The sequence below is a fragment of the Pelobates fuscus genome, chromosome 11, assembly GCF_036172605.1.
Source record: "Pelobates fuscus isolate aPelFus1 chromosome 11, aPelFus1.pri, whole genome shotgun sequence".
Lineage (NCBI taxonomy): Eukaryota > Metazoa > Chordata > Amphibia > Anura > Pelobatidae > Pelobates > Pelobates fuscus.
In genome coordinates, this window is record NC_086327.1 from 142,987,714 (window position 1) to 143,131,892 (window position 144,179).

General features: G+C 43.7%; 1 protein-coding gene across 1 annotated transcript; it reads left to right on the top strand.

The window, feature by feature from the left end:
• The first annotated feature begins 33,161 nt into the window (after positions 1-33,161).
• Positions 33,162-89,745, top strand: CTNNBIP1 (catenin beta interacting protein 1). Its single transcript, XM_063436613.1, has 5 exons — positions 33,162-33,243; positions 65,011-65,053; positions 71,124-71,236; positions 71,806-71,896; positions 88,375-89,745. Exons 3-5 carry the CDS (start codon positions 71,141-71,143, stop codon positions 88,431-88,433), a joined length of 246 nt encoding a protein of 81 aa, XP_063292683.1. The 5' UTR covers positions 33,162-33,243; positions 65,011-65,053; positions 71,124-71,140; the 3' UTR covers positions 88,434-89,745.
• The last annotated feature ends 54,434 nt before the right edge of the window (positions 89,746-144,179 follow it).

The following is a 144,179-nucleotide window of genomic DNA, read 5'->3' on the forward strand; positions in this document are numbered from 1 at the left end:
GGCACGCCTATGTATTGAGTCCTGCAGGAACAGCGTTCCTGCACTTTTATTTGAGCAGGAACGCTGTTCCTGCGGGCACTCAGTGCCCCCAAATGCCCCCTTCCGGCCCCCATGTTCCTCCTGTCATGGCGGGGGGACAGGGGGGGAGGCAAGAGGTGAAGGACACCCCCCCCTCGGGTGCCTGTGTCCATATGACGTCATATTCCGGCTCCCAGCTACAGCAGACAGCCCGCGCGGTGAGAGGGAGCAGAGAGCACACAGCTCTCTCACCGCGTCTGAGATGGACACAGGCACCCGACCCACTGGACCCCAGGGACAAGTCCACGCCAGCACTCCAGGTAGGGAGGCTGGGTGGACATTTTTTTAATAAAAAAAAATTATTTGTATGTGTGTGTGTGTGTGTCTGTCTGAGTGTGTCTTAGTGTGTGTGTCTGTAAGTGTATGTGTGTGTGTCTGTGAATGTGTGTCTGTGAATGTATGTGTGTGTCTGTAAGTGTGTCTGTAAGTGTGTCTGTGATTGTATGTGTGTGTGTCTGTGAATGTGTGGCTGTAAGTGCATGTGTGTGTGTCTGTGAATGTGTGTCTGTAAGTGTGTCTGCGAATGTATGTGTGTGTGTCTGTAAGTGTGTCTGTGAATGTATGTGTGTGTCTGAGTGTATGGGTATGTGTGTGTGTCTGTGAGTGTATGTGTGTGTGTCTGTGTGTGTGTGTCTGTGAGTGTATGTGTGTATATGGGTGTGTGTGTGTCTGTCTGTAATTGTGTGTGTGTCTGTGAATGTATGTGTGTGCCAGAGTATGTGTGTGCACGCGTATATATATCTGTGTGTCAGTATATATATACACACACACGTGTATATTTTTTTTTGGGGGGGGTGGGGTGGGAAATGAGTTCCCACACTTTATTCCCCAGGACTTCTCTGGAGATGTCCGGATCTCCCTTGACGTCTCACGCAGAGTTGGCGCTATTTGAGTGCCGGCTCTGCTCTTAGCCTCCATGGGCTGGCGGGGAGATCAAAGATCTACCTCAACAACCCACAGCAACACGGAGGGAGGCAGTAGAGGACCCGGGAAACTCTAGACAGCAGCTCTGCCAGGTTCCTCTCACGAGATCTGAGCATTGCCACGGCAACACTCAGATCTCGCGAGAGTTAACTCTAGCTCCGCAGGCTAGAGTTCACTCTCCACTGGACCACCAGGGATGGCACATGGCAGCAAGGATCCCCCTCCCTACATAAGGTAGGGAGGGGGGATATTTACTAATCTGCCCCCACCTCCACAATCCCTCCCAACATACAGCCCACACACACACACAGCACATAGACACATACAGCACGCTCACACACACAGTACACTAACCGCACCCTCACAAACACAGCACCCTCAGAAACACACAACTCCCTCTCACACAGCACACTAACAGCACCCTCACAAACACACACACACACACACACACACACACTAACAGCACCCTCACAAACACACACACAAACAGCACCCTCACAAATACACGACACCCACACACATCACACAAATGGCACCATCACACAAACGCACACATCACACAAACAGCACCCTCACACACACAGCACCCTCACACAGCACAGTAACAGGACCCTAACAAACACACAAACACCCTCACACAGCACACTACCAGCACCCTCACACACAAACAGACCCACACAAACACCCTCACCCACATAGCACACTGCCAGCGCCCTCACCCACACATCCCACTAACACCACCCTCACACAGCACACTAGCAGCACACACACACAGCAGTGTATGTGTGTGTGTGTGTATATATATATAGTAAAAATAGAAAAATAAAAATAGAATAAATATATACACATGCGGCGTGTTTGTGCTTTAGGGTGCACAGGTACCTCATGTCTGATTGTGGCTGGAAGCTGGGCTTGCAGGTAGCAAGCTGTTTCTTGCGCTGGGGCCTCAATGCGTCTAGATTTGGATGTGTGGTTTTGTGTGCAGGCGGGAGATGTCGCCGTCTGCTGTGCCAGTTTTGTGCTTTCTCTGTTGGGGGAGCTTTGCTTCTATTTTGGAAGAGTGCGGGCAGCTCTTTGAGTGGATGCTTGTCCGGTGTGCTTGCGGTGGCCTGCCGTTAACTGATGGCGAGTTTCCTCCAGAATGCAGAGAATATGTCATTCAGCTTTGCCAGTAAGTCATGCGTTGTTCCTGTGTCGGGAATGGTGCTTGCTGCCATTTTAGGGTGAGTAAACCTCGTCTGACAACCCTACCTCGGGGTACTGAGGGGTTCACCTGAGACCTCGGGGTCCATAGGGGGGGGAACAGGGGCTCATGTTCCAGAGTGTGGGTGTTCGTGGCTGCGGGGGAGCGGCCGTCTCCCCCACGTCTACCATGTTTGTAGGCCACAGACAAATCTCCTGTGTCCAGTGTCCCTCTCCCGGTGTGTAAGGTGTCCAGTGTCCCTCTCCCGGTGTGTAAGGTGTCCAGTGTCCCTCTCCCGGTGTGTAAGGTGTCCAGTGTCCCTCTCCCGGTGTGTAAGGTGTCCAGTGTCCCTCTCCCGGTGTGTAAGGTGTCCAGTGTCCCTCTCCCGGTGTGTAAGGTGTGCAGTGTCCCTCTCCCGGTGTGTAAGGTGTGCAGTGTCCCTCTCCCGGTGTGTAAGGTGTCCAGTGTCCCTCTCCCGGTGTGTAAGGTGTCCAGTGTCCCTCTCCCGGTGTGTAAGGTGTCCAGTGTCCCTCTCCCGGTGTGTAAGGTGTCCAGTGTCCCTCTCCCGGTGTGTAAGGTGTGCAGTGTCCCTCTCCCGGTGTGTAAGGTGTGCAGTGTCCCTCTCCCGGTGTGTAAGGTGTCCAGTGTCCCTCTCCCGGTGTGTAAGGTGCTCGTTTGGTGCCATCGTGTGTCCCTTGGTGTCACCGTTCATTTGGTGGCCCAGTTGAGTAATTTGCTAGCTGTTCATGAGGTGTATTTAGCCTTAAAAGCCAAGGGGCAGATCTATCATGCGTCTGTTCGGCTCTGCTGTCAGGTTAATTTTATTATCCCCGGGCACAAATATATAAATATCTCAGGATATGCTGTGTTTTTAAAGCAGAAACATACAGATTCCTACCACAATGATCACTTATAAAGGCAGAAGTGGTCATGGTGGTTGGAAGTAGTGCAAATTGACATCATTTTTATTTATTGTGTATCCCTGAACCGCTGTCTAGACACAAATAGCTTTACCTAGTGAATCTGGCATCTAATTTGGCCTGGATCGGGCAATTCAGGGGCATTCAGAGGCAAAAATCCAGACATCATTCTCAACTGAAATAAACAACCCAATGATGGAAATAGGCAATGAAATAAAGGAAATAGCAGCCCAACATCATAAAGCGGGTTGTACGGATTTCCTGGTGGTCAGTTGCAAATTAAGGCAAATAAAAGCAACATCGACCGAAAATGGTTGGCACCTGCCAATATACAATATATATAAACACACAATTTAAGACAATTGTCCAGCAGGTTATATTCAGAGCTTTGTGTCACTCTATTTGTGTTGAGAATTAGGCCCTTGTTTGGGGTCAGAGATGTACTAACCAGGGGACTGTGACAAACTGCCCTTCGCCACTTGTGTCTGGAGGGGACTACTGGCTAGCCTCCTGCCTTCCAACTATGGCCCCTGTGCTGATAGCTGTATTTTACCCTGCAGAAAGTTTATTTGTATATTTCTGCCCGGGGCGTGCAGGACTTTCAGTATGTGAGAAGTGCTACCCCAGATAGCTATGCCATGGAGCCTATTCATGTAACGAAAAACTATGGAAAAGACTTTGGCTCCATGGCAATTGAACGGTATGTAGGTGATCTGAGTGCCATTTGGTAATAATGTGCGCCCAGATCTAAGCTATCTGGGGATATGTTGCATGTAGATGTTTTATGTAGTAATTGTAACATTGTGTAATTTTATGTCTTTTTGTAACCATGTGGTTAATGGAGTCTTGCCTCAGTCCTATTTCCCAATTATCTCCAGGATAGAGAAGAGGGATTGTGATGTCAATGTGGGAGTGTTTTGTTTGTATTGTCTGTGATTGGCTAATATCCAATATGTGTCCCATTGTTCCATCAGGTCCCCTAGGGGAGTGTCCACCTGGTGAACACTTGCATAAATACCGGGCAGGTAGTCCTCAATAAACCAGACCTACTTGCACCTTTCTTGAAGCCTTGGCTCATGCTTGGGGGAAGGGATACCTACACTCTGGGGATTGCTATAATCGCTTACTCCCCAGAGTAAGCTCTTGTAAGAGCTTGATTTGTTCCTGCTACGCTCTCTGGATTTAGGAGAGGTTCGCCCACTGGGAGCTGGATCCTGGTCGTGGATCCAGGGTGGGTGAGAGACGGCGAGACCCCGGCGCAACTGCATCGCTGGAAGTGGGGTGCGCAGTGCTGATGGTGTCGGTTGGAGTGCTCGGAGTCCTCGGCAAGCACTAGGAGCATCGATTGGCAGAGGTACTCAGTCAGAGTGCCAGCAGTCCGTCACAGGGGTGTTCTGCCCTGGGTGAGAGGTGGCAGGGATATGCTGGCAGGGGTGCCGTGTGGCAGGTCCCTGCTTTGCCACAGTCTTGTGGCTGCAGAGTGGGAAGCCAGGGTGCTGCCCTGATGCTCAATGTTACGTCACCCCAGCATCAGTATCAGACTGCAAGGAGCTCGGCAATCATTGCAAAGGGATCCCAGCATCAAACCATTGCACCCCAGGGATGAGGTTCCACTTCAGCTTTCTCTTTCAAGATAAGAGCAGGAATGGTGAGTGGGCCCCACGGTGGAAAAAATCGATTGAAAATGTTTATATGAATGTGTGTCTATCAGAAGTCAGCAACCTTTTTCCACACGAGGGCTGTATACCATGTCTGTAAATGGACGTATGTCTTTCTCTGTATAGCTAAACATTGGGATTATAGTAGATCATTCCTTTATATGGTATTCTCATGTGGGACTGTCATATTTTGAGATACCAAATTAGGGAGATATCTAACAGCTGAAAGATGTGACACATGACATGTGTGACATGTCATGATTCCCTTTTATTCCAGAAGTTTGGTCCTTAAGGGGTTAAATATGGCAACCCCATTTAAGGCTAGCAAATTAGGGTGGTCTCTACTTAATTGCTCAAATATTAACATTTAGTAAAGCCCTTTTTAAAAATGTGTGTAAATGAATGACCTTTCATTTTTAAGAGACTGCAAAAACATTGTGCATTCTCCATGGGGCCCTATGCACACAGACCAATCCTCAAAGTGTAGATTGAATCTAAACACAAGAAGTACCCAAATACCTTTAATATTATACCACTTTAATATTCGATTAAGCCTGTATTACCATTATGTCATAGACCTCTGGCGTATGGTACCCTAACACACCGCCATCTTGAATGCTCAAAAATAGGCACATTTTGGTGTTTCCTTTCTTTTGACTCGAACTGTTAGCTAATCAGAGCTCTGTTCTGGTAAGCTTAGAACTAGTTATATTTACGAAGTGATTGGCATTCGGATGCTATGTCCCCAAGCATATTGCGGCCATGGAAGTTTGCTGGAGTTAATAAAGAAATTGTATGGATAAAATGCAGTGGATAGTATCACGTACAGTACTAGTGACATTAATGTTGCAAACGAACAACCTACAAATTTCCATTGGAATAATTATTATCTAAAAATGTTACTCAATTGTTGTGCCTCCAGATCAGAGTTCTCCGAACTCGACACCCTACAGATGTTGTTGAACTAGAACTCCCATGATTCTCTGGCTATTTGTAGCATTACTTACCTTATCCAGGGGCCGGCCGCGGTCCTCTCTTCGAGCCGCGCGCGGTCCTGCTGCTGCACGAGCCGCAAGCGGCTCATCCGACGGCTGCAACAGGAAGGCGCGCAGTGACCACGAGAAGCGGTCACGTGTCCCGCCTGAATCTAAGAGCGCGACGCGAGTCTCGGGCACGCTCTTAAAGAAACAGTGGGAGCCTAAATTAGCAAAAGGCTCCCATTGGCCCCTGTCATGCCACACTCCCCATACACTTACCTTTTGGGGGTGTGGATATGACAGGAGCCAATCACATTAATTTAGAAGGTACTTATACTCACCTTTTTCCCTTAGTCCTTGCCCTATCGTGGTTTCTGTTGCAGTTCCCTTTAGCGCTTGTTGTGTTCAGTTGTATTCCTTCGTATTGACCTTGGCTTTGTTTCTGACTACGTTATCTCTTTATCCTTATCTGTTCTGTTTGCCGGCTTGCTGTTTACTGTGTACCAGACCCCGGCTAGTCCTAGTTTATGCTGTCTCTTTGTGCCCTTGACCTCGGATCGTTCCTGACTCTGTCTCCTCTCATATACGTCGAGTCCGGCCATTCTAAGGTCCGGTAGACGTATCTCTCCTCTGTGTTGTCTTTTGTTGAGTTGAATCCTGTGAGTTGGGGTATATTTTCGTTACATTACGATAGGGCCATGGACCCCGCAGATTTAGCTCAGCAAATGGCTTCTCATGAGGCTAGGTTTGTAGAGCAGGACCACCGTATGGATCAGATAGCTCAGGCTCTCCAGACGCTCTTGTCTAGAACTATTCCTGCAACCGCACCTAACCCTCCTACACTTCTTCTTCCCGAAGTATCCACTATGCCTAATACTTCGCCCCATTTAACACCCCCTCCCAGGTATGGAGGGGAGGCTAAGACATGCAGAGGTTTCATTAATCAAATAGAATTCCACTTTGAGATGTATCCACGTTCCTTTCCCACTGATAGGTCTAAAGTTGGGTTTTTGATGCATCAACTTACTGACAAAGCACTTGAGTGGGCAAATCCTATTTGGGAGGCCAATGGACCTATGGTGCATAATTTCAATAGTTTCCTTACGGCTTTACGTAGAACTTTTGACACCACTAAAAGGTCAAAGAATGCCGCCAGAACATTAATGAGAATCAAACAGGGCTCTAGATCTGTGGCTGACTATGCCATTCAGTTTAGTACCCTTGCTTCACAGGTAGATTGGACCAACAATGGGTTAACTACTGCATTTATGGAAGGTTTATCTGACACTATATTGGATGAGGTAGCAGCTAGGGAGCTTCCTATTGCATTAGAGGACCTTATTGACTACCTCATTGATATAGATAAAAGGATTTGTGACAGGCTCTATACTAAGAACAGGAATAGACGTTTAGTTACACCTAATAACCCCAAAGTTGATAAACCTGAGAGTTTCAGAGTATCTGAGGAGGAACCCATGCAATTAGGGGTTTCCAAACTCTCTGATACTGAAGAATTGCATAGAAGAAGGGACGGACTCTGCCTATACTGTGGTAGGAGAGACCATACGATAAAGGAATGCCCTGTGCTTCCGGGAAACTCTCGCACCTAAGACCTTATAGGGGACTGGCCTTGGGTGTGATATCTAAGTCTCCTAAATTGCCTCCTAACCGTTTGCTTCTCCCTGTTTCTCTTCATATGGGAGAGAGTTGTATAGCTGAAAGCATACTAGCCTTGGTTGATTCCGGGGCTGCTGAGAACTTCATAGACTCTGGTTTTGTTACGAAACACAACATCCCCATCAGAGAGAGGGAGATACCCTTGGCCATTGAGGCCATAGATGGTAGACCTTTAAGTACTCCAGTCGTTACCCATGAAACTGTAACATTATTCATGTACACAGGGGTTTTACACTTTGAGACCGTTCAGTTCCAGGTTATCACTTCTCCCTCTTCTCATATCGTGTTAGGGTACCCATGGTTATGTTCTCACAATCCCATTTTCGACTGGGAGTCGGGACAATTAAAATCATGGAACAAAGCCTGCCACGAATCTTGTATGATTAAAGTCACCCCTTTAAATACTATTAATGTTCCTACTACTCCTCTTTTGTCTACTGTTATACCTCCTCAGTACTTGTTTCTCAAGACTGTATTCGATAAAAGGGAGGCTGATAAATTACCGCCTCACAGTCCCTATGATTGTGCTATCGATTTATTGCCTGGCACTTTACCTCCTAAGGGCAGGGTGTACCCTTTATCTATTCAAGAAAACCGTATCATGGAGGAGTATGTTAAGGAATCACTAGAAAAGGGGTTCATTAGGAGATCCTCTTCTCCGGCTGGAGCGGGGTTCTTCTTCGTATCTAAGAAAGAAGGTGAATTAAGACCGTGTATCAATTATAGAGGTCTAAATAAAATCACTATCAAAAATGCATACCCTATACCTTTAATCACAGAATTGTTTGACAGGCTGAAACATGCTACTGTATTCACTAAATTGGACCTTAGAGGTGCATACAATTTAATACGTATTAAGAAAGGCCACGAATGGAAGACGGCATTCAACACTAGATCCGGTCATTACGAGTATACTGTTATGCCATTTGGTCTTTGCAATGCCCCAGCAGTATTTCAAGAATTCATTAATGACGTCTTAAGAGACTTTATTCACACATTTGTAATCGTGTACTTGGACAACATACTAATATATTCTACAGATTTACACATTCATCATAGACATGTTACAACACTCCTGAAAACTCTTCTTGCTAATGGTCTTATTGTAAACTAGAAAAATGTTTATTTGACCAATCCGAAGTCCAGTTTTGGGGGTATTTGATTTCCGCTAAAGGTTTTCGCATGGATCCCCAGAAGCTTTCTGCTGTCATAGAGTGGCCTCTACCACAAGGTTTGAAAGCCATTCAACGTTTTCTTGGTTTCTCTAATTATTATAGACGCTTTATTAAGGGTTTTTCTTCTATTGTAGCGCTTATCACCCGTATGACAAAAAAGGGTGGTAATACTCGTGTCTGGTCTCCCGAGGCACTTCAGGGTTTTGAATTTCTTAAAACTACATTCGCCTCTGCACCTATTTTACAGCATCCTATCCCCTCACTGCCTTATATTCTTGAAGTTGATGCTTCTGATATCGGGGTAGGTGCTGTTTTGTCCCAAAGAGAGTCGCCTGAAAAGCCATTGCATCCTTGTGGCTTCTTTTCTAGACAAATGTCCAAAGCTGAAAAGAATTATGATGTGGGTAATTGCGAACTCCTTGCTATTATCTTAGCTCTTAAAGAATGGAGACACTTGTTAGAAGGAACTAAGGATCCTATCCTTATTTTTACGGATCACAAGAACCTATCCTACCTTGGTGAAGCTAAAAGATTATCTTCTAGGCAGGCTAGGTGGTCACTGTTTTTGTCCCGTTTCAATTATATTATCACCTATAGACCAGGTGATCGTAACGTTAAAGCAGACGCTCTGTCCAGACAATTCGAAACTGCTGACAAACAGGAGATTGATGTTACTCCTGTCATTCCCCCAGACAGGATAATAGCTACTACTATTTTGTCTATTTCTTCATCCCTCTTGCAGGCCATACAGGCGAAACAAAGCATGGCACCTAGCGATAGGCCTATTGATAAATTGTTCGTTGATGTTCCCGAGAGACGGGATATTCTGTCTTTATATCATTATACTAAGACTGCTGGACATCCTAGTATTTCCAAAACGATGTCAGCTGTTTCTCTGTATTTTTGGTGGGATTCCTTATGCAAGGATGTCACTGACTATATAGGTGCTTGTACTACTTGTGCCTGTATGAAATCTTCTCGTAGAGTTCCTTGTGGGCTTCTGCATCCGTTACCCGTTCCCGAGAGACCTTGGTCTAACCTATCCATGGATTTTATTGCTGAATTAACCCCTTCGAATGGTTACACAGTTATCCTGATGATAGTAGATCGTTTTTCCAAAATGGCTCACTTTGTGCCTCTTCATAGTTGCCCACATCCAGGGAACTAGCTCTTATCTTCGCTAGAGAGGTATTCCGGTTACATGGTATTCCCGTATCTATTGTGTCCGATAGGGGTAGCCAATTTATTTCCAGGTTCTGGAAAGCCTTTTGTTCAGAAATGGGTATTTCTCTCTCATTTTCTTCCGCTTACCATCCCCAGTCTAATGGAGCTGCAGAACGTGCCAACCAGTCTCTGGAGCAGTACCTTCGTTGTTTTGTGTCCCACCATCAGGACAATTGGTCTGACCTTCTTCCTTGGGCTGAGTTTGCTCGGAATAACGCCACTCATGATTCTTCCGGCAAAAGCCCTTTTTACGTTGTCTATGGCCAGCATCCCGTTGTTCTTCCGGCTGCATTCTCCTCACAGGGCATGCCAGTTCTGGATGAGCATTTGGCTGGTTTGCGTAATGCTTGGGAGCAGGTTCAGCGTTCGTTGGTGGATTCCGCTGCTCGCCAGAAGGCTCAGGCTGACAAGCATCGCAGGGCGGCTCCTTCTTATGTTGTGGGGGACAGGGTTTTGCTTTCCACGCGGAATATTCGCCTCCGGGTGCCTTCTATGAAATTGGGTCCCCGCTTCATTGGTCCTTATCTTATTCTGCATAAGGTTAATCCTGTTTCGTTTGCCTTGGGCCTTCCTAAGAATTTGCGTATTCCTAATGTCTTTCACACCTCATTGTTGAAGCCTTACGTACGCAACCGCTATACCCGGCATGCTCCCCCTCCTGTCTCTGTGGAGGGTCATGAGGAATTCGAAGTTTCTGCTGTTCTTGACTCTCGTTTCCTTAGGGGTCGACTTCAGTACTTGGTGCATTGAAAGGGCTATGGGCCTGAGGAGCGCAGTTGGATTTTGGCTGATGCTGTTCACGCTCCTCGCCTTGTGCATTCTTTCCACTCTCGTTTTCCTGCCAGACCTGGCCCTACCCGCCTGGAGGGCGTGTCCTCAGGGGGGGTACTGTAGCGTTACTTACCTTATCCAGGGGCCGGCTACGGTCCTCTCTTCGAGCCGCGCGCGGTCCTGCTGCTGCACGAGCCGCACGCGGCTCATCCAACGGCTGCAACAGGAAGGCGGGCAGTGACCGCGAGAAGCGGTCACGTGTCCCGCCTGAATCTAAGAGCGCGACGCGAGTCTCGGGCGCGCTCTTAAAGAAACAGTGGGAGCCAAAATTAGCAAAAGGCTCCCATTGGCCCTTGTCATGCCACACTCCCCATACACTTACCTTTTGGGGGTGTGGATATGACAGGAGCCAATCACATTAATTTAGAAGGTACTTATACTCACCTTTTTCCCTTAGTCCTTGCCCTATCGTGGTTTCTGTTGCAGTTCCCTTTAGCGCTTGTTGTGTTCAGTTGTATTCCTTCGTATTGACCTTGGCTTTGTTTCTGACTACGTTATCTCTTTATCCTTATCTGTTCTGTTTGCCGGCTTGCTGTTTACTGTGTACCAGACCCCGGCTAGTCCTAGTTTACGCTGTCTCTTTGTGCCCTTGACCTCGGATCGTTCCTGACTCTGTCTCCTCTCATATACGTCGAGTCCGGCCATTCTAAGGTCCGGTAGACGTATCTCTCCTCTGTGTTGTCTTTTGTTGAGTTGAATCCTGCGAGTTGGGGTATATTTTCGTTACACTATTGCATTCAAAGAATTACAGGAGTTGTAGTTCAGCAACATCCAGAGGGCCAGAGTTTGGAGAACCCTGCTCTAGATCACTAGGATAATGGTGGTTCAACAATCCCTTCCAACGTTGTGTTTCATATTGGGTTTAACTGGAAAATGATCTTATGGGAACCATGTGGTTTTCAAAACAAATGTAAACAGTTCTATAATCCCTCAAATCCATATGAATTCTCATTTTAAATGATCTGTGCCAGTCGGGATTCATAATTAGATCTAATTTTTGACATTTGTCGTTAGTGCCAAGAAGAGACGCATGATAAGCAGGCTGTAAAATGCAACCAGTCATTTAACAATTTCCATTCCACCCTCCATGTGCTCATTGGCTGATCTTATATCGCAGAAAGATGCAAATAAAAATGCACTCTATGAAGTCCCACTTACCTCTTTCTTTTCATTTCTGCAGAGTTCTCAAAATGCTGTAAGTACATAGACTCACCCTTTAAAGCAAATTACAGAAACCATCCCTCCGAACTCCAATACTTTCCAGTCTGCATAATAAATTTGTGTATTGGAAATGTCTATTGAATGAAGCATACAATCCTAAGCACTTTCCCAGGGGATCGATCTTATGAGAAGGTGTTAGATCAGTCATGTCTAAAGTCCAGCCCGTCTTACGGTTTAATACGGCCTCAGAGGTAATTTATTAAATCTATATGTTGTGGACCCCAAGCACCGCTAAGGACGTGCAGTCCCGCAGCGTTCAAAGATTCAGAGATTCTTGGACATCACAGGATATCTTGGCCTTTGTCGCGGGATTTGGCGCGTTCCTTCTCCCTGCTGGGACAGAAAGAGATATGGGAAAGAATAAAGAGAGAAGGAATAAAGAGAGAAGAGACAGAATAAAGAGAGAAGAGACAGAATACTGTGATTTGAGACAGAATAAAGAGATCTGAGACAGAATAAAGAGATCTGAGACAGAACAAAGAGATCTGTACGGTGACGGAATAAAGAGATCTGAGACAGAATAAAGAGATCTGTACGGTGACAGAATAAAGAGATCTGTGACAGAATAAAGAGATCTGTATGGTGACAGAATAAAGAGATCTGAGACAGAATAAAGAGATCTGAGACAGAATAAAGAGATCTGAGTCAGAATAAAGAGATCTGTATGGTGACAGAATAAAGAGATCTGAGACATAATAAAGAGATCTGTATGGTGACAGAATAAAGAGATCTGTATGGTGACAGAATAAAGAGATCTGAGACAGAATAAAGAGATCTGTACGGTGACAGAATAAAGAGATCTGAGACAGAATAAAGAGATCTGTATGGTGACGGAATAAAGAGATCTGAGACAGAATAAAGAGATCTGTATGGTGACAGAATAACGAGATCTGAGACAGAATAAAGAGATCTGAGGCAGAATAAAGAGATCTGATACAGAATAAAGAGATCTGTATGGTGACAGAATAAAGAGATCTGAGACAGAATAAAGAGATCTGTATGGTGACAGAATAAAGAGATCCGAGACAGAATAAAGAGATCTGTATGGTGACAGAATAAAGAGATCTGAGACAGAATAAAGAGATCTGTATGGTGACAGAATAAAGAGATCTGTATGGTGACAGAATAAAGAGATCTGAGACAGAATAAAGAGATCTGTGACAGAATAAAGAGATCTGTACGGTGACAGAATAAAGAGATCTGTATGGTGACAGAATAAAGAGATCTGAGACAGAATAAAGAGATCTGTGACAGAATAAAGAGATCTGTACGGTGACAGAATAAAGAGATCTGTATGGTGACAGAATAAAGAGATCTGAGACAGAATAAAGAGATCTGTGACAGAATAAAGAGATCTGTACAGTGACAGAATAAAGAGATCTGTATGGTGACAGAATAAAGAGATCTGAGACAGAATAAAGAGATCTGTGACAGAATAAAGAGATCTGTACGGTGACAGAATAAAGAGATCTGTACGGTGACAGAATAAAGAGATCTGAGACAGAATAAAGAGATCTGTATGGTGACAGAATAAAGAGATCTGAGACATAATAAAGAGATCTGTATGGTGACAGAATAAAGAGATCTGAGACAGAATAAAGAGATCTGTATGGTGACAGAATAAAGAGATCTGTATGGTGACAGAATAACGAGATCTGTATGGTGACAAAATGAAGAGATCTGTATGGTGACAGAATAACGAGATCTGAGACAGAATAAAGAGATCTGAGGCAGAATAAAGAGATCTGAGACAGAATAAAGAGATCTGTATGGTGACAGAATAAAGAGATCTGAGACAGAATAAAGAGATCTGTATGGTGACAGAATAAAGAGATCTGAGGCAGAATAAAGAGATCTGAGACAGAATAAAGAGATCTGTATGGTGACAGAATAAAGAGATCTGAGACAGAATAAAGAGATCTGTATGGTGACAGAATAAAGAGTTCTGAGACAGAATAAAGAGATCTGAGACAGAATAAAGAGATCTGTGATAGAATAAAGAGATCTGTGACAGAATAAAGAGATCTGTATGGTGACAGAATAAAGAGATCTGTACGGTGACAGAATAACGAGATCTGAGACAGAATAAATAGATCTGTATGGTGACGGAATAAAGAGATCTGTGACAGAATAAAGAGATCTGTATGGTGACAGAATAAAGAGATCTGAGACAGAATAAAGAGATCTGTATGGTGACAGAATAAAGAGATCTGTGACAGAATAAAGAGATCTGAGACAGAATAAAGAGATCTGAGACAGAATAATGAGATCTGTATGGTGACAGAATAAAGAGATCTGAGACAGAATAAAGAGATCTGAGACAGAATAAGAATAGAATAGGTTTTGGATCATATTAGGGATATCATTGGTAGGGTTTACACAAGGAATCGGTTTGGGATCTTATTAGGGGTATCACTGGTAAGGTTTACACAAGGAATCGGTTTGGGATAACATTATGGCTATCATTGGTAGGGTTTACACGAGGAATGGGTTTAGGATCATATTTGGGATATCACTGGACTGGTTTACACAAGGTATCGGTTTGGGATCTTATTAGGGGTATCACTGGTAAGGTTTACACAAGGAATCGGTTTGGGATCTTATTAGGGGTATCATTGGTAAGGTTTACACAAGGAATCGGTTTGGGATAACATTATGGCTATCATTGGTAGGGTTTACACGAGGAATGGGTTTAGGATCATATTTGGGATATCACTGGACTGGTTTACACGAGGTATCGGTTTGGGATCTTATTAGGGGTATCACTGGTAGGGTTTACACAAGTAATCGGTTTGGGATAACATTAGGGATATTGTCACGGCTAACTATGTGGTCCAGCACGCAGAAACTATGTAAACATATACATAAGTAAGAAAAGGAAAATAACAGGATAGAGCGTAAACCGGACCTTAGAATGGCCGGACTAATACGCTAGAGACAGAGAATGGTCAAAGGGAAAGCCGAGGTCAAGGAAGCCAGAAAATACTCAATACCGATTAAACAAGCCAAGTCAGGGAAACCAGAGATCAGAATAACCAGGGAAACGCCAAGGATCAGGATACCAGGAAATCAGAAACACGAGAATAGCACTCTCAGGAAATCAGGAAACTGAAACCACGACAGGGCAAAGTAATGAGAAAAGCTAGAGGTTTAAATACCCCTCTCTAGGCTATGATTGGTCAGAGGGCGACCTCTGACCCCAAAACGTGCGTGTGCGTTGACGTCGTGACGTCACGCACACGTTGGTGTAACTCTCGGGGGCGGGGCTATCCATAGACGCGACCACGTGATCGGCGCCATATTGGATTCGGGCGTGATGCCCGGAAGAAGTGAGTGCGCGGTTCCCGGCTCGCCGACGAGCAGGTAAGCTCATGTAGTCGGTACGGTCGTGCCGGTCGGGCACGGCCGTGAGGCTCGGCGGGCCGGTGACCGCAACAGTACCCCCCACTCGAAGACCGCGCACCGGGCGGGAAGGACCCGGCTTAAGAGGAAAGCGGTTGTGAAATGACCGGATAAGACGGGGAGCATGGACCCGGTCAGCAGGAATCCAACAACGTTCCTCGGGGCCATAACCCTTCCAGTCAACGAGATAGGACAAGACACCTCTGGATAACTTGGAGTCCATGATAGAACGGACCTCATATTCTTCTTGATCACCCACTACCAAGGGCGGAGGAGGAGTGGATAACTTGGTGTAGCGATTGCAAGTAAGAGTTTTATCTGCTATTATGGCACCGAGGAGTGGAGAAGACACTTCGGAAACTGTAGTGGCAATGAGGCATTCAGGAGGTATAATAGGATATACCTCTTGTTCCGGAACTTCCTCTGTCTCAAACTGCCTAGAAAGTGCATCTGCCTTGGTGTTTTTAGTACCAGGCCTATACGTAATTACGAAATTGAATCGGGAGAGGAACAATGACCATCTAGCCTGACGAGAGGATAGTCTCTTAGCGTCCCCAATATAAGCCAAATTCTTATGATCAGTAAAGATCAGAAGTGGCTCTTTGGAACCTTCCAAGAGATGCCTCCATTCTTTAAGGGCAAGTACAATGGCCAAAAGTTCCCTATTCCCTATGTCATAATTCTTCTCGGCAGGTGTGAGTTTGCGAGAGTAAAATCCACAGGGATGTAAAGGCGTATCAGGACTTTCTCTCTGAGACAGAATGGCTCCAACTCCTGTCTCTGACGCATCTACCTCTAGGATAAATGGTTTGGTTGGATCAGGATGGGTCAGGACAGGTGCTGAGGAAAATAAAGATTTTAACCGTTCAAATGCCTCTCTTGCTTCTTTGGGCCAAGATATACAATTTGCTCCTTTTTTTGTTAAATTGGTTATAGGGGAAATCACGGAGGAAAATCCCTTTATGAATTTGCGGTAGTAATTTGCAAACCCTATAAAGCGTTGAGTAGCTTTAAGGCCCTTGGGCAATGGCCACTGTAAGACTGCCTCCAGTTTGCGGGGATCCATCTGGAAACCAGACGGAGATATAACGTATCCAAGGAATTGTATCTCCGTGTCATGCCTTAATTATATTATCCCCTTACTTCCTGGTTCCACGGAGCTTAGCCACACCTCTTCATGACCCAGTCTCCCTATTTAATCTGACCGCACCAGCTGATCGACGCTGGATTAATGAACTACGTTCTGTACTCACGAACCGGCTGCAACTTAGTTGTGAAAACCTGCTGTTACCGGACCGGAATAGAAGACTTCAAGTTCCCTTCGCCTCTCCTCATCCACGGCTAAAGCTGAACTCTATCCATGCAGGATAATCTGCCTCTGAGGAATCTCGGGAACCAGTGTTCTATAAGCCGGAAGCTAAGTAAAACTTCTCTGATAAACGTTGCATCTAAAGCTGTTATTTCCTGTCTCCAAAGTCCTTCGTTAAAGCCAACCGTTACAGCTAACTTCAACACATACTTGTCTCAGTTAGCTGCATCTATCTTTCTTCAGTTAAAGTCTATGGAACAGCTATTGTAACTTCTTATCATCTAATTAATTAATACTACTAAAGGACTCTTGCTGCTTCAGTTCCGTTTACTCCTTAAAGCTACAGTGCATATAACTGTGGACTTCATTTATCGTTTAATACTTAATGCTACAGTACCTGTATATTGGAATTAAAGTCAATACCAATTACTCCTAATAAATATTCGAACTATAAGAAATCTGCAGTTGTGTTCCTTCATATGAAATGTTTAAACGTGACACTCCGTTTGGTCAAACTGGCATTTCTCCAGTTTACAGTAAAGACCGTTCTGTAACAGGGTTTTGAGTACAATTCTCACATGTTCGTGATGTGTCTCTAGGTCTGGGGAATAGATGAGTATGTCGTCCAGATACACTAGAACAAACATGTGAAGGTACTCTCTTAGGACATCGTTAATAAAATCCTGGAATACCGCTGGAGCGTTACATAATCCAAACGGCATAACCAGGTATTCGTAATGTCCCATTCTGGTGTTAAATGCGGTCAGCCATTCGTGACCGTCCTTAATTCTGACTAGATTGTATGCACTTCGGAGATCGAGCTTGGTAAAGACTCGAGCTCCTTTCAATCTGTCAAACAGCTCTGATATAAGGGGAATAGGGTAGGCATTTTTTATGGTAATCCTATTCAAACCCCTATAATCGATACTGGGGCGTAGGTCTCCTTTTTTAGAGACAAAGAAGAACCCAGCCCCGGCTGGTGAGGAGGATCTACGGATATGACCCTTTCTGAGAGCATCCTTTATGTATTCTTCCAAACAAAGATTTTCTTGGGGGGACAAGGCATAAACTCCTCCCTTGGGAGGCATAGTCCCTGGTAATAAATTTATAGTACAGTCATAGGGTCTATGAGGAGGTAACCCTTCTGACTGGACCTTGTTAAATACCTCTTTTAAATCCATATACTGCGGCGGTATTTGTGTGGTCAAGGGAGGTGTAATAGGAACATTAATGGTGCCAATAGGTTGTGGGATTTGCTTCAAGCACACACCTTTGCATCTCTCACCCCAACTCACAATCTCTCCTTCAATCCAATCCAAACGTGGATTGTGTTTCAGGAGCCAAGGGAAACCGAGTATTATCGGACATGTAGGGGAAGATATGATTTGAAAGGTCATTTCTTCAGAGTGGAGAATACCCACTGAGACAGTGATTGGCAGAGTTTCGTGTGTGATGAAAGGCTGGGAAAGAGGCCTTCCATCAATGGCCTCGACTGCTATAGGTTTCTCTTTTTGTCTTAAGGGCAGGAGATGTTTAGCAGAGAACTCTTTGTCTAGGAAATTCTCAGCTGCCCCAGAGTCAATAATAGCCTCACACTGGATAGTAGTCTTCTTAAAAGACAAGGTAACTTTGACAAGGAAACGGTTCTTAGTCAATTTAGGGGACATATACATCACACCTAAGGTCGGTCCCCGTACGTGCCTTAGGTGTGCAAGTTTTCCGGCCGAACCGGGCATGACGATCTTAGATGTCCCTTCTTGCCACAATACATACATAACCCCTCGTTACGTCTGTGTTGTCTCTCTGCCTCAGTGAGTTTAGCGCTACCCAATTGCATGGGTTCAGGTTCCGGAAGAGGCGTTTGGCTACTCACCACTGGGTTAGAGAAACGAGGAGCTATGGACAAATTAGAACGTCTGTTACGTTGTTTGTTTTTCTCTCTCTCTCTGAGCCGGTTGTCAATGTCTATCATGTAGGCAATAAACTCATTAAGATTAACCGGAAGGTCTCTAGCTGCAGTCTCATCTTGTATACTCTCAGCTAGACCTTCAGAGAAAGCAGCCACCAGACCGCTATTGGTCCAATCAACCTCAGACGCTAATGTCCTGAACTCTATAGCATAATCGGCTACAGAACGACTGCCTTGCTTGATTCTCATAAGGGCTTTGGCAGCGTTCTTCTCCCTGCCTTTAGGTTCAAACGTAGCCTTAAAAGCTGTGAGAAAGGCACTGTAATCACGGGCTACTGCGTCACCACTTTCCCATAAGGGGTTAGCCCAGGTTAAGGCTTTTCCGGTTAATTGGTTCATCAGATAGCCTATTTTAGATCTATCTGTAGGGAATGAACCTGGGGAGGCCTCAAAGTGGTATTCTATTTGGTTTAAAAAAACTCTGAATTCTTTAGAATCACCTCCATAACGAGGGGGAGGTGACAGGGTTATGGACGGTGGTTTATGTGGTACGGGAACCACTACAGGTGGCGGAACCACAGGTGGTACAGGAGGGACCTCTAAATAGGCAGTCCTCTGGAGCATGGTCTGAAATGCCTGGGCAAATTGGTCTAACCTGTGGTCCATATCCTCCACCCTATTTTCACAGGTGATCATATGTTTGCATAGTTCTGCAGGATCCATGTCCCTGTCGTAATGTCACGGCTAACTATGTGGTCCAGCACGCAGAAACTATGTAAACATATACATAAGTAAGAAAAGGAAAATAACAGGATAGAGCGTAAACCGGACCTTAGAATGGCCGGACTAATACGCTAGAGACAGAGAATGGTCAAAGGGAAAGCCGAGGTCAAGGAAGCCAGAAAATACTCAATACCGATAAAACAAGCCAAGTCAGGGAAACCAGAGATCAGAATAACCAGGGAAACGCCAAGGATCAAGATACCAGGAAATCAGAATCACGGAAATAGCACTCTCAGGAAATCAGGAAACTGAAACCACGACAGGGCAAAGTAATGGGAAAAGCTAGGGGTTTAAATACCCCTCTCTAGGCTATGATTGTCAGAGGGCGACCTCTGACCCCAAAACGTGCGTGTGCGTTGACGTCGTGACGTTACGCACACGTTGGTATAACTCTCGGGGGCGGGGCTATCCATAGACGCGACCACGTGATCGGCGCCATATTGGATTCGGGCGTGATGCCCGGAAGAAGTGAGTGCGCGGTTCCCGGCTCGCCGACGAGCAGGTAAGCTCGTGTAGTCGGTACGGTCGTGCCGGTTGGGCACGGCCGTGAGGCTCGGCGGGCCGGTGACCGCAACAGATATCACTGGAAGAGTTTACATGAGGAATCGGTTTGGGATCATATTTGGAATATTACTGGAAAGGTTTACACAAGGAATCAGTTTGGGATCATATTAGGGATATCACTGGTAGGGTTTACACAAGGAATTGGTTTAGGATAATATTAGGGATATCTCTGGAAGGGTTTAGACAAGGAATCGGTTTGGGATCATATTAGGGATATCACTAGTAGGGTTTACACGAGGAATCGGTTTAGGGTCATATTTAGGATATGACTGGTAGGGTTTATACGAGGAATCGGTTTGGGATTATATTAGGGATGTCACTGGTAGGGTTTACACAAGGAATTGGTTTAGGATGATATTAGGGATATCTCTGGAAGGGTTTAGACAAGGAATCGGTTTGGGATCATATTAGGGATATCACTAGTAGGGTTTACACGAGGAATCGGTTTAGGGTCATTGTAACGGACCGTTTCACTTACAAGAGGATAAAACCCAGTTTAGGCGATAATCCCCTTTCCAGATGCACAGGCAGCTACTGCAAACACCATTCTCCCGACTGGAACCACACGAACACTGGAACAGCTGAACAAGAAAAGCAGACATCGGCTTACACTCTTGGCAGTCAGCATACAATCCCATTCCCCCAAAGACCGAGACGACACATCGCTTTGAGGGTTAAGCAAGAACTCTGGACTGGGACACCCAGTCTGGCTTTTATTACAACCAAGTACATACAGGACACTCCCAGGGGGAGGATGAATTTAACCAATCACATGGATGTACCTCCCACACATTTCCTCCCCTTAGATTAGCACTTAACATAATTATACCGTACACCTTTTTCCCCAATTCCTGGATGTACCCCAAATACACATGCTACACCCCCAAAACAGGTATCCCCTGATAGCCCTTATTCAGGGGGACAACATATTCAAGAATCAGGTCATTCGGATGAATGGTTCGGGAGATATGAGGTTCCAAAGATTTGACCGACCGCATGGGTAAAGTATCCGAAAACCGTTCCATGCATTTTGGCCCTGCGGTCGGTCACAAACAAGTGAATGAAACAGACGAATTACTTGGGTTATAGAGACTAAGGGGGATTCGCATGAATCCCCTAGTTCGTATGTTTCTTTCTACCGAACGGCGGGTCATTCGGTAGTTTCTATACGAATTTCTGGGAGTATGGAGGTCTCAGCGGTGTTTGCCTAGTCAAGTGTCCGATTTCAGTTCCAGACACTCGACGGCAAAACACCGCTGTTCGGTAGTTTAAGATGGCCGCCGCCACGTGTTTGTTTCCCGAATGGCGGCCACCCAGAGGACAAAGAATACATTACATGGATTGCCAATTACCTGTTTGCAACATTGTTGCAAATGGTAATTGGAGGCACACTTATTCCTGGGTGGTCTGGTTGTTCGGTAGTTTCACTCAATATAATGAATGGAGTGATTCTACCGAACAATCAGTTGAATGCTGCATACATATCACCCAGGTTAAACTTAACACATGAATACATATACAATATACAGGCAGTACAATAGAATATGCTTCACAGTCTTAAAGGGACAGTAGTCCCAAAATGTCCATTGCTGATTTTAAAGGGCCAGTAGCAGCAATATAAATTATTACATGCCCAAATATAGTTTTTAAAGTGCAACATGTCCAGGGGCCATAGTCAGCGGGCAGGAGGCTAGCAACCAGGCCTCTCCAGTTCACAGTGGCGAAGCTGGTTTCGCCACAGTCATATTTAGGATATGACTGGTAGGGTTTACACAAGGAATCGGTTTGGGATTATATTAGGGATGTCAATGGTAGGGTTTACACGAGGAATCGTTTTGGGGTCATATTTGGTATATTACTGGAAGGGTTTACATGAGGAGTCAGTTTGGCATCACATTAGGGATATCACTGGAAGGTTTACACAAGGAATGTGTTTGGGATCATATTTAGGATATCACTGGTAGGGTTTACACGAGGAATGGGTTTGGGATCATGTACTCTATACTAGGCATATCTACGAAGGGTTACACAAGCAATCATTTTGGTATGCTGGCCAGGCTCTTGGCAGGAATCAGCTGACATGCCAAGTATATGTTTGATTGTGTTACTTCTTGGCACTGACTAATCGGAAATTGAAATGAAGGTATATTTTAAGAACAGCACAGTCAGCTGCTGGTTTTGCTAAGGGTGTGAAAATATTGATATCAGCTGCAACGCATTATTCCATAAGTTCCTATATCAGGCCGGAAAATATGTAAAGCAAGTACAATTAACATTTTCTATTCCGAGGGACCAGTCAGCAAATTTAAAAAGATTAACAGAAGGTATTTAAACAGCAACTAATTACTAATTACAGCTCGTACACTGATTCTTAAACAGTTTATCTATGAATGAAATGCAGTCTGTTTCCTATTAAAATATTGGGGCTAAGAAGTGTGCACATTCAATAAGCCACATCCATGTGCCACTCGCCGCCTTGGGCATGTTCAGTAAGTTAGCTGTATGTAGCATTAACCTTGTCAGTGAATTAGTGTAAGTGTGGGGTACCCAGGCTCTCTGCCAGTCTATGGTTATCAGTGAATACAGTGTAAGTGTGGGGTACCCAGGATCTCTGCCAGTCCATGGTTAACAGTGAATACAGTGTAAGTGTGGGGTACCCAGGCTCTCTGCCAATTTATGGTTATCAGTGAATTAGTGTAAGTGTGGGGTACCCAGGCTCTCTGCCAGTCTATGGTTATCAGTAAATTAGTGTAAGTGTGGGGTACCCAGGCTCTCTGCCAGTCTATGGTTATCAGTGAATACAGTGTAAGTGTGGGGTACCCAGGATCTCTGCCAGTCCATGGTTAACAGTGAATACAGTGTAAGTGTGGGGTACCCAGGCTCTCTGCCAATCTATGGTTATCAGTGAATGCAGTGTAAGTGTGGGGTACCCAGCTCTCTGCCAATCTATGGTTATCAGTGAATACAGTGTAAGTGTGGGGTACCCAGGCTCTCTGCCAGGCTATGGTTATCAGTGAATACAGTGTAAGTGTGGGGTACCCAGCTCTCTGCCAATCTATGGTTATCAGTGAATACAGTGTAAGTGTGGGGTACCCAGGATCTCTGCCAGTCCATGGTTAACAGTGAATACAGTGTAAGTGTGGGGTACCCAGGCTCTCTGCCAATCTATGGCTATCAGTGAATGCAGTGTAAGTGTGGGGTACCCAGCTCTCTGCCAATCTATGGTTATCAGTGAATACAGTGTAAGTGTGGGGTACCCAGCTCTATGCCAATCTATGGTTATCAGTGAATACAGTGTAAGTGTGGGGTACCCAGGCTCTCTGCCAATCTATGGTTATCAGTGAATACAGTGTAAGTGTGGGGTACCCAGCTCTCTGCCAATCTATGGTTACTAGTGAATGCAGTGTAAGTGTGGGGTACCCAGCTCTCTGCCAATCTATGGTTATCAGTGAATACAGTGTAAGTGTGGGGTACCCAGCTCTCTGCCAATCTATGGTTATCAGTGAATACAGTGTAAGTGTGGGGTACCCAGCTCTCTGCCAGTCTATGGTTATTAGTGAATGCAGTGTAAGTGTGGGGTACCCAGGCTCTCTGCCAGTCTATGGTTATCAGTGAATACAGTGTAAGTGTGGGGTACCCAGGCTCTCTGCCAGTCTATGGTTATCAGTGAATTAGTGTAAGTGTGGGGTACCCAGGCTCTCTGCCAGTCTATGGTTATCAGTAAATTAGTGTAAGTGTGGGGTACCTAGCTCTCTGCCAGTCTATGGTTATCAGTGAATACAGTGTAAGTGTGGGGTACCCAGGCTCTCTGCCAGTCTATGGTTATCAGTGAATACAGTGTAAGTGTGGGGTACCCAGGCTCTCTGCCAGTCTATGGTTATCAGTGAATACAGTGTAAGTGTGGGGTACCCAGGCTCTCTGCCAATCTGTGGTTATCAGTGAATTAGTGTAAGTGTGGGGTACCCAGGCTCTCTGCCAGTCTATGGTTATCAGTAAATTAGTGTAAGTGTGGGGTACCCAGGCTCTCTGCCAATCTATGGTTATCAGTGAATTAGTGTAAGTGTGGGGTACCCAGGCTCTCTGCCAGTCTATGGTTATCAGTGAATACAGTGTACGAGTGGGGTACCCAGGCTCTCTGCCAGGCTATGGTTATCAGTGAATACAGTGTAAGTGTGGGGTACCCAGGCTCTCTGCCAGTCTATGGTTATATCACCGAATTAGTGTAAGTGTGGGGTACCCAGGCTCTCTGCCAGTCTATGGTTATCAGTGAATACAGTGTAAGTGTGGGGTACCCAGGCTCTCTGCCAGTCCATGGTTATCAGTGAATACAGTGTAAGTGTGGGGTACCCAGGCTCTCTGCCAGTCTATGGTTATCAGTGAATACAGTGTAAGTGTGGGGTACCCAGGCTCTCTGTCAGTCTATGGTTATCAGTGAATACAGTGAAAGTGTGGGGTACCCAGGCTCTCTGCCAGTCTATGGTTATCAGTGAATTAGTGTACGTGTGGAGTACCCAGGCTCTCTGCCAGTCTATGGTTATATCAGTGAATTAGTGTAAGTGTGGGGTACCCAGGCTCTCTGCCAGGCTATGGTTATCAGTGAATACAGTGTAAGTGTGGGGTACCCAGGCTCTCTGCCAGTCTATGGTTATATCAGTGAATTAGTGTAAGTGTGGGGTACCCAGGCTCTCTGCCAGTCTATGGTTATCAGTGAATACAGTGTAAGTGTGGGGTATCCAGGCTCTCTGCCAGTCTATGGTTATCAGTGAATACAGTGTACGAGTGGGGTACCCAGGCTCTCTGCCAGGCTATGGTTATCAGTGAATACAGTGTAAGTGTGGGGTACCCAGGCTCTCTGCCAGTCTATGGTTATATCACCGAATTAGTGTAAGTGTGGGGTACCCAGGCTCTCTGCCAGTCTATGGTTATCAGTGAATACAGTGTAAGTGTGGGGTACCCAGGCTCTCTGCCAGTCCATGGTTATCAGTGAATACAGTGTAAGTGTGGGGTACCCAGGCTCTCTGCCAGTCTATGGTTATCAGTGAATACAGTGTAAGTGTGGGGTACCCAGGCTCTCTGTCAGTCTATGGTTATCAGTGAATACAGTGAAAGTGTGGGGTACCCAGGCTCTCTGCCAGTCTATGGTTATCAGTGAATTAGTGTACGTGTGGAGTACCCAGGCTCTCTGCCAGTCTATGGTTATATCAGTGAATTAGTGTAAGTGTGGGGTACCCAGGCTCTCTGCCAGGCTATGGTTATCAGTGAATACAGTGTAAGTGTGGGGTACCCAGGCTCTCTGCCAGTCTATGGTTATATCAGTGAATTAGTGTAAGTGTGGGGTACCCAGGCTCTCTGCCAGTCTATGGTTATCAGTGAATACAGTGTAAGTGTGGGGTACCCAGGCTCTCTGCCAGTCTATGGTTATCAGTGAATACAGTGTAAGTGTGGGGTACCCAGGCTCTCTGCCAGTCCATGGTTATCAGTGAATACAGTGTAAGTGTGGGGTACCCAGGCTCTCTGCCAGTCTATGGTTATCAGTGAATACAGTGTAAGTGTGGGGTACCCAGGCTCTCTGTCAGTCTATGGTTATCAGTGAATACAGTGAAAGTGTGGGGTACCCAGGCTCTCTGCCAGTCTATGGTTATCAGTGAATTAGTGTATGTGTGGAGTACCCAGGCTCTCTGCCAGTCTATGGTTATATCAGTGAATTAGTGTAAGTGTGGGGTACCCAGGCTCTCTGCCAGTCTTTGGTTATCAGTGAATACAGTGTAAGTGTGGGGTACCCAGGCTCTCTGCCAGTCTATGGTTATATCACTGAATTAGTGTAAGTGTGGGGTACCCAGGCTCTCTGCCAGTCTATGGTTATCAGTGAATACAGTGTAAGTGTGGGGTACCCAGGCTCTCTGCCAGTCCATGGTTATCAGTGAATACAGTGTAAGTGTGGGGTACCCAGGCTCTCTGCCAGTCTATGGTTATCAGTGAATACAGTGTAAGTGTGGGGTACCCAGGCTCTCTGTCAGTCTATGGTTATCAGTGAATACAGTGAAAGTGTGGGGTACCCAGGCTCTCTGCCAGTCTATGGTTATCAGTGAATTAGTGTACGTGTGGAGTACCCAGGCTCTCTGCCAGTCTATGGTTATATCAGTGAATTAGTGTAAGTGTGGGGTACCCAGGCTCTCTGCCAGTCTTTGGTTATCAGTGAATACAGTGTAAGTGTGGGGTACCCAGGCTCTCTGCCAGTCTATGGTTATCAGTGAATTAGTGTAAGTGTGGGGTACCCAGGCTCTCTGTCAGTCTATGGTTATCAGTGAATACAGTGTAAGTGTGGGGTACCCAGGCTCTCTGCCAGGCTATGGTTATCAGTGAATACAGTGTAAGTGTGGGGTACCCAGGCTCTCTGCCAGTCTATGGTTATATCAGTGAATTAGTGTAAGTGTGGGGTACCCAGGCTCTCTGCCAGTCTGTGGTTATCAGTGAATACAGTGTAAGTGTGGGGTACCCAGGCTCTCTGACAGTCTATGGTTATCAGTGAATTAGTGTAAGTGTGGGGTACCTAGGCTCTCTGCCAGTCTATGGTTATCAGTGAATACAGTGTAAGTGTGGGGTACCCAGGCTCTCTGCCAGGCTATGGTTATCAGTGAATACAGTGTAAGTGTGGGGTACCCAGGCTCTCTGCCAGTCTATGGTTATCAGTGAATACAGTGTAAGTGTGGGGTACCCAGGATCTCTGCCAGTCCATGGTTAACAGTGAATACAGTGTAAGTGTGGGGTACCCAGGCTCTCTGCCAGTCTATGGTTATCAGTGAATGCAGTGTAAGTGTGGGGTACCCAGCTCTCTGCCAGTCTATGGTTATCAGTGAATACAGTGTAAGTGTGGGGTACCCAGGCTCTCTGCCAGTCTATGGTTATCAGTGAATACAGTGTAAGTGTGGGGTACCCAGGCTCTCTGCCAATCTATGGTTATCAGTGAATTAGTGTAAGTGTGGGGTACCCAGGCTCTCTGCCAGTCTATGGTTATCAGTAAATTAGTGTAAGTGTGGGGTACCCAGGCTCTCTGCCAATCTATGGTTATCAGTGAATGCAGTGTAAGTGTGGGGTACCCAGCTCTCTGCCAGTCTATGGTTATCAGTGAATACAGTGTAAGTGTGGGGTACCCAGGCTCTCTGCCAGTCTATGGTTATCAGTGAATACAGTGTAAGTGTGGGGTACCCAGGCTCTCTGCCAATCTATGGTTATCAGTGAATTAGTGTAAGAGTGGGGTACCCAGGCTCTCTGCCAGTCTATGGTTATCAGTGAATTAGTGTAAGAGTGGGGTACACAGGCTCTCTGCCAATCTATGGTTATCAGTAAATTAGTGTAAGTGTGGGGTACCCAGGCTCTCTGCCAATCTATGGTTATCAGTGAATGCAGTGTAAGTGTGGGGTACCCAGCTCTCTGCCAGTCTATGGTTATCAGTGAATACAGTGTAAGTGTGGGGTACCCAGGCTCTCTGCCAGTCTATGGTTATCAGTGAATACAGTGTAAGTGTGGGGTACCCAGGCTCTCTGCCAGTCTATGGTTATCAGTGAATACAGTGTAAGTGTGGGGTACCCAGGCTCTCTGCCAATCAATGGTTATCAGTGAATACAGTGTAAGTGTGGGGTACCCAGGCTCTCTGCCAGTCTATGGTTATCAGCGAATTAGTGTAAGTGTGGGGTACCCAGCTCTATGCCAATCTATGGTTATCAGTGAATACAGTGTAAGTGTGGGGTACCCAGGCTCTCTGCCAATCTATGGTTATCAGTGAATTGGTGTAAGTGTGGGGTACCCAGGCTCTCTGCCAATCTATGGTTATCAGTGAATACAGTGTAAGTGTGGGGTACCCAGGCTCTCTGCCAATCTTTGGTTATCAGTGAATTAGTGTAAGTGTGGGGTACCCAGGCTCTCTGCCAATCTATGGTTATCAGTGATGTGGCGAAACCGACCTCGCCACGTGTCCTTGGAGGGGGCTGATTGCCCGCCTCTTGCCTTTGGACTATGGACCAGACTTTATGGGAATGTGATACCCCAGATAGCCATACCATGGAGCCTATTCATATAATGAAAGACTATGGGAAAGACTTTAGCTCCATGGCAATTGTACTGTGTGAGTAGGATCTGCGCGCTATTCTGTAGTTTTGTGCGTGCAGATCCCAGCTATCTGGGGATAGGTGAAATGTCTGTGTGTTATGTGTAAATGTGACTTTATGTATTTTAAAGTGTTTTATGTCGTTTTGCAACCATGTGGTTAAAGGAGTCTGCCTTTAGTCCTGGATAATTGGATTACTTCTCCAATTAACTCCAGGGCTGAAGGGAGGAAACCAGGGTGCATTGTGGGGATGTTTTTCTGCCAGCCAGGAGGGACAAAAGATACTTTTAGTAACTTTTGAACCCCTGGTCTGACCCATGCCATTTTTTAATATGTTGTTCCCCTGAATGGATTGATTGTGGATATGTATTTTTATGTGAATGTGATGTATGGTTTTAAAGTTATGAAAGTTGTGTAAAAGTATATTTTAAACTGTATGCATAATGGGATTATGTGTCACACTAAGGGGAGGGGATGTGTGGGAGGTAACATCTATGTCATTGGTTCTTTTATGCCTCCCCCTGGGTGTGGCCTGTATGTGTGAGTTGGAAATAAAAGCCAGGCTGGATGAGCCAGTCCAGAGTTCCTGTTTTACCCTCAAAGTGATGTGTCGTCTCATTATTGGGGGGAAGGATTTATTGCATGCTGTTCCAGTTGACTGCTAGGAGTACAAGCCTATTCGTATGGTTCCTATTCAATGGTCTACAGCATTCATATGCTTGGGAGAATTTAAAAGGTTTCTCGGATCCAGTGTTCGTGTGTCTCCAGTCGGGAGAATGGTGTTTGCAGTAGCTGCCTGTGCATCTGTAAAGGGGATTATCGCCTAAACTGGGTTTTATCCTCTTGTAAGTGAAACGGTCCGTTACAAGTGAATACAGTGTAAGTGTGGGGTACGCAGCTCTCTACCAATCTATGGTTATCAGTGAATGTAGTGTAAGTGTGGGGTACCCAGGCTCTCTGCCAGTCTATGGTTATCAGTGAATTAGTGTAAGTGTGGGGTACTCAGGATCTCTGCCAGTCTATGGTTATCAGTAAATTAGTTTAAGTGTGGGGTACCCAGGCTCTCTGCCAATCTATGGTTATCAGTGAATACAGTGTAAGAGTGGGGTACCCAGGCTCTCTGCCAGTCTATGGTTATCAGTAAATTTGTGTAAGTGTGGGGTACCCAGGCTCTCTGCCAATCTATGGTTATCAGTGAATGCAGTGTAAGTGTGGGGTACCCAGCTCTCTGCCAGTCTATGGTTATCAGTGAATACAGTGTAAGTGTGGGGTACCCAGGCTCTCTGCCAGTCTATGGTTATCAGTGAATACAGTGTAAGTGTGGGGTACCCAGGCTCTCTGCCAATCTATGGTTATCAGTGAATTAGTGTAAGTGTGGGGTACCCAGGCTCTCTGCCAATCTATGGTTATCAGTAAATTAGTGTAAGTGTGGGGTACCCAGGCTCTCTGCCAATCTATGGTTATCAGTGAATGCAGTGTAAGTGTGGGGTACCCAGCTCTCTGCCAGTCTATGGTTATCAGTGAATACAGTGTAAGTGTGGGGTACCCAGGCTCTCTGCCAGTCTATGGTTATCAGTGAATACAGTGTAAGTGTGGGGTACCCAGACTCTCTGCCAGTCTATGGTTATCAGTGAATACAGTGTAAGTGTGGGGTACCCAGGCTCTCTGCCAATCTATGGTTATCAGTGAATACAGTGTAATTGTGGGGTACCCAGGCTCTCTGCCAGTCTATGGTTATCAGCGAATTAGTGTAAGTGTGGGGTACCCAGCTCTCTGCCAATCTATGGTTATCAGTGAATACAGTGTAAGTGTGGGGTACCCAGGCTCTCTGCCAGTCTATGGTTATCAGTGAATACAGTGTAAGTGTGGGGTACCCAGGCTGTCTGCCAGTCTATGGTTATCAGTGAATACAGTGTAAGTGTGGGGTACCCAGGCTCTCTGCCAGTCTATGGTTATCAGTGAATTAGTGTAAGAGTGGGGTACCCAGGATCTCTGCCAGTCTATGGTTATCAGTAAATTAGTGTAAGTGTGGGGTACCCAGGCTCTCTGCCAGTCTATGGTTATCAGTGAATACAGTGTAAGCGTGGGGTACCCAGGCTCTCTGACAGTCTATGGTTATCAGTGAATGCAGTGTAAGTGTGGGGTACCCAGCTCTCTGCCAGTCTATGGTTATCAGTGAATACAGTGTAAGTGTGGGGTACCCAGCTCTCTGCCAATCTATGGTTATCAGTGAATGCAGTGTAAGTGTGGGGTACCCAGGCTCTCTGACAGTCTATGGTTATCAGTGAATTAGTGTAAGTGTGGGGTACCCAGGCTCTCTGCCAGTCTATGGTTATCAGTGAATTAGTGTAAGTGTGGGGTACCCAGCTCTCTGCCAATCTATGGTTATCAGTGAATACAGTGTAAGAGTGGGGTACTCAGGCTCTCTGCCAGTCTATGGTTATCAGTGAATTAGTGTAAGTGTGGGGTACCCAGGCTCTCTGCCAATCTATGGTTATCAGTGAATACAGTGTAAGTGTGGGGTACCCAGGCTCTCTGCCAATCTATGGTTTTCAGTGAATACAGTGTAAGTGTGGGGTACCCAGGCTCTCTGCCAGTCTATGGTTATCAGTGAATACAGTGTAAGAGTGGGGTACCCAGGCTCTCTGCCAGTCTATGGTTATCAGTGAATACAGTGTAAGAGTGGGGTACCCAGGCTCTCTGCCAGTCTATGGTTATCAGTGAATTAGTGTAAGTGTGGGGTACCCAGGCTCTCTGCCAGTCTATGGTTATCAGCGAATTAGTGTAAGTGTGGGGTACCCCGGCTCTCTGCCAGTCTATGGTTATCAGCGAATTAGTGTAAGTGTGGGGTACCCAGGCTCTCTGCCAGTCTAATGTTATCAGTGAATTAGTGTAAGTGTGGGGTACCCAGGCTGTCTGCCAGTCTATGGTTATCAGTGAATACAGTGTAAGTGTGGGGTACCCAGGCTCTCTGCCACTCTATGGTTATCAGTGAATTAGTGTAAGTGTGGGGTACCCAGCTCTCTGCCAATCTATGGTTATCAGTGAATTAGTGTAAGTGTGGGGTACCCAGCTCTATGCCAATCTATGGTTATCAGTGAATTAGTGTAAGTGTGGGGTACCCAGCTCTATGCCAATCTATGTTTATCAGTGAATTAGTGTAAGTGTGGGGTACCCAGCTCTCTGCCAATCTATGGTTATCAGTGAATACAGTGTTAGTGTGGGGTACCCAGGCTCTCTGCCAGTCTATGGTTATCAGTGAATTAGTGTAAGCGTGGGGTACTCAGGCTCTCTGCCAATCTATGGTTATCAGTAAATACAGTGTAAGTGTGGGGTACCCAGGCTCTCTGCCAGTCTATGGTTATCAGTGAATACAGTGTAAGTGTGGGGTACCCAGGCTCTCTACCAGTCTATGGTTATCAGTGAATACAGTGTAAGAGTGGGGTACCCAGGCTCTCTGCCAGTCTATGGTTATCAGTGAATACAGTGTAAGTGTGGGGTACCCAGGCTCTCTACCAGTCTATGGTTATCAGTGAATACAGTGTAAGAGTGGGGTACCCAGGCTCTCTGCCAGTCTATGGTTATCAGTGAATTAGTGTAAGCGTGGGGTACTCAGGCTCTCTGCCAATCTATGGTTATCAGTAAATACAGTGTAAGTGTGGGGTACCCAGGCTCTCTGCCAGTCTATGGTTATCAGTGAATACAGTGTAAGTGTGGGGTACCCAGGCTCTCTACCAGTCTATGGTTATCAGTGAATACAGTGTAAGAGTGGGGTACCCAGGCTCTCTGCCAGTCTATGGTTATCAGTGAATACAGTGTAAGAGTGGGGTACCCAGGCTCTCTGCCAGTCTATGGTTATCAGTGAATTAGTGTAAGTGTGGGGTACCCAGCTCTCTGCCAGTCTATGGTTATCAGCGAATTAGTGTAATTGTGGGGTACCCAGCTCTTTGCCAATCTATGGTTATCAGTGAATTAGTGTAAGTGTGCGGTAAACAGTCCCTCTGCCAGTTTGTGGGTACCATGGAATACTCAGTGCATTCTAGGAGTGCCCAGGTCTCCTTACCTCTGCCTGCCAATTGGAAACAATGAATGCAATGATACTCTACCTGTCTGTGGGTATCAGTAAAAACAGCAAGTTTGGTGGGTGAATACCTTCTGTCAGTCTAAGGTTATTAGTGAATACAGTGTATGTGGGGGTGCCCAGGCCCTGTGCCAGTCTGTGGCTATCGATGTATACAGTGTATGTGGGGTTGCCCAGGCCTCTGACAGTCTGTAGCTATTGACGTATACAGTGTACGTGGGGGTGCCAGGCCTCTGCCAGTCTGTGGCTATTGATGTACAGTGTATGCTGGTTGTGTCCAGACCTGTGGCTATCGATGTATACAGTGTATGCTGGTTGTGTCCAGACCTCTGCCAGTCTGTGGCTATCGATGTATACAGTGTACGCTGGTTGTGTCCAGACCTGTGCCAGTCTGTGGCTATCGATGTATACAGTGTATGCTGGTTGTGTCCAGACCTCTGCCAGTCTCTGGCTATCGATGTATACAGTGTACGCTGGTTGTGTCCAGACCTCTGCCAGTCTGTGGCTATCTGGGTGCCCAGTTGGCGGCTATCAGAAAACACAGTAATTCATATAATAAATGAATACAGTAATTAATATAAATCAATAAATACAGTAATCTATATACTTCAGTCAATAAATATAGTAATAAATATAATAATTGTATATAATCAATCGATGAGTCCAGTAATGTATATAATAAATCATTGAATCAATGAATGCAGTAATATATAATATTATAATTAATCAATGAATGCAGTAATATATATATAATATTATTATTATTAATCAATGAATGCAGTAATATATATATATAATATTATTATTATTAATCAATGAATGCAGTAATATATATATATATATATATAATATTATTATTAATTAATGAATGCAGTAATATTATTATTATTATTAATCAATGAATGCAGTTATATTATTATTATTATTATTATTATTAATAATCAATTAATGCAGTTATATTATTATTATTATTATTATTAATCAATTAATGCAGTTATATTATTATTATTATTAATAATTAATAAATATAAGGAAGGAGGGAAGGCCCCCGGGTGTCTGCGCTGGGCCTGGGCCTCTCCCAGCTCCTCCCCCCCCTCCTCCTCCTCCAGCCGGCGCCGCCTCCAGCTCCCCCTCCCCGGCTCTCATTCCCAGCGCACAGGCCGGAGCCGGAGCCCGGGAGAGGATATCGGCGGCCAGGGAGCGAGCTGCGGCCTCACAGCCAGGTCAGTACCGAGCCCGGGCCTCCCGGTACCGGACACGGGGACACAGCCCGCCCGGGGACACCCGGTACCGGACACAGCCCGCCCGGGGACACCCGGTACCGGACACAGCCCGCCGGGGGACACCCAGGTAACAATACACCCGGTACCGGACACAGCCCGCCCGGGGACACCCAGGTAACAATACACCCGGTACCGGACACAGCCTGCCCGGGGACACCCAGGTAACAATACACCCGGTACCGGACACAGCCCGCCCGGGGACACCCGGTAACAATACACCCGGTACCGGACACAGCCCGCCCGGGGACACCCGGTAACAATACACCCGGTACCGGGGACACCCGGTAACAATACACCCGGTACCGGGGACACCCGGTAACAATACACCCGGTACCGGGGACACCCGGTAACAATACACCCGGTACCGGGGACACCCGGTAACAATACACCCGGTACCGGGGACACCCGGTAACAATACACCCGGTACCGGGGACACCCGGTAACAATACACCCGGTACCGGGGACAGCCCGCCCGGGGACACCCGGTAACAATACACCCGGTATCGGACACAGGGATACAGCCTGCCCGAGCCTACCGGTACCGGACACAGCCCGCCTGCCCCGGGAGAGACCGGGCCGGGGACACACGGTAACATTATACCCGGTACCGGACAAAGCCCGCCCGGGGAGAGACCGGGGACACCCGGTAACAATACACCCGGAACCAGACACAGGGACACCCGGTAACAATACACCCGGTACCGGACACGGGGACACCCGGTAACAATACACCCGGTACCGGACACGGGGACACCCGCTAACAATACACCCGGTACCGGACACGGGGACACCCGCTAACAATACACCCGGTACCGGACACGGGGACACCCGCTAACAATACACCCGGTACCGGACACGGGGACACCCTCTAACAATACACCCGGTACCGGACACGGGGACACCCGCTAACAATACACCCGGAACCGGACACGGGGACACCCGCTAACAATACACCCGGAACCGGACACGGGGACACCCGCTAACAATACACCCGGAACCGGACACGGGGACACCCGCTAACAATACACCCGGTACCGGACACGGGGACACCCGCTAACAATACACCCGGTACCGGACACGGGGACACCCGCTAACAATACACCCGGTACCGGACACGGGGACACCCGCTAACAATACACCCGGTACCGGACACGGGGACACCCGCTAACAATACACCCGGTACCGGACACGGGGACACCCGCTAACAATACACCCGGTACCGGACACGGGGACACCCGCTAACAATACACCCGGTACCGGACACGGGGACACCCGCTAACAATACACCCGGTACCGGACACGGGGACACCCGCTAACAATACACCCGGTACCGGACACGGGGACACCCGCTAACAATACACCCGGTACCGGACACGGGGACACCCGCTAACAATACACCCGGTACCGGACACGGGGACACCCGCTAACAATACACCCGGTACCGGACACGGGGACACCCGCTAACAATACACCCGGTACCGGACACGGGGACACCCGCTAACAATACACCCGGTACCGGACACGGGGACACCCGCTAACAATACACCCGGTACCGGACACGGGGACACCCGCTAACAATACACCCGGCACCCGACACGGGGACACCCGCTAACAATACACCCGGCACCCGGGAACATTACACCCGGGAACATTACACCCGGGAACATTACACCCGGGAACATTACACCCGGGAACATTACACCCGGGAACATTACACCCGGGAACATTACACCCGGGAACATTACACCCGGGAACATTACACCCGGTAACATTACACCCGGTAACATTACACCCGGTAACATTACACCCGGTAACATTACACCCGGTAACATTACACCCGGTAACATTACACCCGGTAACATTACACCCGGTAACATTACACCCGGTAACATTACACCCGGTAACATTACACCCGGGAACATTACACCCGGGAACATTACACCCGGGAACATTATACCCGGGAACATTATACCCGGGAACATTATACCCGGGAACATTATACCCGGGAACATTATACCCGGGAACATTATACCCGGGAACATTATACCCGGGAACATTATACCCGGTAACATTACACCCGGTACCGGACACAGGGACACCCGGTAACAATACACCTTGGAACATTATACCCGGTAACAATACACCCGGTACCGGACACAGGGACACCCGGTAACATTATACCCGGTACCGGACACAGCCCGACCGGGGACACCCGGGAACATTATACCCGGTAACAATACACCCGGTACCGGACAAAGGGACACCCGGTAACATTATACCCGGTACCGGACACAGCCCGCCCGGGGAGAGACCGGGGACACCCGGTAACAATACACCCGGTACCGGACACAGGGACACAGCCCGCCTTAGCCTCCCGGTACCGGACACAGCCCGCCCGCCCCGGGAGATACCGGGCCGGGGACACCCGGTAACATTATACCCGGTACCGGACAAAGCCCGCCCGGGGAGAGACCGGGGACACCCGGTAACAATCCACCCGGTACCGGACACAGCCCGCCCGGGGAGAGACCGGACCGGGGACACCCGGTAACATTATACCCGGTACCGGACACAGAGACACAGCCTGCCCGACCGGGGACACCCAGTACCGGACATGGGGACACAGCCCGCCCAGGGGGAGACCGGGCCGGGGACACCCGGTAACAATACACCCGGCATCCGGTAACATTATACCCAATAACAATACACCCGGCATCCGGTAACATTATACCCAATAACAATACACCCGGCATCCGGTAACATTATACCCAATAACAATACACCCGGCACCCGGTAACATTATACCCAATAACAATACACCCGGCACCCGGTAACATTATACCCAATAACAATACACCCGGCACCTGGTAACATTATACCCGGTAACAATGCACCCGATAACAATACAGCTCCACCCGGGGGGACATTCATGGGGACACCCGGTAACCCGGCACCCGATACCAATACACCCGGCACCCGGCAACACTACACCCGGTAACACTACACCCGATTACATTATACCCGGTGTGGCAAACCTAGCCACTAAAAGACTAGAAAAGGACTTTTGTTACTTTGGACTATGTTTGGGACTTTTAAAATGGCCGTATTGTCTATTGTTAGGCTATGTCAGGGATAGGCAACCTTCGGCTCTCCAGATGTTTTGGACTACACCTCCCATGATGCTTTGCCAGCATTATGTGTGTAAGAGCATTATGGGGGATGTAGTCCACAACATCTGGAGAGCCGAAGGTTGCCTATCCCTGGGCTATGTGAACAAGGCAATCGTTTCCCGAACAATATCCACCGTCCTGTTCGGGAAATGATTTAAATACCGAATGAGAGACCACACCGATGCGGTCGTGTGTCTCTCATTAACTAACTGCAAAAATGTTGCAAGTACCGTTTATAGGTTTTTTCACAGGTGGCCGCCGTTCGTATGCCGAACACGTGGCGGCGGCCATCTTTGTTCGGTAAAAGGTCAGCGGTGTTTGGTCGTTGAGTGCGTGGAACTAAAATCGGCTACTTGATTTCCAAACACCGCTGGATTTCCGGAGCGTTTGGGAGTTCCACTCTTTCGGTAGATTGAAACCCTTCGTGAGTTCTCCTTTCTCACTATCGGTATATATTCAAAGTAGTAGTTCATGTGGCATTCGGTTATTTCTGCAGGGATGTGAGCGGTAATTCGTGAGACCCTCAGATCCCTGCAGTCAATCATGGAAATCTAGAAGAAATTGTATAAGTTATAGATTTTAATGTGAAATACTGTATTTTCCTGTGACCACTGTTAATCCAATTATATGTACTTGCTGATGTCATCATTGTCCATGGGCAGCAGGGAATGCTGGGAAATGAACCTGCATGGTCAGTTTCCCACACAGTCCCCTTGATTCAAACCCCTGCTGTCCCAGTCTAGAAACCCTGTACAGTAAGAACCGTATAAATTTGGTGATGTTACAATAAAGCCCTCAGTTGACTCCCAGACTATGTGTCATCTAGTCCTTGGGAAAAGGGATTATGCTGTGTTTCCTGCCTTCTGTATGCTGAATCTTCGTTACCAGCGGAGAGCTCTTGGATTAACCCATGCTTGGATTATACCCGGTAACAATACACACGGCACCTGGCAACAATCCATCCGGCACCCGGAAGCAGTACACCCGGTAACACAGCACCCGGCAACAATACACCTGGCACCCGGTAACAATACACCCAGTAACACTGTGGCGAAACCAACCTCGCCACTGAGCATTGGAGAGGCCTGTTTGCCCGCTGACTATGGCCCCTGGACATATTGCACTTTAAAAACTACATTTGGGCATGTTTTATTTTATATTGGGCTGCTGCTGGCCCTTTAAGAACTGTCTGGGGCCATATTGAGACTTTGGGTAACAATACCCTTTAAGACTATGGCCCCTGGAAGGTATTACCTGTTAAAGACTCTTTTAGCAGATTGGATTTTATAGACTGTCCTTTTAAATAATTTGGAACAGTGCTGCAGCTTTAAATGGGCACTTCGGATGCAGCCGAAGTGCCAAAGTAGTCGAAGTGGCCGCCATTCGACAAACGAACCCGTGGCGGCGGCCATCTTTGTTCATTCGAACGAGGTCAGCGGTATGTGTAGCCAAATTCATGGAACTGAAATCGGCTACACATTTTACCGAATACCGCTGACCCTTACCTTCTCCTACACTTCGTTTTTCAGCTCCAGAGACTAAGTCCCGTTCGAAATCTATGGAACTGTTTTGGGCAGGAAATTGTGCTTGCGGTCGGTCATAAAGGGACCTCCAGCTAACTTTTGATCCACTGGAGGGATTTGGCTGATTTTTGGAAGTGTTTATGTTTAAAGTGTGCTGATTCCAAATATGTAATTGTTATGAAGATGTATGGTTTTAAAGTTATAGCACATGTATAAAAACTGTATTTTCTCTGGCTGTAATAATTATGTTAACTGGTTATCTGAGGGGAGGGAACCTGGGGGTTGTAACCATTATGCTATTGGTTGTTTTGTCCCTCCCTGTGGGCGGTCCTGTATTCTCAACACTTGTAATAAAAACCAGGCTGGATGTGCCAGTCCAGAGTTCTTGCTTAACCCTCAAAGCGATGTGTCGTCTCGTTCTTTGGGGGAATTGGATTGTATGCTGACTGCCAGGAGTGTAAGCTGATGGTATGCTTTTCTTGTTCAGCTGTTCCAGTGTTCGGGTGTTTCCAGTCGGGAGAGTGGTGTTTGCAGTAGCTGCCTGTGCATCTGGAAAGGGGGATATCGCCTAAACTGGGTTTTATCCTCTTGAAAGTGAAACGGTCCGTTACAAACACGGCACCCGGCAACACCGCAACCGGCAACAATACACCCGGTAAAACAGCACCTGGTAACAATACACCTGGCACCCCGTAACATTACACCCGGTAACGCGCCAACCAGCACCCGGTAACAATACACCAGGTAACAATACACCCGGCACTCGGTAACTCGGCACCCGGTAACACTATACCCGGTAACACTGCACCATCTATACATCTGCTTCCTTTATACCATTCTAATGCTTCCACATCAATACCACTTCCTCTGTATCCCCAATACATCAATACCACTTCCTCTGTATTCCGTATACATCAAAACCACTTCCTCTGTATCCCCTATACATCAGTGCCACTTCCTCTGTAACCCCTGTAAATCAATACCACTTCCTCTGTAACCCCTGTACATCAATACCAATTCATCTGTAACCCCTGTACATCAATACCACTTCCTCTGTATCCCCTGTACAGCAATACCACTTCCTCTGTAACCCCTGTACATCAATACCACTTACTCTGTATCCCCTGTACATCAATACCACTTCCTCTGTAACCCCTGTACATCAATACCACTTCCTCTGTAACCCCTGTACATCAATACCAATTCCTCTGTATCCCCTGTACATCAATACCAATTCCTCTGTATCCCCTGTACATCAATACCAATTCCTCTGTAACCCCTGTACATCAATACCACTTCCTCTGTATCCCCTATACATCAGTGCCACTTCCTCTGTATCCCCTATACATCAGTGCCACTTCCTCTGTAACCCCTGAACATCAATACCAATTCCTCTGTATCCCCTGTACATCAATACCACTTCCTCTGTAACCCCTGTACATCAATACCAATTCCTCTGTATCCCCTGAACATCAATACCACTTCCTCTGTATCCCCTGTACATCAATACCACTTCCTCTGTAACCCCTGTACATCAATACCAATTCCTCTGTATCCCCTGAACATCAATACCACTTCCTCTGTAACCCCTGAACATCAATACCACTTCCTCTGTATCCCATGAACATCAATACCACTTCCTCTGTATCCCATGAACATCAATACCACTTCCTCTGTATCCCATGAACATCAATACCACTTCCTCTGTATCCCATGAACATCAATACCACTTCCTCTGTATCCCCTGTACATCAATACCACTTCCTCTGTATCCCCTGTACATCAATACCACTTCCTCTGTATCCCCTGTACATCAATACCACTTCCTCTGTAACCCCTGTACATCAATACCACTTCCTCTGTAACCCCTGTACATCAATACCACTTCCTCTGTAACCCCTGTACATCAATACCACTTCCTCTGTATCCCCTGTACATCAATACCACTTCCTCTGTATCCCCTGTACATCAATACCACTTCCTCTGTATCCCCTGAACATCAATACCACTTCCTCTGTATCCCCTGTACATCAATACCACTTCCTCTGTATCCCCTGTACATCAATACCACTTCCTCTGTAACCTCTGAACATCAATACCACTTCCTCTGTAACCTCTGAACATCAATACCACTTCCTCTGTAACCCCTGAACATCAATACCACTTCCTCTGTAACCCCTGAACATCAATACCACTTCCTCTGTAACCCCTGAACATCAATACCACTTCCTCTGTAACCCCTGAACATCAATACCACTTCCTCTGTAACCCCTGAACATCAATACCACTTCCTCTGTAACCCCTGAACATCAATACCACTTCCTCTGTAACCCCTGAACATCAATACCACTTCCTCTGTAACCCCTGAACATCAATACCACTTCCTCTGTAACCCCTGAACATCAATACCACTTCCTCTGTAACCCCTGAACATCAATACCACTTCCTCTGTAACCCCTGAACATCAATACCACTTCCTCTGTAACCCCTGAACATCAATACCACTTCCTCTGTAACCCCTGAACATCAATACCACTTCCTCTGTAACCCCTGAACATCAATACCACTTCCTCTGTAACCCCTGAACATCAATACCACTTCCTCTGTAACCCCTGAACATCAATACCACTTCCTCTGTAACCCCTGAACATCAATACCACTTCCTCTGTAACCCCTGAACATCAATACCACTTCCTCTGTAACCCCTGAACATCAATACCACTTCCTCTGTAACCCCTGAACATCAATACCACTTCCTCTGTATCCCCTGAACATCAATACCACTTCCTCTGTATCCCCTGAACATCAATACCACTTCCTCTGTATCCCCTGAACATCAATACCACTTCCTCTGTATCCCCTGAACATCAATACCACTTCCTCTGTATCCCCTGAACATCAATACCACTTCCTCTGTATCCCCTGAACATCAATACCACTTCCTCTGTATCCCCTGAACATCAATACCACTTCCTCTGTATCCCCTGAACATCAATACCACTTCCTCTGTATCCCCTGTACATCAATACCACTTCCTCTGTATCCCCTGTACATCAATACCACTTCCTCTGTATCCCCTGTACATCAATACCACTTCCTCTGTATCCCCTGAACATCAATACCACTTCCTCTGTATCCCCTGAACATCAATACCACTTCTTCTGTATCCCCTGAACATCAATACCACTTCCTCTGTATCCCCTGAACATCAATACCACTTCCTCTGTATCCCCTGAACATCAATACCACTTCCTCTGTATCCCCTGAACATCAATACCACTTCCTCTGTATCCCCTGAACATCAATACCACTTCCTCTGTATCCCCTGTACATCAATACCACTTCCTCTGTATCCCCTGTACATCAATACCACTTCCTCTGTATCCCCTGTACATCAATACCACTTCCTCTGTATCCCCTGTACATCAATACCACTTCCTCTGTATCCCCTGTACATCAATACCACTTCCTCTGTATCCCCTGAACATCAATACCACTTCCTCTGTATCCCCTGAACATCAATACCACTTCCTCTGTATCCCCTGTACATCAATACCACTTCCTCTGTATCCCCTGAACATCAATACCACTTCCTCTGTATCCCCTGAACATCAATACCACTTCCTCTGTATCCCCTGAACATCAATACCACTTCCTCTGTATCCCCTGAACATCAATACCACTTCCTCTGTATCCCCTGTACATCAATACCACTTCCTCTGTATCCCCTGAACATCAATACCACTTCCTCTGTATCCCCTGAACATCAATACCACTTCCTCTGTATCCCCTGAACATCAATACCACTTCCTCTGTAACCCCTGAACATCAATACCACTTCCTCTGTAACCCCTGAACATCAATACCACTTCCTCTGTAACCCCTGAACATCAATACCACTTCCTCTGTAACCCCTGAACATCAATACCACTTCCTCTGTAACCTCTGAACATCAATACCACTTCCTCTGTAACCCCTGAACATCAATACCACTTCCTCTGTAACCCCTGAACATCAATACCACTTCCTCTGTAACCCCTGAACATCAATACCACTTCCTCTGTAACCCCTGAACATCAATACCACTTCCTCTGTAACCCCTGAACATCAATACCACTTCCTCTGTAACCCCTGAACATCAATACCACTTCCTCTGTAACCCCTGAACATCAATACCACTTCCTCTGTAACCCCTGAACATCAATACCACTTCCTCTGTATCCCCTGAACATCAATACCACTTCCTCTGTATCCCCTGAACATCAATACCACTTCCTCTGTATCCCCTGAACATCAATACCACTTCCTCTGTATCCCCTGAACATCAATACCACTTCCTCTGTATCCCCTGAACATCAATACCACTTCCTCTGTATCCCCTGAACATCAATACCACTTCCTCTGTATCCCCTGAACATCAATACCACTTCCTCTGTATCCCCTGTACATCAATACCACTTCCTCTGTATCCCCTGTACATCAATACCACTTCCTCTGTATCCCCTGTACATCAATACCACTTCCTCTGTATCCCCTGTACATCAATACCACTTCCTCTGTATCCCCTGTACATCAATACCACTTCCTCTGTATCCCCTGTACATCAATACCACTTCCTCTGTATCCCCTGAACATCAATACCACTTCCTCTGTATCCCCTGAACATCAATACCACTTCCTCTGTATCCCCTGTACATCAATACCACTTCCTCTGTATCCCCTGAACATCAATACCACTTCCTCTGTATCCCCTGTACATCAATACCACTTCCTCTGTATCCCCTGTACATCAATACCACTTCCTCTGTATCCCCTGTACATCAATACCACTTCCTCTGTATCCCCTGTACATCAATACCACTTCCTCTGTATCCCCTGTACATCAATACCACTTCCTCTGTATCCCCTGAACATCAATACCACTTCCTCTGTATCCCCTGAACATCAATACCACTTCCTCTGTATCCCCTGTACATCAATACCACTTCCTCTGTATCCCCTGAACATCAATACCACTTCCTCTGTATCCCCTGAACATCAATACCACTTCCTCTGTATCCCCTGAACATCAATACCACTTCCTCTGTATCCCCTGAACATCAATACCACTTCCTCTGTATCCCCTGAACATCAATACCACTTCCTCTGTATCCCCTGAACATCAATACCACTTCCTCTGTATCCCCTGAACATCAATACCACTTCCTCTGTATCCCCTGTACATCAATACCACTTCCTCTGTATCCCCTGTACATCAATACCACTTCCTCTGTATCCCCTGTACATCAATACCACTTCCTCTGTATCCCCTGAACATCAATACCACTTCCTCTGTATCCCCTGAACATCAATACCACTTCCTCTGTATCCCCTGAACATCAATACCACTTCCTCTGTATCCCCTGTACATCAATACCACTTCCTCTGTATCCCCTGAACATCAATACCACTTCCTCTGTATCCCCTGAACATCAATACCACTTCCTCTGTATCCCCTGTACATCAATACCACTTCCTCTGTATCCCCTGTACATCAATACCACTTCCTCTGTATCCCCTGAACATCAATACCACTTCCTCTGTATCCCCTGAACATCAATACCACTTCCTCTGTATCCCCTGTACATCAATACCACTTCCTCTGTATCCCCTGAACATCAATACCACTTCCTCTGTATCCCCTGTACATCAATACCACTTCCTCTGTATCCCCTGTACATTAACATCACTGTATAATATTCTGCTTTCATGATACACACTATACATAAATACCAGTTCCACTCAGTCCCCTTATACGTAAAAGAACACTTTTTTTATTTGAGGCTCTCCACTCTGTACGGTATGCATTGAAGGGACACCGTAGGTATTCTCATAATTTCATCTCATTGAATTGGTTATGGTGTCTGGAGTCCCCTGGCACTGTTCTTGTATTCAGAATTAAACAATTTCTGAGCATGTTAACACTGAGGCCCTTTGTCACACACAGCCCGGCCCACTGGAGGTGAGCCTAAGGCAGTCATTGCACAATTTCTTTTAGCCATACCACGTCATACTAGCAGTGGGCACCGTGATAGGCTGAAAGTAGTCAGTTAACACTCACAGCCTCCTATTGCTGCCTTATTATCCACAGAGGGGATGGGGCTACTTGTTCGCATGCTTCTTAGCTTTAAAACATTAGAAAATGTTTAAAGAAACATTGTAGTCACCAGAATCACTACACTCATTACACTGTAAACGCTGTCTTTTCTGAGAAAAGGCAGTGTTTACACTGCTGCCTAGCAACACCTTTTCCGTCTGTCAATCTAGCAGCCACTAGACTGACGTCCTGGCTTCTGTCCTACAAAAATTACAGGATGGACGTTTCGGGTGTCCATGCAGGGTGTGCAGACACTAAACCCTTCCCATAGAGATGCAGTGATTCAATGCGTCTTTATTAGGAGATGCTGAATGGTGCAACTTGGCATTTTGCTGCACATGCACCCTAGCCTTCACATGCCTGCGTTGAAAACATTAAATCGGCTGATCATGTCAAGGTTGATGATCTCATCTAAGGAAGTGAGGCTGGCCATGGAGAAAAGGTACCGGTAATAAATCACCTTTTCGTGCACTGAACTAAACGATTGTGAATGTGGAGTCAGGTGAGATTGAGTTCCAATATCGCTTAGCAGAAATGTTATTTACACAAATCTACTATATACCACAACTACCTTACACCATGATACTGCGTACCCTATATACCACAACTACCTTACACCATGATACTGCGTACCCTATATACCACAACTACCTTACACCATGATACTGCGTACCCTATATACCACAACTACCTTACACCATGATACTGCGTACCCTATATACCACAACTACCTTACACCATGATACTGCGTACCCTATATACCACAACTACCTTACACCACGATACTGCGTACCCTATATACCACAACTACCTTACACCACGATACTGCGTACCCTATATACCACAACTACCTTACACCATGATACTGCGTACCCTATATACCACAACTACCTTACACCATGATACTGCGTACCCTATATACCACAACTACCTTACACCATGATACTGCGTACCCTATATACCACAACTACCTTACACCATGATACTGCGTACCCTATATACCACAACTACCTTACACCACGATACTGCGTACCCTATATACCACAACTACCTTACACCACGATACTGCGTACCCTATATACCACAACTACCTTACACCACGATACTGCGTACCCTATATACCACAACTACCTTACACCACGATACTGCGTACCCTATATACCACAACTACCGTACACCATGATACTGCGTACCCTATATACCACAACTACCTTACACCATGATACTGCGTACCCTATATACCACAACTACCTTACACCATGATACTGCGTACCCTATATACCACAACTACCTTACACCATGATACTGCGTACCCTATATACCACAACTACCTTACACCATGATACTGCGTACCCTATATACCACAACTACCTTACACCACGATACTGCGTACCCTATATACCACAACTACCTTACACCACGATACTGCGTACCCTATATACCACAACTACCTTACACCATGATACTGCGTACCCTATATACCACAACTACCTTACACCACGATACTGCGTACCCTATATACCACAACTACCTTACACCACGATACTGCGTACCCTATATACCACAACTACCTTACACCATGATACTGCGTACCCTATATACCACAACTACCTTACACCACGATACTGCGTACCCTATATACCACAACTACCTTACACCACGATACTGCGTACCCTATATACCACAACTACCGTACACCATGATACTGCGTACCCTATATACCACAACTACCTTACACCATGATACTGCGTACCCTATATACCACAACTACCTTACACCATGATACTGCGTACCCTATATACCACAACTACCTTACACCATGATACTGCGTACCCTATATACCACAACTACCTTACACCATGATACTGCGTACCCTATATACCACAACTACCTTACACCACGATACTGCGTACCCTATATACCACAACTACCTTACACCACGATACTGCGTACCCTATATACCACAACTACCTTACACCATGATACTGCGTACCCTATATACCACAACTCCCTTACACCATGATACTGCGTACCCTATATACCACAACTACCTTACACCATGATACTGCGTACCCTATATACCACAACTACCTTACACCACGATACTGCGTACCCTATATACCACAACTACCTTACACCACGATACTGCGTACCCTATATACCACAACTACCTTACACCACGATACTGCGTACCCTATATACCACAACTACCTTACACCACGATACTGCGTACCCTATATACCACAACTACCTTACACCACGATACTGCGTACCCTATATACCACAACTACCTTACACCATGATACTGCGTACCCTATATACCACAACTACCTTACACCACGATACTGCGTACCCTATATACCACAACTACCTTACACCACGATACTGCGTACCCTATATACCACAACTACCGTACACCATGATACTGCGTACCCTATATACCACAACTACCTTACACCATGATACTGCGTACCCTATATACCACAACTACCTTACACCATGATACTGCGTACCCTATATACCACAACTACCTTACACCACGATACTGCGTACCCTATATACCACAACTACCTTACACCACGATACTGCGTACCCTATATACCACAACTACCTTACACCCTGATACTGCGTACCCTATATACCACAACTACCTTACACCCTGATACTGCGTACCCTATATACCACAACTACCTTACACCATGATACTGCGTACCCTATATACCACAACTACCTTACAGAATGATACTCCGTACCCTATATAACACAACTAACTTACATCATGATACTGCGTACCCTATATACCACAACTACCTTACACCACGATACTGCGTACCCTATATATCACAACTACCTTACAGAATGATACTGCGTACCCTATATACCACAACTACCTTACACCATGATACTGCGTACCCTATATACCACAACTACCTTACACCCTGATACTGCGTACCCTATATACCACAAAAAATACAAAAATAGGTTGCGCTATACAGAAAAAGGTATATAGTACTCACATACTAAAAGTATCAACAAAGAATAAAAATAAATATAAATATGAACATAATAGTCCTGATATGTAGTAGGCTTCTTGTGGGTTCCAATAGGCTAGTAGAGACTTGAGTTTATAATGTATTCAATGAGAAGCTGGATCTTCTATAGCTTGGGAAATCTTGACTCAATGATGGACATGCAAATGAAAAAAACAGAGACTCCAATAGTGCAAACTGTGTTTGAGTAAATAAAATAAGATAAATATTAGGGAGGTATTGCACTCACCTATTCGAGAGCATATACTCGCTCAAGTGTGATAAGCATTCAGTGGCGTTAGCTGAACAACTACCTTACAGAATGATACTCCTTACCCTATATACCACAACTACCTTACAGAATGATACTCCTTACCCTATATACCACAACTAACTTACACCACGATACTGCGTACCCTATGTACCACAACTACCTTACAGAATGATACTCCTTACCCTATATAGCACAACTACCTTACAGAATGATACTCCTTACCCTATATACCACAACTAACTTACACCACGATACTGCGTACCCTATGTACCACAACTACCTTACAGAATGATACTCCTTACCCTATATACCACAACTACCTTACAGAATGATACTCCTTACCCTATATACCACAACTACCTTACAGAATGATACTCCTTACCCTATATACCACAACTACCTTACAGAATGATACTCCTTACCCTATATAGCACAACTACCTTACAGAATGATACTCCTTACCCTATATACCACAACTAACTTACACCACGATACTGCGTACCCTATGTACCACAACTACCTTACAGAATGATACTCCTTACCCTATATACCACAACTACCTTACAGAATGATACTCCTTACCCTATATACCACAACTAACTTACACCACGATACTGCGTACCCTATGTACCACAACTACCTTACAGAATGATACTCCTTACCCTATATAGCACAACTACCTTACAGAATGATACTCCTTACCCTATATACCACAACTAACTTACACCACGATACTGCGTACCCTATGTACCACAACTACCTTACAGAATGATACTCCTTACCCTATATACCACAACTACCTTACAGAATGATACTCCTTACCCTATATACCACAACTACCTTACAGAATGATACTCCTTACCCTATATACCACAACTACCTTACAGAATGATACTCCTTACCCTATATAGCACAACTACCTTACAGAATGATACTCCTTACCCTATATACCACAACTAACTTACACCACGATACTGCGTACCCTATGTACCACAACTACCTTACAGAATGATACTCCTTACCCTATATACCACAACTACCTTACAGAATGATACTCCTTACCCTATATACCACAACTACCTTACAGAATGATACTCCTTACCCTATATACCACAACTACCTTACAGAATGATACTCCTTACCCTATATACCACAACTACCTTACAGAATGATACTCCTTACCCTATACACCACAACTACCTTACAGAATGATACTCCTTACCCTATATACCACAACTAACTTACACCATGATACTGCATACCCTATGTACCACAACTACCTTACACCATGATACTGCTTACCCTATATACCACAACTACCGTACACCATGATACTGTGTACCCTATATACCACAACTACCGTACACACCATACTGCGTACCCTATATACCACAACTACCTTACACCACGATACTGCGTACCCTATATACCACAACTACCATACACCATGATACTGTGTACCCTATATACCACAACTACCGTACACCATGATACTGCGTACCCTATATACCACAACTACCTTACACCACGATACTGCGTACCCTATATACCACAACTACCTTACACCCTGATACTGCGTACCCTATATACCACAACTACCGTACACCCTGATACTGCGTACCCTATATACCACAACTACCTTACACCATGATACTGCGTACCCTATATACCACAACTACCGTACACCACGATACTGCGTACCCTATATACCACAACTACCTTACACCACGATACTGCGTACCCTATATACCACAACTACCTTACAGAATGATACTCCGTACCCTATATAACACAACTAACTTACATCATGATACTGCGTACCCTATATAACACAACTAACTTACATCATGATACTGCGTACCCTATATAACACAACTAACTTACATCATGATACTGCGTACCCTATATACCACAACTAACTTACACCGTGATACTGCTTACCCTATATACCACAACTACCTTACACAATGATACTCCTTACCCTATATACCACAAAAAATACAAAAATAGGTTGCGCTATACAGAAAAAGGTATATAGTACTCACATACTAAAAGTATCAACAAAGAATAAAAATAAATATAAATATGAACATAATAGTCCTGATATGTAGTAGGCTTCTTGTGGGTTCCAATAGGCTAGTAGAGACTTGAGTTTATAATGTATTCAATGAGAAGCTGGATCTTCTATAGCTTGGGAAATCTTGACTCAATGATGGACATGCAAATGAAAAAAACAGAGACTCCAATAGTGCAAACTGTGTTTGAGTAAATAAAATAAGATAAATATTAGGGAGGTATTGCACTCACCTATTCGAGAGCATATACTCGCTCAAGTGTGATAAGCATTCAGTGGCGTTAGCTGAACAACTACCTTACAGAATGATACTCCTTACCCTATATACCACAACTACCTTACAGAATGATACTCCTTACCCTATATACCACAACTACCTTACAGAATGATACTCCTTACCCTATATACCACAACTAACTTACAGAATGATACTCCTTACCCTATATACCACAACTAACTTACAGAATGATACTCCTTACCCTATATACCACAACTACCTTACAGAATGATACTCCTTACCCTATATACCACAACTACCTTACAGAATGATACTCCTTACCCTATATAGCACAACTACCTTACAGAATGATACTCCTTACCCTATATACCACAACTAACTTGCACCATGATACTGCGTACCCTATATACCACAACTACCTTACACCACGATACTGCGTACCCTATATACCACAACTACCTTACAGAATGATACTCCTTACCCTATATAACACAACTAACTTACAGAATGATACTGCGTACCCTATATACCACAACTAACTTACAGAATGATACTCCTTACCCTATATACCACAACTACCTTACAGAATGATACTCCTTACCCTATATACCACAACTACCTTACAGAATGATACTCCTTACCCTATATACCACAACTACCTTACAGAATGATACTCCTTACCCTATATACCACAACTAACTTACACCATGATACTGCGTACCCTATGTACCACAACTACCTTACACCATGATACTGCTTACCCTATATACCACAACTACCTTACACCATGATACTGCTTACCCTATATACCACAACTACCTTACACCATGATACTGCTTACTGTATCTACCAAAACTACCTTACACCATGATACGGCTTATCCTATATACCACAACTACCTTACACCATGATACGGCTTATCCTATATACCACAACTACCTTACACCATGATACGGCTTATCCTATATACCACAACTACCTTACACCATGATACGGCTTATCCTATATACCACAACTACCTTACACCATGATACGGCTTATCCTATATACCACAACTACCTTACACCATGATACGGCTTATCCTATATACCACAACTACCTTACACCATGATACGGCTTATCCTATATACCACAACTACCTTACACCATGATATGGCTTATCCTATATACCACAACTACCTTACACCATGATACGGCTTATCCTATATACCACAACTACCTTACACCATGATACGGCTTATCCTATATACCACAACTACCTTACACCATGATACGGCTTATCCTATATACCACAACTACCTTACACCATGATACGGCTTATCCTATATACCACAACTACCTTACACCATGATACGGCTTATCCTATATACCACAACTACCTTACACCATGATACGGCTTATCCTATATACCACAACTACCTTACACCATGATACGGCTTATCCTATATACCACAACTACCTTACACCATGATACGGCTTATCCTATATACCACAACTACCTTACACCATGATACGGCTTATCCTATATACCACAACTACCTTACACCATGATACGGCTTATCCTATATACCACAACTACCTTACACCATGATACGGCTTATCCTATATACCACAACTACCTTACAGAATGATACTCCTTACCCTATATACCACAACTACCTTACAGAATGATACTCCTTACCCTATATACCACAACTACCTTACACCATGATACGGCTTATCCTATATACCACAACTACCTTACACCATGATACGGCTTATCCTATATACCACAACTACCTTACACCATGATACGGCTTATCCTATATACCACAACTACCTTACACCATGATACGGCTTATCCTATATACCACAACTACCTTACACCATGATACGGCTTATCCTATATACCACAACTACCTTACACCATGATACGGCTTATCCTATATACCACAACTACCTTACACCATGATACGGCTTATCCTATATACCACAACTACCTTACACCATGATACGGCTTATCCTATATACCACAACTACCTTACACCATGATACGGCTTATCCTATATACCACAACTACCTTACACCATGATACTGCGTACCCTATATACCACAACTACCTTACACCATGATACTGCGTACCCTATATACCACAACTACCTTACACCATGATACTGCGTACCCTATATACCACAACTACCTTACACCATGATACTGCGTACCCTATATACCACAACTACCTTACACCATGATACTGCGTACCCTATATACCACAACTACCTTACACCATGATACTGCGTACCCTATATACCACAACTACCTTACACCATGATACTGCGTACCCTATATACCACAACTACCTTACACCATGATACTGCGTACCCTATATACCACAACTACCTTACACCATGATACTGCGTACCCTATATACCACAACTACCTTACACCATGATACTGCGTACCCTATATACCACAACTACCTTACACCATGATACTGCGTACCCTATATACCACAACTACCTTACACCATGATACTGCGTACCCTATATACCACAACTACCTTACACCATGATACTGCGTACCCTATATACCACAACTACCTTACACCATGATACTGCGTACCCTATATACCACAACTACCTTACACCATGATACTGCGTACCCTATATACCACAACTACCTTACACCATGATACTGCGTACCCTATATACCACAACTACCTTACACCATGATACTGCGTACCCTATATACCACAACTACCTTACACCATGATACTGCGTACCCTATATACCACAACTACCTTACACCATGATACTGCGTACCCTATATACCACAACTACCTTACACCATGATACTGCGTACCCTATATACCACAACTACCTTACACCATGATACTGCGTACCCTATATACCACAACTACCTTACACCATGATACTGCGTACCCTATATACCACAACTACCTTACACCATGATACGGATTATCCTATATACCATAACTACCCTATACAATAATACTGCTTGCCCTATATATCACTATTATATGTAGTATATAGCATTTATTTGCCAGGAGGTTTCTTAGTTTGAAGAGGATGTATCATTTCGGAGGAGTCTTTGCATATTTTGGCATCTCTGTTTAGGGTCTGATGGCCATGGAGTGCTGACAAAAGTAGGTTTTACTACTAATGCGGCCCTTGACAATCTTCATCCATGGAACCATCGTCAGCTCCTGGGGCTTCATCTGCCAGGAGCCACGTCTGTGTTGTTCACTCGTACATGCGAAAGAGCACAACAATGAGGTCTGTGGAGGCTCCTGGAAGACCGTGGGTGCCTACATCACGTGTCACAATGAGTGAGACGATGCCTGAATTCCACAGTCACGGCTTGTGATGGCTACTGGGATTGGACAAATGTTGACAGCAGAGCTCTGTGTTTTGTCAACCTCAGGCTTGTCCATAGCACAAAGTAATCTCTAGTTTATCTTATGGAATCGTTGGGTTGTGCTGGAATTTCAGTGAAATGCCAGGTTATATCGTTATGAAATACTAAGAACTGACCGTGCCACTTTAATGGTCATAGGAAGGTTCCTGGGAAAATCACTCTTTATCACGAAATTAATTTCCTTACTGCAATATATGGATTCTACCTACTATAGAGTAGGACTTTGCTTTGCCACCCTATACCTTGCACAGCGCCACCGATAAAGGAATTTAAAACACAGCCGTGATATTATAAAATGGACAGAAAGCGGACTGCCCCTCGTAGCCCATAGTGCGCTGTTAATTTAAATGTTATTTTTACCTAAAGTTGGACCTTTCTATGGCTTAATACTTGGCACATTGCCGGAATGTTTTCTACGCATTCAGTATTGTCTCGCCAGTTGCTCCGTCCATGGTGAGATTATTCTGAAACATCATCTCACTCCAGCCAAATCTTTTGATTTAAGGTGCACATGCAGCAACTGCCAATTAAATGCAGCCCATGCACGGCGTTCAGCGTTATCATGCTGTGAGTAATCATGCCAATGTGAAGACCTACAATTTGTATGGGTGCTCCTTGTCTGACTGTCAGGCTGATGATAACTGCTAGAGGTGTGTCTATGGCCAAATGTAAACATTAACGTTTCCCTGAAAAGGCAATAGTTTACATTGCCAGACAGTAGCAACAGGGTCTGTGCACCAAACCTCTATGTGAAAATGAATACTGTCCCTTTAACTAATTGTCTAGCTGTGCTATATTTGTCTAAGATGTATAATTTCTTTGTCCGCCCTACATAGTTCCTGATCTAGGTAATAATACCAACAATTTGTTAGTGACTTGTGGACGTGTTCATGAAACTATTATTCCATTGGATGCAGAATTAGGATTGCTGCATTTTATGTTGTCCATTTTTAAAATCCTTTATTCTAGCTAGCCATCACAAGTGACCATTTCATATTTTGCTAAATTGCTGAAGCACATACACCTAAATCAACGTTGGTTTTTAACAGATTGTTTATCAGTGCACTTATTATTTAAGCGATAATTTGTGTGACCAGATCTAGGCTAGAGTTAAAACTTTTTTTTTTCTTTACCCCAGAGTGTGTGTCTCTGTATTACTGCTGGAAAATTGGTAGTGGCGACTTAAATTTGCTGTGATTGTTCTGCTTTCTGATGCCACCAATCAATTCTCTGAGTGCAATCAGGCCTCATTAACTTTATAAAATATGTTGGCAAATTGATAACGGTTGGGACTGACATGCAAGAATTGGCTGCCCTGCTATTTTAGCCTTTGCAAGTGTATTTCTTTTGTAGCTGCTGTACACAGTAGTTCATGTGATGTGTGGTTTGGCTGCTGATCTTGGAGTGGTTATGCGTTCTGGTCATTGAGCGAAGTGCCATACCCTTGCGACATCCAAGATAAACATACGGTGATCTGCAGGGTATCTGCCAAAACATCCAGTATTGCCCTGTGTTAAGCCGTGTTACTATACGCTAAGTGTCAAAAGGTCCATCGTTCACAGATAGACAGCTGGCACAGAGGATAACCAGCTGCTAAATGCTAAAGGTCAGGTATCGGGGCATTTTTTTGGAATAGGAGTTGGGTATGATTCAATAGCTCCAAGTTGAGGGCTTGTGGGGTTATTAACTAAACAGGGTTCAGCCCAAAATATCCATATTGGGAGAATTTGAGAACTTGGTTCTGTTCCCAATTCAGCTATTTTGGAGTAAAATTACAAATCTCTTGTCATTTCTCCAGAATTCTATATACAGATAATAAACTCTTATATTCTTTTGTGTCCGACCCCATATAGAGTTGCATGCTATGCTACGTGTATTTGGGATATATAGGGATATATATATATATATATATATAACTTCTACATAAAGTGGGTGGTACATGAAAAGCTCTGCCCTGGATGGAGTGGATTATAATATTAAGAGACAGACATCCGTTAATCAATCCGAATGGGTATTGCCTTGTGTGCTGGGGATATACGTGGCTTTATGTGTATGTATGTGGAGCTGTAGTGTTTATTTGTACCGACGTTCTGGATTCTGCGCTGTTTCTTGGCAATGTGGGACTGCACACAATGCAGCTTATTGTATTACATGGCATTCACAGCATTGCTTTCTGGTTCCGTTACTGAACAGCTCACACATTCAGAATCCACATTCCAGGCACATTACGGCCTTCACAATATCCCTCTTTCTAGCGGGATGTGCTGCAGCTCATACGATTTCTTAGAGAACATTGAAATAAAATAAGTGACTGTGAACACTTTAAAATCTCTCTGCTCTAATTCAAATAGCAGTACAAAAACCGAAGTCCCATGAAGAGACACAATTATATTAAAATATATAGGGTGCAAAACATATAAACACTCCCTTAAATGTTTAAATATCCTCATAGAGATGAATTGAGGAAAGTCCAGTGTCTGCATGCAGAGGGAGGAGATACTGAATGTGTGGCGAAACCAGCTTCGCCACTGTGAACTGGAGAGGCCTGGCTGCTAGCCTCCTGCCCTGCGACTACGGCCCATGGACATATTGCTCTATAAACACTATATTTGGGCATGTAATAATTTATATTGCTGCTACTGGCCCTTTAAAATCAGCGATGGACATATTGGGACTTTTGGGACTACTGTCCCTTTAAGACTGTGAAGCATATTCTAGTGTACTGCCTGTAATATTATATATGTATTTATATATGTGTTAAGTTTATCCTGGGTGATTTGTATGCAGCATTCATCTGATTGTTCGGTAGAATCACTCCATTCAGTATATTGAGTGAAACTACCGAACAACCAGACCACCCAGGAATAAGTGTGCCTCCAATTACCGTTTGCAACAATGTTGCAAACGGGTAATTGGCAATCAGTGCAGTGTGGTCTGTGTCCTCTGGGTGGCCGCCATTCGGGAGCCAAACACGTGGCGGCGGCCATCTTAAACTACCGAACAGCAGTGTTTTGCCGTCGAGTGTCTGGAACTAAAATCGGACACTTGACTAGGCAAACACCGCTGAGACCTCCATACTTCCAGAAATTTGTATAGAAACTACCGAATGACCCGCCGTTCGGTAGAAAGAACCCCACAAACAAGGGAATTCATTCAAACCCTCTCCAGGCTCTATAACACAGGCAATTCGTCTGTTTTCATTCCCTTGTTTGTGACCGACCGCAGGGCCAAAATGCATGGAACTGTTTTCGGATACTTTACCCATGCGGTCGGTCAAATCTTTGGAACCTCATATCTCCCGAACCATTCATCCGAATGACCTGATTCTTGGATATGTTGTCCCCCTGAATAAGGGCTATCAGGGGATACCTTTTGGAGGTGTAGCATATGTATTTGGGGGTACATCCAGGAATTGGGGAAAAGGGTGTACGGTATAATTATGTTAAGTGCTAATCTAAGGGGAGGAAATGTGTGGGAGGTACATCCATGTGATTGGTTAAATTCATCCTCCCCCTGGGAGTGTCCTGTATGTACTTGTTTGTAATAAAAGCCAGACTGGGTGTCCCAGTCCAGAGTTCTTGCTTAACCCTCAAAGCGATGTGTCGTCTCGGTCTTTGGGGGAATGGGATTGTATGCTGACTGCCAAGAGTGTAAGCCGATGTCTGCTTTTCTTGTTCAGCTGTTCCAGTGTTCGTGTGGTTCCAGTCGGGAGAATGGTGTTTGCAGTAGCTGCCTGTGCATCTGGAAAGGGGATTATCGCCTAAACTGGGTTTTATCCTCTTGTAAGTGAAACGGTCCGTTACAGAATGTTATGATGCATTTTAGGCAGCCATGACCCAGGAAGGATCTCTAACAGCCATCTAAGGAGTGGCCAGTGAAGTTATCACTAGGCTGTAATGTAAACACTGCATTTTCTCTGAATAGACAGTGTTTACAGGAAAAAGCCTGAAGGTAATGATTCTACTCACCAGAACAAATTCAATAAGCTGTATCCTATACAATGATCTGTGTCCTATAAAATAAGCTGTATATCATTCAATAAGCTGTATCCTATACAATGATCTGTGTCCTATAAAATAAGCTGTATATCATTCAATAAGCTGTATCCTATACCATGATCTGTGTCCTATAAAATAAGCTGTATATCATTCAATAAGCTGTATCCTATACAATGATCTGTGTCCTATAAAATAAGCTGTATATCATTCAATAAGCTGTATCCTATACAATGATCTGTGTCCTATAAAATAAGCTGCATATCATTCAATAAGCTGTATCCTATACAATGATCTGTGTCCTATAAAATAAGCTGTATATCATTCAATAAGCTGTATCCTATACAATGATCTGTGTCCTATAAAATAAGCTGTATATCATTCAATAAGCTGTATCCTATACAATAAGCTGTATCCTATACAATGATCTGTGCCCTATAAAATAAGCTGTATATCATTCAATAAGCTGTATCCTATACAATGATCTGTGTCCTATAAAATAAGCTGTATATCATTCAATAAGCTGTATATCATTCAATAAGCTGTATATCATTCAATAAGCTGTATATCATTCAAAAAGCTGTATATTATTCAATAAGCTGTAGTTGTTCTGGTGACTCTAGTGTCCCTTTTAATGATTGAAGTTGTTATAGTGTGCATTCTATATTATATAGATAGTTAAAATAGCAGCCATGTCCTGCCTCTAATAATCTCAGTTCCATTAGACGCTCGGCCGTGTTTTGCTTTATCTGGTGCCCGAGATAATGATTCTAGCCAGATGACAGCTGCTGTATCTGAAACATAAGAAGGGTGGTATACAGTCTATATGGCTCTGCACATTCCATGGAACCGTTTGTAATGCACAAATTCTCTCCCAGATGGTCACAGTCACGGGATCTCTGTCTTTGCGTTGGCTACTGGCAAATTAATTTTGTATTATGTGGCCAGAATTGTTATCGTGGAAATGCAGGTGTTTGTAAAATAACATCTGACTGAGGCTGATAGGAGATGGAGTTCCCATACATGTGCAGGGTAACAGATGGCTATCACTTTTGCTTTAATTTATTTTTAATTCATTTTTTTTTTTTAAATTCTTTATTTTTGCGCGCACAAGACTTATACATGGTGCAACGTATGCATCGTTTGAGAGGGTAACAGGCTTTAACATTGGGTAAATAATGCATTTGATAAGTTTTAGCACAATTTTTTTGTTGTTGTTGAGTATAACATGCGTAAGATCCTAGGTAGAGGTTGGGTTCGAAATAGGGGTTTAGTCGTGCAACTCGTCTGCGGGTGCAGTACCTAGGTCATGGGTCAGTGTCAGAGGCGTGACCCTATAGGTGTTAGAAAGTAGTTGCGTGGAGGTGCGTAGTGGTGCTAGGGCCCGTGTGGGTGCACTGGGTGTCGTTTTGTCGGTCAGGTAGTCTGGTGAGTGGTACATGTGCTCATTTCTACTTTCTGAAGTGGCCTGGTCGTCTAGTTCCACTGAAGACCACTCGTGAGGGGTGGTGGTCCTAACCTAGGGGCTGTCGGGGGGGTAGGTTTTGGCTTGGGCTATGGCTTGTGGTCTGGTAAGCCAGCGTCCTCACCGGCTATCTCCTCTAGCTTGCGGTAAACGGGTAATAACGTAAACATCAGCGTTGTATTGCGTGGAAGGTAGGGAATACAGGTTGTGTTAGACAAGACATATGGGTATCGCTGTTGAGCGGGCAGGGGTAAGAGACCTCTCTCCCCCTGTCCGTCAGGTGGCTTATGTGTCCATTCTCTGCCCTCTTGGCACAAACGTTTCCGAGGCATCTGGATTCCAGACGTGGGGAGTGCCCAGGTTGGGCAAGTTTTGTAGGCCCAATTTTGCGAGCAGTGTAGGGTCCTCAGTCCCTGAGGTGAGTTTATGGGTTGTCCCCTGGTGGGTGATGAGCAAGGAGCGAGGGTTTCCCCATCTATATGGTATCCCCGCTGTGCGCAGGTGGCCAGTGAGTTCTGTCAGTGACTTTCTCCACTGGAGGGTGGCCTTGGATAAGTCCTGATAAAAAGTCAGTTGGGCTTCCTCGAAATCAAGCGGAGTCTTACCCCTGATTGCGCTCATGATGTGCCCCTTGTCTTTGGGTAGGACGCAACGGATGATAACGTCTCCGGCTAGCGTTGCGGCGGCTCTAGGAGGCGTGGGTAGGCGGTAAATCCCTGCAAAGGTGAGTTTCTTTGTTACTGCAGGAGGGAGTAATGATTGTGTGAGTCGCCTCACGTAATGCGGTAGATCCTCTTTGCTCACTGATGCCGGGATGCCTCTGATTTTGATGTGGTTGCGCCGGTTTTTATCCTTCTGCGCCGCCAATTGTATTGCTAAGTGTTGCTGGTCGTGTTGTAGTTGGTGGAGCGAGTCTTATAGCGTAGAGATTTCTCCCTGTATTGTTTTGACTTGGTTTTCAGTGGTTGTCCTGCTTGGTGGCTGGATCTGCTGTTCCCTGTGGGGGTATGGATTTGGTGGTTGTGATCTGTATGGGCTGTGGGGTTCTCTGAGTGTCCCCCTGAGTGGTTTGTGCAGGTGGGGTGTCTGCCTGTGGGGGGTCTGAGCCCTGGTCGGGCGCCATTTTGGCTGGGGTTTGTTTCTGTCGCAGTGCCCCTATATCAGGCTGTGCTGTGGCAGTACCTTGGTGTGGTCTTTGTGATCTGCGCCCCATCTCCTCATGGGATTGGTCGGGGTCCTGTAGATGATCGTCGCTTGGGTCTCCCAGGCTCTCTCCGCCCCACAAGTACTCCAGGCAGCGGTAGTTTGGCGTGTAGTAGGCCCGGATTTTCGTTTTGGGCTTTGCCTGCCTCCGATTGTACCTAAATGACATCGGGCGGTGCAGGATGATCTCCCTCGGGCAATGCAAGTATTTGATTGCGTGGATGGCATGTAGTTTCGGTGATGTTTGACGGATTCAGTTTGATTTGCACAGAGCTGACAGAAATGGCGTCCATCTCGCTCCGCTGCTAAGCCCCGCCTGGCTATCACTTTTCTATGATCCCAGCTACTGGCCCTAACATATATTTTAGCTTCATTACTACACCAACACTGGTTGAATCTCCGTGTTTAATGAATAATTGTGCGTGTGCTGTTCCTTTATCTATATTTTGGTCTCTACGGTAGCACAACTATTGAGAAATGCATGTTCCGTGTGTGCCCTCAATTCTCTGTTTTTTGTTCTCTATGTAGGTTTTAAAAAAAAATTTTTTTTTAGATGTGTCCTTTATCAAAGGGGCACGGTAGCGTGACCGTATCATCTCACAGAAGTGTTTGTAGTGTCTGGAGTTCTCCAACGCCATCTTTCTATTTGGTGATAACACGTTTTTAAAGGAACACTATAGGGCCAGAACATCTTACCCCTCTAAATATAGCAAAATCTTACCTTTATCACAGTCTGCTGCTGCTGCTGCCTCTGCCCCTGATCTGCCTTCTTGGCTGACATCATCAAAAGTGATTCTCTGAGCCAATCACAATGCTTTCCCATAGGATTGCTGACACTATCAAGGAGGCAGATCAGCACAAGCCAAACAGAGCCTTGGCCAATCAGCATCTCCTCATAGAGATACATTGAATCAATGCATCTCTGTGAGGAAAGTTCAGTGCAGAGGGTGGAGACACTGAATGGCAGACATACTGTGCAGAACTGCCCCAGGAAGCACCTCTAGCAGCCATCTGAGGAGTGGCCAGTGGAGGTATCCCTAGGCTGTAATGTCTGAAAAGACAGTGTTTACTGCAAAAAGCCATAAGGGAATGATTGTACTCACCAAAAAAAAATACAATAAGCTGTAGTTGTTCTAGAGACTCTAGTGTCACTTTAATTCTAAATTAGAGTCCCCAGCAGCCCATCCCATCTGTACTACGTGTAGAAGACATTAGCCTGGGCAGGAACGTGTGGCTGTGAATGACTGAGCATTTCAGCTTTCCGCTTTCAGCCTATCACAGCGTACATAGCTGGTATGAATTGGTATCACTACAAGGAAGTGCATAAACTCTCTTAGCCACACCTACTGTAGGGGCTGGCTGTGGGTGGCCAGGGGTGCCTATTTAGTGTTCAATTGTCTAACATTGAATTGAGGGAGAGTGCAAAGGCACAATAAACAATTCAATGAGATCAAACAGTTCTAGCCTACTGTGACCCTTCAATTGATTTATCTTATTCTGTTTAGGGACTTAACATATTTAGTTGCATTTTACATGCATAGCCCATCACCATGCAAGAGTATATAGTGTGTCTAAGAATATGTTAATCAAAGCTATTTCCTGGCATGCAAAGAGCCACTGACAAGGGAATTCAAAACACAGCCATGCTAATTGGTAACAATGTTAAAATAATCACAATGTTACTTTTTTTTTTTTTTTTTTTAAACTCCGTGGTTGCCCGGAATAATAAGAACGCAAAACAAATGAAATGTTTAAATGGTACCTATAATAAAATCAAAAAGCGGCATTGTCTGTCTCCATGTAATTCACATTTTGTGTTTTCTAATTCTGCTGTTTGACATTTTCCAATTTTTAAAAACACTTCTGTAAATCTCTCTTTAGCCTTGCGTTGCTTTGTGCAGTAAACCCCGTGGCTGTGATAGGAGTCAGCTTGAGAGCGGTCAGGTCTCAGCGTGGTGGTAGGGCTATGGCATTGAAGAATGTTTGAGTTCGAGCCATTCAATGAGTCATAGCCTTTATAAGAGATGGGAATTACAGTCACTCAGCACCTTACAGCAGGATTTAATGAGGGAGACACAGCCCAACAGACGTTCGTAAACACAACACTAATCACTACAATAAACTTCATGCCAGCAGTACCTTCGCATATTAACTCTTTCACTGCCAGACTCTCTTGCTTGAGAATCCACATAGCATTGTGGTATTTTTAAGCGGTTGATTGGAAAAATCTTTTTATAGGCATTGTTAGAATAAAAGGAAAGCATTCACATATTTTTTATTTGCTTAACTGGGAATTGTAGAGTTGACAAGCGAAAGGTAAACTTTTTAACCATTTCACCAGCTCAGAGCATACACGTGAAGAAGGGAGGGGAGGACGTTTTTAAAAACCCACAGCCATGGAGGGGAGGTGAAAAATGATGCAAGTAATAGAAAACTTTGAGAATGTTTCAAGACATTGAGAAATTATTGGGAACTGTCAAAAGCTAAATTTACCAATGAAATTCTTTTTTCTATCGAAAAATAAAATTATTAAATCTGCTAAAGTATCTGACTTTAACCCCTTCAGGACGGAGTCAATAGTGCATGTTCTGATCAAAACAAAACGTAAACAAAAACTGGAATTTGCGCTATGTGTCTGTTCACCCGTAGTTCCCCTCTTTCAAATTATATGCACCCACACTTATTATATATAATTTTGTTCAGGAGAAACAGGGCTTTAATTTATCATTAACTATTCATATATGGAACATAATTTATTATGAATAAAATTTAAAAAAATGTGAGAAAATAAGATTTTTTTAAAAATGTGTATTTCGGTCTGACATTTTAGCTGTGAATGTCATAAAAAATGCACATATTTGTAATCAGCGATGTCTCACGAGTACAACAGTACAGGGTCAAATATAGAACGTTCCATTTTCAAATTGAAATTTGCCAGATTAGTAATGTTACCTTTGAGACGGTGTGGTAGCCCAGGAATGAGAATTACCGCCATAATGGCATATCATTTGAAAAAGTAGACAACCCAAGGTATTGCAAGTGGGGTATGTCCAGTCATTTTTAGTAGCCACTTAGTCACAAACACTAGCCAAAGTTAGCGTTCATATTTGTTTTTGTATGAGAAAAGCAAAAAAATATTTGGCCAGTGTTTGTGACTAAGTGGCTACTAAGAAAGACTGGACATACCCCACTTGCAATACCTTGGGTTGTCTACTTTTGCAAATGGTATGCCATCATGGGGGTAATTCTCATTCCTGGGCTACCATACGCTCTCTAAGGCAACATAACCAATCTGGCAAATTTCAATGTAAAAAAAATGAAATGCAAGCCTTATATGTGACTCTCTAACTTTCTAAAACACCATAAAACCTGTACATGGTGGGGTTCTGTTATTCTCGGGAGACTAAACTAAACACAAATATTAGTGTTTTAAAACAGTAAAACATATTACAATAATATAGTCCATAAAAGTGCTGTTCGTTTGTAAAAAAATGCAAAAAACTTCACTTTTACTTAAAATATAATCGTTGTAATACAATTTACAAGTGTGAAACACTAATATTTGAGTTTAGCGAAGTCTCCCGAGTAAAACAGTACCCCCTACGTACAGGTTTTATGGTGTCTTGGAGAGTTACAGGGTCAAATATAGTGCTTGCAAATTAAATTCTCTGCTCTTTCTCTCTGTGTTGTCAGGCATGTCAATCAAATTTTAATTTATCAAATCACATAATTATGTTAAAAGATTACTTAAATATACATGTCGAATTTTAATATAAATGCATTTATAGGTATTTAAATTCTACGTGTATACTAATGTAATCTTTTATGTAATTATATGTATTTATATATATATATATATATATATATATTTGCATTTTATATATATATATATATATATATTTGCATTTTTTATATATATATAGATATAGATATAGAATGTCATTCTAAGTGTATTTTGTTACCAATATATATTAATAACAAAATACAGTTAGAATGAAATTACAAATGAATATATAATTTATATCAAATTTTGTTTAAATATTTTATTTATTTATTTTATTTATTGTAATTATACGTGTATATATATATATATATATATATATATATATATATATATAATATGTGTGTGTGTGTGTGTATATATATATATATATATATAAATAATATACATATATTATATATTTATAAATATATTTATTTTATTTTTTAACATGTCTAATTCTTTTTTTTTTTTTTTTTTTACTTTCCCACCAGCAGGGGGACTGTCTGATATTTTAGACAGTTCCCCTGCTGGTAGATCCACAGCCAGCTATAGGGGGCCTGATTTGCCGTGGGAAGGCTGCCTGGGCTGTCAGGCAGCCCTCCAGAAGAGGATCGCCGGCAAGGTAAGTATACCGGGCACTCCAGGGCTCAAAGCCGTTACGGCGTTCTATGCTGCCGCAACGGCTTTAAAGCCCACTTAAAGCGGGACGGCATAGAACGCCGTAACGGCGTTAACGGGTTAAAGCCACTCTTCACTTTTTAGAACTTTTTAATGCCCCCGCAGTCTCAATCCTACATACATAGACCTCATGGATGTATAATCTTGTGGCTCCTAACAGATGGAGCCAGGAGCGTAAGAGGATGTACAGAGTAAAGATGGCGGCAGCGCGAGGGACAGCTTCAGGTAAGTATTACTAACTTCCTTCACCTGCACCCCACGGCCACCAGACCAATAAATCTATTGGCAAATCTGGTGAAGACAACTAAAACAAAAGATAAGGATTCCTTGTAAACATTGTGAACATAGCATTTTATAAAAAAAAAATATTCTGCGATCCATAATGGTGATTAGTAATAAATGATATCTTCCTTCTCAGACAGAATTAGTGATGTAACGTGGGAGGCAGTACATATCCTAAAATATCTTGTTAGGTAACATATTTTTTTTTTCAGCACAGAGACATATAGGAAGAGAAGGTTTACATGTTGTATACACATTTTGTTTTGCCAAATCATCAGCAAATGTTTTACTTAGAGCACGTTTGTGTCTCAATCCCTGCTATTGGCAAGAGAGGCGTAATAATGCCTAATACTTAATGCACGTCTTGTTTTCAGCGACCGTGCTTCCGGTCTGTACCTCACTTCTATTTATGAAGATAAATAATGTGCTTATAGCTGATTTTGTTTTTATTTTCTTGCAGTGTCTTCGTCACATTGTCCTCTTGACTCCAAATCAAGTAGAAGGTTAGTTATTCGATATGGATACATGAACTCCTTGTTACAAAGACTGCTCGGCAATATGCATTAAATACATTTTGTATAAACACCTCTCTGGTGGTCTGTTGTAGTTAACAAGTAAGCCCTTGCATTCTCTGTACAAAGGGCAGACTGGAACTGGTGCATTCTTATTCTTATCATATAGATAATGCATTTAAAAACAATCCAAAATATGCTTTAAAAAGATGGTCTAATTTTGTAAGAAAACAACACACATTGTAATGTGTGATGTTGTTGTAATTTGCTCTCACTAGGAACGAGATTGATCTGTTAGGATGCTGTCATTCTGGTCTCTGTCCATGTTGATCCTGTCACTAAAAGGGTTAAAGTGCAGATCATTGTCTAGCTGTTAAAATCTCAATGTAGAGATTAGCAATATGATAGTCACTAGCCTACATATGAGATTACTCACTTCCTATAAATCTGTCAAGCTATCTGTTTATCCACACACCCTGTAGAAGGGAGAGGCTGATCAGTTGTCTCGATTTGCCTCAGAGAAGAGAGTTCTGAGACTTGTAGTTCAGTTATAAGCTTTCTATTTAAAGCTGGTTGCTGATATGCACCCCCTTAAACCATTTGCTTTGCTAAGAATTCTGTGACGGAGTGGGTGGGCTTATAGAGCTGTAATGTCGTTATTATTTATATAGCGCCAACAAATTCCGCAGCGCTTTACAGTGGGTGTACCTTAGTTAAGGAACCAGCAACAAAGAAGTATTTTAGAAGAAAAGATGGCAGCCAGACAAGTTAGAATTAAGAGGTATATTTTGTGTGTGTGTTCATTTGTTCGTTCCTGCACATCCAGCAATGTGGTATACATGATTCAATGCACCAATTGCCACCTAGGATGCTACATTGGGGAAACCACACAGCCATTAAATGGGAGAATGAATATGCACAGACACTCCATTAAACACCACAAGGAATGATCGTACTGCACTCCTGTGGGACACCACTTTACCCAGTCTGGCCACTCAATGAAGGACCTAAAATCAAAGTACTGAAAGGGGGTTTCAAAATACCCAAGAACCCCCCCCACCCCCTTTGCCCTCTCTTTTCCCACCTCCCCCCATACCACAGGACGGAGAGCAAGGCTGGTTCCGTCCCCGCACGACACTTCCCAAACAGACGAATGACACAGGTGGCGGAACTCGACGAGAGCCAGGAACTGACTGAACAGAACACAAACGGCACACACCAAACGGATAGGCCAACACTGAGGAAAACTATAAATGGAAACACACGCACGCACAGGAGCCAGAAGTCGCCCAGAAATAGGCCTCACGACTAACACAGACCCGAAATCATAGTGAGCCTACTTAACACGGAGCCCCATTTATACACAACACACAGGGGGCAACAAACACCCGCCGCCAAAGAGCTCTCAGAACTACACGCTATTCAAGGACCAGAGGCCAGAGCTTAACGTAGTGAAGCCCAGAATACCCCAAAGGAAATGGCCTGACTAATGGCTAGCATGGCCCAGGCGCCAGACAAGCGAGGAGAGACCCTAGCGAGGTTGTGACAGGGGCCAAACCGAAAAAAGGGAGGGCATGGACTACAAGGCACCAGCCATACGAGAACGGAACAGAGGCAGTGTAGACACCAACCTATGATAGCATGCTCTGGAGCAGGGGTTCTCAACCCAGTCCTCAGGACCCCCTACCAGTCCAGGATTTGGGGATTACCTGGGTGTGTCTAAGGTGTTTAGAAAAAGGGGAAAAAAACACCTTAGACACACCCAGGTAATCCCTAAACCCTGGACTGGTAGGGGGTCCTTGAGGACAAGGTTGAGAACCCCTGCTCTAGAGGATAGGAAGACCTAGTTTGACTTGTTTCCCCGGGGAATATTCCCCAACACTGAGGCAATTACATAATCTGTTTAAACATGCTTGCATTTGTTTACCACCCAGTTAAGTTTGCAATATATGCTATGTATTACTATTGAAAACCAGGAAAATCTCAATAAAAAATGATTGACACAAAATACCCAAGAAAGATAAACTTTTGAAGCCAGAATGATCAAATTGTTTAACAGCAAGAATAGAGGGCTAAATATGGATTTGGGTTTCCTGTCCCACTACCAACCCTTTACACGAACACTCCCCCACATTATCTAACTGTTCTGTCATATGTATCAACACTTTAAAATGCATTCCTATATGTTTATTCTATCAATATATAGACCTAGGCTTTCCCATACGCTTGTGCATGTATGCGTATATATGTGACTGCATTTATATTTGTGAATTTGAGTTCATGTGCGTGTATTTATGTGTAGGGGTATACATGTGTGTGTGTGTATATATACATGTATGTATATGTGAATAGGTGTGTGTACATATATATATGGGCTGTTGGTTGTATTTATATGTATATTGTATGTTCTTGTGTGTACTTGTGTATATGTACGTGAGTGTGCACTTGTGTCTGTGTATGCTGAATATAGGCCTTCATGCATATCCTGTAACGGCTGGATGGGAATTCATACATTCTGTATATTAATACTCCCCCCTTCTAGCACCATGCACTGTTCCCTTGTTTTTCTCTCTCTCTCTCTCTCTCCCCCCTTACTCTGTGATCTTCACATAAGAGATTTACGACCCTCTGCAAGGATGGTGTCTATGTTCTATCTTGAGAAAGGGAGGTTCTCCCGAAAGCTTGTCATTAAAAAATTGTTAGTCCAATATAAAAGGTATTACAAGATGTGAATGTTATCTGTTTTTACACACACACACACACACACACATATATATATCTTAAACAACACAATGCAACTCCAAGCCAATCACACTTCTGTGAAATCAAACTGTCCACTTAGGAAGCAGCACTGAGTGACAATCAATTTCACATGCCGTTGTGGAAATGGGATGGACAACAGGTGGAAATTATAGACAATTAGCAAAACACCCCCAGTAAAGGAGTGGTTCTGCAGTTGGTGACCACAGACCACTTATCAGTTCCTATGCTTCCTGGCTGATGTTTTGGTCACCTTTGAATGCTGGCGGTGCTTTCACTCTAGTGGTAGCATGAGACGGAGTCTACAACTCACACAAGTGGCTCAGGTAGTGCAGCTCATCCAGGATGGCACATCAATGCGAGCTGTGGCAAGAAGGTTTGCTGTGTCTGTCAGTGTAGTGTCCAGAGCATGGAGCCGCTACCAGGAGTCAGGCCAGTACATCAGGAGACGTGGAGGAGGGCAACAACCCAGCAGCAGGACCACTACCTTCACCTTTGTGCAAGGAGGAACAGGAGGAGCACTGCCAGACTAGTCAAATTTGTAGAGCATTGTCATCATGTCTTAACTATATATCTTTATCATACAGAGTATGCTTATGGTGCAAAGGAATTGCGGCGTTTAGATCAGGCTTGGTACGGGCTAATACCCGTAGTAACATATGAGGCTCACCTATGGTCTGTACAAGGCTACAGCACAGTTGGCGTGCTGGGTTGTAGGCGAAGTGTTTGTGCGTAGTGATGTGTTCTGGGCAAGGGTGTGTGGGTTAGGCGGCTTATTGCTGCCAGTGAGAATAACCACTGAAATGCCTCAGTGCGGTGTAAGGTGCTCTCAGCTCGAGGTAGGCTGGTTAATGAAACAAGGAAACTTAAAATGTTAACTTAAAATCATAATACAATATGAAATTGCTGCAGGAACGTAGAAGGGTCCAGTAGAGCACCCAGGTGCTGGTGGTGACGTAGATAGTTGCATGTGTGGGCGCTAGGATTCCCGCCAGATTATAGTTAACGTCGTTCGTGAGGAGTAGGCGCCAATATAAAAAAAAAAATAGGGTTAATTCTGTCCCGAGAGTCCATCCTCAACCTGTGCCCCGGATTGGAGCAGCGTACCCTAAAGCTTTCTAGGTTAACGTTTTAGACAGGAGACTGAGTGAAAACAAAAATGCTTTGCGATTTATGATTAGGAAATAAAATAAAGTAAACTTAATGCAGGGAGACCTACATGGCTAACAAAAGTTAAGAGGGAGCACATTCTGCATATTTTTAAAGAAAAGGCTAATGCAACAGGGGAACACATTGATTATCACGTAGTGGCCTTGAAAAGACAGTGCCTAAGCTTAAAACAAAACCGTTTTGAGCTCGTGCCAGCAAAGTGGCAGGATTGGTGTGTGGCTGCCTCTAGAGTCCAGCGGTTGGAGTTCAAGTAGTGGCGGCTTTGTAGGCGTCCGTCGAGGAGCTTCTCGGTATAAACGGAACCGAGCCGGCTGGGTCCCAGACGTGCGTTGCGGTTGTCATCCTTGCCCCTCTGCCGGTCAGGGCGTCCTGTGGGAGACCCAGAGTCTCTAGGATGGCTGCTGCCCCTTCGAGGTCCTGTACTGGATGAGATGTGGCGCCTTGGAGGACAGCCAGCATGCGGGAACCTCTCCATCTGTATGGTATGTTTCGTTCACGCAATAGTTGCGTGAAGGGCTGTAGGGATCTGCGCCACGCTAGGGGTGCCACCTGATAAGTCCCTGAAAAAGGTGAGTAGTGATTCCTCAAAGTTGTAGGGGGGTTTTCCCTTTAGAGCTCCCAGGACTGCTATCTTGTCTTGCTCCGATTGAAAGCGGACAATCAGGTCTCATGGTGCCGTGGTTTGTTTCGGGATTCGGAACATGTCGACAGGTGTCACCGTTTTGGCCTATTTAGCGGGCAGTATTGCTGTTAGTAGCCTCCTTACGAGGTGCGGTAGCTCTGCATCAGGGATCCTTTCTGCTACTCCCCGGATTTTGATTTTTTTGTCTCGCCTGGAGTCCTCCAGCGCTGTAAACCGCTGTTCTGTGGCGGTATGTTGTTTGTGTAGCGTGTGTACCTCTCTTTTCAGTTGGGCGAGTTGTGCCTGCGTTTCATGAGTCCCTTTCCAAGGTCCCCATGCGGCCGGTGAGGCCCTGGAGATCTTTGCGGAAGGTCGCCATGTCCATGTGTATGTCTCTCCGCAGGCCTGCCAGCAGCTCCTGCATGTCTGCCTTGGTGACAGGGGTTGAGTCAGGCTGTTGTGCTGCTGGTGTCGGGTTCTTGTTTAGCTCTCGCGGAGTAGATAAGTGGCGGTCCCTGGGCTCAAGGCTTTGGTCGTCCGAGAAGTCTGAGCTCTCCCCCATGTAGGTGGCCATCTTGGGCATTGTGGAGCCGTGTGCCTGCAGCCATAGGTCGCCGATACTCGTGCCCGGTTTCGGCTTTTCTGGTCTCTGTTTTTTAATTTTTCGACCCATGCCGAGGTGGACTGGTGGGGTCGATTTTGGGGGGTTCGGGTCGCTAAAATCTCTTTTTTGTTAGCTAAAATCCCTCCATGTGCTCGCCAGAGGTAGCCTAACTGCCATTAGGTACCGAGATGAGATTCTCAGACCCCTTCTGAGACCATATGCTGGTACGGTTGGCCCTGGGTTCCTCCTAATGCAAGACAATGCTAGACCTCATCTGGCTGGAGTGTGTCAGCAGTTCCTGCAAGACGAAGGCATTGATGCTATATACTGGCCCGCCCGTTCCCAAGACCTGAATCCAATTGAGCACATCTGGGACATCATGTCTCGCTCCATCCACCAACGTCACGTTGCACCACAGACTGTCCAGGAGTTGGCAAATGCTTTAGTCCAGGTCTGGGAGGAGATCCCTCAGGAGACCATCCGCCACCTCATCAGGAGCATGCACAGGTGTTGTAGGGAGGTCATACAGGCACGTGGAGGCCACACATACTACTGAGCCTCATTTTGACTTGTTTTAAGGACATTACATCAAGGTTGGATCCGTCTGTAGTGTGTTTTTCCACTTTAATTTTGAGTGTGACTCTAAATCCAGACCTCCATGGGTTGAAAAATGTGATTTCCATTTTTTAATTTGTGTGTGATTTTGTTGTCAGCACATTCAACTATGTAAAGGACAAAGTATTTCAGAAGAATATTTAATTCATTCAGATCTAGGATGTTATTTTTGTGTTCCCTTTATTTTTTTGAGCTCTGTGTGTGTGTGTGTGTGTGTGTGTGTGTGTGTATTTTATAACATTTCTTGTCTCTGCAATGTACTGGCAGCCAACCCATCTTGTTTGTTTCAGGGAGCAGGGCAGGGGGCATGAACCGCGAGGGAGCCCCCGGGAAGAGTCCGGAAGAAATGTATATACAACAGAAGGTGCGAGTCCTGCTGATGCTGCGGAAGATGGGTTCTAATGTGAGTCTTTTTGATTCTTACCAGCAAGGGTCCTATAGTAAACCGATTGTGTACTTTCAGGAACAGGGCGGTCACTAGGACCGCTTCAGTAACGTCCTTGTTTTTAAAATTGATTGCAATGATTGTATTCTTCAACGTGGCTACAATAATTCTGTTTTATAAGAGTAACTGCATCATTTCTGCCCTGATATTTTGGGAGAGTGAGTGCAGTAATTCTGTATTTTATAAGAGGGATGGGAATGATTCCGTATCTGTATTATATAAGCATGATTGAAGGGTTCCAAAGGCAGAGTGGCTGCAATTAGGATCATATGGTATGGGCAACATCATTTCAATAATTACATTATAATTATACAACACTTATTTATTTCGAACACTATTTCCTTATCTGTAACTTCATTATTAAGTAAATAATCATTTAGTATTTTTAGAGTGCAATTATTACTTGTCTGAGTGCAGTGATTCTTTGTGTTATGTCAGTGAAATTATTTTTTCTATCTTTGATCAAATGTCGTTGTTCACGCAATTGTTTTATGTCGCCTGTCTAATTTGTCTTCTGCGTCTTGCAGCTCACCCCTAGTGAAGAGGGGTTTTTACGGTCGTATGCCGGAGTGGTTAATAGCCAGCTCAGCCAGCTACCCCAGCACTCCATCGATCAGGGTAAGTCTTTCTATAACGATGGCATTCTGACGCAGTGATTCACTACTAACCCATAACTAAGTGGGTTATTACAAACCTTACTAGTTTGTGTTTTAACAAAATCTCTGTAAAACTGCCTCTGTTCCCCTTTCCCATAGAAGCAGGTTATTGCTGTCAGTGGTTTTCTCACTGATTGTCTTGGTATTCATTGCTGGTTTTAGGCTTGGGTTACGGATTACTATTGTGCGCAGTAGTTGTGTGTGTCTCCTTTTAGAAGTTTTGCCAGTGTGACCTGAATTGTAGGTGCATAGACGATCATGTGAACAGGTTCAGCGAGGTGTGATATACTTTGCTACATTGGTGTGACGGTCTCTGATGTATGATGCGGTTTTATTTGATATGCTTTGATGGGGGTTGTGACGGTAGTAGAAAATATCCCCGTCAAGCATTCCCTTCTTCCCATAAAAGTAAAATCACCCAATATTCCACAAGTAGAAATATCCCTGGAATCGCCGAATAATCCACACATGAGCCAAAACTTAATGCTAGAACAAGACTGATTTACTGGCACACAGAACTCACAATTTATGCAACACAAAACTCCTCCTCTGGGCCAGGCTAGATAATTGAGTTTTAGCAATATACATAGCTCAATTATCTGCTGGCCAGAACATTTACAGTTTAACATACTTTTTACCTAACATTCATAACTCTAAAAAAAATGGCATGAATCAGACCAGGGGTTCAAAAGTTAGTAACAGTATATTTTGGTCCCTGGCTGGCAGCATGGCAAACTGGTTTAAGCAGATTTTATAGAGGCCTCTATCCTGGAGACAAAGGGAGAAGTAATCCAATTATCCAGGGCTAGAGGCAGACTCCATTAACCACATGGTTACAAAAAGACATAAAACACTATAAAATACATTCATTCTTGACATTTGGAACCGAACAATATAGACCTTAAAATATCAGGGAGAGAATTAAACTGAAGCATATAGGCAATTGCAAAAAAGTCTTTCACAGGGGTAATGCAATATAACCATATTCCCATAGGATGTATAGTGTGCTAGCTGTTGTTAACGTCTCTGTACCAGGCAAGAGGCTGTCGTTATGATTTTGGATAACCCCTTTTTGCCACATACTTGTGTATACACGATTGCCAGGGCATGCAGCCATACTTGTAAATTAAATTGGGTTATTGCAAAGGAATTTTGTTTGCAAATTATACCATGAATACTGTCGGCTCACAGCGCTACAGCACCGGGAGCCATGGCGCTCTGGGCATCCTAGAGAACAGCTGTTTGGGAACTGAGAGAGGGGAGCACACTCCGTAAATGTGCTGTTAGACTGACAGCAGCTATCAGACAGTCTCAGACAGAATCTACACTTTATGTGATAATGGAGCAGGGAAGCAGCATGTACTTAGAGACTGCCTGATAGCTGCAGCATCTCTCGCAGTACACCATAACCAGGGTGTGTGTGTGTGTGTGTGTGTGTGTGTTTGGGGGGTGGGGTGGGGATACCTATTCTTCTACTGACCTATTCTTCAACATTCTATAATCCTATCACATAAACATTATCCTATATGTACCAATATTGTCTTTGGGAACACACATGTACATACATATACACACACACCCACCCACACATACTCCAAGACATGCATCAAGTGTTACTCACAAACACATACATACTGATACACAGACACACATATACTGACGGAAACAGTCTCACACTGTGTGTATTTCTTACGGAGTGTGTTCAGCATTGTGAATATATGTGTGTGTGTGTGTCTGGCAGTGCATATTGATGTATATTTGTATCTAGAAGGTATAGCTGCTGTCTGTGAATGTGTATCTTTGTGTGGGGGAGCTGCTTGTCGTGTGTTGTGTGTATGGCATGGCTAGTTGTGAGTTGATATATGTTCTGTGTGTTATGAGGGCGATTGTGGAGACTCCCGAAGTAAATGGGGGGTTACTGTGAGGGGTACTTTGAGTGGAGAGTGTATGTTTGCGCCCAGTCTCCCCATACACATAACTTTGTGACCTTATTCCTTTCTCTTATATTTGATCACTTTGTTCAGTTTAAGCAGTTTGTTGATGGGTACTTGGAGCCCTTATTTCACATTTTCTTTGATGTATGGAGTTACTATGAATTCTTTTTATTCTCTTTTCTTTGTATATTTAGTTCCGTATGTTTTGTAATACTGCTTGGAAACTCCAATAAATTTGAATTGGAAACTATATGTGACACTGGGTTTTAATGCAAATCTGCTTAAAGAAAGAATTGATACTTTCATCTTCTGTTGTGACTATAACGACCTCTAGGTGTCGCTGCAATCCCTCGCTCTGTTATATCCTCACACTGGAATGGTGATTGGGGACCTACCTGTGCTGACTGTGTGAGGCCTTCTAGATATTAGGAGTCTCCCGGGTGGAAAATTATTATTATTACTTCTATTTATAAAGCGCCGACGTCTGACATGTGCATAATTTGTCAGTAAGAAGAGATGACTTTGTTTTCCCTGTTAGATGGATTTCTTACCCTGTTATTTTCTGGCTGGGGATATTGTTTAATTATTTTTCATGCCTTCAATACATAAAATACACATGGGTTTATTTATAGAAAGGGGAGCTATCTGTAACTATAAGCATTTCCTTCTGTTTGCATTCTTTGTGCCTGAGACATATAATTTTTACTACAATTATGGTAACTTGATTTCTCTGCCTTTAAATCTCCTTATCTCTCTCCCACCAGTATGAACTTGCACAGGGTTTATTCACTAAACCGCTAAGAATGCATGTAAACCTCTATATGCCCAGGAATGGCATATTTGATAACACTCCCAGAATGCAATGCATAATATACAAATGAGTATAATCAACACTTTAAGTTTTCAGACAGACATTGCTCTTTGGCTCTCTTAGCTACTTATATAAATATGGTTCAAAACTTTAAATCCCGTACTACTATTCAGCCCTCTATGTACTCATCACTGCAATCCTGGAGGGTCCATGGTACACTCACCAGAGTGTGAATGATCACTAACCCAAGGCTAGTGGAGAGTGCAATGTTTAGGTGTGTGGTCCAGATCTCTTATTAGCCAAACATATGAGGAGGGGGATGGTTTTATTCTCCTTCAGTTATTGTGTGAACCATCTGCAGAAATTCACTACAGTTGGCTGTTGATGGCACATGTGTAGGTGTAAAAATCGTGGGAGGATTCAATATTTAGTTTTTTATCTATTCAGTGTTAACGTACAGTATATTCCTTTTGTGTGTTTTTATCTGGTGGTAAAGGTAGAGATGGGAAGGCCTTGGAAACAAATATTGGAGGGGAAAACAATTTATTTTTTATCCCAGAGCCGTTTTTTTGGGGGGGTTTTTTCTGGGAAAATGTTAAAAAATATGGCATGTGGAATATGTTCTTTTACAATGATAAATAATGTTCATGACGTGGTATTCAAACTATATAACATGAAAGACTTTATCTAAGTTCTCTCACCTGAAGACAAACAAATCCTGAAATACAATTCAAATACTAAGAATGCAATTCTCACATAAGATCAATATGCATTTCTGTATCTCAGGCCCCTGCAGAGAAAAAGGTGTCTAGTTTGGTTGTGTCCAGGCTCCATCTTGATGATGTACACAGTAGTATATTGTTGGTATACAGTAGTTGATTGTATACAGAAGGCGATTTTTGGTATACAGTAGTTGATTGTATACAGAAGGTGATTGGTATACAGTAGTTGATTGTTAGTATACAGTAGTTGATGATATACAGAAGGTGATTGTTGGTGTACAGTAGTTGATTGTAGGGATCGACCGATATTGATTTTTTTAGAGCCGATACCGATACCGATATTCTGTGAACTTTCAGGCCGATAGCCGATATAATTTGCCGATATTCTATACATTTACCATTTTGGAAAATAAAAAACAATTTCTAAAGGTAAATGCACAAAATATACATGCCACGTGTAGTGGATGCAGTGTGTTTAGACAGGGGAGCTGTGTATGTGTGTGTAGTGGATGCAGTGTGTGTTTGTGTAGTGTGAGTGGTGTGGATGCAGTGTGTGTTTGTGTAGTGGATGCAGTGTGCATTTGTCTAGTGTGTATATAATGAAAGCAGTGTTTGTGTAGTGTGTGGGTAGTGTGCGTAAAGTAAATGCAGTGTGTGTAAAGTGAATGCTGTATATACTAAATGCAAAGTGTGTGTGTTTGTGTAGTGTGTGTATATAAGGAATGCAGAGTGAGTGTATTTGTGTAGTGTGTATAGTGAATGTAGTGTGTTTATATAATGCAGAGTGTGTGTTTGTATAGTGTGTGTATATAATGCAGTGTGTGTGTAGTGTGCATTATATAAACACACTACACAAACACACTGTATATAATGCAGTGTTTATATAATACAGTGTGTTTGTGTAATGTTCATATAATGCAGTGTGTTTGTGTAGTGTTTATATAGTGTGTGTGTATATAATGCAGTGTGTGTGTGTGTATATAATGCAGTGTGTGTTTGTATAGTGTGTGTTTGTATAGTGTGTGTTTGTATAGTGTGGGACCAGTCTGATATGCTTCAGATATGTTCTCTCTGTAATGGCACAAGATGAGCTAAAACCAGCTTGAGTTCTGAGCGGGGACCCACCGAAGGGCAGGCTATTTCAGCTGCTGTCCGTTCTCAGAATACTCTTGCGACCCGTTTTTTCTCTCCATAAGTTTAAAGGGTAATCCAGACGTGGACCCCTTGCTCACGGTGCCTAGAGAGATATCAGCTATGCCTCACTGATGATGCCTAACAAGGTTGAAACGATCGTCTGGGGTTGCTGTATCTCTCGTGCAGAGAGAACTTGCTGGCATTTCGGATCTGGACTGCCCGTATGGGTGGGACCAGTCTGATATGCTTCAGATATGTTCTCTCTGTAATGGCACAAGATGAGCTAACAGTCAGAGCTGGCCGCGGGTCTCGCGAGATTTACACTGGGGAGCTGGAGGAGCTGCTGGGAGGTGAGTAAACGCTTGCTGCCCGCCCCCCCAGGACCGCCGGGCTTGTAATGAGCCTGGCGGTCCTGGGAGGTATTATCGGCAATATCGGTATCCCTATTGGCCGATACCGATATTGCCGAAAATACCGAATATCGGCCGATTATATCGGTAAAACCGATAATCGGTCGATCCCTAGTTGATTGTATACAATAGTTGATATACAGAAGGTGATTGTTGGTATACGGTAGTTGAATGTATTCAATAGTTGATATACAGAAGGGGATTGTTGGTGTACAGTAGTTGATATACAGTAGTTGGTTGTTGGTATACAGTCGTTGATGATATACAGTAGTTGGTTGTTGGTATACAGTCGTTGTTGATATACAGTATTCGATGATATTCAGAAGGTGATTGTTGGTATACAGTATTTGATTGTTGGTATACAGTATTCGATGATATTCAGAAGGTGATTGTTGGTATACAGTATTCGATGATATTCAGAAGGTGATTGTTGGTATACATTTTTTATTTAATATTTTTTTTTATTCTTTATTTTAGGTGCGCTTTCAGGTATACAAAAGCTTGTCTGGCCACAACAGCCAGGACGGGCACTGTCATAATAATGCAGGGTAGAAAGAGTAAGACCGTAAATGATAAGCATGACATCACAGTAAACATTTCGCACAGTTTTTGTATATCAGGGGTGTAGTTCCCGGGGAGGAGGAGGGCGTGAACTGTGTAGCTTCTGTGTTGTGAGAATTAATTTCCTTTCCCTGATCGTTTTTTAGTAGTATACGATGCTATTAAAGATTACGTGGAGACTGAGTGTTCGTATACTAGGTGTTAGTGGGTGGGCTGATGTTAGTTCATGAAGGTGCTAATAGTAGAGTATGTTGTTGCAGCTTAATAAATCATGAGAACAATGGTGAGGAAAGTGTATGTGTAGCCAAGGTAGTTGGGGTATCATGGGGATGGTCTTGGCTCACCTAGCAGGTAAGTACCACTAGCCAAGGGGGTATTTTGGGGGGGTTGTACATCTCTTGTGGGTGTGCCTAGTGTGTGCGAGATGGGTCTGTTTTCTGGACCCTGTAGTAGAAGGCACGAACAATAATAGAGTAGCGAAACAGTAGGTCAACACAGGTTATGACAGGGATTAGTAGAGCATAAAATCTAAAACAAGAACATTGGTGGTCTGGCAAAGTTTGTTCCTCGATGTGTAGTAGCTTCGCCCTCTTCTTGTTCAGTCAGGTAGTTGGTGTGGCTCCCAGTACGAATTGCATCGCTGTCTCTGGGTCCCAGGCATGGGTGCCTTATGAAGGAGAGGTTGCAGATGTGGAGTCGGCAAGGCCCAGTGTGAGGAGTAGCGCAGGTGCTTCCGAATCTGAGGTGAGCTTGTGGACTGTTCCGTTGTGGGAGATGAGTAGAGATCTTGGCGTGCCCCATCTGTACGCCACCCCTGCGGAGCGCAGGCGGCTAGTGAGAGACGGCAGCGATTTACACCTTTGGAGCGTGGTTTTGATGAGATCTTGATAGGTTAGGTGCGATTCTTCAAATAGTAATGGGGTTATGCCCCTCCCTGCTGCCATGATATGGCCCTTGTTTTGTGGTGTGTAGCATCGGAGGATCAAATCACCGGTAATTGGGGCCACCGACTTAGTGATGTTAGGCAGCCGGTATGTCCAGCTATGTTGAATTTCTTGGCTAGTGCTGGTGGTAACAAAGAAGCAATTAAACTTCTTATATAGTGAGTAGTTCCTCTATTGATCTCAGGGGGTACCTCACGGATTTTAAGGTGATTACGGCGGTACCTATCTTCCTGTGCGGTCATTTGCAGTGACATGTTCTGCTGAGTAGTTTGTAATTGGACCATTGCAGCTTTCAACTCTGCTACTTCACTGTGGAGTTTCCCAATGTCCCCTTCAGTGGAGGTTGTCCTGTCACTAAGCAGCTGCATGTTCGTTTTTAGAGACGCCACATCTGCTGTTAGGAGCCTCTGGATTTCCAGCAGTGTGTTTTGCATGTTGTGAAGTTCCTGTTTAGTAGCAGGGGGCAGTGCCTCCAGGGATGTCCCTGGATATGGAGTGTGGGTCCTCCTGAGTTGCTGGGGTATGCGTCTGGCTTGGTAAGTCAGGGGTTGTTTGGGTCTCCGGGCCGTCTGTGGCCGCCATTTTGGATGGTACCTGCCTCTGTAGCAAAGTGCCGATATACCGCTGGTCCGTTGCTTGGACTCTGGGATCGGCACCCCATTGTTGGAGGGGAGCTTTGTTCAAGCCCGTTCTGCCGAAGAGCGCCTCGAGGTCGGCGGGTGCTGGTATTTGGTAGGCCCCAGTCCTCCTTTTTTTGGCTTGGCCTGCCTTGAGGTGTACTGAAAAGGCATCTATTGATGCCGCGGGATATCCCCGAACCATGCCCGCTATTTCCAGGGTTGGATGGGACCTGTGAGTGATGGGATTTCTGCGGATTGTATTGACTGGGTAGGAGCACTCAGAAATGGTGTCTAGCCCGTCTCGCTGTCAGGCTCCGCTGGTATACAGTAGTTGATGATATACAGAAGGTGATTGTTGGTATACATTAGTTGATGATATACAGAAGGTGATTGTTGGTATACAGTTATTTTTTTTTATTTTTAAAATATTTTACCAGGAAGGATACATTGAGATTTCTCTTGTTTTCAAGTATGTCCTGGGTAGTGATTGTTGGTATACAGCAGTTGATGATGTGACAAACTCCCCTTTTCCTGTGAGTTTGCCTCGATTTTTCGGAGGGGCCTGGTTGCCAGCCTCTTGCCCTGTGACTATGGCCCCTGGGATGTATTGCCCTTTAAACACTGTATTTGGGCATGTTGGATTTTAATATACTGCCCCTTTAAATTATATGGGAACAGCTTTGCAGCTTTGACGTGGCACTTCGAATACAGCCGAAGTAGTCGAAGTGGCCGCCATTCGACATACGAACACGTGGCGGTTGCCATTTTAATTCAGTCGACCGCGTTCCGCTGTGCTTGGTCGTCGAGTTCATGGAACTCAAATTGTACATGCAACGGCACGAACACCGCTGAACTACCTTCTCCAGACTTCAACTCATTCGACTGGAGTCGAACGCCGTTCGGCAATTCGAACGGCACTCTAACAGTGACATTTGCACGCACGGTTGCCATTCGTCTATTTTAACTGACTTTAACATGGGAAATAAACTGGCCGCACAGCCAAATTCTGTGGAACTGTTTTGGGCAGGAAAGCCATGCTGCGGTCGGTCATAAGAGACCTCCATAGACACTTGAACCCCATGGCGATTTGACTATGTTCGTGGGATCTGAGCGCTGTTCGGATATACTGGGCGCTCAGATCCGAGCTATCTGGGGATATGTCACATGTGGGGGTTCAGTTCTGTGAAACATAAGTTATGTGTTTTCTGTACCTGGAGATAATTGCGTTTACTACAGCCACTTAAGCCAATTATCTCCAGGATAGAGGGGAGGGATTTTACTGTGTATGTGGGAGTAATACTGTGTATGTGGGAGTGTTACTGTGTATGTGGGAGTGTTACTGTGTATGTGGGAGTGTTACTGTGTATGTGGGAGTGTTACTGTGTATGTGGGAGTGTTACTGTGTATGTGGGAGTGTTACTGTGTATGTGGGAGTGTTACTGTGTATGTGGGAGTGTTACTGTGTATGTGGGAGTGTTACTGTGTATGTGGGAGTGTTACTGTGTATGTGGGAGTGTTACTGTGTATGTGGGAGTGTTACTGTGTATGTGGGAGTGTTACTGTGTTAATTATTGTTCCCATTGGTTTTTGTCCCAGTTTACCACCAGGTCCAGGGGGTGTGCCACTGGCCTGAAAATGTGTATAAAAGAAATGCCTTTGTGCACATTAAACAGATCATCTTGCACTTTCATGACGTTTCGGCTCATGTTTGGGGGATTGGAGAACTACACTCTGGGGATTGCTATAATCACTATACTCCCCAGGGTATAATCACTAGGTTCTGCTAAGAGCTTGTTCCGGCTCTTTAATAGAGGTCTACCCACTGGGAGCTGGACCCTGGTCTTGGGTCACAGGGTGGGTAGGAGACGGCGAGACCCCAACCAAGCTGCAGCAATTCGTGGGGTCTGCAGTGGTTATGGTGTTGGTGGAGTGCTTGGAGCCCTCGGGAAGCACTAGGAGCATCCGTCAAACGTAGGTACTCAGTCGGGGTGCCAGGCGATCCGTTACAGTTGATATACAGAAGGTGTTTGTTGGTATACAGCAGTTGATGATCTACAGAAGGTGATTTTTGGTATATGGTAGTTGATTGTTGGTATACAGCAGTTGATCATCTACAGAAGGTGATTTTTGGTATATGGTAGTTGATTGTTGGTATACAGCAGTTGATGATATACAGTAGTTGATTGTTGGTATACAGTATTTGATTAAATTTAGAAGGTGGTTGTTGGTATACAGTTATTAATTTGTATTTATTTCTAAAATATTTTTCCCAGGAAGGATACATTGAGATTTCTCTTGTTTTCAATTATGTCCTGGGTAGTAGTTGATTTTTGGTATACAGAAGGTGATTGTTAGTATACAGTAGTTCATTGTATACAGTAGTTGTTTTTATATATCTTTATTTTAAAAAGCAAGAATTAAAACATATACTTTGACAGCCATGTCAAAGTGTTCAACATTTCAACTCGTTACATACCGTTATATATGCATAGCGAAATACAGTTTGCATCTTTTTTTTACGTTTTGGTCGGTCTGTGGGAAACCACTATGAGGGTGCCAAGAACGCTGTCGGGGTCTGGGGGTAGTAAGGCTAGATGGGCAAGGGGTCTAATGGGGTTGGCCTCAATGTATATGACTGGCTCTTCCACTGTAGTGGTTCTGTGGTTGGCACCCCATGGTTTGAGAGTGATTGAACATCTATGAATATTGTGCACTGGAGCACAGAGACGTGTTCTCTGGTCGCCTCACTTGCGTCTTAACAACCAAGTGTTAAGGCTTGGTGAACTGGCCCACTCGAGGTTGGCAGAGCTAGAGATATTTGAAAAAATTATTAAAATCAAACCGGTAAATAAGTGTCCCAACTGATAAACAAAACATAGTAGTGGGGAATTTGTAGTCAGGTTGTGGCGCCTCATTTCCTTCTGGGTGTGGAGACATTCATGCCTTCCGAGTTCAGTGGTTTAGGACGAGTAGTAATGGCTGCAGGTTGATCAGGCAGTCCCAGTGCAGCCAACAGGGCCATCCTTTCGGGTCTCAGGCCTTGTAGTTTTGTCCCTCCTTGGAGACCCAGAGGGTCTTCGGTGTCGCCCACCGGTATGTAATCCCTGCTTCCTGCAGTTGTGCGGTGAGTGGCCGCATTGTTTTGCGCCCCAGGAGTGTGTTTCTGCTTAAGTCCTGGAAGAGGGATAGTTGGCATGTCTCGAAGTTGGAAGGAGTCTTCCCCCGGAATGCCGCTAGTAGCCCCAGCTTATCCGTCATTGTGCAGCAGTGCAATATGAGGTCACATGGCACCGAGGTGGGAACCTGGGGCGCTGGGGTGGGAGCCTGCAGCAACTTGGCGATTCTGTACACTCCGTCGAACAAGAACTGTTTGGCCTGCTTGGCTGGTAAGACTGGACCCACCAGGCGTCTGATTAAATGAGACAGTTCCTCTTGGGGTAGCGTCTCAGGGACCCCTCTAATTTTTACGTTTTTTCTCCTGCCCCTATCGTCCATCACATTGAGCTGTCTGGCCATTATGGCCTGCGCTTGCTGGAGCTGTTGGACTGTGTCACTTAGAGCAAGCTGGTCTTGATTTAGGCCTGCAAGGCCTTTTACAGTAGCCGGAGTGCGTGCTGCCACCACTTGTACTGTGGTTGTTAAAGCATCTAGGTCAGCCTCCCACATCTGCTTCAAATTTTGTTGTAGGCCTGTGAGCATATTTTGTATGTCTCTTTTAGAGGCTGGGCTGTGGTCTCCTGCCGAGTGTGTTAGCACCGGGTGTAAGCTGGATTGGGGGGGCTACCTAGGTGGTCCTCGTCCCCTGAGGATGCTGGGAAGGCCGAGCGTGGTGGCTGGCCCTGTTGTGAGGAGGGAGCTAGCAGCATGTGGCTGATGTCCCTTTGCAATTTCGGGATTTGATTTCTATTCAAGTTCTACCCATCACTGCATAATCTTTTTCTATAGTCTGGATGTCCTCATGCAGAGCGTGATGTCATCCAGCGTCAGGTGACCGAAGGTCGCTTAGCAATCAGGAAGTGCCTCTAGTGGGCAGTCGTTGCCCTGCAATGTTACTACAGTTTCTGCAATAATTAAAGGGACACTATAGTCACCAGAACAACTACAGCTTAATATATTTATAAAATATTTTACCAGGAAAGATACATTGAGATGTTGCTCGTTTTCAAGTATGTCGTTGTTCTGGTGAGTATAATAGCTCCCTTCATGCATTTTCATGCAAACGCGGTGTTTTCTGAGAAAAGGCAGTGTTTACATTGCCCCTAGGGACACCTCCAAGTGGCCACTCCTCGGATGGCCACTGGAGGTGCTTCCTGGCTCAGGGCTGCACAGTAAGCAGCACTGCCGTACAGCGTCTCCACGCTCTGCATGGGGATGCTGAATTTCCCTCATAGAGATGCATTGATTCAATGCATCTCTATAAGGAGGTCCTGATTGGCCAAAATAGCATTTGGCCCTTCCCCTTGCCGATTTTAGCCAATCCAATGCTTTCCCCATGGGAAAGCATTGGATTGGCTAGAATTCTGCTATTTCGGGGATGTCACCAAGGGGGCGGGGCCAGCGCCAGCAGACCCGTGGAGAGCTGAAAATAAGGTGAGTTTTAACCCATTCTGAGGGGGCTAAGGGGGGCAAGCCACTTAAATGGTGGGTTTTCACTATAGGGTCAGGAATACATGTTTGTGTTCCTCACCCTCTAGTGATCCTTTAAGATTAGAGATGCAACGAAACTGAAAATTCAGGATGCCCTTGGCTGAAAACCGAAAATGACTTTTTTTGATTTTAAAATATTTTTTTCTATAATTTTATTAATATTAGACTTTTTAATTGTTAGTAACGTACAGTGAATTTCATATTTTAGACCATATTAACTTAACTAGGAAAAAAAAACAAAAAAAAAGTTTTCAGTTTGGCTAATTTGGCCTGAAATAAGAAAATCAATTTAACTTCACTTTCACTTCCTCACAATTGACAGCTTAAGTAATAACCCTGAATTTATTACTAGGTCAAAGAGCTAGCTGTTGTAAAACTGCAACTCCCATTATGCTCTGTGCGCCTAAAGGGTGAGAAAGCATGATGGGAGTTGTAGTTCTCCAGCACCTGTCACTGCAGGTTCTGCCCTCTCACCCCCCACTGCTGCTGTTCTCCTCCCCCAGGCCAGCAGGAGGCAGGCTGCCGTCTCCCCCATAGACAGGTGTTTTCTTTTCCCAGTGGAGGTTGCACCTGCCGGGGATGTCGGGTGGGGTGCTCACTCAGTGCTGGGACAGGTCCCCTGAATTACCTTGCCAGGAAGCAGAGCTGGCAATCCTACCCTCTGCCCTCTGCTCCCGAGTCACATGACCGCCCAGCGCCTGCGTTCCGCGACACCTGCCAGAAAGCATGCTGCAACACAGGGGTTACAAACACTAGAGAATGCTACTCATGGCTTGTCCTGTACCGTTTCTACTTCCGTGCGCTACTTTCTCTGGTGTTTACAACTCCTGTGCGCTGCACGTTTGACGGTCAGATAAATAGTTTATATAATATATATCTGGCAGCTCACTGTGCTGGGTGTCTTATTGTGGGACAACCAATGTCTGGTCCTCTGCTGCTACCCTGAAGCCGGACTAAAAGAAAAAATTAACAACCTGCTGGAGGGGTGTAATTTTCGGCACATTTGGCCCATATTCGGCCGAAAATTTCGGTGCATCCCTATTTAAGATTGCAGGACTATGGGGGTGGCAGGGACACTGCACCCAGACCTTTTCAATGAGCCGAAGTGTTCTGGGGGCCTATAGTGTCCCTTTAATAGGTGTATTCTGTGTGTACAGGATTTCATTGTTGTTAATCAGTATATTCTCAGTATATTGTGTGGACGGATTCTATTGGGTGTTAATAGGTGTATTCTGTGTGTACGGATTCTATTGGGTGTTAATAGGTGTATTCTGTGTGTACGGATTCTATTGGGTGTTAATAGGTGTATTCTGTGTGTACAGATTCTATTGGGTGTTAATAGGTGTATTCTGTGTGTACGGATTCTATTGGGTGTTAATAGGTGTATTCTGTGTGTACGGATTCTATTAGGTGTTAATAGGTGTATTCTGTGTGTACGGATTCTATTGGGTGTTAATAGGTGTATTCTGTGTGTACGGATTCTATTGGGTGTTAATGTATTCTGTAACAGGAAGTATTTTATATAATTGCCTTAGTTCGTGCCATTAGTTCGAGGATACACTTATTATTACGATCTGCCAATATCTGTATATTCTATTTTGTATTAATAATAACCAGAGCAGGTTCTGTACCGCTCCCAGGACTGGAAGATGCGCCTCATATTTTTCATAATATGCACCTGTTACATTTTCCAAGGATCGGATATTGTGTGTGTGTGTGTATATATATATAATGCAATATTCAGGTGAAATTATACCTCTTATAAGTTGCCATTTGTGCAAACTGGGTTTTCCTGATTTTATTATTTTTGCAGGAGGGAAGATTTCTCTGTAGGTTCCTTGTGATCTACAATCCTTATTAAACATCCAAAAGCTAACCTGCCCTCGCAGCTTAGCCATCCTGTTGCCATAGTAACTAGAGCGCCGTCTCCTCACTCTGCCGGTGACGGAGGCTGCTCCCAGTAGGTTTAGTGTAGGGAGGGGTGGGAGGAGGGGGGAGGGGGGAGCAGATTATTAGAGCGCATCTATTCGCCTGCCTTTAACAGTAATTCTGCTTCCAATTCAATACCTGCAATGGGATTTGTCCGTTTCTCTCGCCTTTTAAGTTTTTTCTATCTATGCATACGGAGGGCGGACTCCTTAAATCTGATCCCAAGTGCGTTCTCCAGATCACTTTCAGGGAACTAAATGGTGCCTTCATTTGGCATCAAACAATGTAGAAAAAAAATTATTGCATTGAGGAGAATGCTAATTAAAAGCCTATGTATACAATCAAATCGATGACGAGATTCGGAACTCTTTAAAAATAAACTCCCATATGTAACAATGCGTGAACGAAAGGTTTTACAAATAATAACAGAAGTGAAGAGAGCCTCGCTAGGGGAGGGAATCCTAGAGAATTAGTGGTTTGCAACAGCTGTCGCTCACTATTCTAAAAGGGCCAGATCTATTCCTTATCAGCATCCCGTAGGTGAGCCACCTGCTCTGGAGCTCAGACAGTTAAAGAGAGAGTAGCATTTTTATTTTATGTTTAACGGTTTGTTTTTGGGGCGCTAACGTATACAGTAAGGTGTGTGGGGTGGTGGTGTTTTTTTTTATACTTTATTTCAATGTGTTTTTCATTGTAATTCAGTGGGAAGAGGTTTTTAAAAGGATTTAGTGTGAGCAAAGGACAGTTGCTACCAAATGGGAAAAAATAGTGTCTGTATTAATGTATAAAATTATTCCCGCCAGATATTTTCAGTGCCTCAGCTGCGTGAAAGTGATCTAATTTTAGCTTAAAAGTGTTGTCGCAAACTGTGTGTAAAATTAGACAAAGAAAAATGCCGAGTTTTGACACTTTATTGTGCTACGATTTTTTTCCACCCTTTTTATAGCGTGATCTGTACGGGTTGAAAAGTCACCTTGTAAAAATGAGACACCTTTCGTATTAAAACAAAATACAGTTGTGGCTGTGTGTGTTGCGCCTTGATGCCTTTATAAAGATAGTACGGGCACAAATGGAGAAATTAGACGGATAGATGGTGGGCTATGTCAGAAATAGCACCATTATTTATTTATAACCCTCTGTGTTTGTTGCTGCCACGCTGTGATGTCTCCATTTGCAATGTTAAGGGATCTGTCACGAAGACTCTGCGCGCTGGCTGAGAGTACAGTACGTTATCACTGGCCTAATTTGCGGGGGCTTGCTTTCGGCAAGCAGTTTGTGTACATAGATTGCACGTATCTGTGCTGGAGACTGGACTGTCGAGAGCTCATTGTAATCTATAATTAATGTATGTTCATTATAAAAAGTACTCGTGAGCAAGTCACCCACAGCATGTGTACTGGATTCTGCGTGGGAAGGAATGAAGTCATAATAATGAAAGCAAGAATGCGCTCATTAGATCTTCGTTAGTGTTACAGGTAGCAGGCTGCACAGGATCAGTTACTTTATTTAACAAGGGGGGGGGGGAGGAGTACATGTTATGAGGACAATGATTCGAATATGCCGTATAAGCCATCACTGCTGAAATGTCTTAGTACCCCCATTGAATGATTTTTACTTAACACAGTATTGGCATTGTTGTAAGAGGACTAAGCTTGTAAATCTGAGTTGATCACTTACGTAAGTTACTGTAAACATGATAAATACGTTCAGTGGAACCATCGTGTCTGCTTTGCTGGAGAATGGATATCATTATACCCTTATACTATACCTGGTTCAGCTGACTTGGTAAAACTGTTGCTGTCTGTCTATGGAAGTTTAAAACGACATTCCAAGCACACAGCATTTTATTATTCGTAAACTGAAGAAAATCTTGCATCTACGAACCTGCCTCTTAGTGATTGACATCACAGCAGAAAGCTATACTGCCTACTTCGGACCTACGAATATTTCTACAGTGTGCGCAGGCTAATCAAAATTCTGAGCCTGAATTGTTACGAGGTCTGGCAATTAACGTGGCTGTCCACAAGCTGATAGCAGTTTAGGCTGCAGCTTCATCCTGTCTGATGAATGAATTTGCATCCCACTGCCAAAATTGTCATTTTTATTTCTTTTTCTTTAAAGCAGATTGTATAACCAATTGTTAACTTTATTAGCATTTTTTTTTTTTTTTTTTTTAAACAAAAGGGAATATAAGCAGGCAATTGCTAATTTTAGGCCAAAATAGCTGATTTGGAAAACATTTACAATTCCATTATTTTGGTTAAAATTAGCAAGTTCATGTTCAGGTACAAAGTGATATGAAGTGGTCATGGTGCCTTAAGTCTGTATGTGCAGTGTTTAGCAATGAAATGCTGCGTATATGGAGATTAACCCCTCCACCTCCGGCAACTTCATTGGGGTGTCATCAGTCAGCTCAGATCTAGGGTTCCTGGCTGGCTGGCTAATGTCAATTCTGTGCGACTTTCATTGGACAGAATGTCTAGCTGGAAGCCTAAATGGTTTGCCAAGGTACTTCTGGTATTATAACCACTACAGAGGGCTGTAATTATTATTGTTTTTCATATTATTATCGCCATTTATAATAATAATTACAGCCCTCTGTAGTGGTTATAATACCAGAAGAACCTTGGCTTGGTTACAATGCTTGCTTTTAATCTTTCAAGCATAGCCAGACCTCTATTTCAATGCATATATTGTCACTTATTCATTCTTTCTCTTGTGTTTCTAGGTGCTGAGGACGTAGTGATGGCTTTTTCTAGATCAGAAACGGAAGATCGGAGGCAGTAATTGGACCGAAGTCACTGCCAAATCAAGAGCACACAAGGGGAAGATGGAGACTATCCAGAGCTTCCGGAGATACCTTGGTGGTTCTTTGGATGCTTTGTTATATTTTCCCCACGTTTTTACACTCTCCCAAAGTTTACGTAACATTTTAGTTTGTGTCCCCTGCTCCTCAGACTCTCCCTGCAGGCCACCTGTTTGTACTTCCATGTATTGCACAAGAGAGGCTATTCCTATAGGTCCATGTGAAGGACAGCTGACTATCCCACAGAGAAGAGACTCGTTGGTGTTTGCGTGGAGACTGACCTTGATTTTATCGGTTTTAATTTTTGCATTTTCTCATTTCCATTCCTGGAACAAGAAGCTCTCTGTATGAATCCATCGCAGTTCCTCTCACTCGCTGAGCTGAAAACCTGGCTCTTTTACAACTGGAAGTTGGATTGGGATTATAAATGTTAAAGCTACGTGCTGTCCATTTAGAAATTATATATGGACTTAATTTCATTTTGTATTTGCATTTTTTTTTATTTTATTTTTTAATGTTGCGGCTTTGGTTGTTACAACACTGTGTTTTTGACTTGAAAGAAATGAGTTTTGTTTTTTCAATATTTATTACAAGGAGGCTAGTTTGAAAGAAACAAATGCTCCTGGATTTTCTGTTTATTGTTTAGAGATTACCTGGGGCAATAACATGTGGTTATGATTTTACTACATCAGGTTAACGTTGCGTACTGGAGGGAAGAATGTCGTACCTTTCCTGAACTCAAAGAATGGATGAATGTGCCATTACGTCATGGCAGCTCCTGTCCTGAGATTGTCACTAGACCACAAACTCCCTTATTATGTTTCTGTGTTAATTTGCAGAGGAATAGTGATTTTAAACCCGTGGCATATTTTGATGAGTCTTCCCGTCTGCCTCTGGCTTTGTTTGCACTTACATTTGCACCCATTTATGTAAGTAGGTGCCAATCAAAGTGAGATCCCATATCTAGAGAAGGAAGATGGATGAGCAGCTGTCAGAATGAAATGATACAGAGGGGTGACAAAAAGGTAGATACTTCTCCATGTAGAACTAAATCTTCCATGGTGCTCAGCCAGTCTTCAGCCTCCATCCCAGAAACCCTTTATTGAAAGTGACTTTTTATGAAATATTCATCCAGCGTGTTGATGTTTGAAATACAATTTAAGCTGCTGGGATGAGCCTATTGCTTTTCTGGCAGACTGCGAATCAGAGAGGTTTTGTGCTGTTATGAGAATTAAACGATGAATTTTTTGATTGTAATTTCATTGTAAGGAGATGCACAAACCTGGACTGTAAATAACTGTCTGCTAGAAAGGCAACCCAAATGTTGGGTGACAGTTTAGTCATGACCTCTTTTTTTTTTTTTTTTTTTTTTTTATACGGCTTCGCTGCAGCAAGTAAAAGGTCTGTCCGCATGAATATGTCGACGAGACTTAGCAACTTTTAAGGGTTTTGAATCTTAATATATACAGGGTGTGAATTCATAGTGAATTGAAGGCCAGAGTAGCTGGCTAAGAGAATTATAACAATTTGGTTATTTTGATCTTAAATTTGAAATTCACTTTGAATTCTCATTTTTTGTGTATAACTCTGTAAGTTTTGTTTTGTTTAAGGTAATTTATTTGAGTATGTGTTTGTTTTTGTTTGTTTTTATAGGTCTGGAAATAACAGGGTCTAAGTATGAACACGTGCGTGTGTGCATGGACCACAACCTGATAATCTGTGGAATGCATGTGTAGATTGTCCCTGCTAGGTCATGTACAATTTGTATTTTCACATCTACATAAAATAACCTTCCTTTAAAATCGTGCGTGCTGCTTCTGGCCGGTTAGTCAGAACTGTAATATACCAAGATACAGAGATTATTAATGCCACTCCAACGGTAGCCTTATACCTAGTGACATTGTGCTTAACCCTTCTAAGGCTAGAACTGCAGATCCCTCATTGTAAAGCAAAGTATCCCTTTTTATATCCGCTCCGGCTGCCAAGCAAGTAATAAGATACCGTTTTATGGAAACTCATATGAACACTAATTAAAATATGCTCCCTTTGGGAGTCTTCACTGTGATTTAAGGGCCTTCTCTGGTTCCAGAACAAGGAGTAGTAGAATATAGAAAGAGTGAAAGCTTGGATCGGATGTACAGGATGAGACTTAACGCCTGCGGAGCGGGTGTTTACATTCTCTGTATTTTTTGTTGTTTTTAAAACATTTAGTGTGTTAGTGTAGCCTTTTTATTTCATTAAATTGTACATTCTTACACTTCCTGTAATATGTTTCGGTTCCTGTTGACTTACCCGTGGAGTCGACAAGAAGAGTACTAAATTTGTATCATTGGGGTGGTTCGCTGTACGGCATAGTATGCTTGTTCTCCCAGTGATTCTATCACTGCATTCGTATCATTCATTCTGAATGGATGCTGCAGACATTTTTTGCGTTGGGCTGGCTGAGCGGTGCCACGGTTAATCATCCCCGTCCTGTGAGCTTTAAGGATTGATTTTGGTGCTTACGTTTTCATCTTCTACCTAGTCGTAAAACACCACCTGATTATAAGTGAAATGTTCTCGTTGGGTCTATGTGGTTTGTTTTAGACTCTGTTCTCTGCCTTTATACATCATGCTCATTGAACCCAAAATGAGCCTGTTCCCTTTTACTTATAGCTCTGCCCACTCACCCATTTTGTCATTAGTTCATGACTACCTATTTTTTATTATTTTTTTATTTTAACAGATGGTTTAATTAGGGAAATCTATTTAGGAAAATATCGAGTTCTGAAACCCAGATTGTAAAATTAGAGGACTATATATGTATATTATTTTTCTTTCTATCCTTTTTGGGGGGGGTTTCTATGAATTTCACAAAAAGCCGAGACCCTGTATAATTTGACATGCCTGCTGATGATTATGTCCGGTTTAATAACACAAATGATTCCCTACTAATGCATTAAAATATGTGTCGTTCCCCCTTCACCACCTCACCCCTAGGATGGGGAGGGCACAACCATTTCCTTTTAACGCATGCCTTCATCCCTAATGTTTTTGGATAAAAAAAAATATATATTTCAGGGAAACGGGAGCACAACCAGCAGTAATGTGTGCGTAGATTGAGAATGTGTCAAATTCCAGAGGTTACCTGTTCCTGACAGAGTGTAATTATTAATAAAAGGCAGATGTTTTAGTCTGGATATATATATATATATATATATATATATATATATATATATATATATATATATATATATATATATAAAAATTTTACACACATACTACAAAATTCAAACCATTGTTACAAAAAAAAAGTGAGTGGTTCGTAAAGGAACACAAAACTGAATTCCTAACGATAGTGTTCCTCTGCCCCCGTAAATAACAGAAAAGGCAAAATGAAGTTTATTGTGTATATTAAAACAGCATTAAGTAAATGGCAAATGGCATTTGGAAAGTTATTAGTCTTGTCAAAGAGTTTGGAAGAAGAAAAATGACATGGTGACAAATAAATGGTACCCAGGATTTCTATAGGGGGAGATGGTGGGTTCAGTAAAGGCTTAACCCCTGAGAAATGACAAACGTTTTCTATCTTTGGGTGGGGAGTTAAATCGTGTAAGTTATTTATTTAAACAATGATTTTCATGTATAGTTTCTTTAACACTGATTCATCATAACGGAGTAAGCGCATTTTAGTGGGTACTAGACGTGTAAAACACACATTCAGCCCAGACCCTCCCATCACACCATATTTAAACAGCTGGGAGAGGTGGAAGTAACTGTATTTGTGTTAATACATAATGTAACTTGTTATATGAGACGATAAAACTGATTTTACTCATTTGTTTGTGTCTCGTACTTATTATTATTTATTTTTTTCTTTCCTCCTTTGTCAATGAAAAGATAGGTAAAACATTAGGGATGCACCGAAATTCTCAGCCGAAAACGGGTCAAATTAATTAAAAAGTCTAATATTAATAAAATCGTAGGGAAAAACTTTTTAAAAATCATTTGAGGGAAAAAGTAATTTTAGTTTTTTGGCCAAAGGCATCCTGAATTTTCATTTCGTTGCATCCCTATAAAACATTTGAACTCCTGAAAATCCATGTATTTATCATTTGGAACATAACCCATTTCTTCCCTCGAACATGTGCCAATGTTTGTTTATTACAAGGCAATGAAAGTCCCACTCAATTTGACCTTTGATCCTTCATTAGTTTTCACCTTGTAGAGAATAGGATCACAGTTGTCTTTGTTGGTCAAACTTCACATCCTCATTCTAGGAGAGAGGACTGTGAGGATATTGCGTACACCATAGGGTTTATTTGCAAATTGCAAAAGCAGTCTTCAATGCCTTGTTTATAGCACAGATATTTCTCATGATATGCTAAACTGTTTGCCCCAGTACCCGGGATTTGTGCCAGGGTACTCTGGGCATTTTAACCACTACAGTGGGCTGTAGTGGTTTTTGATGCTTAGAGCAACCTTTTTAATGTATTGTATAATTAGTAAATATTGTAACATCGAGTCTGCTGCATCCGTCTTGGTGAACTCCCAGTAGTAACTGATTAGGTGTCTGATAACCAAGAAAAAGTTTCATTCACAAATCAACTGAGTTAATTTTGTTATTTTACTAGATTTTGCAATTCAGTTTTCTCCTATTCACTGTTTAGCAAATTCATCTCCTCATTGTTTGGCAGCTGAGGTGGTTGGTTGTGAGTCACTGTTTTTTACGACTGGCACGAATCATAGCTGATGCACACAGCAGGGTGAGGCCGTGTTTAAGCGGTTTAATCTTTATTTCAGACTCAGCAATGACTAATGAAACTCTCACCTGCTTGCCTGAAGCTAGCCTCTTATTAAAGTCTAGAGGTACAGCAAAACTGGAATTCCATTCCCACAGGCACAGGTATGTAGTAGCATTCAATATGTGCATACAAAAATAGAATATCTTATCGCTTTTATTTATTTAAACAAGCAAAGTCCCAAAAGGTCAGACAGCCTTTTAAATATATAAAATACGCAAGTAGATCTCTTTTCTGTGTCAATGTCTGCAGTGCTACGACTTCAGAGGGTTACCCCAACCAATTCTTCTTGATATCCCACTAAAATCAATGGGAGACACAGGTCAGGGCCTCAGAATTTCCACTCGCCATTGGTGAGTGAAAACGAATCCTGATGAGTACACACTCCTGGTGACCATGCCGTGGAATAGGCAGAACATATAGAACACAGAATAGGACTTCTTTCTTTTTTTTTCCCAACTTCTGTGCTTGTCAGGGGGGAAAAAAGGGAAACCGGCACGTAGTGCACAACTGAATAACACCAATCAACACTTTACTAAGTTGCATTCACACGAGAGAGAGAAAGGTTAAAAGCCCATCAAAATGTTAAATTCTTCTTCTCCAAGGGAGAAATTCATATGCATCCACCAGGAACCAGAAGTATAACAAAATCAATTAAGTAAAATACAAAATAAAGGTGTCCAATTGCCCTATGCGTGTCATCTGTCCTTGGACTTCGTCGGGGAATCCAGCATGTATGGAAAAACCCTGCATTGTCCTAGTTTAAAATTATAAACACATACTTACCTCAGCAGCACCTACCGTATTCAGAGTAACCCTATTACTCCGTGATGCTTAGTCGTATCTCTGGCGTCTACTGAGAAATGCTGTATAAACACATGTACCCTCTAACCATCCACCATATGGCACCACTGGGTTTCAATTTACCTGGTACGATCTGGCTGTAACAAGACAGCCAAGCTTATAATGTAACTGAATATATATAATAGCACAACTCCACGCTAACTCTAGGATACGGATCAGGTTCTGTAAAAACAGCGCTGGTGACATTTGTCTTTAAAGGAAGTAGCCACTTGTGCATTCACAATACAGCTGTAAACGGACGTAAATCGATGTCCATTATAGCTGCTTGTGTTCACATGAAATCTGTGCATAAAACAGACCCTAATTATTTTATTTTTTTCTGTTTTGATGTGTTTTGTTTTTTTTAATCACTAATAAATTCACTCCTGAAACTCCAGATTGTAGTAAACTAAAAGCCACTCTGTGCCCATATCCCAGTTGGAGAAATTACTCTGATCTATTACTTTGGTTGCAATGATTACATTCGGATTTTAATTAGGTGGAATTCAGAATGTAGTGAATAGCATTGTTAGTAGTAAAAAGAAAAGCACATCTTGAAAATGATTTATTGCATATCTGAAACCTAGAAAGAGCGATTGAATTGGAATCAACAACACTAAAACGCAACACTGTATCTATAAAGATACTATTACAAAAAATCACTCCTAGCCCCATAAAATCTTGCACTTAATACATAGATTATGGTGCAAGCAGATTACCTATCCTGCAGTGGAGACTGTAACCCCTAGCAACAGTTACCCAAGCTCTAAAGGTTAACCCTAGCAACAGTTACCCGAGCTCTAAAGGTAACCCCTAGCATCAGTTACCCAAGCTCTAAAGGTTAACCCTAGAAACAGTTACCCAAGCTCTAAAGGTAACCCCTAGCAACAGTTACCCAAGCTCTAAAGGTTAACTCTAGCAACAGTTACCCAAGCTCTAAAGGTAACCCCTAGCAACAGTTACCCAAGCTCTAAAGGTTAACTCTAGCAACAGTTACCCAAGCTCTAAAGGTTAACCCTAGCAACAGTTACCCAAGCTCTAAAGGTTAACCCTAGCAACAGTTACCCAAGCTCTAAAGGTTAACCCTAGCAACAGTTACCCGAGCTCTAAAGGTAACCCCTAGGAACAGTTACCCAAGCTCTAAAGGTTAACCCTAGCAACAGTTACCCAAGCTCTAAAGGTAACCCCTAGCAACAGTTACCCAAGCTCTAAAGGTTAACCCTAGCAACAGTTACCCAAGCTCTAAAGGTAACCCCTAGCAACAGTTAACCAAGATCTAACTATAAACCCCACGAGTGACAGAATCAATCAAGAAATTATTGTAACCACTAGAATCGGGGTCAACCAAGATCTAGCTATGTCACGGCTTACCTTAGTTGGGAGTCTGTAGTGCAGATATGTGCTCACCCTTACAATTAAACACAGGCCAAGCTGGTCAGGTAAGAACTCACCGGGCCTGTGAGTCTGTGCTGGATAATGCTCCAAGTCACAGTACAGATACGGACATAAGCAAGAGAATCGTCGTGGGTAAGCCAAAGGTCAGAGGTTGCCAGAGGTCAGGATACACGGAGTAACAAACCAAGGTCAGGAGCCAACTAGAGAACACTGGAGCAAAAACAGCAATATGGAACTAGAGTCAATGAACAGACACTGCCCTCTGGGAGAGGTAGTGTCTTATACATGGCTAATGAGACCATCAGCTTCAGGTGTACCATGAGTGACAGGAGTAATCTCAAATAACGTCCAGTCCCCAGTGCTGGATACAAGACAGGAGTAGATCTCTGGCTTATACTACAGCTGTATGGTGGCTCAGAGGCAAAATAGCAGCCCCAGGACTGCAAAGTACCCAGGTTTAAACCCCTGCTGGGCACTCCTGGGGCGACGCAGTCTGGATGTTGTGGTGGGAACTGTGACTAACTATAAACCCCACGAGCGACAGAATCAATCAAGATCTTATTGTAACCCCTAGAATCAGGCTCAACCAAGATCTAACTATAAACCCCACGAGCGACAGAATCAATCAAGATCTTATTGTAACCCCTAGAATCGGGCTCAACCAAGATCTAACTATAAACCCCACGAGCGACAGAATCAATCAAGATCTTATTGTAACCCCTAGAATCGGGCTCAACCAAGATCTAACTATAAACCCCACGAGCGACAGAATCAATCAAGATCTTATTGTAACCCCTAGAATCGGGCTCAACCAAGATCTAACTATAAACCCCACGAGCGACAGAATCAATCAAGATCTTATTGTAACCCCTAGAATCGGGCTCAACCAAGATCTAACTATAAACCCCACGAGCGACAGAATCAATCAAGATCTTATTGTAACCCCTAGAATCAGGCTCAACCAAGATCTAACTATAAACCCCACGAGCGACAGAATCAATCAAGATCTTATTGTAACCCCTAGAATCTGGCTCAACCAAGATCTAACTATAAACCCCACGAGCGACAGAATCAATCAAGATCTTATTGTAACCCCTAGAATCGGGCTCAACCAAGATCTAACTATAAACCCCACGAGCGACAGAATCAATCAAGATCTTATTGTAACCCCTAGAATCGGGCTCAACCAAGATCTAACTATAAACCCCACGAGCGACAGAATCAATCAAGATCTTATTGTAACCCCTAGAATCGGGCTCAACCAAGATCTAACTATAAACCCCACGAGCGACAGAATCAATCAAGATCTTATTGTAACCCCTAGAATCGGGCTCAACCAAGATCTAACTATAAACCCCACGAGCGACAGAATCAATCAAGATCTTATTGTAACCCCTAGAATCGGGCTCAACCAAGATCTAACTATAAACCCCACGAGCGACAGAATCAATCAAGATCTTATTGTAACCCCTAGAATCGGGCTCAACCAAGATCTAACCATAAACCCCACGAGCGACAGAATCAATCAAGATCTTATTGTAACCCCTAGAATCGGGCTCAACCAAGATCTAACTATAAACCCCACGAGTGACAGAATCAATCAAGATCTTATTGTAACCCCTAGAATCGGGCTCAACCAAGATCTAACTATAAACCCCACGAGCGACAGAATCAATCAAGATCTTATTGTAACCCCTAGAATCGGGCTCAACCAAGATCTAACTATAAACCCCACGAGCGACAGAATCAATCAAGATCTTATTGTAACCCCTAGAATCGGGCTCAACCAAGATCTAACTATAAACCCCACGAGCGACAGAATCAATCAAGATCTTATTGTAACCCCTAGAATCGGGCTCAACCAAGATCTAACTATAAACCCCACGAGTGACAGAATCAATCAAGATCTTATTGTAACCCCTAGAATCGGGCTCAACCAAGATCTAACTATAAACCCCACGAGCGACAGAATCAATCAAGATCTTATTGTAACCCCTAGAATCGGGCTCAACCAAGATCTAACTATAAACCCCACGAGTGACAGAATCAATCAAGATCTTATTGTAACCCCTAGAATCGGGCTCAACCAAGATCTAACTATAAACCCCACGAGCAACAGAATCAATCAAGATCTTATTGTAACCCCTAGAATCGGGCTCAACCAAGATCTAACTATAAACCCCACGAGTGACAGAATCAATCAAGATCTTTTTGTAACCCCTAGAATCGGGCTCAACCAAGATCTAACTATAAACCCCACGAGCGACAGAATCAATCAAGATCTTATTGTAACCCCTAGAATCTGGCTCAACCAAGATCTAACTATAAACCCCACGAGTGACAGAATCAATCAAGATCTTATTGTAACCCCTAGAATCGGGCTCAACCAAGATCTAACTATAAACCCCACGAGCGACAGAATCAATCAAGATCTTATTGTAACCCCTAGAATCGGGCTCAACCAAGATCTAACTATAAACCCCACGAGCAACAGAATCAATCAAGTTCTTATTGTAACCCCTAGAATCGGGCTCAACCAAGATCTAACTATAAACCCCACGAGCGACAGAATCAATCAAGATCTTATTGTAACCCCTAGAATCGGGCTCAACCAAGATCTAACTATAAACCCCACGAGCGACAGAATCAATCAAGATCTTATTGTAACCCCTAGAATCGGGCTCAACCAAGATCTAACTATAAACCCCACGAGCGACAGAATCAATCAAGATCTTATTGTAACCCCTAGAATCTGGCTCAACCAAGATCTAACTATAAACCCCACGAGCGACAGAATCAATCAAGATCTTATTGTAACCCCTAGAATCGGGCTCAACCAAGATCTAACTATAAACCCCACGAGCGACAGAATCAATCAAGATCTTATTGTAACCCCTAGAATCGGGCTCAACCAAGATCTAACTATAAACCCCACGAGCGACAGAATCAATCAAGATCTTATTGTAACCCCTAGAATCAGGCTCAACCAAGATCTAACTATAAACCCCACGAGCAACAGAATCAATCAAGATCTTATTGTAACCCCTAGAATCGGGCTCAACCAAGATCTAACTATAAACCCCACGAGCGACAGAATCAATCAAGATCTTATTGTAACCCCTAGAATCGGGCTCAACCAAGATCTAACTATAAACCCCACGAGTGACAGAATCAATCAAGATCTTATTGTAGCCCCTAGAATCGGGCTCAACCAAGATCTAACTATAAACCCCACGAGCAACAGAATCAATCAAGATCTTATTGTAACCCCTAGAATCGGGCTCAACCAAGATCTAACTATAAACCCCACGAGCGACAGAATCAATCAAGATCTTATTGTAACCCCTAGAATCGGGCTCAACCAAGATCTAACTATAAACCCCACGAGCGACAGAATCAATCAAGATCTTATTGTAACCCCTAGAATCAGGCTCAACCAAGATCTAACTATAAACCCCACGAGCAACAGAATCAATCAAGATCTTATTGTAACCCCTAGAATCGGGCTCAACCAAGATCTAACTATAAACCCCACGAGCGACAGAATCAATCAAGATCTTATTGTAACCCCTAGAATCGGGCTCAACCAAGATCTAACTATAAACCCCACGAGTGACAGAATCAATCAAGATCTTATTGTAACCCCTAGAATCGGGCTCAACCAAGATCTAACTATAAACCCCACGAGCAACAGAATCAATCAAGATCTTATTGTAACCCCTAGAATCGGGCTCAACCAAGATCTAACTATAAACCCCACGAGCAACAGAATCAATCAAGATCTTATTGTAACCCCTAGAATCGGGCTCAACCAAGATCTAACTATAAACCCCACGAGCGACAGAATCAATCAAGATCTTATTGTAACCCCTAGAATCGGGCTCAACCAAGATCTAACTATAAACCCCACGAGCGACAGAATCAATCAAGATCTTATTGTAACCCCTAGAATCGGGCTCAACCAAGATCTAACTATAAACCCCACGAGCAACAGAATCAATCAAGATCTTATTGTAACCCCTAGAATCGGGCTCAACCAAGATCTAACTATAAACCCCACGAGCAACAGAATCAATCAAGATCTTATTGTAACCCCTAGAATCAGGCTCAACCAAGATCTAACTATAAACCCCACGAGCGACAGAATCAATCAAGATCTTATTGTAACCCCTAGAATCGGGCTCAACCAAGATCTAACTATAAACCCCACGAGCAACAGAATCAATCAAGATCTTATTGTAACCCCTAGAATCAGGCTCAACCAAGATCTAACTATAAACCCCACGAGTGACAGAATCAATCAAGATCTTTTTGTAACCCCTAGAATCGGGCTCAACCAAGATCTAACTATAAACCCCACGAGTGACAGAATCAATCAAGATCTTTTTGTAACCCCTAGAATCGGGCTCAACCAAGATCTAACTATAAACCCCACGAGCGACAGAATCAATCAAGATCTTATTGTAACCCCTAGAATCGGGCTCAACCAAGATCTAACTATAAACCCCACGAGTGACAGAATCAATCAAGATCTTTTTGTAACCCCTAGAATCGGGCTCAACCAAGATCTAACTATAAACCCCAGGAGTGACAGAATCAATCAAGATCTTATTGTAACCCCTAGAATCGGGCTCAACCAAGATCTAACTATAAACCCCACGAGCGACAGAATCAATCAAGATCTTATTGTAACCCCTAGAATCGGGCTCAACCAAGATCTAACTATAAACCCCACGAGCGACAGAATCAATCAAGATCTTATTGTAACCCCTAGAATCGGGCTCAACCAAGATCTAACTATAAACCCCACGAGCGACAGAATCAATCAAGATCTTATTGTAACCCCTAGAATCGGGCTCAACCAAGATCTAACTATAAACCCCACGAGCGACAGAATCAATCAAGATCTTATTGTAACCCCTAGAATCGGGCTCAACCAAGATCTAACTATAAACCCCACGAGTGACAGAATCAATCAAGATCTTATTGTAACCCCTAGAATCGGGCTCAACCAAGATCTAACTATAAACCCCACGAGCAACAGAATCAATCAAGATCTTATTGTAACCCCTAGAATCGGGCTCAACCAAGATCTAACTATAAACCCCACGAGTGACAGAATCAATCAAGATCTTATTGTAACCCCTAGAATCGGGCTCAACCAAGATCTAACTATAAACCCCACGAGCAACAGAATCAATCAAGATCTTATTGTAACCCCTAGAATCTGGCTCAACCAAGATCTAACTATAAACCCCACAAGCGACAGAATCAATCAAGATCTTATTGTAACCCCTAGAATCGGGCTCAACCAAGATCTAACTATAAACCCCACGAGCGACAGAATCAATCAAGATCTTATTGTAACCCCTAGAATCTGGCTCAACCAAGATCTAACTATAAACCCCACGAGTGACAGAATCAATCAAGATCTTATTGTAACCCCTAGAATCGGGCTCAACCAAGATCTAACTATAAACCCCACGAGCAACAGAATCAATCAAGATCTTATTGTAACCCCTACAATCGGGCTCAACCAAGATCTAACTATAAACCCCACGAGCGACAGAATCAATCAAGATCTTATTGTAACCCCTAGAATCGGGCTCAACCAAGATCTAACTATAAACCCCACGAGTGACAGAATCAATCAAGATCTTATTGTAACCCCTAGAATCGGGCTCAACCAAGATCTAACTATAAACCCCACGAGCAACAGAATCAATCAAGATCTTATTGTAACCCCTAGAATCGGGCTCAACCAAGATCTAACTATAAACCCCACGAGCGACAGAATCAATCAAGATCTTATTGTAACCCCTAGAATCGGGCTCAACCAAGATCTAACTATAAACCCCACGAGCGACAGAATCAATCAAGATCTTATTGTAACCCCTAGAATCGGGCTCAACCAAGATCTAACTATAAACCCCACGAGTGACAGAATCAATCAAGATCTTATTGTAACCCCTAGAATCGGGCTCAACCAAGATCTAACTATAAACCCCACGAGCGACAGAATCAATCAAGATCTTATTGTAACCCCTAGAATCGGGCTCAACCAAGATCTAACTATAAACCCCACGAGTGACAGAATCAATCAAGATCTTATTGTAACCCCTAGAATCGGGCTCAACCAAGATCTAACTATAAACCCCACGAGCAACAGAATCAATCAAGATCTTATTGTAACCCCTAGAATCGGGCTCAACCAAGATCTAACTATAAACCCCACGAGTGACAGAATCAATCAAGATCTTTTTGTAACCCCTAGAATCGGGCTCAACCAAGATCTAACTATAAACCCCACGAGCGACAGAATCAATCAAGATCTTATTGTAACCCCTAGAATCTGGCTCAACCAAGATCTAACTATAAACCCCACGAGTGACAGAATCAATCAAGATCTTATTGTAACCCCTAGAATCGGGCTCAACCAAGATCTAACTATAAACCCCACGAGCGACAGAATCAATCAAGATCTTATTGTAACCCCTAGAATCGGGCTCAACCAAGATCTAACTATAAACCCCACGAGCAACAGAATCAATCAAGTTCTTATTGTAACCCCTAGAATCGGGCTCAACCAAGATCTAACTATAAACCCCACGAGCGACAGAATCAATCAAGATCTTATTGTAACCCCTAGAATCGGGCTCAACCAAGATCTAACTATAAACCCCACGAGCGACAGAATCAATCAAGATCTTATTGTAACCCCTAGAATCGGGCTCAACCAAGATCTAACTATAAACCCCACGAGCGACAGAATCAATCAAGATCTTATTGTAACCCCTAGAATCTGGCTCAACCAAGATCTAACTATAAACCCCACGAGCGACAGAATCAATCAAGATCTTATTGTAACCCCTAGAATCGGGCTCAACCAAGATCTAACTATAAACCCCACGAGCGACAGAATCAATCAAGATCTTATTGTAACCCCTAGAATCGGGCTCAACCAAGATCTAACTATAAACCCCACGAGCGACAGAATCAATCAAGATCTTATTGTAACCCCTAGAATCAGGCTCAACCAAGATCTAACTATAAACCCCACGAGCAACAGAATCAATCAAGATCTTATTGTAACCCCTAGAATCGGGCTCAACCAAGATCTAACTATAAACCCCACGAGCGACAGAATCAATCAAGATCTTATTGTAACCCCTAGAATCGGGCTCAACCAAGATCTAACTATAAACCCCACGAGTGACAGAATCAATCAAGATCTTATTGTAACCCCTAGAATCGGGCTCAACCAAGATCTAACTATAAACCCCACGAGCAACAGAATCAATCAAGATCTTATTGTAACCCCTAGAATCGGGCTCAACCAAGATCTAACTATAAACCCCACGAGCAACAGAATCAATCAAGATCTTATTGTAACCCCTAGAATCGGGCTCAACCAAGATCTAACTATAAACCCCACGAGCGACAGAATCAATCAAGATCTTATTGTAACCCCTAGAATCGGGCTCAACCAAGATCTAACTATAAACCCCACGAGCGACAGAATCAATCAAGATCTTATTGTAACCCCTAGAATCGGGCTCAACCAAGATCTAACTATAAACCCCACGAGCAACAGAATCAATCAAGATCTTATTGTAACCCCTAGAATCGGGCTCAACCAAGATCTAACTATAAACCCCACGAGCAACAGAATCAATCAAGATCTTATTGTAACCCCTAGAATCAGGCTCAACCAAGATCTAACTATAAACCCCACGAGCGACAGAATCAATCAAGATCTTATTGTAACCCCTAGAATCGGGCTCAACCAAGATCTAACTATAAACCCCACGAGCAACAGAATCAATCAAGATCTTATTGTAACCCCTAGAATCAGGCTCAACCAAGATCTAACTATAAACCCCACGAGTGACAGAATCAATCAAGATCTTTTTGTAACCCCTAGAATCGGGCTCAACCAAGATCTAACTATAAACCCCACGAGTGACAGAATCAATCAAGATCTTTTTGTAACCCCTAGAATCGGGCTCAACCAAGATCTAACTATAAACCCCACGAGCGACAGAATCAATCAAGATCTTATTGTAACCCCTAGAATCGGGCTCAACCAAGATCTAACTATAAACCCCACGAGTGACAGAATCAATCAAGATCTTTTTGTAACCCCTAGAATCGGGCTCAACCAAGATCTAACTATAAACCCCAGGAGTGACAGAATCAATCAAGATCTTATTGTAACCCCTAGAATCGGGCTCAACCAAGATCTAACTATAAACCCCACGAGCGACAGAATCAATCAAGATCTTATTGTAACCCCTAGAATCGGGCTCAACCAAGATCTAACTATAAACCCCACGAGCGACAGAATCAATCAAGATCTTATTGTAACCCCTAGAATCGGGCTCAACCAAGATCTAACTATAAACCCCACGAGCGACAGAATCAATCAAGATCTTATTGTAACCCCTAGAATCGGGCTCAACCAAGATCTAACTATAAACCCCACGAGCGACAGAATCAATCAAGATCTTATTGTAACCCCTAGAATCGGGCTCAACCAAGATCTAACTATAAACCCCACGAGTGACAGAATCAATCAAGATCTTATTGTAACCCCTAGAATCGGGCTCAACCAAGATCTAACTATAAACCCCACGAGCGACAGAATCAATCAAGATCTTATTGTAACCCCTAGAATCGGGCTCAACCAAGATCTAACTATAAACCCCACGAGCGACAGAATCAATCAAGATCTTATTGTAACCCCTAGAATCGGGCTCAACCAAGATCTAACTATAAACCCCACGAGCGACAGAATCAATCAAGATCTTATTGTAACCCCTAGAATCTGGCTCAACCAAGATCTAACTATAAACCCCACAAGCGACAGAATCAATCAAGATCTTATTGTAACCCCTAGAATCGGGCTCAACCAAGATCTAACTATAAACCCCACGAGCGACAGAATCAATCAAGATCTTATTGTAACCCCTAGAATCTGGCTCAACCAAGATCTAACTATAAACCCCACGAGCAACAGAATCAATCAAGATCTTATTGTAACCCCTAGAATCGGGCTCAACCAAGATCTAACTATAAACCCCACGAGCGACAGAATCAATCAAGATCTTATTGTAACCCCTAGAATCGGGCTCAACCAAGATCTAACTATAAACCCCACGAGTGACAGAATCAATCAAGATCTTATTGTAACCCCTAGAATCGGGCTCAACCAAGATCTAACTATAAACCCCACGAGCAACAGAATCAATCAAGATCTTATTGTAACCCCTAGAATCAGGCTCAACCAAGATCTAACTATAAACCCCACGAGCGACAGAATCAATCAAGATCTTATTGTAACCCCTAGAATCGGGCTCAACCAAGATCTAACTATAAACCCCACGAGCAACAGAATCAATCAAGATCTTATTGTAACCCCTAGAATCAGGCTCAACCAAGATCTAACTATAAACCCCACGAGTGACAGAATCAATCAAGATCTTTTTGTAACCCCTAGAATCGGGCTCAACCAAGATCTAACTATAAACCCCACGAGTGACAGAATCAATCAAGATCTTTTTGTAACCCCTAGAATCGGGCTCAACCAAGATCTAACTATAAACCCCACGAGCGACAGAATCAATCAAGATCTTATTGTAACCCCTAGAATCGGGCTCAACCAAGATCTAACTATAAACCCCACGAGTGACAGAATCAATCAAGATCTTTTTGTAACCCCTAGAATCGGGCTCAACCAAGATCTAACTATAAACCCCAGGAGTGACAGAATCAATCAAGATCTTATTGTAACCCCTAGAATCGGGCTCAACCAAGATCTAACTATAAACCCCACGAGCGACAGAATCAATCAAGATCTTATTGTAACCCCTAGAATCGGGCTCAACCAAGATCTAACTATAAACCCCACGAGCGACAGAATCAATCAAGATCTTATTGTAACCCCTAGAATCGGGCTCAACCAAGATCTAACTATAAACCCCACGAGCGACAGAATCAATCAAGATCTTATTGTAACCCCTAGAATCGGGCTCAACCAAGATCTAACTATAAACCCCACGAGCGACAGAATCAATCAAGATCTTATTGTAACCCCTAGAATCGGGCTCAACCAAGATCTAACTATAAACCCCACGAGTGACAGAATCAATCAAGATCTTATTGTAACCCCTAGAATCGGGCTCAACCAAGATCTAACTATAAACCCCACGAGCGACAGAATCAATCAAGATCTTATTGTAACCCCTAGAATCGGGCTCAACCAAGATCTAACTATAAACCCCACGAGCGACAGAATCAATCAAGATCTTATTGTAACCCCTAGAATCGGGCTCAACCAAGATCTAACTATAAACCCCACGAGCGACAGAATCAATCAAGATCTTATTGTAACCCCTAGAATCTGGCTCAACCAAGATCTAACTATAAACCCCACAAGCGACAGAATCAATCAAGATCTTATTGTAACCCCTAGAATCGGGCTCAACCAAGATCTAACTATAAACCCCACGAGCGACAGAATCAATCAAGATCTTATTGTAACCCCTAGAATCTGGCTCAACCAAGATCTAACTATAAACCCCACGAGCAACAGAATCAATCAAGATCTTATTGTAACCCCTAGAATCGGGCTCAACCAAGATCTAACTATAAACCCCACGAGCGACAGAATCAATCAAGATCTTATTGTAACCCCTAGAATCGGGCTCAACCAAGATCTAACTATAAACCCCACGAGTGACAGAATCAATCAAGATCTTATTGTAACCCCTAGAATCGGGCTCAACCAAGATCTAACTATAAACCCCACGAGCAACAGAATCAATCAAGATCTTATTGTAACCCCTAGAATCGGGCTCAACCAAGATCTAACTATAAACCCCACGAGCAACAGAATCAATCAAGATCTTATTGTAACCCCTAGAATCGGGCTCAACCAAGATCTAACTATAAACCCCACGAGCAACAGAATCAATCAAGATCTTATTGTAACCCCTAGAATCAGGCTCAACCAAGATCTAACTATAAACCCCACGAGTGACAGAATCAATCAAGATCTTTTTGTAACCCCTAGAATCGGGCTCAACCAAGATCTAACTATAAACCCCACGAGTGACAGAATCAATCAAGATCTTTTTGTAACCCCTAGAATCGGGCTCAACCAAGATCTAACTATAAACCCCAGGAGTGACAGAATCAATCAAGATCTTATTGTAACCCCTAGAATCGGGCTCAACCAAGATCTAACTATAAACCCCACGAGCGACAGAATCAATCAAGATCTTATTGTAACCCCTAGAATCGGGCTCAACCAAGATCTAACTATAAACCCCACGAGCGACAGAATCAATCAAGATCTTATTGTAACCCCTAGAATCGGGCTCAACCAAGATCTAACTATAAACCCCACGAGTGACAGAATCAATCAAGATCTTTTTGTAACCCCTAGAATCGGGCTCAACCAAGATCTAACTATAAACCCCACGAGCGACAGAATCAATCAAGATCTTATTGTAACCCCTAGAATCGGGCTCAACCAAGATCTAACTATAAACCCCACGAGTGACAGAATCAATCAAGATCTTTTTGTAACCCCTAGAATCGGGCTCAACCAAGATCTAACTATAAACCCCAGGAGTGACAGAATCAATCAAGATCTTATTGTAACCCCTAGAATCGGGCTCAACCAAGATCTAACTATAAACCCCACGAGCGACAGAATCAATCAAGATCTTATTGTAACCCCTAGAATCGGGCTCAACCAAGATCTAACTATAAACCCCACGAGCGACAGAATCAATCAAGATCTTATTGTAACCCCTAGAATCTGGCTCAACCAAGATCTAACTATAAACCCCACGAGTGACAGAATCAATCAAGATCTTATTGTAACCCCTAGAATCGGGCTCAACCAAGATCTAACTATAAACCCCACGAGCGACAGAATCAATCAAGATCTTATTGTAACCCCTAGAATCGGGCTCAACCAAGATCTAACTATAAACCCCACGAGTGACAGAATCAATCAAGATCTTATTGTAACCCCTAGAATCGGGCTCAACCAAGATCTAACTATAAACCCCACGAGCGACAGAATCAATCAAGATCTTATTGTAACCCCTAGAATCGGGCTCAACCAAGATCTAACTATAAACCCCACGAGCGACAGAATCAATCAAGATCTTATTGTAACCCCTAGAATCGGGCTCAACCAAGATCTAACTATAAACCCCACGAGCGACAGAATCAATCAAGATCTTATTGTAACCCCTAGAATCTGGCTCAACCAAGATCTAACTATAAACCCCACGAGCGACAGAATCAATCAAGATCTTATTGTAACCCCTAGAATCGGGCTCAACCAAGATCTAACTATAAACCCCACGAGCGACAGAATCAATCAAGATCTTATTGTAACCCCTAGAATCTGGCTCAACCAAGATCTAACTATAAACCCCACGAGCGACAGAATCAATCAAGATCTTATTGTAACCCCTAGAATCGGGCTCAACCAAGATCTAACTATAAACCCCACGAGCGACAGAATCAATCAAGATCTTATTGTAACCCCTAGAATCGGGCTCAACCAAGATCTAACTATAAACCCCACGAGTGACAGAATCAATCAAGATCTTATTGTAACCCCTAGAATCGGGCTCAACCAAGATCTAACTATAAACCCCACGAGCGACAGAATCAATCAAGATCTTATTGTAACCCCTAGAATCGGGCTCAACCAAGATCTAACTATAAACCCCACGAGCGACAGAATCAATCAAGATCTTATTGTAACCCCTAGAATCGGGCTCAACCAAGATCTAACTATAAACCCCACGAGCGACAGAATCAATCAAGATCTTATTGTAACCCCTAGAATCTGGCTCAACCAAGATCTAACTATAAACCCCACAAGCGACAGAATCAATCAAGATCTTATTGTAACCCCTAGAATCGGGCTCAACCAAGATCTAACTATAAACCCCACGAGCGACAGAATCAATCAAGATCTTATTGTAACCCCTAGAATCTGGCTCAACCAAGATCTAACTATAAACCCCACGAGCAACAGAATCAATCAAGATCTTATTGTAACCCCTAGAATCGGGCTCAACCAAGATCTAACTATAAACCCCACGAGCGACAGAATCAATCAAGATCTTATTGTAACCCCTAGAATCGGGCTCAACCAAGATCTAACTATAAACCCCACGAGTGACAGAATCAATCAAGATCTTATTGTAACCCCTAGAATCGGGCTCAACCAAGATCTAACTATAAACCCCACGAGCAACAGAATCAATCAAGATCTTATTGTAACCCCTAGAATCGGGCTCAACCAAGATCTAACTATAAACCCCACGAGCAACAGAATCAATCAAGATCTTATTGTAACCCCTAGAATCGGGCTCAACCAAGATCTAACTATAAACCCCACGAGCAACAGAATCAATCAAGATCTTATTGTAACCCCTAGAATCAGGCTCAACCAAGATCTAACTATAAACCCCACGAGTGACAGAATCAATCAAGATCTTTTTGTAACCCCTAGAATCGGGCTCAACCAAGATCTAACTATAAACCCCACGAGTGACAGAATCAATCAAGATCTTTTTGTAACCCCTAGAATCGGGCTCAACCAAGATCTAACTATAAACCCCAGGAGTGACAGAATCAATCAAGATCTTATTGTAACCCCTAGAATCGGGCTCAACCAAGATCTAACTATAAACCCCACGAGCGACAGAATCAATCAAGATCTTATTGTAACCCCTAGAATCGGGCTCAACCAAGATCTAACTATAAACCCCACGAGCGACAGAATCAATCAAGATCTTATTGTAACCCCTAGAATCGGGCTCAACCAAGATCTAACTATAAACCCCACGAGTGACAGAATCAATCAAGATCTTTTTGTAACCCCTAGAATCGGGCTCAACCAAGATCTAACTATAAACCCCACGAGCGACAGAATCAATCAAGATCTTATTGTAACCCCTAGAATCGGGCTCAACCAAGATCTAACTATAAACCCCACGAGTGACAGAATCAATCAAGATCTTTTTGTAACCCCTAGAATCGGGCTCAACCAAGATCTAACTATAAACCCCAGGAGTGACAGAATCAATCAAGATCTTATTGTAACCCCTAGAATCGGGCTCAACCAAGATCTAACTATAAACCCCACGAGCGACAGAATCAATCAAGATCTTATTGTAACCCCTAGAATCGGGCTCAACCAAGATCTAACTATAAACCCCACGAGCGACAGAATCAATCAAGATCTTATTGTAACCCCTAGAATCTGGCTCAACCAAGATCTAACTATAAACCCCACGAGTGACAGAATCAATCAAGATCTTATTGTAACCCCTAGAATCGGGCTCAACCAAGATCTAACTATAAACCCCACGAGCGACAGAATCAATCAAGATCTTATTGTAACCCCTAGAATCGGGCTCAACCAAGATCTAACTATAAACCCCACGAGTGACAGAATCAATCAAGATCTTATTGTAACCCCTAGAATCGGGCTCAACCAAGATCTAACTATAAACCCCACGAGCGACAGAATCAATCAAGATCTTATTGTAACCCCTAGAATCGGGCTCAACCAAGATCTAACTATAAACCCCACGAGCGACAGAATCAATCAAGATCTTATTGTAACCCCTAGAATCGGGCTCAACCAAGATCTAACTATAAACCCCACGAGCGACAGAATCAATCAAGATCTTATTGTAACCCCTAGAATCTGGCTCAACCAAGATCTAACTATAAACCCCACGAGCGACAGAATCAATCAAGATCTTATTGTAACCCCTAGAATCGGGCTCAACCAAGATCTAACTATAAACCCCACGAGCGACAGAATCAATCAAGATCTTATTGTAACCCCTAGAATCTGGCTCAACCAAGATCTAACTATAAACCCCACGAGTGACAGAATCAATCAAGATCTTATTGTAACCCCTAGAATCGGGCTCAACCAAGATCTAACTATAAACCCCACGAGCAACAGAATCAATCAAGATCTTATTGTAACCCCTAGAATCGGGCTCAACCAAGATCTAACTATAAACCCCACGAGCGACAGAATCAATCAAGATCTTATTGTAACCCCTAGAATCGGGCTCAACCAAGATCTAACTATAAACCCCACGAGTGACAGAATCAATCAAGATCTTATTGTAACCCCTAGAATCGGGCTCAACCAAGATCTAACTATAAACCCCACGAGCAACAGAATCAATCAAGATCTTATTGTAACCCCTAGAATCGGGCTCAACCAAGATCTAACTATAAACCCCACGAGCAACAGAATCAATCAAGATCTTATTGTAACCCCTAGAATCGGGCTCAACCAAGATCTAACTATAAACCCCACGAGCGACAGAATCAATCAAGATCTTATTGTAACCCCTAGAATCGGGCTCAACCAAGATCTAACTATAAACCCCACGAGTGACAGAATCAATCAAGATCTTATTGTAACCCCTAGAATCGGGCTCAACCAAGATCTAACTATAAACCCCACGAGCAACAGAATCAATCAAGATCTTATTGTAACCCCTAGAATCGGGCTCAACCAAGATCTAACTATAAACCCCACGAGCAACAGAATCAATCAAGATCTTATTGTAACCCCTAGAATCAGGCTCAGCCAAGATCTAACTATAAACCCCACGAGCAACAGAATCAATCAAGATCTTATTGTAACCCCTAGAATCGGGCTCAACCAAGATCTAACTATAAACCCCACGAGCAACAGAATCAATCAAGATCTTATTGTAACCCCTAGAATCAGGCTCAACCAAGATCTAACTATAAACCCCACGAGTGACAGAATCAATCAAGATCTTTTTGTAACCCCTAGAATCGGGCTCAACCAAGATCTAACTATAAACCCCACGAGTGACAGAATCAATCAAGATCTTTTTGTAACCCCTAGAATCGGGCTCAACCAAGATCTAACTATAAACCCCACGAGCGACAGAATCAATCAAGATCTTATTGTAACCCCTAGAATCGGGCTCAACCAAGATCTAACTATAAACCCCACGAGTGACAGAATCAATCAAGATCTTTTTGTAACCCCTAGAATCGGGCTCAACCAAGATCTAACTATAAACCCCAGGAGTGACAGAATCAATCAAGATCTTATTGTAACCCCTAGAATCGGGCTCAACCAAGATCTAACTATAAACCCCACGAGCGACAGAATCAATCAAGATCTTATTGTAACCCCTAGAATCGGGCTCAACCAAGATCTAACTATAAACCCCACGAGCGACAGAATCAATCAAGATCTTATTGTAACCCCTAGAATCGGGCTCAACCAAGATCTAACTATAAACCCCACGAGCGACAGAATCAATCAAGATCTTATTGTAACCCCTAGAATCGGGCTCAACCAAGATCTAACTATAAACCCCACGAGCGACAGAATCAATCAAGATCTTATTGTAACCCCTAGAATCGGGCTCAACCAAGATCTAACTATAAACCCCACGAGTGACAGAATCAATCAAGATCTTATTGTAACCCCTAGAATCGGGCTCAACCAAGATCTAACTATAAACCCCACGAGCAACAGAATCAATCAAGATCTTATTGTAACCCCTAGAATCGGGCTCAACCAAGATCTAACTATAAACCCCACGAGCGACAGAATCAATCAAGATCTTATTGTAACCCCTAGAATCGGGCTCAACCAAGATCTAACTATAAACCCCACGAGCGACAGAATCAATCAAGATCTTATTGTAACCCCTAGAATCTGGCTCAACCAAGATCTAACTATAAACCCCACAAGCGACAGAATCAATCAAGATCTTATTGTAACCCCTAGAATCGGGCTCAACCAAGATCTAACTATAAACCCCACGAGCGACAGAATCAATCAAGATCTTATTGTAACCCCTAGAATCTGGCTCAACCAAGATCTAACTATAAACCCCACGAGTGACAGAATCAATCAAGATCTTATTGTAACCCCTAGAATCGGGCTCAACCAAGATCTAACTATAAACCCCACGAGCAACAGAATCAATCAAGATCTTATTGTAACCCCTAGAATCGGGCTCAACCAAGATCTAACTATAAACCCCACGAGCGACAGAATCAATCAAGATCTTATTGTAACCCCTAGAATCGGGCTCAACCAAGATCTAACTATAAACCCCACGAGTGACAGAATCAATCAAGATCTTATTGTAACCCCTAGAATCGGGCTCAACCAAGATCTAACTATAAACCCCACGAGCGACAGAATCAATCAAGATCTTATTGTAACCCCTAGAATCGGGCTCAACCAAGATCTAACTATAAACCCCACGAGCGACAGAATCAATCAAGATCTTATTGTAACCCCTAGAATCGGGCTCAACCAAGATCTAACTATAAACCCCACGAGCGACAGAATCAATCAAGATCTTATTGTAACCCCTAGAATCGGGCTCAACCAAGATCTAACTATAAACCCCACGAGCGACAGAATCAATCAAGATCTTATTGTAACCCCTAGAATCTGGCTCAACCAAGATCTAACTATAAACCCCACGAGCGACAGAATCAATCAAGATCTTATTGTAACCCCTAGAATCGTGCTCAACCAAGATCTAACTATAAACCCCACGAGCGACAGAATCAATCAAGATCTTATTGTAACCCCTAGAATCGGGCTCAACCAAGATCTAACTATAAACCCCACGAGCGACAGAATCAATCAAGATCTTATTGTAACCCCTAGAATCGGGCTCAACCAAGATCTAACTATAAACCCCACGAGCGACAGAATCAATCAAGATCTTATTGTAACCCCTAGAATCGGGCTCAACCAAGATCTAACTATAAACCCCACGAGCAACAGAATCAATCAAGATCTTATTGTAACCCCTAGAATCGGGCTCAACCAAGATCTAACTATAAACCCCACGAGCGACAGAATCAATCAAGATCTTATTGTAACCCCTAGAATCGGGCTCAACCAAGATCTAACTATAAACCCCACGAGCGACAGAATCAATCAAGATCTTATTGTAACCCCTAGAATCGGGCTCAACCAAGATCTAACTATAAACCCCACGAGCGACAGAATCAATCAAGATCTTATTGTAACCCCTAGAATCGGGCTCAACCAAGATCTAACTATAAACCCCACGAGCGACAGAATCAATCAAGATCTTATTGTAACCCCTAGAATCGGGCTCAACCAAGATCTAACTATAAACCCCACGAGCGACAGAATCAATCAAGATCTTATTGTAACCCCTAGAATCGGGCTCAACCAAGATCTAACTATAAACCCCACGAGCGACAGAATCAATCAAGATCTTATTGTAACCCCTAGAATCGGGCTCAACCAAGATCTAACTATAAACCCCACGAGCGACAGAATCAATCAAGATCTTATTGTAACCCCTAGAATCGGGCTCAACCAAGATCTAACTATAAACCCCACGAGCAACAGAATCAATCAAGATCTTATTGTAACCCCTAGAATCGGGCTCAACCAAGATCTAACTATAAACCCCACGAGCGACAGAATCAATCAAGATCTTATTGTAACCCCTAGAATCGGGCTCAACCAAGATCTAACTATAAACCCCACGAGCGACAGAATCAATCAAGATCTTATTGTAACCCCTAGAATCGGGCTCAACCAAGATCTAACTATAAACCCCACGAGCGACAGAATCAATCAAGATCTTATTGTAACCCCTAGAATCGGGCTCAACCAAGATCTAACTATAAACCTTGGTATCAGGGTTCAGCCAAGATTTACCTTTTACCTCTTAAAATGGGTTATCCAAGATCTAATTATAAGCCATAGCACTGATGTCAGCAGTGATCGGACTGTAACTACTATGAACAGAAATGTGCAAAGACCTATGGGTAACCCCATGAATCAGACTTTATGATATATCCAGCATTTGTGATGAACTTGACTTCTGTCTAAACCTGGTGTAGTATAGCTCCCATTTACACTATGTTATAGCTGTGATTTGTCCCAGCCACGTGAGGCCCTCCCGGCACCAAACCTTGCGATATGCTGTCAGGACTTGCAGGAAGGGAAGCGGGGCTGGGTGTGAACACGGAGTATTCTCGCTTTGCACCTGCAGCGATCACAGCTGGCAAGCCCCATCCTGCAAACAGCTGGATTAACCCCGCCAATGCTCTGTTTGCATAAAGTGTTGGAGGTTTTCATAATCAGGAAATGCACAGCGTGGATTTAAATAAACTGTATATTGTGGACATGTAATGCTTGTAATGTTGGTACGAAGAACAGTAAATACATCATCGTTTTTGTTGGCCGTGGCAGACTGTCATTGATTTGTTTTCCATATATTGATATTCAAAGACCGTTTGTGATTTGTGATAAATGTAAAAAATCTGAAACTTGTAGAGGCTTTTATACAAAATATTTGTAGTTTGCCATCATCGTGTGTTAGGATTGCGTCGGAATAAGCATACATACATGTTTCCTAGGGCACTTGGTCAAAACTCCGAACTGTACTATTTTTACCCACTAGTTGGAAGGGAGACTTAATATTCATCAGATGCTCTCAGAATAAATATAGGCCCTTATGATGTACTTATAAGATGATCCCTAATACCAAATCAGCAGCTACAACACTCACTTAAAATCACATGTATGTAGTTCATATATTGGTATTACAATTATTATTATTGGCATCTATTCTATATAGCAACAACAAATTCCGTAGCGCTTTACAATATATCACATACACTCACTGTTATATAGTGGGAGCGCCAATTTTTCACGAGACCCAGAAAGAAACAAATAGTAATAATAGTGAAATATTATTTTAGCAATGTTTCATATGTAACATGCACTCACATTTGTGAGAGCCCTTAGAACATCGGCTCTGTTATAATCAGCTTCTGTACCTATAAGGTGGTACACTACATTCTTACATTAACTATGTGCGATGCCTCGATAAAAGTTAGAACACTAATTGTGCAGAATATTGAGTTCATTGTGGTGACCACATGTAATAATAGAAATGTACTAACCTTATTAAGAGCCCAAGAAGACCTGTTTCCTGATGTACACATGCTTGATGTCAATTATGGGTGACATCAACCCTATTTGTATCCCAGCAGGAACTTGAAGTAGCAGCTACAGAATATTCGGCAGATATACTTTTATTAAAATTTTAATAAAATAAAAACCTAATTATTTTATTGTTTATTAAAATACGATGATTTGTACTTTTTTTGTATGCCCAAGAAGTACTTTCCAAAGCCTAAATTGAGATATGCAGATGATGCATAACATTACATTTTGTAATTGCGGGGAGTTTTATTGTGTTTAATCTCACCGCTATCTAATTGGCACACATATAAAGTGTACGTGTATATATAGATATAAATATATAATATCGAGAAAGCCGATCGGAATGCCGATTTTTGTTTCACGTACAATAGTTATTACATTTACCAAGTTACAGTCCCGTCAACGCATTCTTTAGTTTCAATTTGTACTATGCACCAGGGCACATATACTGCCATTTGTTTGTTTTTAGGGGGGGGGGGGTACCAAGCTCTTTGCATATTATATATATATATTTATACCTATAGTGTAGGTAGGATTAGTCATATTATATAAATTGGGGCCTTTTTTAAGATTACAAACTCAGAGGTTGTCATACATAGCACTTTGTACAAAAAAAGATATACATGTTAAATGAAAGTCCATGGGCACGGCTTTTTAAAATATAATCAAATTATATATTCCTCTCTCTATAAACCAACATGGGATTATCTACTGGATAAGAATGCTACATAAAAGCGTTAAACAAATCGTTGATTATGGGGATGTAGTATATGCACCAGCACCGCAAACTCACTTAAATAAGCTTAAAGGACCACTATAGTGCCAGGAAAACAAACTCGTTAAAAACCCCTTCAGCCACTTACCTTGACCCCTCCTCCTCCGGCCCACATCAGATCCGCATGTGCAGCAAGAGCTGCGTGCGCATTCAAACCGCGTATAGGAAAGCATTACTCAATGCTTTCCTATGGACGTCCAGCGTCTTCTCACTGCGATTTTCACAGTGAGAATCGCGGAAGCGCCTCTAGCAGCTGTCAGTGAGACTGCCACTAGAGGCTGGATTAACCCTCAGTGAAACATAGCAGTTTTTTTGAAACTGCTATGTTTTCAGCTGCAGGGTTAAAACTAGAGGGACCTGGTACCCAGACCACTTCATTGAGCTGCAGTGATATGGGTGCCTATAGTGGTCCTCTAATACATTGTATAACTCATTCTGCTGCTTTGTGCTACGATGTAATTACAGGACCCACCATTGTGACTTGCTAAAAGAACTAAACTGGCTGTCGCTGGAATCCAGACGCACCCTTCATCTTTCCAACCTTGTGTTTAAGAGCTTTTCTGGGAAGCTCTCACCGTACCTGAACAGAATGCTCTACCCGGCTGTTCCCACCTCCTATAACCTCCGATCCAGTACCAGCACTATATTTAGTCTGCCTCAATACAGAAAGAAATCAGCCCTTTTCCTACAGAGCGCCCCAATTATGGAACGACCTCCCGCACACTTTCAGATCTTCCCCAAGCCTAAAGTCCTTTAAGAGATCCCTCTCTACATACCTCAAAACAGAATGCACCTGCAATCATGGTGGATTATATATTTCCTACCTGTTATATGTTCCATTTTGTATATGTTGTGTATTAATATTGTTTTTGTATTTTATTGTATCCTATTGTATCAATGCAATGTTTTGTGGACCCAGGACATACTAGAAAAAGAGAGAAATCTCAATGGGGGATGGGGGGGGGAGGGGGGGGAGATTCCTTGTGTTTAATGAAGGGGAAGGGGAGGCCGCCTCATCCTGTGACTGCTATGGGAAGGAGGAGGCAGGTGGGGTCATGTCTTCTTCCAGTAAATCAGTCTGAAAAGGGAGCTGGTCATTTAACATTCTCTGAGAGACCACAAATAAATCAGAGTACACTGCCAGCAGGAGACTGGCCTGAGACCACCATAAAACCACTTTTTTCACCGATCTCATGCTTTAACTTTTTTGTGATCTGTAAAGGTTTTTTTTGGAGTTCTCGCAGGGTTATTCAATAAAGTAAGATTTGAAACTGAACTTCAAATTTAAGGTCCCAGTAGCCAAAAGGGAAGGATAGCTGCCTTAGGGAATGTATCCAATTGGGCTATTCTGGCCTTATTTTTAGTAAACATATCCCTGACTCTTTCAATCCATGCAATATGTTCACTACATTTAAAATGTATATTTTTCTATAAATATCAGCGTATTCTGCGCATCCCAATTTTCCATACAATTTGTAGACAATGCTCTAGTCTAGAATATATGCTTGTTTTAGCACCTTCTGTTCCTGTGCGTCCAAATTCATGTCTGTTAGTCCACCTATTATCATTATTATTTACTGTTATATTATTTATATAGTGCTGTACAATGGGTGGACTAACACATACCGTAATTGTAACTAGATAAGTGGACATGCAGTAACATAGGGGCTGATGCCCTTGCTCAATGAGCTTACATGTTATTGTAAAGCGCGTTATGTCATTTATAAATAATAATGATAATGCTATAAAAAAATGAAATGAAAACAGAAAAGATATCTTCAAATGTCTACAGTTGCACAGCTGAGAAAATGTTTAAAAAGACCCTTTTAAGTTTTATGTTTATGCCCCTACAGGACTGCCCTATCTCCCATAAACGTTGCCAACAATTAATAAATGTACACCTTTCACATCTTCATACCCACCCTGGGAACTCATACCTTACACTAATTACTCTTAATTATTTATTTATAAAATATTTTACCAGGATGGATACATTGAGATTTCTCTCGTTTTTTTTTTTTTTTTTTTCAATGTCTGATTTTTATTGAAGAATTTTTTGCACATAAAAGTAGGTTAGCAATGGGGATACAGAAGAGAAAAGGGAAAGGAATAAGGGGGGATACAAACGAATCAAAATTCGTACAATTTTACAATTTTACACAGTACAGGTACATGCACATGGTAGTCTATGTATACGTCGTCCCAGAGATATTGTGAGTAAAGTGTCTGTACATAAGTATAAATGTACACATTACGCATAAGAGGAATAACATATCAATTTTAAAGACAGCAATGGAGACCCAAGCTTTGGCAAGAATAGAAAATGGAATAACTAACATGCTTTAAAACATACAGAGTGTCCTATAAGTGTTAGTGGGAATCTAAAGAAGGGTGTTAGGGATGATTTCTCTCGTTTTTAAGTATGTCCTGAGTTTAATAAAGCCTGGATGGTGGAATGGTAGGGGGGTTGCCCACGAAATTACTGTCAGAATGCACGCCAAGCTGCCTGCCAATCATCTAAGATCAACCCACTGAGGGCAGACCTTACAGCAAGCACTATTCCAGTGCTCTCTGTAGGGTTCTAGTACTCGAAACAAACCGTGAATGTGTCTAATGATGCGCTTGCGTATCCTTGTTGGGGACAGTTCACCAGAACAACAGGGAACTAAGTTGGAATGAGGGGACAGAACCAGAAAATCAGGACTGTCCTTCTGAAATTAGGAAGGTTCACAGGCGTTTTTGTAGCCTAAACTATTTAAATTCACTTTTCGTTCACTTTGAATTCATGACAATTCACTCTTATGACTCAATCTCCGTTTGATCTTTCACAATACATTTGACTAATGCAATTGGCGGATCCAATATGTGATACCTTGCAGTTACTCTGCTGTTTAACATTGGGACATTTAAAAATGACGTCTGATACCCTAAACCTGCTCTGGCGAGTCCCCATTATTAGATCTGAATGATACAGAGTCACTATGCAAAGAAGGAATGTTCCTTCCTATCTTAAGAATGGTGCAAGCAGCTGCCACCCCCGAAATGTTATTATAGTGGGGGTCACTGGACACATGAACACGCCATTCAGTTCAGGGACAGGGCTGTCCTGCTGTCTGGGTGAAATAAATTAACCCCTCTTCTATGTACATTATTTCACATTCTTTAGCACCCACTCCAATGCAGTGTAGGTTAGGTTACAGTTCGTTATACTGGGTGGGTTTATATTATTAAAGGGACACTCCAGGCTCCCCCCACACGTTAGATGCACTGTGTAGGTTAGGTTACAGTTAGTTATACTGGGTGGGTTTATATTATTAAAGGGACACTCCAGGCTCCCCCCACACGTTAGATGCACTGTGTAGGTTAGGTTACAGTTAGTTATACTGGGTGGGTTTATATTATTAAAGGGACACTCCAGGCTCCCACACACGTTAGATGCACTGTGTAGGTTAGGTTACAGTTAGTTATACTGGGTGGGTTTATATTATTAAAGGGACACTCCAGGCTCCCACACACGTTAGATGCACTGTGTAGGTTAGGTTACAGTTAGTTATACTGGGTGGGTTTATATTATTAAAGGGACACTCCAGGCTCCCACACACGTTAGATGCACTGTGTAGGTTAGGTTACAGTTAGTTATACTGGGTGGGTTTATATTATTAAAGGGACACTCCAGGCTCCCACACACGTTAGATGCACTGTGTAGGTAGGTTACAGTTAGTTATACTGGGTGGGTTTATATTATTAAAGGGACACTCCAGGCTCCCACACACGTTAGATGCACTGTGTAGGTTAGGTTACAGTTAGTTATACTGGGTGGGTTTATGTTATTAAAGGGACACTCGAGGCTCCCACACACGTTAGATGCACTGTGTAGGTTAGGTTACAGTTAGTTATACTGGGTGGGTTTATATTATTAAAGGGACACTCCAGGCTCCCACACACGTTAGGTGCACTGTGTAGGTTAGGTTACAGTTATACTGGGTGGGTTTATATTATTAAAGGGACACTCCAGGCTCCCACACACGTTAGATGCACTGTGTAGGTTAGGTTACGGTTATACTGGGTGGGTTTATATTATTAAAGGGACACTCCAGGCTCCCACACACGTCAGGTGAACTGTGTAGGTTAGGTTACAGTTATACTGGGTGGGTTTATATTATTAAAGGGACACTCCAGGCTCCCACACACGTTAGATGCACTGTGTAGGTTAGGTTACAGTTAGTTATACTGGGTGGGTTTATATTATTAAAGGGACACTCCAGGCTCCCACACACGTTAGGTGCACTGTGTTGGTTAGGTTACAGTTAGTTATACTGGGTGGGTTTATATTATTAAAGGGACACTCCAGGCTCCCACACACGTTAGGCGCACTGTGTAGGTTAGGTTACAGTTAGTTATACAGGGTGGGTTTATATTATTAAAGGGACACTCCAGGCTCCCACACACGTTAGATGCACTGTGTAGGTTAGGTTACAGTTAGTTATACTGGGTGGGTTTATATTATTAAAGGGACACTCCAGGCTCCCACACACGTTAGATGCACTGTGTAGGTTAGGTTACAGTTAGTTATACAGGGTGGGTTTATATTATTAAAGGGACACTCCAGGCTCCCACACACGTTAGATGCACTGTGTAGGTTAGGTTACAGTTAGTTATACTGGGTGGGTTTATATTATTAAAGGGGCACTCCAGGCTCCCACACACGTTAGATGCACTGTGTAGGTTAGGTTACAGTTAGTTATACTGGGTGGGTTTATATTATTAAAGGGACACTCCAGGCTCCCACACACATTAGATGCACTGTGTAGGTTAGGTTACAGTTAGTTATACTGGGTGGGTTTATATTATTAAAGGGACACTCCAGGCTCCCACACACATTAGATGCACTGTGTAGGTTAGGTTACAGTTAGTTATACTGGGTGGGTTTATATTATTAAAGGGACACTCCAGGCTCCCACACACGTTAGATGCACTGTGTAGGTTAGGTTACAGTTAGTTATACTGGGTGGGTTTATATTATTAAAGGGGCACTCCAGGCTCCCACACACGTTAGATGCACTGTGTAGGTTAGGTTACAGTTAGTTATACTGGGTGGGTTTATATTATTAAAGGGACACTCCAGGCTCCCACACACGTTAGATGCACTGTGTAGGTTAGGTTACAGTTAGTTATACTGGGTGAGTTTATATTATTAAAGGGACACTCCAGGCTCCCACACACGTTAGATGCACTGTGTAGGTTAGGTTACAGTTAGTTATACTGGGTGGGTTTATATTATTAAAGGGACACTCCAGGCTCCCACACACATTAGATGCACTGTGTAGGTTAGGTTACAGTTAGTTATACTGGGTGGGTTTATATTATTAAAGGGACACTCCAGGCTCCCACACGTTAGATGCACTGTGTAGGTTAGGTTACAGTTAGTTATACTGGGTGGGTTTATATTATTAAAGGGACACTCCAGGCTCCCACACGTTAGATGCACTGTGTAGGTTAGGTTACAGTTAGTTATACTGGGTGGGTTTATATTATTAAAGGGACACTCCAGCCCCCACACACGTTAGGTGCACTGTGTTGGTTAGGTTACGGTTAGTTATACTGGGTGAGTTTATATTATTAAAGGGACACTCCAGGCTCCCACACACGTTAGATGCACTGTGTAGGTTAGGTTACAGTTAGTTATACTGGGTGGGTTTATATTATTAAAGGGACACTCCAGGCTCCCACACACGTTAGGTGCACTGTGTAGGTTAGGTTACAGTTAGTTATACTGGGTGGGTTTATATTATTAAAGGGACACTCCAGGCTCCCACACACGTTAGATGCACTGTGTAGGTTAGGTTACAGTTAGTTATACTGGGTGGGTTTATATTATTAAAGGGGCACTCCAGGCTCCCACACACGTTAGATGCACTGTGTAGGTTAGGTTACAGTTAGTTATACTGGGTGGGTTTATATTATTAAAGGGACACTCCAGGCTCCCACACACATTAGATGCACTGTGTAGGTTAGGTTACAGTTAGTTATACTGGGTGGGTTTATATTATTAAAGGGACACTCCAGGCTCCCACACACGTTAGATGCACTGTGTAGGTTAGGTTACAGTTAGTTATACTGGGTGGGTTTATATTATTAAAGGGACACTCCAGGCTCCCACACACGTTAGATGCACTGTGTAGGTTAGGTTACAGTTAGTTATACTGGGTGGGTTTATATTATTAAAGGGGCACTCCAGGCTCCCACACACGTTAGATGCACTGTGTAGGTTAGGTTACAGTTAGTTATACTGGGTGGGTTTATATTATTAAAGGGACACTCCAGGCTCCCACACACGTTAGATGCACTGTGTAGGTTAGGTTACAGTTAGTTATACTGGGTGAGTTTATATTATTAAAGGGACACTCCAGGCTCCCACACACGTTAGATGCACTGTGTAGGTTAGGTTACAGTTAGTTATACTGGGTGGGTTTATATTATTAAAGGGACACTCCAGGCTCCCACACACATTAGATGCACTGTGTAGGTTAGGTTACAGTTAGTTATACTGGGTGGGTTTATATTATTAAAGGGACACTCCAGGCTCCCACACGTTAGATGCACTGTGTAGGTTAGGTTACAGTTAGTTATACTGGGTGGGTTTATATTATTAAAGGGACACTCCAGGCTCCCACACGTTAGATGCACTGTGTAGGTTAGGTTACAGTTAGTTATACTGGGTGGGTTTATATTATTAAAGGGACACTCCAGCCCCCACACACGTTAGGTGCACTGTGTAGGTTAGGTTACGGTTAGTTATACTGGGTGAGTTTATATTATTAAAGGGACACTCCAGGCTCCCCCACACGTTAGATGCACTGTGTAGGTTAGGTTACAGTTAGTTATACTGGGTGGGTTTATATTATTAAAGGGACACTCCAGGCTCCCACACACGTTAGATGCACTGTGTAGGTTAGGTTACAGTTAGTTATACTGGGTGGGTTTATATTATTAAAGGGACACTCCAGGCTCCCCCACACGTTAGATGCACTGTGTAGGTTAGGTTACAGTTAGTTATACTGGGTGGGTTTATATTATTAAAGGGACACTCCAGGCTCCCACACACGTTAGATGCACTGTGTAGGTTAGGTTACAGTTAGTTATACTGGGTGGGTTTATATTATTAAAGGGACACTCCAGCCTCCCACACACGTTAGGTGCACTGTGTAGGTTAGGTTACGGTTATACTGGGTGGGTTTATATTATTAAAGGGACACTCCAGGCTCCCACACACGTTAGGTGCACTGTGTAGGTTAGGTTACAGTTAGTTATACTGGGTGGGTTTATATTATTAGAGGGACACTCTAGGCTCCCACACACGTTAGATGCACTGTGTAGGTTAGGTTTCAGTTAGTTATACTGGGTGGGTTTATATTATTAAAGGGACACTCCAGGCTCCCACACACGTTAGATGCACTGTGTAGGTTAGGTTACAGTTAGTTATACTGGGTGGGTTTATATTATTAAAGGGACACTCCAGCCTCCCACACACGTTAGGTGCACTGTGTAGGTTAGGTTACGGTTAGTTATACTGGGTGGGTTTATATTATTAAAGGGACACTCCAGGCTCCCACACACGTTAGATGCACTGTGTAGGTTAGGTTACAGTTAGTTATACTGGGTGGGTTTATATTATTAAAGGGACACTCCAGGCTCCCACACACGTTAGATGCACTGTGTAGGTTAGGTTACAGTTAGTTACATTTGGTGGGTTTATATTATTAAAGGGACACTCCAGGCTCCCACACACGTTAGATGCACTCAGGGCCGGATTAAGAGCCCAGTGGGCCTGGTGCTGATAATTATGATGGGCCTAATTACAAAATCTTATTGACCAAAAACACTAAAACAGTCCTACCTCCTAAACGTCATGTATCTGATGGAGATGATGCAGTAGGGAAACTCATAGGATGCAACTATGAGAAAACACATACCCTTTGCTAATCTCATGCTTTCATCTTTCAAGTAAACCCATACCCCCTAACAGCAGTGTCCAGTAAAGCAGGAAGTCTATGGATGCGGTAAAAGGGTGGGCTACTGACACAAATCACATAACCAGAACGGCCGAAAGGGCGAACATACACAAAAAGGGGGAATGTCTGTGTCCCTATGTCTCCCAGTCCCTTAGTGTTTGTGTCCTCATGTCTCCCAGGGTCCCCATGTCACTAGGGGACATTGAGAGACATTGGGACACTGGGAGACATGGGGACACAGATACTAGGGAACACTGGGAGACCTGGGAAATCTGAGACTCTTGGGGACACTGGGTGACAGACACGAGGGGACACGGGGAGAAATGGGGCACTGAGATACTGTGATATATAGGGGACACTGGAGACTTGATAAAAACCTGGGTACAGGTCAAAATGTTGCGGTGTCCAATAAACCTGGTTAAAGCTATCACAGTGAGTGCCTGAGATTTTTTTCTTTAATACTAGGGGACACTGAGACACTATGGGCACAGAGACACTATGGGCACTGAGAGACATGGGGCACTGAGACACTGATACATAGGGGACACTGATACATAGGGGACATTGGAGACTTGATAAAGACCTGGGTACAGGTCGAAACGTTGCGGTGTCCAATAAACCTGCCTAAATCTATCACAGTGAGTGCCTGAGATTTTTTCTTTTATACAAGTGGACACTGAGACACTAGGAGACATGGGGACACAGAGACATTGGGAGACTAGGGGACTTTGGGAGTCTAGGGAACACTGAGATACTAGGGACACTGGCTGGGAGACATGGGGACACTGCCATGTCTCCTATGTCTCAAAGTCGCCCAGTGTCCCCATGTCTCCCTGTGTCTCCATGCCTCTCAGTGTCCCCATGTTGCCCAGTGTCCCCTAGTGTTTGTAACCCCATGTCTATAGTGTCCCTTAGAGTCTGTGTCCTCATGTCTCCCAGTGTCCTGATGTCACTAGGACACTAGGGGACACTTAGAGACATGGGGACACTGAGACACTAGGGACAGTGGCTGGGAGACATGGGGACACAGACTAGGGGCCACTGGGAGACATGGGGCCACTGTGTCCCTAGTGTCTCACGGTCATGGGTGTTCGAATGTGGGGGTAAAGAGGGGTACTTGCCCTCCCCCCCCCGGGATTTTTCAGCTTGTGCTGCTATTTTTCGTTTTAGTGTGAGAATACAGTGCAATACCAGCGCTGTGAATGGAGAAAGGCAGGAAGCTACAGCTTATCCCTGCCTCTCTCTCATGACTGAAACCGCAGAGGAGCAGCACAGAGGCAGCCTACAGAGCAGGTAAGTGAGGGATGGGGGGTGGGGGAGACCGCATAGAGGAAGGTAAAGTAGAAGGAGCAGAAAGGTTCTGCAAGGGGCAGGAGGGGTCAGCAAGGAATGGAAAGGGGCAGCAAGAAGCAGGAAAGGGTCGAAAGGTTTTCAAGGAGCAGGAGGGTAAAGTAGAAGGAGCAGCAAGGAGCAGGAGGGGTCAGCAAGGAGAAGGAGGGGTCAGCAAGGAGTAGAAAGGGTCTGCAAGAGACAGGAGGGGTCAGCAAGGAATAGGAAGGGGCAGCAGGAAGGGGTAGGGACGGTCTGCAAGGAGTAGGAAGGGTCTGCAAGGAGCAAGAGGGGTCAGCAAGGAGTAGGAAGAGGCAGCAAGGAGCAGGAAGGGTCTGCAAGGAGCAAGAGGGGTCAGCAAGGAGTAGGAAGAGGCAGCAAGGAGTAGGAAGAGGCAGCAAGGAGTAGGAAGAGGCAGCAAGGAGCAGGAAGAGGCAGCAAGGAGCAGGAAGGGGCAGCAAGGAGCAGGAAGGGGCAGCAAGGAGCAGGAAGGGGCAGCAAGGAGTAGGAAGGGACAGCAAGGAGTATGAAGAGGGAGCAGGAAGGGTCTGCAAGGAGCAGGAAGGGTCTGCAAGGAGCAGGAAGGGTCTGCAAGGAGTAGGAAGGGGCAGCATGGAGTAGGAAGAGGCAGCAAGGAGCAAGAGGGGTCAGCAAGGAGTAGAAAGGGTCTGCAAGGAGCAGGAAGGGTCTGCAAGGAGTAGGAAGGGGCAGCATGGAGTAGGAAGAGGCAGCAAGGAGCAGGAGGGGTCAGCAAGGAGTAGAAAGGGTTTGCAAGGGGCAGGAGGGGTCAGCAAGGAGTAGTAAGGGTCTGCTAGGAGTAGGAAGGGGAAGCAAGGAGAAAGAAGGGGCAGCAAGGAGAAAGAAGGGGCAGAAAGGATTAGGAAGGGTCTGCAAAAAGCAGGAAGGGTCTGCAAGGAGCAGAAAGGGTCTGCAAGGAGCAGGAAGGGTCTGCAAGGAGCAGGAAGGGGCAGCAAGGAGCAGGAAGGGGCAGGAAGAATCAGAAGGAACAGAAAGGATCAGCAAGGGGCTGCAAGAAGCTGGAAGGGGCAGAAAGAAGCAGGAAGGGCAGTAAGAAGCAGGAAGAGTCTGCAAGAAGCAGGAAGGGCCATCAAGGAGCAGGAAGAGCCATCAAGGAGCAGAAAGGGATCAGAAAGAGAAAGGAGCAGAAGGGCACAAAATAAGCAGAAAGTAGCAGAAAGGTAAAGGAGCAGAAGGAGCCTCAGAAGACAAAGAAGACTGTGTCAAATGAAGGAGAAGAAAATGAGATTGGAGCACTTCATTCTGGACACCACATCATAAGGCGTTGGTATCTGGGCCTGGCAGGGAAACTTTGGACCTTCTCATGTCCCCAGGTAAAAACAAACAATATCAGTGTTAATGTGTTCACTTTTATTTACTGAGTGTCAGGAAACACAGAGGGCTGCTGGGTAGGGGTGCCGCTGATTGGCTAGATAGGTCTGCTAGCACTCTAAGCCAATCAGTAGCTCCCCATTCATAAAAACGTAAAACATTTTTATGAATCGGGAACTAGCGATTGGCTTAGAGTGTCAGCTGACCACTCTAGCCAATCAGCGGCACCCATGCCCAACGTCAATCTGCACTTCCTGACACTCTGTTTCAGAAGTCGAATACCACTGAGCAACCTGGAGATCTGGAGCTGAAGGAAGCCTTTGGGGGTAAACCATTTGAGAGCGGTTTCACCCCTTCAAAGAAAGAGCACCCAGGGGCCTCCTTGCATCACAGCATTTTCATTTAGATAAAGTTGTTATGGTGACCAGAATGTTTGTAATGTAATGTAAAGAATGTAATTTGATGAAAGGAACACTATATAGTGTCAGGAATACAAACATATATTCCTGACACCATAGTTGTGAAAACGCTATTCATCCTTGCTTTATGTGAAAATGACTATGCTCCTTCCCTTTCATGACACTGTCAAAAAGGGGCCAAGCATGGATGTCATTACAATTATGCCCCCTCCCCTCCCCCCGAAAAATTCCTGCGGACGTCCATGCTCAGGGTCCCCATGTTCCCCAGTGTCCCAATGTCTCAGCGTCCCCATGTCTCGGAGCTGCTGTCTGGAGTCTCTGTGCAGAGCTGCTCCCCGCGGATCAGTGAGTAGAGAGAGGCAGGGAGAGAGATGCCGTAACTTCTTATCACTGCCTCTCTCCATACAAACAGCGACCCCTACTGGCCGGCGCTGGTATTGCAGAATAATGTATGTTTATACTGAGACAGACATTTGTATTGCCGGTATTACTGCAATACCGGCACCGGCTAGGCAGCCTCAAATACCTGAGAAATACTTCTGAGAAATACCTGGCAACCCTACGAAATACATGAGAAATACCTGGCAACCCTAAGAGTAGTGTGTAAGAAAAAAAAAAAATTTTACTTTTTTTTTTTTTTTTTTTAAACCAATGGGCCTATTCCATGGGCCTGGGCCTGGAGCTGCAGCTCCATCAGCCCCTATGTTAATCCGGCCCTGGATGCACTGTGTAGGTTAGGTTACAGTTAGTTATACTGGGTGGGTTTATATTATTAAAGGGACACCCCAGGCTCCGACACACGTTAGATGCACTGTGTAGGTTAGGTTACAGTTAGTTATACTGGGTGGGTTTATATTATTAAAGGGACACTCCAGGCTCCCACACACGTTAGATGCGCTGTGCAGGTTAGGTTACAGTTAGTTACACTGGGTGGGTTTATATTAGTAAAGGGGCACTCCAGGCTCCCACACACGTTAGATGCACTGTGTAGGTTAGGTTACGGTTAGTTATACTGGGTGGGTTTATATTATTAAAGGGACACTCCAGGCTCCCACACACGTTAGATGCACTGTGTAGGTTAGGTTACAGTTAGTAATACTGGGTGGGTTTATATTATTAAAGGGACACTCCAGGCTCCCACACACGTTAGATGCACTGTGTAGGTTAGGTTACAGTTAGTTATACTGGGTGGGTTTATATTATTAAAGGGACACTCCAGGCTCCCACACACGTTAGATGCACTGTGTAGGTTAGGTTACAGTTAGTAATACTGGGTGGGTTTATATTATTAAAGGGACACTCCAGGCTCCCACACACGTTAGATGCACTGTGTAGGTTAGGTTACAGTTAGTTATACTGGGTGGGTTTATATTATTAAAGGGACACTCCAGGCTCCCACACACGTTAGATGCGCTGTGCAGGTTAGGTTACAGTTAGTTACACTGGGTGGGTTTATATTATTAAAGGGGCACTCCAGGCTCCCACACACGTTAGATGCACTGTGTAGGTTAGGTTACGGTTAGTTATACTGGGTGGGTTTATATTATTAAAGGGACACTCCAGGCTCCCACACACGTTAGATGCACTGTGTAGGTTAGGTTACAGTTAGTAATACTGGGTGGGTTTATATTATTAAAGGGACACTCCAGGCTCCCACACACGTTAGATGCACTGTGTAGGTTAGGTTACAGTTAGTTATACTGGGTGGGTTTATATTATTAAAGGGACACTCCAGGCTCCCACACACGTTAGATGCACTGTGTAGGTTAGGTTACAGTTAGTAATACTGGGTGGGTTTATATTATTAAAGGGACACTCCAGGCTCCCACACACGTTAGATGCACTGTGTAGGTTAGGTTACAGTTGGTTATACTGGGTGGGTTTATATTATTAAAGGGACACTCCAGGCTCCCACACACGTTAGATGCACTGTGTAGGTTAGGTTACAGTTAGTTATGCTGGGTGGGTTTATATTATTAAAGGGACACTCCAGGCTCCCACACACGTTAGATGCACTGTGTAGGTTAGGTTACACTTAGTTATACTGGGTGGGTTTATATTATTAAAGGGACACTCCAGGCTCCCACACACGTTAGGTGCACTGTGTAGGTTAGGTTACAGTTAGTTATACTGGGTGGGTTTATATTATTAAAGGGACACTCCAGGCTCCCACACACGTTAGATGCGCTGTGCAGGTTAGGTTACAGTTAGTTATACTGGGTGGGTTTATATTATTAAAGGGACACTCCAGGCTCCCACACACGTTAGATGCACTGTGTAGGTCAGGTTACAGTTAGTTATACTGGGTGAGTTTATATTATTAAAGGGACACTCCAGGCTCACACACACGTTAGCTGCACTGTGTAGGTTAGGTTACAGTTAGTTATACTGGGTGGGTTTATATTATTAAAGGGACACTCCAGGCTCCCACACACGTTAGATGCGCTGTGCAGGTTAGGTTACAGTTAGTTATACTGGGTGGGTTTATATTATTAAAGGGACACTCCAGGCTCCCACACACGTTAGATGCACTGTGTAGGTCAGGTTACAGTTAGTTATACTGGGTGAGTTTATATTATTAAAGGGACACTCCAGGCTCACACACACGTTAGCTGCACTGTGTAGGTTAGGTTACAGTTAGTTATACTGGGTGGGTTTATATTATTAAAGGGACACTCCAGGCTCCCACACACGTTAGATGCACTGTGTAGGTTAGGTTACAGTTAGTTATACTGGGTGGGTTTATATTATTAAAGGGACACTCCAGGCTCCCACACACGTTAGGTGCACTGTGTAGGTTAGGTTACAGTTAGTTATGCTGGGTGGGTTTATATTATTAACCCCTTAAGGACCAAACTTCTGGAATAAAAGGGAATCATGACGTGTCACACATGTCATGTGTCCTTAAGGGGTTAAAGGGACACTCCAGGCTCCCACACACGTTAGATGCACTGTGTAGGTTAGGTTACAGTTAGTTATACTGGGAGGGTTTATATTATTAAAGGGACACTCCAGGCTCCCACACACGTTAGATGCACTGTGTAGGTCAGGTTACAGTTAGTTATACTGGGTGAGTTTATATTATTAAAGGGACACTCCAGGCTCACACACACGTTAGCTGCACTGTGTAGGTTAGGTTACAGTTAGTTATACTGGGTGGGTTTATATTATTAAAGGGACACTCCAGGCTCCCACACACGTTAGATGCACTGTGTAGGTTAGGTTACGGTTAGTTATACTGGGTGGGTTTATATTATTAAAGGGACACTCCAGGCTCCCACACACGTTAGATGCACTGTGTAGGTTAGGTTACAGTTAGTAATACTGGGTGGGTTTATATTATTAAAGGGACACTCCAGGCTCCCACACACGTTAGATGCACTGTGTAGGTTAGGTTACAGTTAGTTATACTGGGTGGGTTTATATTATTAAAGGGACACTCCAGGCTCCCACACACGTTAGATGCACTGTGTAGGTTAGGTTACAGTTAGTAATACTGGGTGGGTTTATATTATTAAAGGGACACTCCAGGCTCCCACACACGTTAGATGCACTGTGTAGGTTAGGTTACAGTTAGTTATACTGGGTGGGTTTATATTATTAAAGGGACACTCCAGGCTCCCACACACGTTAGATGCACTGTGTAGGTTAGGTTACAATTGGTTATGCTGGGTGGGTTTATATTATTAAAGGAACACTCCAGGCTCCCACACACGTTACGTGCATTGTGTAGGTTAGGTTACAGTTAGTTATACTGGGTGGGTTTATATTATTAAAGGACACTCCAGGCTCCCACACACGTAAGGTGCACTGTGTAGGTTAGGTTACAGTTAGTTATACTGGGTGGGTTTATATTATTAAAGGGACACTCCAGGCTCCCACACACATAGGTGCACTGTGTAGGTTAGGTTACAGTTAGTTATACTGGGTGGGTCTATATTATTAAAGTAACACTCCAGGCTCCCACACACGTTAGGTGCACTGTGTAGGTCAGGTTACAGTTAGTTATACTGGGTGGGTTTATATTATTAAAGTAAAACTCAAGGCTCCCACACACGTTAGGTGCACTGTGTAGGTTAGGTTACAGTTAGTTACATTTGGTGGGTTTATATTATTAAAGTGACACTCCAGGCTCCCACACACGTTAGATGCACTGTGTAGGTTAGGTTACAGTTATACTGGGTGGGTTTATATTATTAAAGTAACACTCCAGGCTCCCACACACGTTACGTGCATTGTGTAGGTTAGGTTACAGTTAGTTATACTGGGTGGGTCTATATTATTAAAGTAACACTCCAGGCTCCCACACACGTTAGGTGCACTGTGTAGGTTAGGTTACAGTTAGTTACATTTGGTGGGTTTATATTATTAAAGTGACACTCCAGGCTCCCACACACGTTAGATGCACTGTGTAGGTTAGGTTACAGTTATACTGGGTGGGTTTATATTATTAAAGAGCCACTCCAGGCCCACACATGTTAGGTACACTGTGTAGGTTAGGTTACAGTTAGTTATACTGGGTGGGTTTATATTATTGAAGGGACACTCCAGGCTCCCACATATATTAGGTGCACTATGTAGGTTAGGTTACAGTTAGCTATACTGGGTGAGTTTATATTACTAATGGGACACTCCAGGCTCCCACACACGTTAGTTGCATTGTGTAGGTTAGGTTAAAGTTAGTTATACTGGGCGGGGCTATATTATTAAAGGAACACTCCAGGCTCCCACACACGTTAGTTGCACTGTGTAGGTTAGGTTACTGTTAGTTAGACTGGGTGGGTTTATATTATTAAAGGAACACTCCAGGCTCCCACACACGTTAGGTGCACTGTGTAGGTTAGGTTACAGTTAGTTACACTTGGTGGGTTTATATTATTAAAGGGGCACTCCAGGCTCCCACACACATTAGATGCACTGTGTAGGTTAGGTTACAGTTATACTGGGTGAGTTTATATTATTAAAGGGACACTCCAGGCTCCCACACACGTTAGGTGCATTGTGTAGGTTAGGTTAAACTTAGTTATACTGGGTGGGTTTATATTATTAAAGAGCCACTCCAGGCTCCCACACATGTTAGGTTACAGTTAGTTATACTGGGTGGGTTTATATTATTAAAGGGACACTCCAGGCTCCCACACACGTTAGGTGCACTGTGTAAGTTAGGTTACAGTTAGTAACACTGGGTGGGTTTATATTATTAAAGGGACACTCAAGGCTCCCACACACGTTAGATGCACTATGTAGGTTAGGTTACAGTTAGTTATACTGGGTGGATTTATATTATTAAAGGGAAACTCCAGGCTCCCACACACGTTAGATGCACTGTGTAGGTTAGGTTACAGCTAGTTATACTGGGTGGGTTTATATTATTAAAGGGACACTCCAGGCTTTCACACATGTTAGATGCACTGTGTAAGTTAGGTTACAGTTAGTTACACTGGGTGGGTTTATATTATTAAAGGGACACTCCAGGCTCCCACACACGTTAGGTGCACTGTGTAAGTTAGGTTACAGTTAGTTACACTGGGTGGGTTTATATTATTAAAGGGACACTCAAGGCTCCCACACACGTTAGATGCACTATGTAGGTTAGGTTACAGTTAGTTATACTGGGTGGATTTATATTATTAAAGGGAAACTCCAGGCTCCCACACACGTTAGGTGCACTGTGTAGGTTAGGTTACAATTAGTTACACTGGCTGGGTTTATATTATTAAAGAGACACTCCAGGCTCCCACACTTATTAGGTGCACTATGTGGGATAGGTTACAGTTAGTTATACTGGGTGGGTTTATATTATTAAAGGGACCCTCCAGGCTCCCACACACGTTAGGTGCACCGTGTAGGTTAGGTTACAGTTAGTTATACTGGGTGGTTTTATATTATTAAAGAGACACTCCAGGCTCCCACACATATTAGGTGCACTATGTAGGTTAGGTTACAGTTAGTTATACTGGGTGGGTTTATATTATTAAAGGGACACTCCAGGCTCCCACACATATTAGGTGCACTATGTAGGTTAGGTTACAGTTAGTTATACTGGGTGGGTTTATAATTTTAAAGGGAAACTCCAGGCTCCCACACACGTTAGATGCACTGTGTAGGTTAGGTTACAGTTAGTTATACTGGGTGGGTTTATATTATTAAAGGGACACTCCAGGCTCCCACAAACGTTAGATGCACTGTGTAGGTTAGGTTACAGTTAGCTATACTGGGTGGGTTTATATTATTAAATGGACACTCCAGGCTCCCACACACGTTAGATGCATTGTGTATGTTAGGTTACAGTTATACAGGGTGGGTTTATATTATTAAAGGGACACTCCAGGCTCCCACACACATTAGATGCACTGTGTAGGTTAGGTTACAGTTAGTTATACTGGGTGGGTTTATATTATTAAAGGGACACTCCAGGCTCCCACACACGTTAGGTGCACTGTGTTGGTTAGGTTACAGTTGGTTATGCTGGGTGGGTTTATATTATTAAAGGAACACTCCAGGCTCCCACACACGTTACGTGCATTGTGTAGGTTAGGTTACAGTTAGTTATACTGGGTGGGTCTATATTATTAAAGTAACACTCCAGGCTCCCACACACGTTAGGTGCACTGTGTAGGTCAGGTTACAGTTAGTTATACTGGGTGGGTTTATATTATTAAAGTAAAACTCAAGGCTCCCACACAGGTTAGGTGCACTGTGTAGGTTAGGTTACAGTTAGTTACATTTGGTGGGTTTATATTATTAAAGTGACACTCCAGGCTCCCACACACGTTAGATGCACTGTGTAGGTTAGGTTACAGTTATACTGGGTGGGTTTATATTATTAAAGTAACACTCCAGGCTCCCACACACGTTACGTGCATTGTGTAGGTTAGGTTACAGTTAGTTATACTGGGTAGGTCTATATTATTAAAGTAACACTCCAGGCTCCCACACACGTTAGGTGCACTGTGTAGGTTAGGTTATAGTTAGTTACATTTGGTGGGTTTATATTATTAAAGTGACACTCCAGGCTCCCACACACGTTAGATGCACTGTGTAGGTTAGGTTACAGTTATACTGGGTGGGTTTATATTATTAAAGAGCCACTCCAGGCCCACACATGTTAGGTACACTGTGTAGGTTAGGTTACAGTTAGTTATACTGGGTGGGTTTATATTATTGAAGGGACACTCCAGGCTCCCACATATATTAGGTGCACTATGTAGGTTAGGTTACAGTTAGCTATACTGGGTGAGTTTATATTACTAATGGGACACTCCAGGCTCCCACACACGTTAGTTGCATTGTGTAGGTTAGGTTAAAGTTAGTTATACTGGGCGGGGCTATATTATTAAAGGGACACTCCAGGCTCCCACACACGTTAGTTGCACTGTGTAGATTAGGTTACTGTTAGTTAGACTGGGTGGGTTTATATTATTAAAGGAACACTCCAGGCTCCCACACACGTTAGGTGCACTGTGTAGGTTAGGTTACAGTTAGTTACACTTGGTGGGTTTATATTATTAAAGGGGCACTCCAGGCTCCCACACACACGCAAAGATTTGTGTGGACACCCAGGTCGGACCTCTATTCCAGCACACTCGTGCAGGGTTTTGGAGGGAGGTTTTTACCCCTTGACAGTGGGTTAATCAGACATTTCCTTAAGGGGTGCTTTGGAAGGCACAGTTGGTAGGGCACCTTATTTTAGGGATCTAATCATAACTATTTCAGCTATTTACTTCTCCTTCATTTATCCCTTCTGGTAGCATTATAGATTCCTCCTCCATCACTCTATAGCATCCTGTATATTTATTGCGATATACCGTTACCATATAACCATGAGTTGAAACTACCGTGCTTATTCTGCACCTCTTGGGCGCTAATTGATTAGCATTAACCCCTGTGCATATACTGCATTTATTTGACACTATCAGATGATTATTAAGAGATCCATTTTATACCTTGTTTTCACCTTGCAGAGACTTCCCGTTACACTTGGGGCACATCCTTTACTAAGTTAACATTATCTTTAGGCTCTTTGTCCAGTGAAGTCATGTCTGATTGAAGTCAGACAAGCACACACCCTCCGTCACTGTATGAGTACCATCATGCGATGACACACTGACTGTAGCTTTCCTCTTACATAGACTTGATTTGTGAGTGAGTAATTGGGAGGAAGAGGTGGGGTGCTCTCAAAAGAGTTTTCTACATTAAATAATGCAACACTTTTCCTTCTAATACTCAGTGTCATACTCAAGGCCGTCCTTGTTTTTTGGATTGCTCTGATTCTAATTCCCAAAACACATCACTATAATAAGCAGCCTAGTATTTTAAAAATGATGATATAATATATTCCACTCTATGTAATAACGAGGGTAATCATTGCTGAACTCTCTCTGACATCACAAAGATACCCTGGATTAGTGATACACTAAGATACTGAATTGGTTACAATGTTTCCTGGATAAAAGTGTTAATAAAGTGCACGGACACATGTGGGGCGTTTATCGTATATATAACCGAACCAGAACCTCACTGACTGACTTCTGCACCCTCTGTTCTGATTGACGCTGGCGCCTCATCTTACTAACACAGTCGAAAGACAGACACACGTTCCCTTTCAAATTACCCATCGCCCCCTTCACATGCACCTTTTTATCTACCATCAATGTTACTTTTTTTTTCTTTATTTTTCCCTTTCCTGCTTTTCGTTGTTTTTCTAATTATTTGTTCGTTGGTCATCTCCCCCCACAGTGATGAATAAGAACGAGAGCACTTTAAACTGTCCTTGTCACCGTGATAATGACATCCGGGGTATTATTCTTATTTTATCATTTATATAGCACCATCAGATTCCGTAGCGCTGTACAATGGGATCAATATACTCTGTACAATGCAGATCTTGTGTAACTAATGTTGGGTGTTGGATATAAAGAGGTCCATTTGAAGCAGACACAATAGAAAGTTCAGTTCCAAAATCAGTTTTCTCCCCTTAGAATAACAGATGATATCTGTAGATGATGTAGCCATTACAATGTAAATGACATGTGGCTGTAGGCGTCGATTCACGTAAACGGGTTGCTACAAACTCCTGCAGTCTATGTATTACTGGCAGTAAATAAATATAGCAAGTCTGTATATTAGAATAATCTCTACAAATAAATTCTGTTTATTATAAAACCGACTAAACCTTCTGCTGTCTAGCGATGAATTCTAAATCGTTTGCCCATTCCTGTTCCAAAGTACATTAAAGCACAGACTGCTGAAAGCTTGAGATAAGCTATAGGTTGTGCTTTATTTATTTTTTTACTGTTGATGTGTCTGAGTGTATAACATTAATAATACTCACAGTAATGTATCTGTAAACAGCAATAAATGTGTAAATAAGAATAATAATTATCGGTGATCACCTTAAGCGCGCGCAGAACGGTAGCAGCGGCGTGGCTCTCACCTGAGGGCCCGGAGTTCGGGGGGAATGCTCTCTAGAGTGAGGGAGGGTAGAATCATGGAAGACCTGACAGCAAGATTACGGGGAACAACAGCTAATTTCCAGAAGGTTTGGGAACCATGGGATTTGAGCGTAGTGGGTTCCGGTAGCGGCTGAGGAGCCGGGTATGTAGTTTGGTTGGTGTATTGGCACTGTGCGGTCTAGTTTCGGGGTGGACTCCGTTAGCCTCGCTCACCCCTCCCCCCACCCTCCCCCTCGCCCGTTTTTCTTGCCCTATCTTCTTACATCCCTTCTCTCTTTTTTCCTCTCTCTCTTTCCTGCTTTGTCCATCTTCTTTTACATCCTGCTTGCTATGCCCTTGGTATCTTGGGGTCTTATTTTTACTGACATTCATGTACCTTGGATGTCTCCGGTTCTATTTCTGTTCTTTTTTCCTCTCTCTCTTTCTTTCCTTATTCACTCAGACCTGATCATATTGGAGGAGAATTGGGGGAGCCTAAATTACAAGCTTACAGGGTCAGCGTTTGGGCCCCCTCTTAGGTCGCATGGCCTTGCTATAAAAAACAAAATCCTCGATGGGAGGCAAGTGGTACAGAATTTATAAAGTGGCTTGTCATGTGTGCTGATGTCAATTATTATGTTTACACAATTGTTCTTTGTATTTTTGGCTTCTGCGCAAGCCTCACGGTTGTATTCTTCTTGCCTTACCTATCAAGTGGAAAAATAAAGAATTAAAAAAAAAAAAAAAGAATAATAATTAACTGGTCTTTTTCTAAATTAACTTTTCAGACGGTCATAAAATCACCCAAGGGGGGCGGAGCCAAGCTACTGAGCTGAACGGCCGCACGAGCGACGAGCTCCGGGGCAAAACACCCGAAACCCGGCGATAATCGGCCATTACAACCGCAAAACGGCAACCAAAACACCCCTAACGACTATGGGCAGGAAGTCCAAGAAACTGAAGCCCGAAAAGCCCAAACCGGGCGCCAGCATAGGCGATTTGTTCCGCCAAGCTTATGGTACGCATGGTCCCAAAATGGCCGCCGCCATAGGGGACTTCTACGACTCCGAGGAGCTATCCCCAGATGAAGAGGGAGAGGGGCTAATTCAGCCAAGACAAATCCCACAGAGGTCAACAACTAATTACCCGGTGACAGCATCCATGCTGGAGAACATGTTGGGGGCCTTGCAGAAAACTATACAGGCGGATGTGGCCTTACTCCGCGCGGACATCACAGGCCTGGTAGGCCGCATAGGTGCGGTGGAATCCACCACGGAACAACTGACCCAAACGGTGGCCCGACTTCAATTAGAAGTGCAGCCACTTACCAAGCGTCAGACGGCAACCGATCTCCGATTTGCCGCATTAGAGGATTCAAGGCACCGCAACCATCTGAAAATCCGGGGAATCCCGGAGAATGTGCCCACATATGAGCTCCCACACCTCCTCCGGAGGCTCATGGCCCACATCCTGGAGCCCAAACAGGCGAGGAACATCACCCTCGATGGGTGCTTCAGAATCCCGAAACCCAACCGAGCACCAGAGAAGGCCTCTAGAGACCTGATTGTCCGTTTCCGCTCTGGGACCGACAAGGCACTGGTACATGCTGCACTAAAGGGGGCTACCCCACTTACCTTCGAAAGCATGACCCTCTCGTTCTTCGCAGACCTCACCGGGGAGAAGCTTCACTGGCGCGAAACACTGCAACCCCTCACGGCACTGCTCCGTAGCCACAATGTGGAATATAACTGGAGATCCCCGCGAACGCTGCGAGTCAAGCACGGAGAAGCAATATACTTCATCTCAGACATCAATGAGGCACCTGCGCTCCTCACCAAGCTCTCCATACCTGAGGATTCGCTGCAATTACCTGGCACCCAAACCACCTCGCCGCCAACCCAACGCTGGAACCCGAAGACCATAGCGCCATTCTACCCAAAAGGGAAAGAACCCACAACATCGGCCGCAGCGAAGACCTGAGGACTGTCCATGCTGTAGCGGATCTACTACACCACGTATTTATGGACTGTCAGTTAACTTGATGTGATTTACCACCCTACCCCCTTCCCGCCCCCCCCACTAGAGCAATGCCATCCTTTACTACTTTCCATGCCACGACCCATACTGGGGCGCTTACCCCACTCCCCCCCCACCTCCCCTGCCACCGACAAACGAGCTTAGCAAATCTGGAAGACCGGAGGTGCAACTTTAGTACCAAGGTATACCTGCTATTAGGACCACAATATTGTGGCCATCTTATGGTGCACCCCCATCTAATAAGCAGGATAATTACTTGTTTAGTTACTCAAATTTATTACATTACCAACCCATTACAGTTAGTTTTTCCTAGGTAGTCCAGCGATGGTCAGCCTACAATAGAGAGACACCTGTGTATGTTCCTTAGACCCATAAACCAACAAAAATGTGCATAAGTCTCACAAGCCGAAGTTTTATTTTCTTTTTCTTTTTCTTATCTGTTGATGTGTAAATTGAGGCTCTGCGAGCCGTATGACCCTTGTTGCACGCAAAAATAAAGAATTTAAAATAAAAAAATAAAATCACCCAAAATGTCAGATAAATGCCCCTCTCCCCAGTTCACGCCTCTGGCCACATTCACTAAAATAGATACCTTGGTAGGGATAGTCTCACAGGGGATGCGGTCAGGGTTGAATTTATATCTCATGTGCCTGTGGATGCAGAACACAAAGTTGCTCCTACTTCCTCCCAAAAAATTCTGCTGCCTGCTGCCTGCTGCCTCCTTCATGATTTGATGCACAAACAGGAGATGGGAAATTCGTCTTTCACTGCCATCTGCAATTAATACATAGCAAAGTGATAGTGACCTGAAATGATAGTTATTACCGTTGTGGTATTGTTACTATTCGTATATTGGGGAGGTTCCTCTAGGCGGCTGCCTACTCTGTCTAATGGTAAATTGTTCCTGTAATTGTACCCTATGGGGCTTGCATTCAGTTTATAGTCAATGCCATTACCCTTAGCTAAAGTTTGACGCTTTCTGCTTTTCTTTGTTGGGCGGGGGGGTGCACTGCAGGTAGCTGAAGGGTCCTGGCCTAGGCACTGTCAGCAGCCATAGTGCACTAAAAGTCTATTTATAAGGGGGCTAGCTGCCTGTGAAACGACTTGGGAGAGCATGCGGATGGAAAGGTTCGTTACTATAATTGTAATAATTACCCAAATTTAAGCTGAACAATCAATATGCCAGAAGAACAAAGGTAGGAGGATCTGAAAGCAAACACTGCTCCCCTGCTGCTCTCAGACCTGTTACAACCTCTCTGTTTATAAGGAATTGATGATTAGTGCAAAAAAAGTATAATTAAAGGTTTTGTCTGGCAGAGATGGCTGTGTTTGTTTGCTGCATCCAAACCGTACTGCACCCTTACAGTCCGTAATGAACGCTGCTGCTAGACTGATTTTCCTCTCTAGTCGTTTCTCTCACACCTCACCCCTCTGCCAGTCCTTACATTGGCTTCCTGTATGCTATAGGAGTCAATGCAAGGTACTAACTCACACCTATAAAGCACTGAACAACTCTAGCCCCTCTTATATCTCTTCACAGATCCATAGGTATGTCCCTTCTCGGTCTCTCCGCTCTGCCCGTGACCACCTCCTGTCCGTTGTCCGCAAACTCACAGTAATGCGTAGTGTGTGAGTGTGTCACCGAGCTCCACAGCAATTAAACACACAGTAATGCGAAGTGTGTGAGTGTGTCACCAAGCTCCACAGCAATAAAACACACAATAATGTGTAGTGTGTAAGTGAGTCACTGAGCTCCAAAGCCATAAAACTCACAGTAATGCGTAGTGTTTGAGTGTGTCACCGAGCTCCACAGCAATAAAACACACAATAATGTGTAGTGTGTAAGTGAGTCACTGAGCTCCAAAGCCGTAAAACTCACAGTAATGCGAAGTGTGTGAGTGTGTCACCGAGCTCCACAGCAATAAAACACACAATAATGTGTAGTGTGTAAGTGAGTCACTGAGCTCCAAAGCCGTAAAACTCACAGTAATGCGTAGTGTTTGAGTGTGTCACCGAGCTCCACAGCAATAAAACTCACAGTAATGCGTAGTGTGTGAGTGTGTCACCGTGCTCCACAGCAATAAAACACACAGTAATGTGTAGTGTGTGAGTGTGTCACCGAGCTCCACAGCAATAAAACACACAGTAATGTGTAGTGTGTAAGTGAGTCACCGAGCTCCACAGCCATAAAACACACAGTAATGTGTAGTGTGTGAGTGTGTCACCGAGCTCCACAGCAATAAAACTCACAGTAATGTGTAGCGTGAGTGAGTCACCGAGCTCCACAGCAATAAAACACACAGTAATGCGTAGTGTGTGAGTGTGTCACCGAGCTCCACAGCAATAAAACTCACAGTAATGTGTAGTGTGAGTGAGTCACCGAGCTCCACAGCATTAAAACACACAGTAATGCGTAGTGTGTGAGTGTGTCACCGAGCTCCACAGCAATACAACTCACAGTAATGCGTAGTGTGTGAGTGTGTCACCGAGCTCCACAGCAATAAAACTCACAGTAATGTGTAGTGTGAGTGAGTCACCGAGTTCCACAGCAATAAAACTCACAGTAATGTGTAGTGTGTGAGTGTGTCACCGAGCTCCACAGCAATAAAACTCACAGTAATCCGTAGTGTGTGAGTGTGTCACCAAGCTCCACAGCAATAAAACTCACAGTAATGTGTAGTGTGAGTGAGTCACCGAGCTCCACAGCCATAAAACACACAGTAATGCGAAGTGTGTGATTGTGTCACCGAGCTCCACAGCAATAAAACTCACAGTAATGTGTAGTGTGTGAGTGTGTCACCGAGCTCCACAGCAATAAAACTCACAGTAATGTGTAGTGTGAGTGAGTCACCGAGTTCCACTGCAATAAAACACACAGTAATGTGTAGCGTGAGTGAGTCACCGAGCTCCACAGCAATAAAACTCACAGTAATGCGTAGTGTGTGAGTGTGTCACCGAGCTCCACAGCAATAAAACTCACAGTAATGTGTAGTGTGAGTGAGTCACCGAGTTCCACAGCAATAAAACTCACAGTAATGTGTAGTGTGTGAGTGTGTCACCGAGCTCCACAGCAATAAAACACACAGTAATGTGTAGCGTGAGTGAGTCACCGAGCTCCACAGCAATAAAACTCACAGTAATGCGTAGTGTGTGAGTGTGTCACCGAGCTCCACAGCCATAAAACACACAGTAATGTGTAGTGTGTGAGTGTGTCACCGAGCTCCACAGCAATAAAACTCACAGTAATCCGTAGTGTGTGAGTGTGTCACCAAGCTCCACAGCAATAAAACTCACAGTAATGTGTAGTGTGAGTGAGTCACCGAGCTCCACAGCCATAAAACACACAGTAATGCGAAGTGTGTGATTGTGTCACCGAGCTCCACAGCAATAAAACTCACAGTAATGTGTAGTGTGTGAGTGTGTCACCGAGCTCCACAGCAATAAAACTCACAGTAATGTGTAGTGTGAGTGAGTCACCGAGTTCCACTGCAATAAAACACACAGTAATGTGTAGCGTGAGTGAGTCACCGAGCTCCACAGCAATAAAACTCACAGTAATGCGTAGTGTGTGAGTGTGTCACCGAGCTCCACAGCAATACAACTCACAGTAATGTGTAGTGTGTGTGTGTCACTGAGCTCCCAACATAAAACTTATTGTAATGTGCAGTGTGCATGAGTGTATCCCAGAGCTCCACAGCAATAAATCTCACAGTAAAATGCAGTATGTATGAAACTATTACATCATATTACAACCATTTGATGTCCCTCTTGTTTAGGAGCTCATAATTTTGCATGAATGGCAATAAAACTCACAGTAATGCGTAGTGTGTGAGTGTGTCACCGAGTTCCACAGCAATAAAACACACAATAATGTGTAGTGTGTAAGTGAGTCACTGAGCTCCACAGCCATAAAACACACAGTAATGCGTAGTGTGTGAGTGTGTCACCGAGCTCCACAGCAATAAAACTCACAGTAATGTGTAGCGTGAGTGAGTCACCGAGCTCCACAGCAATAAAACTCACAGTAATGCGTAGTGTGTGAGTGTGTCACCGAGCTCCACAGCAATACAACTCACAGTAATGCGTAGTGTGTGAGTGTGTCACCGAGCTCCACAGCAATAAAACTCACAGTAATGTGTAGCGTGAGTGAGTCACCGAGCTCCACAGCAATAAAACTCACAGTAATGTGTAGTGTGTGTGAGTCACCGAGCTCCACAGCAATAAAACACACAGTAATGCGTGGTGTGTGAGTGTGTCACCGAGCTCCACAGCAATAAAACACACAGTAATGCGTGGTGTGTGAGTGTGTCACCGAGCTCCACAGCAATAAAACACACAGTAATGTGTAGTGTGTGAGTGTGTCACCGAGCTCCACAGCAATAAAACACACAGTAATATGTAGTGTGTGTGTGTGTCACCGAGCTCCACAGCAATAAAACTCACAGTAATGTGTAGTGTGTGTGAGTCACCGAGCTCCACAGCAATAAAACTCACAGTAATGTGTAGTGTGTGAGTGTGTCACCGAGCTCCACAGCAATAAAACACACAGTAATGTGTAGCGTGAGTGAGTCACCGAGCTCCACAGCAATAAAACACACAGTAATATGTAGTGTGTGCGTGTCACCGAGCTCCACAGCCATAAAACACACAGTAATGCGTGGTGTGTGAGTGTGTCACCGAGCTCCACAGCAATAAAACACACAGTTATGTGTAGTGTGTGTGTGTCACCGAGCTCCACAGCAATAAAACACACAGTAATGTGTAGTGTGTGAGTGAGTCACCGAGCTCCACAGCCATAAAACACACAGTAATGTGTATTGTAAGTGAGTCACTGAGCTCCAAAGCCATAAAACACACAGTAATGTGTAGTGTGTGTGTGTCACTGAGCTCCCAACATAAAACGTATTGTAATGTGCAGTGTGCATGAGTGTATCCCTGAGCTCCACAGCAATAAATCTCATAGTAAAATGCAGTATGTATGAAACTATTACAGAGCTCCACAGCAATAAAACTCACAATCTCTATTCATTGGAGCAGAATTACCGGCGGTGCACCAGGTCCCCATCTGGTCAGGTGGCCCACCAACGAGTCACAGGAATTAACACTAATACTACCCACTAACATACCCCCGCATTCAAACACCAATATTTCACACACGTACAAACCTGCAAGGATGAGCAAAGAGTAGATATACCTTTTGGCCACCTCTGCTCTACAGGATGGCCCCACATTTTTTTTTCACCAGGGCCCTTTCTGCCTTGGGTCCACCACT

Bases quoted from the DNA above. Each gene is read 5' to 3' on its own strand.
- CTNNBIP1 (XM_063436613.1), top strand. From the start codon at position 71,141: ATGAACCGCGAGGGAGCCCCCGGGAAGAGTCCGGAAGAAATGTATATA. The intron at 71,237-71,805 runs GTGAGTCTTTTT...TGCGTCTTGCAG, and splicing joins TGCGGAAGATGGGTTCTAAT to CTCACCCCTAGTGAAGAGGG. The intron at 71,897-88,374 runs GTAAGTCTTTCT...TTGTGTTTCTAG, and splicing joins CCAGCACTCCATCGATCAGG to GTGCTGAGGACGTAGTGATG.